The 123,489-nt window shown below is 52.4% G+C and overlaps 3 protein-coding genes across 5 annotated transcripts; all 3 read right to left on the bottom strand.

Moving 5' to 3' along the window:
- Window positions 1-27,610: 27,610 nt before the first annotated feature.
- On the bottom strand, window positions 27,611-36,612 carry LOC137310889 (uncharacterized). Its single transcript, XM_067978441.1, has 7 exons — window positions 35,886-36,612; window positions 35,357-35,783; window positions 33,538-33,920; window positions 32,231-32,722; window positions 29,845-31,146; window positions 28,423-28,671; window positions 27,611-27,780 (listed from the first exon to the last, which is right to left on the bottom strand). The coding sequence occupies exons 1-7, from the start codon at window positions 36,610-36,612 to the stop codon at window positions 27,611-27,613; spliced, it is 3,750 nt and encodes a 1,249-aa protein (XP_067834542.1).
- Window positions 36,613-36,634: 22 nt separating this feature from the next.
- Window positions 36,635-95,961, bottom strand: LOC137310890 (mucin-17-like). The gene is made up of 18 exons (XM_067978442.1): window positions 95,870-95,961; window positions 95,742-95,755; window positions 93,856-93,922; window positions 47,990-48,129; window positions 47,126-47,725; window positions 46,667-47,023; window positions 45,371-46,564; window positions 44,869-45,268; window positions 43,023-43,405; window positions 42,376-42,705; window positions 41,688-42,233; window positions 41,202-41,585; window positions 40,190-40,843; window positions 39,462-39,899; window positions 38,585-39,319; window positions 38,099-38,482; window positions 37,114-37,740; window positions 36,635-36,930 (listed from the first exon to the last, which is right to left on the bottom strand). The coding sequence occupies exons 1-18, from the start codon at window positions 95,959-95,961 to the stop codon at window positions 36,635-36,637; spliced, it is 7,641 nt and encodes a 2,546-aa protein (XP_067834543.1).
- Window positions 95,962-102,782: 6,821 nt separating this feature from the next.
- LOC137310887 (gametocyte-specific factor 1-like) lies at window positions 102,783-121,587 on the bottom strand. Of its 3 annotated transcripts, none has more exons than XM_067978437.1 (6): window positions 121,510-121,587; window positions 120,588-120,696; window positions 116,512-116,638; window positions 112,517-112,597; window positions 111,831-111,900; window positions 102,783-103,041 (listed from the first exon to the last, which is right to left on the bottom strand). In XM_067978437.1, the coding sequence occupies exons 3-6, from the start codon at window positions 116,564-116,566 to the stop codon at window positions 102,867-102,869; spliced, it is 381 nt and encodes a 126-aa protein (XP_067834538.1). In that variant the 5' UTR covers window positions 116,567-116,638; window positions 120,588-120,696; window positions 121,510-121,587; the 3' UTR covers window positions 102,783-102,866. The 3 variants fall into 3 exon arrangements, with proteins under 3 accessions (XP_067834538.1, XP_067834540.1, XP_067834539.1); XM_067978439.1 differs by lacking the exon at window positions 121,510-121,587 and adding an exon at window positions 121,471-121,488; XM_067978438.1 differs by lacking the exon at window positions 121,510-121,587 and adding an exon at window positions 120,770-120,817.
- Window positions 121,588-123,489: the final 1,902 nt, after the last annotated feature.

A 123,489-nucleotide genomic window follows, 5' to 3' on the forward strand; every position in this document is an offset into this window, starting at 1 on the left:
GTACATGGATCGGAGTTATACCAAGAGCTGGTACATGGATCGGTGTTATACCAAGAGCTGGTATATGGATCGGAGTTATACCAAGAGCTGGTATATGGATCGGTGTTATCCCAAGAGCTGGTACATGGATCGGTGTTATACCAAGAGCTGGTATATGGATCGGTGTTATACCAAGAGCTGGTACATGGATCGGAGTTATACCAAGAGCTGGTACATGGATCGGTGATATACCAAGAGCTGGTACATGGATCGGTGTTATACCAAGAGCTGGTACATGGATTGGAGTTATACCAAGAGCTGGTATATGCATCGGTGTTATAGCAAGAGCTGGTACATGGATCGGTGTTATACCAAGAGCTGGTACATGGATCGGTGTTATACCAAGAGCTGGTACATGGATCGGTGTTACACCAAGAGCTGGTACATGGATCGGTGTTTTGCCAAGAGCTGGTACATGGATCGGTGTTATACCAAGAGCTGGTACATGGATCGGAGTTATACCAAGAGCTGGTACATGGATCGGTGTTATACCGAGAGCAGGTACATGGATCGGTGTTATACCAAGAGCAGGTACATGGATCGGTGTTATACCGAGAGCTGGTACATGGATCGGAGTTATACCAAGAGCTGGTACATGGATCGATGTTGTACCAAGAGCTGGTATATGGATCGGTGTTATACCAAGAGCTGGGATATGGATCGGAGTTATACCAAGAGCTGGTATATGGATCGGAGTTATACCAAGAGCTGGTATATGGATCGGTGTTATACCAAGAGCTGGTACATGGATCGGTGTTATACCAAGAGCTGGTACATGGATCGGAGTTATACCAAGAGCTGGTACATGGATCGGAGTTATACCAAGAGCTGGTACATGGATCGGTGTTGTACCAAGAGCTGGTATATGGATCGGTGTAATACCAAGAGCTGGTGTATGGATCGGAGTTATACCGAGAGCTGGTACATGGATCGGAGTTATACCAAGAGCTGGTACATGGATCGGAGTTATACCAAGAGCTGGTACATGGATCGGTGTTGTACCAAGAGCTGGTATATGGATCGGTGTAATACCAAGAGCTGGTGTATGGATCGGAGTTATACCGAGAGCTGGTATATGGATCGGTGTTAGACCAAGAGCTGGTATATGGATCGGTGTTATACCAAGAGCTGGTACATGGATCGGTGTTATACCAAGAGCTGGTACATGGATCGGAGTTATACCGAGAGCAGGTACATGGATCGGTGTTATACCAAGAGCTGGTATATGGATCGGTGTTATACCAAGAGCTGGTGTATGGATCGGTGTTATACCAAGAGCTGGTACATGGATCGGTGTTATACCAAGAGCTGGTACATGGATCGGAGTTATACCGAGAGCTGGTACATGGATCGGAGTTATACAAAGAGCTGGTACATGGATCGGTGTTATACCAAGAGCTGGTACATGGATCGGTGTTATACCGAGAGCAGGTACATGGATCGGTGTTATACCAAGAGCAGGTACATGGATCGGTGTTATACCGAGAGCAGGTACATGGATCGGTGTTATACCAAGAGCTGGTGCATGGATCGGAGTTATACCAAGAGCTGGTACATGGATCGGTGTTATACCGAGAGCAGGTATATGGATCGGAGTTATACCGAGAGCAGGTATATGGATCGGAGTTATTCCAAGAGCTGGTACATGGATCGGAGTTATACCAAGAGCTGGTACATGGATCGGTGTTATTCCAAGAGCTGGTATATGGATCGGTGTTATACCAAGAGCTGGTGTATGGATCGGAGTTATACCAAGAGCTGGTACATGGATCGGTGTTATACCAAGAGTTGGTGTGTGGATCGGTGTTATACCAAGAGCTGGTACATGGATCGGTGTTATACCAAGAGCTGGTATATGGATCGGAGTTATACCAAGAGCTGGTATATGGATCGGTGTTATACCAAGAGCTGGTATATGGATCGGTGTTATACCAAGAGCTGGTACATGGATCGGAGTTATACCAAGAGCTGGTATATGGATCGGTGTTATACCAAGAGCTGGTACATGGATCGGAGTTATACCAAGAGCTGGTATATGGATCGGAGTTATACCAAGAGCTGGTATATGGATCGGAGTTATACCAAGAGCTGGTATATGGATCGGAGTTATACCAAGAGCACGTGCATGGATCGGAGTTATACCAAGAGCTGGTGTATGGATCAGTGTTATACCAAGAGCTGGTATATGGATCGGAGTTATACCAAGAGCTGGTACATGGATCGGTGTTATACCAAGAGCTGGTACATGGATCGGTGTTATACCAAGAGCTGGTATATGGATCGGAGTTATAACAAGAGCTGGTACATGGATCGGAGTTATACCAAGAGCTGGTACATGGATTGGTGTTATACCAAGAGCTGGTACATGGATCGGTGTTATACCAAGAGCTGGTCCATGGATCGGAGTTATACCAAGAGCTGGTGTATGGATCGGAGTTATACCGAGAGCTGGTACATGGATCGGAGTTATACCAAGAGCTGGTATATGGATCGGAGTTATACCAAGAGCTGGTACATGGATCGGAGTTATACCAAGAGCTGGTATATGGATCGGTGTTATACCAAGAGCAGGTACATGGATCGGAGTTATACCAAGAGCTGGTGTATGGATCAGTGTTATACCAAGAGCTGGTCCATGGATCGGAGTTATACCAAGAGCTGGTACATGGATCGGTGTTATACCAAGAGCTGGTACATGGATCGGTGTTATACCAAGAGCTGGTATATGGATCGGAGTTATACCAAGAGCTGGTACATGGATTGGAGTTATACCAAGAGCTGGTATATGGAACGGTGTTATACCAAGAGCTGGTACATGGATCGGAGTTATACCGAGAGCTGGTATATGGATCGGTGTGAGACCAAGAGCTGATATATGGATCGGAGTTATACCAAGAGCTGGTACATGGATCGGTGTTATACCAAGAGCTGGTACATGGATCGGAGTTATACCGAGAGCAGGTACATGGATCGGAGTTATACCAAGAGCTGGTACATGGATCGGTGTTATACCAAGAGCTGGTACATGGATCGGTGTTATACCAAGAGCTGGTACATGGATCGGTGTTATACCAAGAGCAGGTACATGGATCGGAGTTATACCAAGAGCTGGTACATGGATCGGTGTTAAACCAAGAGCTGGTACATGGATCGGAGTTATACCAAGAGCTGGTATATGGATCGGTGTTATACCAAGAGCTGGTATATGGATCGGTGTTATACCAAGAGCTGGTACATGGATCGGTGTTATACCAAGAGCTGGTACATGGATCGGTGTTATACCCAGAGCTGGTACATGGATCGGTGTTATACCGAGAGCTGGTACATGGATCGGTGTTATACCAAGAGCTGGTATATGGATCGGTGTTATACCAAGAGCTGGGATATGGATCGGAGTTATACCCAGAGCTGGTACATGGATCGGAGTTATACCAAGAGCTGGTATATGCATCGGAGTTATACCGAGAGCAGGGACATGGATCGTGTTATACCGAGAGCTGGTACATGGATCGGAGTTATACCAAGAGCTGGTACATGGATCGGTGTTATACCGAGAGCAGGGACATGGATCGGTGTTATACCAAGAGCAGGTACATGGATCGGTGTTATACCGAGAGCTGGTACATGGATCGGAGTTATACCAAGAGCTGGTACATGGATCGGTGTTGTACCAAGAGCTGGTATATGGATCGGTGTTATACCAAGAGCTGGTATATGGATCGGAGTTATACCAAGAGCTGGTATATGGATCGGAGTTATACAAAGAGCTGGTGTATGGATCGGTGTTATACCAAGAGCTGGTACATGGATCGGTGTTATACCAAGAGCTGGTGTATGGATCGGTGTTATACCAAGAGCTGGTACATGGATCGGTGTTATACCAAGAGCTGGTACATGGATCGGTGTTATACCAAGAGCTGGTGTATGGATCGGTGTTATACCAAGAGCTGGTACATGGATCGGTGTTATACCAAGAGCTGGTACATGGATCGGTGTTATACCAAGAGCTGGTACATGGATCGGTGTTATACCAAGAGCTGGTACATGGATCGGTGTTATACCAAGAGCTGGTATATGGATCGGAGTTATAACAAGAGCTGGTACATGGATCGGAGTTATACCAAGAGCTGGTATATGGATCGGTGTTATACCACGAGCTGGTATATGGATCGGTGTTATACCAAGAGCTGGTACATGGATCGGTGTTATACCAAGAGCTGGTACATGGATCGGTGTTATACCAAGAGCTGGTATATGGATCGGTGTTAAACCAAGAGCAGGTACATGGATCGGAGTTATACCAAGAGCTGGTGTATGGTCAGTGTTATACCAAGAGCTGGTACATGGATCGGAGTTATACCAAGAGCTGGTATATGGATCGGTGTTATACCAAGAGCTGGTACATGGATCGGTGTTATACCAAGATCTGGTACATGGATCGGAGTTATACCAAGAGCTGGTACATGGATCGGAGTTATACCAAGAGCTGGTACATGGATCGGTGTTGTACCAAGAGCTGGTATATGGATCGGTGTTATACCAAGAGCTGGTATATGGATCGGTGTTAGACCAAGAGCTGGTGTATGGATCGGTGTTATACCAAGAGCTGGTATATGGATCGGTGTTATACCAAGAGCTGGTACATGGATCGGAGTTATACCGAGAGCTGGTACATGGATCGGAGTTATACCAAGAGCTGGTACATGGATCGGAGTTATACCAAGAGCTGGTACATGGATCGGTGTTATACCAAGAGCTGGTACATGGATCGGAGTTATACCGAGAGCAGGTACATGGATCGGTGTTATACCAAGAGCTGGTACATGGATCGGTGTTATACCAAGAGCTGGTACATGGATCGGTGTTATACCAAGAGCTGGTACATGGATCGGAGTTATACCAAGAGCTGGTACATGGATCGGTGTTATACCAAGAGCTGGTGTATGGATCGGTGTTATACCAAGAGCTGGTACATGGATCGGTGTTATACCAAGAGCTGGTACATGGATCGGAGTTATACCGAGAGCTGGTACATGGATCGGAGTTATACCAAGAGCTGGTACATGGATCGGTGTTATACCAAGAGCTGGTACATGGATCGGTGTTATACCGAGAGCAGGTACATGGATCGGTGTTATACCAAGAGCAGGTACATGGATCGGTGTTATACCGAGAGCTGGTACATGGATCGGAGTTATACCAAGAGCTGGTACATGGATCGGTGTTATACCAAGAGCTGGTATATGGATCGGTGTTATACCAAGAGCTGGTATATGGATCGGAGTTAGACCAAGAGCTGGTGTATGGATCGGTGTTATACCAAGAGCTGGTATATGGATCGGAGTTATACCAAGAGCTGGTACATGGATCGGTGTTATACCAAGAGCTGGTATATGGATCGGAGTTATAACAAGAGCTGGTACATGGATCGGAGTTATACCAAGAGCTGGTATATGGATCGGTGTTATACCAAGAGCTGGTACATGGATCGGTGTTATACCAAGAGCAGGTACATGGATCGGAGTTATAACAAGAGCAGGTATATGGATCGGTGTTATACCAAGAGCTGGTATATGGATCGGTGTTATACCAAGAGCTGGTACATGGATCGGTGTTATACCAAGAGCAGGTATATGGATCGGTGTTATACCAAGAGCAGGTACATGGATCGGAGTTATACCAAGAGCTGGTGTATGGATCAGTGTTATACCAAGAGCTGGTACATGGATCGGAGTTATACCAAGAGCTGGTACATGGATCGGTGTTATACCAAGAGCTGGTACATGGATCGGTGTTATAGCAAGAGCTGGTATATGGATCGGAGTTATAACAAGAGCTGGTACATGGATCGGAGTTATACCAAGAGCTGGTATATGGATCGGTGTTATACCAAGAGCTGGTGTATGGATCAGTGTTATACCAAGAGCTGGTACATGGATCGGAGTTATACCAAGAGCTGGTATATGGATCGGTGTTATACCAAGAGCTGGTACATGGATCGGAGTTATACCAAGAGCTGGTACATGGATCGGTGTTATACCAAGAGCTGGTATATGGATCGGAGTTATACCGAGAGCTGGTACATGGAACGGTGTTATACCAAGAGCTGGTATATGGATCGGTGTAATACCAAGAGCTGGTGTATGGATCGGAGTTATACCGAGAGCTGGTATATGGATCGGTGTTAGACCAAGAGCTGATATATGGATCGGAGTTATACCAAGAGCTGGTGCATGGATCGGTGTTATACCAAGAGCAGGTACATGGATCAGTGTTATACCGAGAGCTGGTATATGGATCGGAGTTATACCAAGAGCTGGTACATGGATCGGAGTTGTACCAAGAGCTGGTATATGGATCGGTGTTATACCAAGAGCTGGTATATGGATCGGAGTTATACCAAGAGCTGGTACATGGATCGGAGTTGTACCAAGAGCTGGTATATGGATCGGTGTTATACCAAGAGCTGGTACATGGATCGGAGTTATACCAAGAGCTGGTATATGAATCGGAGTTATACCAAGAGCTGGTGTATGGATCGGAGTTATACCAAGAGCTGGTACATGGATCGGAGTTGTACCAAGAGCTGGTATATGGATCGGTGTTATACCAAGAGCTGGTATATGGATCGGAGTTATACCAAGAGCTGGTGCATGGATCGGAGTTATACCGAGAGCTGGTACATGGATCGGAGTTACACCAAGAGCTGGTATATGGATCGGTGTTATACCGAGAGCTGGTATATGGATCGGAGTTATACCAAGAGCAGGTACATGGATCGGTGTTATACCAAGAGCTGGTGTATGGATCGGTGTTATACCAAGAGCTGGTATATGGATCGGAGTTATACCAAGAGCAGGTACATGGATCGGTGTTATACCAAGAGCTGGTGTATGGATCGGTGTTATACCGAGAGCTGGTACATGGATCGGAGTTATACCAAGAGCTGGTACATGGATCGGTGTTATACCAAGAGCTGGTGTATGGATCGGAGTTACACCAAGAGCTGGTACATGGATCGGTGTTATACCAAGAGCTGGTATATGGATCGGAGTTATACCAAGAGCAGGTACCTGGATCGGTGTTATACCAAGAGCTGGTATATGGATCGGAGTTATACCAAGAGCTGGTACATGGATCGGTGTTATACCAAGAGCTGGTATATGGATCGGAGTTATACCAAGAGCTGGTATATGGATCGGAGTTATACCAAGAGCTGGTATATGGATCGGAGTTATACCAAGAGCTGGTGCATGGATCGGAGTTATACCGAGAGCTGGTACATGGATCGGAGTTATACTGAGAGCAGGTACATGGATCGGTGTTATACCAAGAGCTGGTGTATGGATCGGTGTTATACCGAGAGCTGGTATATGGATCGGAGTTATACCAAGAGCTGGTACATGGATCGGTGTTATACCAAGAGCTGGTATATGGATCGGAGTTACACCAAGAGCTGGTACATGGATCGGTGTTATACCAAGAGCTGGTACATGGATCGGTGTTATACCAAGAGCTGGTGTATGGATCAGTGTTATACCAAGAGCTGGTACATGGATCGGTGTTATACCGAGAGCTGGTACATGGATCGGTGTTATACCAAGAGCTGGTTTATGGATCGGAGTTATACCGAGAGCAGGTACATGGATCGGTGTTATACCAAGAGCTGGTACATGGATCGGTGTTATACCAAGAGCTGGTGTATGGATCAGTGTTATACCAAGAGCTGGTACATTTATCGGTGTTATACCAAGAGCTGGTATATGGATCGGTGTTATACCAAGAGCTGGTACATGGATCGGTGTTAAACCAAGAGCTGGTACATGGATCGGAGTTATACCAAGAGCTGGTATATGGATCGGTGTTATACCAAGAGCTGGTATATGGATCGGTGTTATACCAAGAGCTGGTACATGGATCGGTGTTATACCAAGAGCTGGTGCATGGATCGGAGTTATACCGAGAGCTGGTACATGGATCGGTGTTATACCAAGAGCTGGTACATGGATCGGTGTTATACCAAGAGCTGGTATATGGATCGGAGTTATACCCAGAGCTGGTACATGGATCGGTGTTATACCGAGAGCTGGTACATGGATCGGTGTTATACCAAGAGCTGGTATATGGATCGGTGTTATACCAAGAGCTGGTACATTTATCGGTGTGATACCAAGAGCTGGTATATGGATCGGAGTTATACCCAGAGCTGGTACATGGATCGGAGTTATACCAAGAGCTGGTATATGCATCGGAGTTAGACCGAGAGCAGGTACATGGATCGTGTTATACCAAGAGCTGGTATATGGATCGGAGTTATACCAAGAGCTGGTACATGGATCGTGTTATACCAAGAGCTGGTACATGGATCGGTGTTATACCGAGAGCAGGTACATGGATCGGTGTTATACCAAGAGCTAGTATATGGATCGGTGTTATACCAAGAGCTGGTACATGGATCGGTGTTATACCAAGAGCTGGTGTATGGATCGGAGTTATACCGAGAGCAGGTACATGGATCGGTGTTATACCAAGAGCTGGTATATGGATCGGTTTTGTACCAAGAGCTGGTACATGGATCGGAGTTATACCAAGAGCAGGTACATGGATCGGTGTTCTACCAAGAGCTGGTATATGGATCGGAGTTATACCAAGAGCTGGTACATGGATCGGTGTTATACCAAGAGCTGGTATATGGATCGGAGTTACACCAAGAGCTGGTACATGGATCGGTGTTATACCAAGAGCTGGTACATGGATCGGTGTTATACCAAGAGCTGGTATATGGATCGGAGTTATACCAAGAGCTGGTACATGGATCGGTGTTATACCAAGAGCTGGTATATGGATCGGAGTTATACCAAGAGCTGGTATATGGATCGGTGTTATCCCAAGAGCTGGTACATGGATCGGAGTTATACCAAGAGCTGGTATATGGATCGGAGTTATACCAAGAGCTGGTACATGGATCGGTGTTATACCAAGAGCTGGTGCATGGATCGGAGTTATACCAAGAGCTGGTACATGGATCGGTGTTATACCAAGAGCTGGTGTATGGATCGGAGTTATACCAAGAGCTGGTACATGGATCGGTGTTACACCAAGAGCTGGTACATGGATCGGTGTTCTACCAAGAGCTGGTACATGGATCGGAGTTATACCAAGAGCTGGTATATGGATCGGAGTTGTACCAAGAGCTGGTATATGGATCGGAGTTGTACCAAGAGCAGGTACATGGATCGGTGTTATACCAAGAGCTGGTACATGGATCGTTGTTATACCAAGAGCTGGTATATGGATCGGTGTTATACCACGAGCTGGTATATGGATCGGAGTTATACCAAGAGCTGGTACATGGATCGGTGTTATACCAAGAGCAGGTACATGGATCGGTGTTATACCAAGAGCTGGTATATGGATCGGTGTTATACCGAGAGCAGGTACATGGATCGGAGTTATACCAAGAGCTGGTATATGGATCGGTGTTATACCAAGAGCTGGTATATGGATCGGTGTTATACCAAGAGCTGGTATATGGATCGGAGTTATACCAAGAGCTGGTGCATGGATCGGAGTTATACCAAGAGCTGGGACATGGATCGGTGTTATACCACGAGCTGGTGTATGGATCGGTGTTCTACCAAGAGCTGGTACATGGATCGGAGTTATACCAAGAGCAGGTACATGGATCGGAGTTATAGCAAGAGCTGGTACATGTATCGCTGTTATACCAAGAGCTGGTACATGGATCGGTGTTATACCAAGAGCTGGTATATGGATCGGTGTTATACCAAGAGCTGGTATATGGATCGGTGTTCTACCAAGAGCTGGTACATGGATCGGAGTTATACCAAGAGCAGGTACATGGATCGGAGTTATACCAAGAGCTGGTACATGTATCGGTGTTATACCAAGAGCTGGTACATGGATCGGTGTTATACCAAGAGCTGGTATATGGATCGGTGTTACGCCAAGAGCTGGTACATGGATCGGTGTTATACCAAGAGCTGGGATATGGATCGGAGTTATACCAAGAGCTGGTACATGGATCGGTGTTATACCAAGAGCTGGTACATGGATCGGTGTTATACCAAGAGCTGGTATATGGATCGGTGTTATACCAAGAGCTGGTACATGGATCGTTGTTATACCAAGAGCTGGTACATGGATCGGTGTTATACCAAGAGCTGGTATATGGATCGGTGTTATCCCAAGAGCTGGTATATGGATCGGTGTTATACCAAGAGCTGGTATATGGATCGGTGTTATACCAAGAGCTGGTACACGGATCGGTGTTATACCAAGAGCTGGTACATGGATCGGTGATATACCAAGAGCTGGTACATGGATCGGTGTTATACCGAGAGCTGGTATATGGATCGGAGTTATACCAAGAGCTGGTACATGGATCGGAGTTATACCAAGAGCTGGTACATGGATCGGAGTTATACCAAGAGCTGGTACATGGATCGGTGTTATACCTAGAGCTGGTACATGGATCGGTGTTATACCAAGAGCTGGTATATGGATCGGTGTTATACCAAGAGCTGGTACATGGATCGGTGTTATACCAAGAGCTGGTATATGGATCGGTGTTCTACCAAGAGCTGGTACATGGATCGGAGTTATACCAAGAGCTGGTATATGGATCGGAGTTATACCAAGAGCAGGTACATGGATCGGAGTTATACCAATAGCTGGTACATGGATCGGTGTTATACCGAGAGCAGGTCCATGGATCGGTGTTATACCAAGAGCTGGTACATGGATCGGTGTTATACCGAGAGCAGGTCCATGGATCGGTGTTATACCAAGAGCTGGTATATGGATCGGTGTTATACCGAGAGCAGGTACATGGATCGGAGTTATACCGAGATCAGGTACATGGATCGTTGTTATACCAAGAGCTGGTACATGGATCAGTGTTATACCAAGAGCTGGTATATGGATCGGAGTTATACCAAGAGCTGGTACATGGATCGTTGTTATACCAAGAGCTGGTATATGGATCGGAGTTATACCAAGAGCTGGTACATGGATCGGAGTTATACCGAGAGCTGGTGTATGGATCGGAGTTATACCAAGAGCTGGTACATGGATCGGAGTTATACCAAGAGCTGGTACATGGATCGGAGTTATACCGAGAGCTGGTGTATGGATCGGAGTTATACCAAGAGCTGGTGTATGGATCGGTGTTATACCAAGAGCTGGTACATGGATCGGAGTTATACCAAGAGCAGGTACATGGATCGGAGTTATACCAAGAGCTGGTACATGGATCGGTGTTATACCAAGAGCTGGTACATGGATCGGTGTTATACCAAGAGCTGGTACATGGATCGGAGTTATACCAAGAGCTGGTGTATGGATCGGTGTTATACCAAGAGCTGGTACATGGATCGGTGTTATACCAAGAGCTGGTACATGGATCGGTGTTATACCAAGAGCTGGTACATGGATCGGAGTTATACCAAGAGCTGGTTTATGGATCGGTGTTATACCAAGAGCAGGTACATGGATCGGAGTTATACCAAGAGCTGGTATATGGATCGGTGTTACACCAAGAGCTGGTACATGGATAGGTGTTATACCAAGAGCTGGTATATGGATCGGAGTTATACCAAGAGCTGGTACATGGATCGGTGTTCTACCAAGAGCTGGTACATGGATCGGTGTTATACCAAGAGCTGGTATATGGATCGGTGTTACACCAAGAGCTGGTACATGGATAGGTGTTATACCAAGAGCTGGTATATGGATCGGAGTTATACCAAGAGCTGGTACATGGATCGGTGTTCTACCAAGAGCTGGTACATGGATCGGAGTTATACCAAGAGCTGGTACATGGATCGGTGTTATACCAAGAGCTGGTGCATGGATCGGTGTTATACCAAGAGCTGGTACATGGATCGGTGTTATACCAAGAGCTGGTACATGGATCGGTGTTATACCAAGAGCTGGCACATGGATCGGTGTTTTTCCCAGGAGCTGGTATATGGATCGGTGTTATACCACGAGCTGGTATATGGATCGGTGTTATACCAAGAGCTGGTATATGGATCGGTGTTATACCAAGAGCTGGTATATGGATCGGTGTTATACAAAGAGCTGGTACATGGATCGGTGTTATACCAAGATCAGGTATATGGACCGGTGTTTTCCCAAGAGCTGGTATATGGATCGGTGTTCTACCAGGAGCAGGTATATGGATCGGTGTTATACCAAGAGCTGGTACATGGATCGGTGTTATACCAAGAGCTGGTACATGGATCGGGGTTATACCAAGAACTGGTATATGGATCGGTGTTATACCAAGAGCTGGTATATGGATCGGTGTTCTCCCAAGAGCAGGTATATGGATCGGTGTTATACCAAGAGCTGGTGCATGGATCGGTGTTATACCAAGAGCTGGTATATGGATCGGTGTTATACCAAGAGCTGGTATATGGATCGGTGTTATACCAAGAGCTGGTATATGGATCGGTGTTATACCAAGAGCTGGTACATGGATCGGTGTTATACCAAGAGCAGGTATATGGACCGGTGTTATACCAAGAGCTGGTATATGGATCGGTGTTCTACCAGGAGCAGGTATATGGATCGGTGTTATACCAAGAGCTGGTACATGGATCGGTGTTATACCAAGAGCTGGTATATGGATCGGTGTTCTACCAAGAGCAGGTATATGGATCGGTGTTATACCAAGAGCTGGTACATGGATCGGTGTTATACCAAGAGCTGGTACATGGATCGGTGTTATACCAAGAGCTGGTATATGGATCGGTGTTATACCAAGAGCTGGTACATGGATCGGAGTTATACCAAGAGCTGGTACATGGATCGGAGTTATACCAAGAGCTGGTCTATGGATCGGAGTTATACCAAGAGCTGGTACATGGATCGGTGTTATACCAAGAGCTGGTACATGGATCGGAGTTATACCAAGAGCTGGTTTATGGATCGGTGTTCTACCAAGAGCTGGTGTCTGGATCGGTGTTATACCAAGAGCTGGAAAATGGATCGGAGTTATACCAAGAGCTGGTACATGGATCGGAGTTATACCATGAGCTGGTACATGGATCGGAGTTATACCAAGAGCTGGTACATGGATCGGAGTTATACCAAGAGCTGGTACATGCATCGGTGTTATACCAAGAGCTGGTGTATGGATCAGTGTTATACCAAGAGCTGGTATATGGATCGGAGTTATACCAAGAGCTGGTACATGGATCGGTGTTATACCACGAGCTGGTATATGGATCGGTGTTCTACCAAGAGCTGGTACATGAATCGGAGTTATACCAAGAGCTGGTACATGGATTGGAGTTATACCAAGAGCTGGTACATGGATCGGTGTTATACCAAGAGCTGGTACATGGATCGGTGTTATACCAAGAGCTGGTACATGGATCGGAGTTATACCAAGAGCTGGTGTATGGATCGGTGTTACACCAAGAGCTGGTATATGGATCGGTGTTACACCAAGAGCTGGTACATGGATAGGTGTTATACCAAGAGCTGGTATATGGATCGGACTTATACCAAGAGCTGGTACATGGATCGGTGTTCCACCAAGAGCTGGTACATGGATCGGTGTTATCCCAAGAGCTGGTATATGGATCGGTGTTATACCAAGAGCTGGTATATGGATTGGTGTTATACCAAGAGCTGGTATATGGATCGGTGTTATACCAAGAGCTGGTATATGGATCGGTGTTATACCAAGAGCTGGTACATGGATCGGTGTTATACCAAGAGCTGGTACATGGATCGGTGTTGTACCAAGAGCTGGTATATGGATCGGTGTTATACCACGAGCTGGTATATGGATCGGTGTTATACCAAGAGCTGGTATATGGATCGGTGTGATACCAAGAGCTGGTATATGGATCGGTGTTATACCAAGAGCTGGTACATGGATCGGTGTTATACCAAGAGCTGGTATATGGATCGGTGTTATACCAAGAGCTGGTATATGGATCGGTGTTCTACCAGGAGCAGGTATATGGATCGGTGTTATACCAAGAGCTGGGACATGGATCGGTGTTATACCAAGAGCTGGTACATGGATCGGTGTTGTACCAAGAGCTGGTATATGGATCGGTGTTCTACCAAGAGCAGGTATATGGATCGGTGTTATACCAAGAGCTGGTACATGGATCGGTGTTATACCAAGAGCTGGTATATGGATCGGTGTTATACCAAGAGCTGGTACATGGATCGGTGTTCTACCAAGAGCTGGTACATGGATCGGAGTTATACCAAGAGCTGGTATATGGATCGGTGTTATACCAAGAGCTGGTACATGGATCGGTGTTATACCAAGAGCTGGTACATGGATCGGTGTTATACCAAGAGCTGGTATATGGATCGGTGTTCTACCAAGAGCTGGTACATGGATCGGAGTTATACAAAGAGCTGGGATATGGATCGGTGTTATACCAAGAGCTGGTACATGGATCGGTGTTATACCAAGAGCTGGTACATGGATCGGTGTTATACCAAGAGCTGGTACATGGATCGGAGTTATACCAAGAGCTGGTGTATCGATCGGTGTTATACCAAGAGCTGGTACATGGATCGGTGTTATACCAAGAGCTGGTACATGGATCGGTGTTATACCAAGAGCTGGTACATGGATCGGAGTTATACAAAGAGCTGGTACATGGATCGGTGTTATACCAAGAGCTGGTACATGGATCGGTGTTATACCAAGAGCTGGTACATGGATCGGTGTTATACCAAGAGCTGGTACATGGATCGGAGTTATACAAAGAGCTGGTACATGGATCGGAGTTATACCAAGAGCTGGTACATGGATCGGTGTTATACCAAGAGCTGGTATATGGATCGGTGTTATACCAAGAGCTGGTACATGGATCAGTGTTATACCAAGAGCTGGTACATGGATCGGAGTTATACCAAGAGCTGGTATATGGATCGGAGTTATACCAAGAGCTGGTACATGGATCGGTGTTATACCAAGAGCAGGTACATGGATCGGTGTTATACCGAGAGCTGGTACATGGATCGGTGTTATACCAAGAGCTGGTATATGGATCGGTGTTATACCAAGAGCTGGTAAATGGATCGGAGTTATACCAAGAGCTGGTACATGGATCGGAGTTATACCAAGAGCTGGTACATGGATCGGTGTTATACCAAGAGCAGGTACATGGATCGGTGTTATACCAAGAGCTGGTACATGGATCGGTGTTATACCAAGAGCAGGTACATGGATCGGTGTTATACCGAGAGCTGGTACATGGATCGGTGTTATACCAAGAGCTGGTATATGGATCGGTGTTATACCAAGAGCTGGTTTATGGATCGGAGTTATACCAAGAGCTGGTACATGGATCGGTGTTATACCAAGAGCAGGTACATGGATCGGAGTTATACCAAGAGCTGGTACATGGATCAGTGTTATACCAAGAGCTGGTACATGGATCGGTGTTATACCAAGAGCTGGTACATGGATCGGTGTTATACCAAGAGCAGGTACATGGATCAGTGTTATACCAAGAGCTGGTGTATGGATCGGTGTTGGACCAAGAGCTGGTCTCTGGATCGGAGTTATACCGAGAGCTGGTATATGGATCGGTGTTATACCAAGAGCTGGTATATGGATCGGAGTTATACCAAGAGCTGGTGTATAGATCGGAGTTATACCAAGAGCTGGTATATGGATCGGTGTTATACCAAGAGCTGGTATATGGATCGGTGTTATACCAAGAGCTGGTACATGGATCGGTGTTATACCAAGAGCTGGTATATGGATCGGAGTTATACCAAGAGCTGGTATATGGATCGGAGTTGTACCAAGAGCTGGTATATGGATCGGAGTTATACCAAGAGCTGGTATATGGATCGGTGTTATACCAAGAGCTGGTACATGGATCGGAGTTATACCAAGAGCTGGTTTATGGATCGGTGTTATACCAAGAGCAGGTACATGGATCGGAGTTATACCAAGAGCTGGTATATGGATCGGTGTTACACCAAGAGCTGGTACATGGATAGGTGTTATACCAAGAGCTGGTATATGGATCGGAGTTATACCAAGAGCTGGTACATGGATCGGTGTTCTACCAAGAGCTGGTACATGGATCGGTGTTATACCAAGAGCTGGTATATGGATCGGTGTTATACCAAGAGCTGGTACATGGATCGGTGTTATACCAAGAGCTGGTGTATGGATCGGTGTTATACCAAGAGCTGGTACATGGATCGGTGCTATACCAAGAGCTGGTACATGGATCGGTGTTATACCAAGAGCTGGTACATGGATCGGTGTTATACCAGGAGCTGGTATATGGATCGGTGTTATACCACGAGCTGGTATATGGATCGGTGTTATACCAAGAGCTGGTATATGGATCGGTGTTATACCAAGAGCTGGTATATGGATCGGTGTTATACCAAGAGCTGGTACATGGATCGGTGTTATACCAAGAGCAGGTATATGGACCGGTGTTTTCCCAAGAGCTGGTATATGGATCGGTGTTCTACCAGGAGCAGGTATATGCATCGGTGTTATACCAAGAGCTGGTACATGGATCGGTGTTATACCAAGAGCTGGTACATGGATCGGTGTTATACCAAGAACTGGTATATGGATCGGTGTTATACCAAGAGCTGGTATATGGATCGGTGTTCTCCCAAGAGCAGGTATATGGATCGGTGTTATACCAAGAGCTGGTGCATGGATCGGTGTTATACCAAGAGCTGGTATATGGATCGGTGTTATACCAAGAGCTGGTATATGGATCGGTGTTATACCAAGAGCTGGTATATGAATCGGTGTTATACCAAGAGCTGGTACATGGATCGGTGTTATACCAAGAGCAGGTATATGGACCGGTGTTATACCAAGAGCTGGTATATGGATCGGTGTTCTACCAGGAGCAGGTATATGGATCGGTGTTATACCAAGAGCTAGTACATGGATCGGTGTTATACCAAGAGCTGGTATATGGATCGGTGTTCGACCAAGAGCAGGTACATGGATCGGTGTTATACCAAGAGCTGGTACATGGATCGGTGTTATACCAAGAGCTGGTACATGGATCGGTGTTATACCAAGAGCTGGTATATGGATCGGTGTTATACCAAGAGCTGGTACATGGATCGGTGTTATACCAAGAGCTGGTACATGGATCGGAGTTATACCAAGAGCTGGTCCATGGATCGGAGTTATACCAAGAGCTGGTACATGGATCGGTGTTATACCAAGAGCTGGTACATGGATCGGAGTTATACCAAGAGCTGGTTTATGGATCGGTGTTCTACCAAGAGCTGGTGTCTGGATCGGTGTTATACCAAGAGCAGGTATATGGATCGGAGTTATACCAAGAGCTGGTACATGGATCGGAGTTATACCATGAGCTGGTACATGGATCGGAGTTATACCAAGAGCTGGTACATGGATCGGAGTTATACCATGAGCTGGTACATGGATCGGAGTTATACCAAGAGCTGGTACATGGATCGGAGTTATACCAAGAGCTGGTACATGCATCGGTGTTATACCAAGAGCTGGTGTATGGATCGGTGTTATACCAAGAGCTGGTATATGGATCGGAGTTATACCAAGAGCTGGTACATGGATCGGTGTTATACCACGAGCTGGTATATGGATCGGTGTTCTACCAAGAGCTGGTACATGGATCGGAGTTATACCAAGAGCTGGTACATGGATTGGAGTTATACCAAGAGCTGGTACATGGATCGGTGTTATACCAAGAGCTGGTACATGGATCGGTGTTATACCAAGAGCTGGTACATGGATCGGAGTTATACCAAGAGCTGGTATATGGATCGGAGTTATACCACGAGCTGGTATATGGATCGGTGTTACACCAAGAGCTGGTATATGGATCGGTGTTACAACAAGAGCTGGTACATGGATAGGTGTTATACCAAGAGCTGGTATATGGATCGGACTTATACCAAGAGCTGGTACATGGATCGGTGTTCCACCAAGAGCTGGTACATGGATCGGTGTTATACCAAGAGCTGGTATATGGATAGGTGTTATACCAAGAGCTGGTATATGGATCGGACTTATACCAAGAGCTGGTACATGGATCGGTGTTCCACCAAGAGCTGGTACATGGATCGGTGTTATACCAAGAGCTGGTATATGGATCGGTGTTATACCAAGAGCTGGTACATGGATCGGTGTTATACCAAGAGCTGGTATATGGATAGGTGTTATACCAAGAGCTGGTATATGGATCGGACTTATACCAAGAGCTGGTACATGGATCGGTGTTCCACCAAGAGCTGGTACATGGATCGGTGTTATACCAAGAGCTGGTATATGGATAGGTGTTATACCAAGAGCTGGTACATGGATCGGTGTTATACCAAGAGCTGGTATATGGATCGGTGTTATACCAAGAGCTGGTACATGGATCGGTGTTATACCAAGAGCTGGTATATGGATCGGTGTTATACCAAGAGCTGGTATATGGATCGGAGTTATACCAAGAGCTGGTACATGGATCGGTGTGATACCAAGAGCTGGTATATGGATCGGTGTTATACCAAGAGCTGGTATATGGATCGGTGTTATACCAAGAGCTGGTACATGGATCGGTGTTATACCAAGAGCTGGTACATGGATCGGTGTTATACCAAGAGCTGGTATATGGATCGGTGTTATACCACGAGCTGGTATATGGATCGGTGTTATACCAAGAGCTGGTATATGGATCGGTGTTATACCAAGAGCTGGTATATGGATCGGTGTTATACCAAGAGCTGGTACATGGATCGGTGTTATACCAAGAGCTGGTATATGGATCGGTGTTATACCAAGAGCTGGTATATGGATCGGTGTTCTACCAGGAGCAGGTATATGGATCGGTGTTATACCAAGAGCTGGGACATGGATCGGTGTTATACCAAGAGCTGGTATATGGATCGGTGTTCTACCAAGAGCAGGTATATGGATCGGTGTTATACCAAGAGCTGGTACATGGATCGGTGTTATACCAAGAGCTGGTATATGGATCGGTGTTATACCAAGAGCTGGTACATGGATCGGTGTTATACCAAGAGCTGGTACATGGATCGGTGTTATACCAAGAGCTGGTATATGGATCGGTGTTCTACCAAGAGCTGGTACATGGATCGGAGTTATACAAAGAGCTGGTATATGGATCGGTGTTATACCAAGAGCTGGTACATGGATCGGTGTTATCCCAAGAGCTGGTACATGGATCGGTGTTATACCAAGAGCTGGTACATGGATCGGAGTTATACCAAGAGCTGGTGTATAGATCGGTGTTATACCAAGAGCTGGTACATGGATCGGTGTTATACCAAGAGCTGGTACATGGATCGGTGTTATACCAAGAGCTGGTACATGGATCGGAGTTATACAAAGAGCTGGTACATGGATCGGTGTTATACCAAGAGCTGGTACATGGATCGGTGTTATACCAAGAGCTGGTACATGGATCGGAGTTATACCAAGAGCTGGTATATGGATCGGAGTTATACCAAGAGCTGGTACATGGATCGGTGTTATACCAAGAGCTGGTACATGGATCGGAGTTATACCAAGAGCTGGTTTATGGATCGGAGTTTCTTCCAAGAGCTGGTACATGGATCGGTGTTATACCAAGAGCAGGTACATGGATCGGAGTTATACCAAGAGCTGGTACATGGATCGGTGTTATACCAAGAGCAGGTACATGGATCACTGTTATACCAAGAGCTGGTGTATGGATCGGTGTTATAACAAGAGCTGGTCTCTGGATCGGAGTTATACCAAGAGCTGGTATATGGATCGGTGTTATACCAAGAGCTGGTACATGGATCGGTGTTATACCAAGAGCAGGTACATGGATCACTGTTATACCAAGAGCTGGTATATGGATCGGTGTTATACCAAGAGCTGGTCTCTGGATCGGAGTTATACCAAGAGCTGGTATATGGATCGGTGTTATACCAAGAGCTGGTACATGGATCGGAGTTATACCAAGAGCTGGTATATGGATCGGTGTTATACCAAGAGCTGGTACATGGATCGGTGTTATCCCAAGAGCTGGTACATGGATCGGAGTTATACCAAGAGCTGGTATATGGATCGGTGTTATACCAAGAGCTGGTATATGGATCGGTGTTATACCAAGAGCTGGTATATGGATCGGAGTTATACCAAGAGCTGGTGTATAGATCGGAGTTATACCAAGAGCTGGTATATGGATCGGTGTTATACCAAGAGCTGGTATATGGATCGGAGTTATACCAAGAGCTGGTATATGGATCGGTGTTATACCGAGAGCTGGTACATGGATCGGAGTTATACCAAGAGCTGGTATATGGATCGGTGTTATACCAAGAGCTGGTATATGGATCGGAGTTATACCAAGAGCTGGTGTATGGATCGGTGTTATACCAAGAGCTGGTATATGGATCGGAGTTATAACAAGAGCTGGTATATGGATCGGAGTTATACCAAGAGCTGGTATATGGATCGGTGTTATACCAAGAGCTGGTACATGGATCGGTGTTATACCAAGAGCTGGTATATGGATCGGTGTTATACCAAGAGCTGGTATATGGATCGGAGTTATACCAAGAGCTGGTACATGGATCGGTGTTATACCAAGAGCTGGTATATGGATCGGTGTTATACCAAGAGCTGGTGTATGGATCGGTGTTATACCAAGAGCTGGTATATGGATCGGAGTTATACCAAGAGCTGGTATATGGATCGGAGTTATACCAAGAGCTGGTATATGGATCGGAGTTATACCAAGAGCTGGTATATGAATCGGAGTTATACCAAGAGCTGGTACATGGATCGGTGTTATACCAAGAGCTGGTATATGGATCGGAGTTATACCAAGAGCTGGTATATGGATCGGAGTTATACCAAGAGCTGGTATATGAATCGGAGTTATACCAAGAGCTGGTACATGGATCGGTGTTATACCAAGAGCTGGTATATGGATCGGAGTTATACCAAGAGCTGGTACATGGATCGGTGTTATACCAAGAGCAGGTACATGGATCGGAGTTATACCAAGAGCTGGTACATGGATCGGAGTTATACCAAGAGCTGGTACATGGATCGGAGTTATACCAAGAGCTGGTATATGGATCGGAGTTATACCAAGAGCTGGTACATGGATCGGTGTTATACCAAGAGCAGGTACATGGATCGGTGTTATACCAAGAGCTGGTACATGGATCGGTGTTATACCAAGAGCTGGTATATGGATCGGAGTTATACCAAGAGCTGGTACATGGATCGGTGTTATACCAAGAGCTGGTACATGGATCGGAGTTATACCAAGAGCTGGTATATGGATCGGTGTTATACCAAGAGCTGGTACATGGATCGGAGTTATACCAAGAGCTGGTATATGGATCGGAGATATACCAAGAGCTGGTACATGGATCGGAGTTATACCAAGAGCTGGTACATGGATCGGAGTTATACCAAGAGCTGGTACATGGATCGGAGTTATACCAAGAGCTGGTGTATGGATCGGTGTTATACCAAGAGCTGGTGTATGGATCGGAGTTATACCGAGAGCTGGTACATGGATCGGAGTTATACCAAGAGCTGGTACATGGATCGGAGTTATACCAAGAGCTGGTACATGGATCGGAGTTATACCAAGAGCTGGTGTATAGATCGGAGTTATACCAAGAGCTGGTATATGGATCGGTGTTATACCGAGAGCTGGTGTATGGATCGGAGTTATACCAAGAGCTGGTATATGGATCGGTGTTATACCGAGAGCTGGTACATGGATCGGTGTTATACCAAGAGCAGGTACATGGATCGGAGATATACCAAGAGCTGGTACATGGATCGGTGTTATACCAAGAGCTGGTACATGGATCGGAGTTATACCAAGAGCTGGTACATGGATCGGTGTTATACCAAGAGCTGGTACATGGATCGGTGTTACACCAAGAGCTGGTACATGGATCGGTGTTATACCAAGAGCTGGTACATGGATCGGTGTTATACCAAGAGCTGGTACATGGATCGGTGTTATACCAAGAGCAGGTACATGGATCGGAGTTATACCGAGAGCTGGTACATGGATCGGTGTTATACCAAGAGCTGGTACATGGATCGGTGATATACAAAGAGCTGGTACATGGATCGGAGTTATACCAAGAGCTGGTACATGGATCGGTGTTATACCAAGAGCTGGTACATGGATCGGAGTTATACCAAGAGCTGGTACATGGATCGGAGTTATACCGAGAGCTGGTACATGGATCGGTGTTATACCAAGAGCTGGTACATGGATCGGTGTTATACAAAGAGCTGGTACATGGATCGGAGTTATACCGAGAACTGGTACATGGATCGGTGTTATACCAAGAGCAGGTACATGGATCGGAGTTATACCAAGAGCTGGTATATGGATCGGTGTTATACCAAGAGCTGGTATAATAATCGGTGTTATACCAAGAGCTGGTACATGGATCGGAGTTATACCAAGAGCTGGTATATGGATCGGAGTTATACCAAGAGCTGGTACATGGATCGGTGTTATACCAAGAGCAGGTACATGGATCGGTGTTATACCAAGAGCTGGTATATGGATCGGTGTTATACCAAGAGCTGGTACATGGATCGGTGTTATACCAAGAGCTGGTACATGGATCGGTGTTATACCGAGAGCTGGTATATGGATCGGTGTTATACCAAGAGCTGGTACATGGATCGGTGTTATACCAAGAGCTGGTGTATGGATCGGTGTTATACCAAGAGCTGGTACATGGATCGGTGTTATACCAAGAGCTGGTACATGGATCGGTGTTATACCGAGAGCTGGTATATGGATCGGTGTTATACCAAGAGCTGGTACATGGATCGGTGTAATACCAAGAGCTGGTATATGGATCGGAGTTATACCGATAGTTGGTACATGGATCGGAGTTATCCCAAGAGCTGGTACATGGATCGGTGTTATACCAAGAGCTGGTATATGGATCGGAGTTATACCAAGAGCTGGTATATGGATCGGAGTTATACCAAGAGCTGGTATATGGATCGGAGTTATACCAAGAGCTGGTACATGGATCGGTGTTATACCAAGAGCTGGTATATGGATCGGTGTTATACCAAGAGCTGGTACATGGATCGGAGTTATACCAAGAGCTGGTACATGGATCGGTGTTATACCAAGAGCTGGTATATGGATCGGAGTTATACCAAGAGCTGGTACATGGATCGGTGTTATACCAAGAGCAGGTACATGGATCGGTGTTATACCAAGAGCTGGTATATGGATCGGTGTTATACCAAGAGCTGGTACATGGATCGGTGTTATACCAAGAGCTGGTACATGGATCGGTGTTATACCGAGAGCAGGTACATGGATCGGAGTTATACCAAGAGCTGGTACATGGATCGGTGTTATACCGAGAGCAGGTATATGGATCGGAGTTATACCGAGAGCAGGTATATGGATCGGTGTTATACCAAGAGCTGGTACATGGATCGGAGTTATACCAAGAGCTGGTACATGGATCGGTGTTATACCGAGAGCAGGTGCATGGATCGGTGTTATACCAAGAGCTGGTACATGGATCGGAGTTATACCAAGAGCTGGTATATGGATCGGAGTTATACCAAGAGCTGGTACATGGATCGGAGTTATACCAAGAGCTGGTATATGGATCGGAGTTATACCAACAGCTGGTACATGGATCGGAGTTATACCAAGAGCTGGTGTATAGATCGGAGTTATACCAAGAGCTGGTATATGGATCGGTGTTATTCCGAGAGCTGGTACATGGATCGGAGTTATACCGATAGTTGGTACATGGATCGGAGTTATACCAAGAGCTGGTACATGGATCGTTGTTATACCAAGAGCTGGTACATGGATCGGTGTCATACCGAGAGCTGGTGTATGGATCGGTGTTATACCGAGAGCTGGTATATGGATCGGTGTTATACCAAGAGCTGGTACATGGATCGGTGTTATACCAAGAGCTGGTATATGGATCGGTGTTATACCAAGAGCTGGTATATGGATCGGTGTTATACCAAGAGCTGGTACATGGATCGGTGTTATACCAAGAGCTGGTACATGGATCGGTGTTATACCGAGAGCAGGTACATGGATCGGAGTTATACCAAGAGCTGGTACATGGATCGGTGTTATACCGAGAGCAGGTATATGGATCGGAGTTATACCGAGAGCAGGTACATGGATCGGTGTTATACCGAGAGCAGGTACATGGATCGGTGTTATACCAAGAGCTGGTACATGGATCGGTGTTATACCGAGAGCAGGTACATGGATCGGAGTTATACCGAGAGCAGGTATATGGATCGGTGTTATACCAAGAGGTGGTACATGGATCGGAGTTATACCAAGAGCTGCTACATGGATCGGAGTTATACCAAGAGCTGGTATATGGATCGGAGTTATACCAAGAGCTGGTACATGGATCGGTGTTATACCAAGAGCTGGTACATGGATCGGTGTTATACCAAGAGCTGGTATATGGATCGGAGTTATAACAAGAGCTGGTACATGGATCGGAGTTATACCAAGAGCTGGTACATGGATCGGAGTTATACCAAGAGCTGGTACATGGATCGGTGTTATCCCAAGAGCTGGTACATGGATCGGTGTTATCCCAAGAGCTGGTATATGGATCGGTGTTATACCAAGAGCTGGTACATGGATCGGAGTTATACAAAGAGCTGGTATATGGATCGGAGTTATAACAAGAGCTGGTACATGGATCGGAGTTATACCAAGAGCTGGTACATGGATCGGAGTTATACCAAGAGCTGGTACATGGATCGGTGTTATCCCAAGAGCTGGTATATGGATCGGTGTTATACCAAGAGCTGGTACATGGATCGGTGTTATACCAAGAGCTGGTATATGGATCGGAGTTATAACAAGAGCTGGTACATGGATCGGAGTTATACCAAGAGCTGGTACATGGATCGGAGTTATACCAAGAGCTGGTACATGGATCGGTGTTATCCCAAGAGCTGGTACATGGATCGGTGTTATACCAAGAGCTGGTATATGGATCGGTGTTATACCAAGAGCTGGTACATGGATCGGTGTTATACCAAGAGCTGGTACATGGATCGGTGTTATCCCAAGAGCTGGTACATGGATCGGAGTTATACCAAGAGCTGGTATATGGATCGGAGTTATACCAAGAGCTGGTACATGGATCGGTGTTATACCAAGAGCTGGTATATGGATCGGTGTTATACCAAGAGCTGGTACATGGATCGGAGTTATACCAAGAGCTGGTATATGGATCGGAGTTATACCAAGAGCTGGTACATGGATCGGTGTTATACCAAGAGCTGGTATATGGATCGGTGTTATACCAAGAGCTGGTATATGGATCGGTGTTATACCAAGAGCTGGTATATGGATCGGAGTTATACCAAGAGCTGGTACATGGATCGGAGTTATACCAAGAGCTGCTACATGGATCGGAGTTATACCAAGAGCTGGTATATGGATCGGTGTTATACCGAGAGCTGGTACATGGATCGGAGTTATACCAAGAGCTGGTATATGGATCGGAGTTATACCAACAGCTGGTACATGGATCGGAGTTATACCAAGAGCTGGTGTATAGATCGGAGTTATACCGAGAGCTGGTACATGGATCGGAGTTATACCGATAGTTGGTACATGGATCGGAGTTATACCAAGAGCTGGTACATGGATCGTTGTTATACCAAGAGCTGGTACATGGATCGGTGTCATACCGAGAGCTGGTGTATGGATCGGAGTTATACCGATAGTTGGTACATGGATCGGTGTTATACCAAGAGCTGGTACATGGATCAGTGTTATACCAAGAGCTGGTACATGGATCGGTGTTATACCGAGAGCAGGTATATGGATCGGAGTTATACCGAGAGCTGGTATATGGATCGTTGTTATACCAAGAGCTGGTACATGGATCAGTGTTATACCAAGAGCTGGTACATGGATCGGTGTTATACCGAGAGCAGGTATATGGATCGGAGTTATACCGAGAGCAGGTATATGGATCGGTGTTATACCGAGAGCAGGTACATGGATCGGAGTTATACCGAGAGCAGGTATATGGATCGGTGTTATACCAAGAGCTGGTACATGGATCGGAGTTATACCAAGAGCTGGTACATGGATCGGAGTTATACCGAGAGCTGGTACATGGATCGGAGTTATACCAAGAGCAGGTACATGGATCGGAGTTATACCAAGAGCTGGTATATGGATCGGAGTTATACCAAGAGCTGGTACATGGATCGGAGTTATACCGAGAGCTGGTATATGGATCGGTGTTATACCAAGAGCAGGTACATGGATCGGTGTTATACCAAGAGCTGGTATATGGATCGGTGTTATACCAAGAGCTGGTATATGGTTCGGTGTTATACCAAGAGCTGGTACATGGATCGGAGTTATACCAAGAGCTGGTATATGGATCGGAGTTATACCAAGAGCTGGTACATGGATCGGTGTTATACCAAGAGCTGGTATATGGTTCGGTGTTATACCAAGAGCTGGTACATGGATCGGTGTTATACCAAGAGCTGGTATATGGATCGGAGTTATACCAAGAGCTGGTATATGGATCGGTGTTATCCCAAGAGCTGGTACATGGATCGGAGTTATACCAAGAGCTGGTATATGGATCGGAGTTATACCAAGAGCTGGTACATGGATCGGAGTTATACCAAGAGCTGGTACATGGATCGGAGTTATACCAAGAGCTGGTGTATAGATCGGAGTTATACCAAGAGCTGGTACATGGATCGGAGTTATACCAAGAGCTGGTACATGGATCGTTGTTATACCAAGAGCTGGTACATGGATCGGTGTCATACCGAGAGCTGGTGTATGGATCGGAGTTATACCAAGAGCTGGTGTATGGATCGGAGTTATACCGATAGTTGGTACATGGATCGGTGTAATACCAAGAGCTGGTATATGGATCGTTGTTATACCAAGAGCTGGTACATGGATCGGTGTTATACCAAGAGCTGGTACATGGATCGGTGTTATACCAAGAGCTGGTATATGGATCGTTGTTATACCAAGAGCTGGTACATGGATCATCAGCGAACATTCCCATTTCTGACCTTATGATGGAGGGAAGGTCATTGATGAAGCAGCTGAAGATGGTTGGGCCGAGGACACTGCCTTGAGGAACTCCTGCAGCGGTGTCCTGGGGTTGAGATGATTGGCCTCCAACAACCACTCCCATCTTCCTTTGTGCTAGGTATGACTCCAGCCACTGAAGAGTTTTCCCCCTGATTCCCGTTGACTTCAATTTTTCAAGGGCTCCTTGGTGCCACACTCGGTCAAATGCTGCCTTGATGTCAAGAGCAGTCACTCTCACCTCACCTCTGGAATTCAGCTCTTTTGTCCATGTTTGGACCAAGGCTGTAATGAGGTCTGGAGCCGAGTGGCCCTGGCGGAATCCAAACTGAGCATCGGTGAGCAGCTTATTGGTGAGGAAATGCCACTTAATAGCACTGTCGATGACACCTTCTATCACTTTGCTGATGATTGAGAGTGGACTGATGGGGTGGTAATTAGCCGGAATGGATTTGTCCTGGATTTGTCCTCATCTGAAGGTACCGCCAGTGGACTAGCATCTGGGAGATCACCAGTGTTCCAGCATCTGGGGAGACCACCAGTGTTCCAGCATCTTGGGAGACCACCAGTGTACTGGCATCTGGGGAGACCACCAGTGTACCAGCATCTGGAGGTACAGACAGTGTACTAGCATCTGGGGAGACCACCACTGTACTAGCATCTGGGGAGACCACCAGTGTACTAGGATCTGGGGAGACCACCAGTGTACTAACATCTGGGGAGACCACCAGAGTACTAGCATCTGGGGAGACCACCAGTGTTCCAGCATCTGGGAAGACCACCAGTGTACTAGCATCTGGGGAGACGACCAGTGTTCCAGCATCTGGGGAGACCAACAGTGTTCCAGCATCTGGGGAGACAACCAGTGTTCCAGCATCTGGGGAGACAACCCCTGTTCCAGCATCTGGGGAGACCACCAGTGTATTGGCATCTGGGGAGACCACCAGTGTACTAACATCTGAGGAGACCACCAGTGTACTAGCATCTGGGGAGAACACCACTGTACTAGCATCTGGGGAGACCACCAGTGTACTAGCATTTGAAGATACAGCCAGTGTAATAGCAACTGGGGAGACCACCACTGTAATAGCAACTGGGGAGACCACCACTGTACTAGCATCTGGGGAGACCACCACTGTACTAGCATCTGGGGAGACCACCAGTGTACTAGCATCTGGAAGTACAGCCAGTGTACTAGCATCTGGGGAGACCACCACTGTACTAGCATCTGGGGAGACCACCACTGTACTCGCATCTCGGGAGACCACCAGTGCACTAGCATCTGGAGGTACAGCCAGTGTACTAGCATCTGGGGAGACCACCAGTGTACTAGCATCTGGAGGTACAGACAGTGTACTAGCATCTGGGGAGACCACCTCTGTACTAGCATCTGGGGAGAACACCAGTGTACTAGCATCTGGAGGTACAGCCAGTGTACGAGCATCTGAGGAGACCACCAGTGTACTAGCATCTGGAGGAACAGCCAGTGTACTAGCATCTGAAGAGACAACCAATGTACTAGCATCTGGGGAGATCACCAGTGTTCCAGCAACTTTTTTTTTATTCATTCACGGGATGTGGGCGTCGCTGGCAAGGCCGGCATTTATTGCCCATCCCTAATTGCCCTCGAGAAGGTGGTGGTGAGCCGCCTTCTTGAACCGCTGCAGTCCGTGTGGTGACGGTTCTCCCACAGTGCTGTTAGGAAGGGAGTTCCAGGATTTTGACCCAGCGACAATGAAGGAACGGCGATATATTTCCAAGTCGGGATGGTGTGTGACTTGGAGGGGAACGTGCAGGTGGTGTTGTTCCCATGCGCCTGCTGCCCTTGTCCTTCTAGGTGGTAGAGGTCGCGGGTTTGGGAGGTGCTGTCGAAGAAGCCTTGGGGAGTTGCTGCAGTGCATCCTGTGGATGGTGCACACTGCAGCCACAGTGCGCCGGTGGTGAAGGGAGTGAATTTTTAGGGTGGTGGATGGGGTGCCAATCAAGCGGGCTGCTTTATCTTGGATGGTGTCGAGCTTCTTGAGTGTTGTTGGAGCTGCGCTCATCCAGGCAAGTGGAGAGTATTACATCAAACTCCTGACTTGTGCTTTGTAGATGGTGGAAAGGCTTTGGGGAGTCAAGAGGTGAGTCACTCGCCGCAGAATACCCAGCCTCTGACCTGCTCTTGTAGCCACAGTATTTATATGGCTGGTCCAGTTAAGTTTCTGGTCAATGGTGGGGGATTCGGCGATGGTAATGCCATTGAATGTCAAGGGGAGGTGGTTAGACACTCTCTTGTTGGAGATGGACATTGCCTGGCACTTATCTGGCGCGAATGTTACTTGCCACTTATCAGCCCAAGCCTGGATGTTGTCCAGGTCTTGCTGCATGCAGGCTCGGACTGCTTCATTATCTGAGGGGTTGCGAATGGAACTGAACACTGTGCAGTCATCAGCGAACATCCCCATTTCTGAGCTTATGATGGAGGGAAGGTCATTGATGAAGCAGCTGAAGATGGTTGGGCCCAGGACACTGCCCTGAGGAACACCTGCAGCAATGCCCTGGGGCTGAGATGATTGGCCTCCAACAACCACTACCATCTTCCTTTGTGCTAGGTATGACTCCAGCCACTGGAGAGTTTTCCCCCTGATTCCCATTGACTTCAATTTTACTGGGGAGACAAGCAGCGTACTAGCATCTGGGGAGACCACCAGTGCACTGGCATCTGGGGAGACCACCACTGTACTAGCATCTGGGGAGACCACCAGTGTACTAGCATCTGGGGAGACCACCAGTGTACGAGCATCTGGGGAGACCACCAGAGTATTAGCAACTGGGGAGACCACCAGTGTACTAGCATCTGGGGAGACCACCAGAGTACTAGCATCTGGGGAGACCACCAGTGTACTAGCATCTGGGGAGACCACCAGAGTATTAGCATCTGGGGAGACCACCGGTGCTCCAGCATCTGGGAAGACCACCAGTGTACTAGCATCAGGGGAGGCGACCAGTGTTCCAGAATCTGGGGAGACCAACAGTGTTCCAGCATCTGGGGAGACAACCCCTGTTCCAGCATCTGGGGAGACCACCAGTGCATTGGCATCTGGGGAGACCACCAGTGTACTAGCATCTGGGGAGACCACCAGTGTTCCAGCATCAGGGGAGACCACCAGTGTGTTAGCATTTGAAGGTACAGCCAGTGTAATAGCAACTGGGGAGACCACCACTGTACTAGCATCTGGGGAGACCACCTGTGTACTAGCGTCTGGAGGTACAGCCAGTGTACTAGCATCAGGGGAGACCACCAGTGTACTAGCATCAGGGGAGATCACCAGTGTACGAGCATCTGGGGAGACCACCACTGTACTAGCATCTGGGGAGACCACCACTGTACTAGCATCTGGGGAGACCACCAGTGTACTAGCATCTGGAGGTACAGCCAGTGTACTAGCATCTGGAGAGACCACCAGTGTACTCGCATCTGGAGGGACAGCAAGTGTACTAGCATCTGGGGAGACCACGACTGTACTAGCATCTGGGGAGACCACCACTGTACTAGCATCTGGGGAGACCACCAGTGGACAAGCATGTGGAGGTACAGCCAGTGTACTTGTACCTGGGGAGACCACCACTGTACTAGCATCTGGGGAGATCACTAGTGTTCCAGCATCTGGGGAGACAACCAGTGTACCAGCATCTGGGGAGACCACCAGTGTACTAGCATCTGGGGAGACCACCAGTGTACTAGCATCTGGAGGTACAGCCAGTCTACTAGCATCTGGGGAGACCACCAGTGTACTAGCATCTGGAGGTACCGCCAGTGTACTAGCATCTGCGGAGATCACCAGTCTTCCAGCGTCTGGGGAGACAACCAGTGCACAAGCATCTGGGGGGACCACCAGTGTTCTGGCATCTGGAGGTACAGCCAGTGTACTAGCATCTGGGGAGACCACCACTTTTTTGGCACTTCGGGAGACCACCAGTGTACGAGCATCTGGGGAGACCACCAGTGTACTAGCATCTGGGGAGACCACCAGTGTACCAGCATCTGCGGAGACCACCAGTGTACTAGCATCTGGGTAGACCACCGGTGTTCCAGCATCTGGGGAGACCACCAGTGTACTAGCATCTGTGGAGACCACCAGTGTTCCAGCATCTGGGGAGACCACCAGTGTACTAGCATCTGGGGAATCCACCACTGTACTAGCATCTGCGGAGACCACCAGTGTACTAGCATCTGGGGAGACCACCAGTGTACTAGCATCTGGGGAGACCACCAGTGTACTAGCATCTGGGGAAACCACCAGTGTACTAGTATCTGCGGAGACCACCAGTGTACTAGCATCCGGGGAGACCACCAGTGTACTAGCATCTGGGGAGACCACCAGTGTACTAGCATCCGGGGAGACCACCAGTGTACTAGCAGCTGGGGAGACCACCAGTGTACTAGCATCTGGGGAGACCACCAGTGTACTAGCATCTGGGGAGACCACCAGTGTACTGGCATCTCAAGATACAGCCTGCTTGTGTTGACTGGAGAGAATTGTAACCATGAGAGAAGTGTGACAGCAGATGTTACTTGTTGAACAAAGTACTAGCATCTGGAGGTACAGACAGTGTACTAGCATCTGGGGAGACCACCTCTGTACTAGCATCTGGGAAGACCACCAGTGTACTAGCATCTGGAGGTACAGCCAGTGTACTAGCATCTGGAGAGACCACCAATGTACTAGCATCTGGGGAGATCACCAGTGTTCAAGCAACTGGGGAGACAAGCAGTGCTCCAGCATCTGGGAAGACCACCAGTATACTAGCATCAGGGGAGGCGACCAGTGTTCCAGCATCTGGGGAGACCACCAGTGTACTAGCATCTGGGGAGACCACCAGTGTTCCAGCATCTGGGGAGACCACCAGTGTGTTAGCATTTGAAGGTACAGCCAGTGTAATAGCAACTGGGGAGACCACTGTACTAGCATCTGGGGAGACCACCAGTGTACTAGCATCTGGGGAGACCACCACTGTACTAGCATCTGGGGAGACCACCACTGTGCTAGCAACTGGGGAGACCACCACTGTACTAGCATCTGGGGAGACCACCACTGTACTAGCATCTGGGGAGACCACCAGTGTACTAGCATCTGGAGGTACAGCCAGTGTACAAGCATCTGGGGAGACCACCAGTGTACTCGCATCTGGAGGTACAGAGAGTGTACTTGCATCTGGGGAGACCACCACTGTACTGGCATCTGGGGAGACCACCAGTGTACCAGCATCTGGAGGTACAGCCAGTGTACCAGCATCTGGGGAGACCACCAGTGTACTTGCATATGGAGGAACAGCCAGTGTACTAGCATCTGAAGAGACCACCAGTGTACTAGCATCTGGGGAAACCACCAGTGTACTAGCATCTGGGAAAACCACCAGTGTACTCGCATCTGGGGAGACCACCAGTGTACTAGCATCTGGGGAGACCACCAGTGTTCCAGCATCTGGGGAAACCACCACTGTACTAGCATCTGCGGAGACCACCAGTGTACTAGCATCCGCGGAGACCACCAGTGTACTAGCATCTGGGGAGACCACCAGTGTACTAGCATCTGGGGAGACCACCAGTGTCCTAGCATCTGGGGAGACCACCAGTGTACTAGCATCTGGGGAGACCACCAGTGTACTGGCATCTCAAGATACAGCCTGCTTGTGTTCACTGGAGAGAATTGTAACCATGAGAGAAGTGTGACAGCAGATGTTACTTGTTGAACAAAGTACTAGCATCTGGAGATACAGACAGTGTACTAGCATCTGGGGAGACCACCTCTGTACTAGCTTCTGGGGAGACCACCAGTGTACTAGCATCTGGAGGTACAGCCAGTGTACTAGCATCTGGAGAGACTACCAATGTACTAGCATCTGGGGAGATCACCAGTGTTCCAGCAACTGGGGAGACAAGCAGTGCTCCAGCATCTGGGAAGACCACCAGTGTACTAGCATCAGGGGAGGCGACCAGTGTTCCAGCATCTGGGGAGACCACCAGTGTACTAGCATCTGGGGAGACCACCAGTGTTCCAGCATCTGGGGAGACCACCAGTGTGTTAGCATTTGAAGGTACAGCCAGTGTAATAGCAACTGGGGAGACCACCACTGTACTAGCATCTGGGAAACCACCAGTGTACTAGCATCTGGGGAGACCACCACTGTACTAGCATCTGGGGAGACCACCACTGTGCTAGCAACTGGGGAGACCACCACTGTACTAGCATCTGGGGAGACCACCACTGTACTAGCATCTGGGGAGACCACCCGTGTACTAGCATCTGGAGGACAGCCAGTGTACAAGCATCTGGGGAGACCACCAGTGTACTAGCATCTGGAGGTACAGACAGTGTACTAGCATCTGGGGAGACCACCACTGTACTGGCATCTGGGGAGACCACCAGTGTACCAGCATCTGGAGGTACAGCCAGTGTACTAGCATCTGGGGAGACCACCAGTGTACTTGCATATGGAGGAACAGCCAGTGTGCTAGCATCTGAAGAGACCACCAGTGTACTAGCATCTGGGGAAACCACCAGTGTACTAGCATCTGGGAAAACCACCAGTGTACTCGCATCTGGGGAGACCACCAGTGTACTAGCATCTGGGGAGACCACCAGTGTTCCAGCATCTGGGGAAACCACCACTGTACTAGCATCTGCGGAGACCACCAGTGTACTAGCATCCGCGGAGACCACCAGTGTACTAGCATCTGAAGATACAGCCTGCTTGTGTTGACTGGAGAGAATTGTAACCATGAGAGAAGTGTGACAGCAGATGTTACTTGTTGAACAAAGTACTAGCATCTGGAGATACAGACAGTGTACTAGCATCTGGGGAGACCACCTCTGTACTAGCTTCTGGGGAGACCACCAGTGTACTAGCATCTGGAGGTACAGCCAGTGTACTAGCATCTGGAGAGACTACCAATGTACTAGCATCTGGGGAGATCACCAGTGTTCCAGCAACTGGGGAGACAAGCAGTGCTCCAGCATCTGGGAAGACCACCAGTGTACTAGCATCAGGGGAGGCGACCAGTGTTCCAGCATCTGGGGAGACCAACAGTGTTCCAGCATCTGGGGAGACAACCAGTGTTCCAGCATCTGGGGAGACAACCCCTGTTCCAGCATCTGGGGAGACCACCAGTGTATTGGCATCTGGGGAGACCACCAGTGTACTAGCATCAGGGGAGACCACCAGTGTACTAGCATCTGGGGAGACCACCTGTGTACTAGCATCTGGGGAGACCACCAGTGTTCCAGCATCTGGGGAGACCACCAGTGTGTTAGCATTTGAAGGTACAGCCAGTGTCATAGCAACTGGGGAGACCACCACTGTACTAGCATCTGGGGCGACCACCAGTGTACTAGCATCTGGGGAGACCACCACTGTACTCGCATCTGGGGAGACCACCAGTGTACTAGCATCTGGGAAAACCACCAGTGTACTCGCATCTGGGGAGACCACCAGTGTACTGGCATCTGGAGGTACAGCCAGTGTACTAGCATCTGGGGAGACCACCACTTTTTTGGCACTTCGGGAGACCACCAGTGTACGAGCATCTGGGGAGACCACCAGTGTACTAGCATCTGGGGAGACCACCAGTGTACTAGCATCTGCGGAGACCACCAGTGTACTAGCATCTGGGTAGACCACCGGTGATCCAGCATCTAGGGAGACCACCAGTGTACTAGCATCTGGGGAAACCACCAGTGTACTTGCATCAGGGGAGACCACCAGTGTACTTGCATCTGGGGAGACCACCTGTGTACTAGCATCTGGGGAAACCACCAGTGTACTCGCATTAGGGGAGACCACCAGTGTACTAGCATCTGGGGAGACCACCAGTGTTCCAGCATCTGGGGAGACCACCAGTGTACTAGCATCTGGGGAATCCACCAGTGTACTAGCATCTGCGGAGACCACCAGTGTACTAGCATCTGCGGAGACCACCAGTGTACTAGCATCTGGGGAAACCTCCACTGTACTAGCATCTGGGGAAACCACTACTGTACTAGCATCTGCGGAGACCACCAGTGTACTAGCATCTGGGGAGACCACCAGTGTACTAGCATCTGGGGAGACCACCAGTGTACTGGCATCTCAAGATACAGCCTGCTTGTGTTGACTGGAGAGAATTGTAACCATGAGAGAAGTGTGACAGCAGATGTTACTTGTTGAACAAAGTACTAGCATCTGGAGGTGCAGACAGTGTACTAGCATCTGGGGAGACCACCTCTGTACTAGCATCTGGGAAGACCACCAGTGTACTAGCATCTGGAGGTACAGCCAGTGTACTAGCATCTGGAGAGACCACCAATGTACTAGCATCTGGGGAGATCACCAGTGTTCCAGCAACTGGGGAGACAAGCAGTGCTCCAGCATCTGGGAAGTCCACCAGTGTACTAGCATCAGGGGAGGCGACCAGTGTTCCAGCTTCTGGGGAGACCACCAGTTTACTAGCATCTGGGGTGACCACCAGTGTTCCAGCATCTGGGGAGACCACCAGTGTGTTAGCATTTGAAGGTACAGCCAGTGTAATAGCAACTGGGGAGACCACCAGTGTACTAGCATCTGGGGAGACCACCAGTGTACTAGCATCTGGGGAGACCACCAGTGTACTAGCATCTGGGGAGACCATCACTGTACTAGCATCTGGGGAGACCACCACTGTGCTAGCAACTGGGGAGACCACCACTGTACTAGCATCTGGGGAGACCACCACTGTACTAGCATCTGGGGACACCACCAGTGTACTAGCATCTGGAGGTACAGCCAGTGTACAAGCATCTGGGGAGACCACCAGTGTACTCGCATCTGGAGGTACAGACAGTGTACTAGCATCTGGGGAGACCACCACTGTACTGGCATCTGGGGAGATCACCAGTGTACCAGCATCTGGAGGTACAGCCAGTGTACTAGCATCTGGGGAGACCACCAGTGTACTTGCATATGGAGGAACAGCCAGTGTACTAGCATCTGAAGAGACCACCAGTGTACTAGCATCTGGAGGTACAGACAGTGTACTAGCATCTGGGGAGACCACCACTGTACTGGCATCTGGGGAGACCACCAGTGTACCAGCATCTGGAGGTACAGCCAGTGTACTAGCATCTGGGGAGACCACCAGTGTACTTGCATATGGAGGAACAGCCAGTGTGCTAGCATCTGAAGAGACCACCAGTGTACTAGCATCTGGGGAAACCACCAGTGTACTAGCATCTGGGAAAACCACCAGTGTACTCGCATCTGGGGAGACCACCAGTGTACTAGCATCTGGGGAGACCACCAGTGTTCCAGCATCTGGGGAAACCACCACTGTACTATCATCTGCGGAGACCACCAGTGTACTAGCATCCGCGGAGACCACCAGTGTACTAGCATCTGAAGATACAGCCTGCTTGTGTTGACTGGAGAGAATTGTAACCATGAGAGAAGTGTGACAGCAGATGTTACTTGTTGAACAAAGTACTAGCATCTGGAGATACAGACAGTGTACTAGCATCTGGGGAGACCACCTCTGTACTAGCTTCTGGGGAGACCACCAGTGTACTAGCATCTGGAGGTACAGCCAGTGTACTAGCATCTGGAGAGACTACCAATGTACTAGCATCTGGGGAGATCACCAGTGTTCCAGCAACTGGGGAGACAAGCAGTGCTCCAGCATCTGGGAAGACCACCAGTGTACTAGCATCAGGGGAGGCGACCAGTGTTCCAGCATCTGGGGAGACCAACAGTGTTCCAGCATCTGGGGAGACAACCAGTGTTCCAGCATCTGGGGAGACAACCCCTGTTCCAGCATCTGGGGAGACCACCAGTGTATTGGCATCTGGGGAGACCACCAGTGTACTAGCATCTGGGGAGACCACCAGTGTACTAGCATCAGGGGAGACCACCAGTGTACTAGCATCTGGGGAGACCACCTGTGTACTAGCATCTGGGGAGACCACCAGTGTTCCAGCATCTGGGGAGACCACCAGTGTGTTAGCATTTGAAGGTACAGCCAGTGTCATAGCAACTGGGGAGACCACCACTGTACTAGCATCTGGGGCGACCACCAGTGTACTAGCATCTGGGGAGACCACCACTGTACTCGCATCTGGGGAGACCACCAGTGTACTAGCATCTGGGAAAACCACCAGTGTACTCGCATCTGGGGAGACCACCAGTGTACTGGCATCTGGAGGTACAGCCAGTGCAGTAGCATCTGGGGAGACCACCACTTTTTTGGCACTTCGGGAGACCACCAGTGTACGAGCATCTGGGGAGACCACCAGTGTACTAGCATCTGGGGAGACCACCAGTGTACTAGCATCTGCGGAGACCACCAGTGTACTAGCATCTGGGTAGACCACCGGTGATCCAGCATCTAGGGAGACCACCAGTGTACTAGCATCTGGGGAAACCACCAGTGTACTTGCATCAGGGGAGACCACCAGTGTACTTGCATCTGGGGAGACCACCTGTGTACTAGCATCTGGGGAAACCACCAGTGTACTCGCATTAGGGGAGACCACCAGTGTACTAGCATCTGGGGAGACCACCAGTGTTCCAGCATCTGGGGAGACCACCAGTGTACTAGCATCTGGGGAATCCACCAGTGTACTAGCATCTGCGGAGACCACCAGTGTACTAGCATCTGCGGAGACCACCAGTGTACTAGCATCTGGGGAAACCTCCACTGTACTAGCATCTGGGGAAACCACTACTGTACTAGCATCTGCGGAGACCACCAGTGTACTAGCATCTGGGGAGACCACCAGTGTACTAGCATCTGGGGAGACCACCAGTGTACTGGCATCTCAAGATACAGCCTGCTTGTGTTGACTGGAGAGAATTGTAACCATGAGAGAAGTGTGACAGCAGATGTTACTTGTTGAACAAAGTACTAGCATCTGGAGGTGCAGACAGTGTACTAGCATCTGGGGAGACCACCTCTGTACTAGCATCTGGGAAGACCACCAGTGTACTAGCATCTGGAGGTACAGCCAGTGTACTAGCATCTGGAGAGACCACCAATGTACTAGCATCTGGGGAGATCACCAGTGTTCCAGCAACTGGGGAGACAAGCAGTGCTCCAGCATCTGGGAAGTCCACCAGTGTACTAGCATCAGGGGAGGCGACCAGTGTTCCAGCTTCTGGGGAGACCACCAGTTTACTAGCATCTGGGGTGACCACCAGTGTTCCAGCATCTGGGGAGACCACCAGTGTGTTAGCATTTGAAGGTACAGCCAGTGTAATAGCAACTGGGGAGACCACCAGTGTACTAGCATCTGGGGAGACCACCAGTGTACTAGCATCTGGGGAGACCACCAGTGTACTAGCATCTGGGGAGACCACCACTGTACTAGCATCTGGGGAGACCACCACTGTGCTAGCAACTGGGGAGACCACCACTGTACTAGCATCTGGGGAGACCACCACTGTACTAGCATCTGGGGACACCACCAGTGTACTAGCATCTGGAGGTACAGCCAGTGTACAAGCATCTGGGGAGACCACCAGTGTACTCGCATCTGGAGGTACAGACAGTGTACTAGCATCTGGGGAGACCACCACTGTACTGGCATCTGGGGAGATCACCAGTGTACCAGCATCTGGAGGTACAGCCAGTGTACTAGCATCTGGGGAGACCACCAGTGTACTTGCATATGGAGGAACAGCCAGTGTACTAGCATCTGAAGAGACCACCAGTGTACTAGCATCTGGAGGTACAGACAGTGTACTAGCATCTGGGGAGACCACCACTGTACTGGCATCTGGGGAGACCACCAGTGTACCAGCATCTGGAGGTACAGCCAGTGTACTAGCATCTGGGGAGACCACCAGTGTACTTGCATATGGAGGAACAGCCAGTGTACTAGCATCTGAAGAGACCACCAGTGTACTAGCATCTGGGGAAACCACCAGTGTACTAGCATCTGGGAAAACCACCAGTGTACTCGCATCTGGGGAGACCACCAGTGTACTAGCATCTGGGGAGACCACCAGTGTTCCAGCATCTGGGGAAACCACCACTGTACTAGCATCCGCGGAGACCACCAGTGTACTAGCATCTGGGGAGACCACCAGTGTACTAGCATCTGGGGAGACCACCAGTGTCCTAGCATCTGGGGAGACCACCAGTGTACTAGCATCTGGGGAGACCACCAGTGTACTGGCATCTCAAGATACAGCCTGCTTGTGTTGACTGGAGAGAATTGTAACCATGAGAGAAGTGTGACAGCAGATGTTACTTGTTGTACAAAGTACTAGCATCTGGCGATACAGACAGTGTACTAGCATCTGGGGAGACCACCTCTGTACTAGCTTCTGGGGAGACCACCAGTGTACTAGCATCTGGAGGTACAGCCAGTGTACTAGCATCTGGAGAGACTACCAATGTACTAGCATCTGGGGAGATCACCAGTGTTCCAGCAACTGGGGAGACAAGCAGTGCTCCAGCATCTGGGAAGACCACCAGTGTACTAGCATCAGGGGAGGCGACCAGTGTTCCAGCATCTGGGGTGACCACCAGTGTACTAGCATCTGGGGAGACAAGCAGTGCTCCAGCATCTGGGAAGACCACCAGTGTACTAGCATCAGGGGAGGCGACCAGTGTTCCAGCATCTGGGAAGACCACCAGTGTACTAGCATCAGGGGAGGTGACCAGTGTTCCAGCATCTGGGGAGACCACCACTGTACTAGCATCTGGGGAGACCACCAGTGTTCCAGCATCTGGGGAGACCACCAGTGTGTTAGCATTTGAAGGTACAGCCAGTGTAATAGCAACTGGGGAGACCAGCACTGTACTAGCATCTGGGGAGACCACCACTGTACTAGCATCTGGGGAGACCACCACTGTGCTAGCAACTGGGGAGACCACCACTGTACTAGCATCTGGGGAGACCACCACTGTACTAGCATCTGGGGAGACCACCAGTGTACTAGCATCTGGAGGACAGCCAGTGTACAAGCATCTGGGGAGACCACCAGTGTACTAGCATCTGGAGGTACAGACAGTGTACTAGCATCTGGGGAGACCACCACTGTACTGGCATCTGGGGAGACCACCAGTGTACCAGCATCTGGAGGTACAGCCAGTGTACTAGCATCTGGGGAGACCACCAGTGCACTTGCATATGGAGGAACAGCCAGTGTACTAGCATCTGAAGAGACCACCAGTGTACTAGCATCTGGGGAAACCACCAGTGTACTAGCATCTGGGAAAACCACCAGTGTACTCGCATCTGGGGAGACCACCAGTGTACTAGCATCTGGGGAGACCACCAGTGTTCCAGCATCTGGGGAAACCACCACTGTACTCGCATCTGCGGAGACCACCAGTGTACTAGCATCCGGGGAGACCACCAGTGTACTAGCATCTGGGGAGACCACCAGTGTACTAGCATCTGGGGAGACCACCAGTGTACTAGCATCTGCGGAGACCACCAGTGTACTAGCATCTGGGTAGACCACCGGTGATCCAGCATCTAGGGAGACCACCAGTGTACTAGCATCTGGGGAAACCACCAGTGTACTTGCATCAGGGGAGACCACCAGTGTACTTGCATCTGGGGAGACCACCTGTGTACTAGCATCTGGGGAAACCACCAGTGTACTCGCATTAGGGGAGACCACCAGTGTACTAGCATCTGGGGAGACCACCAGTGTTCCAGCATCTGGGGAGACCACCAGTGTACTAGCATCTGGGGAATCCACCAGTGTACTAGCATCTGCGGAGACCACCAGTGTACTAGCATCTGCGGAGACCACCAGTGTACTAGCATCTGGGGAAACCTCCACTGTACTAGCATCTGGGGAAACCACTACTGTACTAGCATCTGCGGAGACCACCAGTGTACTAGCATCTGGGGAGACCACCAGTGTACTAGCATCTGGGGAGACCACCAGTGTACTGGCATCTCAAGATACAGCCTGCTTGTGTTGACTGGAGAGAATTGTAACCATGAGAGAAGTGTGACAGCAGATGTTACTTGTTGAACAAAGTACTAGCATCTGGAGGTGCAGACAGTGTACTAGCATCTGGGGAGACCACCTCTGTACTAGCATCTGGGAAGACCACCAGTGTACTAGCATCTGGAGGTACAGCCAGTGTACTAGCATCTGGAGAGACCACCAATGTACTAGCATCTGGGGAGATCACCAGTGTTCCAGCAACTGGGGAGACAAGCAGTGCTCCAGCATCTGGGAAGTCCACCAGTGTACTAGCATCAGGGGAGGCGACCAGTGTTCCAGCTTCTGGGGAGACCACCAGTTTACTAGCATCTGGGGTGACCACCAGTGTTCCAGCATCTGGGGAGACCACCAGTGTGTTAGCATTTGAAGGTACAGCCAGTGTAATAGCAACTGGGGAGACCACCAGTGTACTAGCATCTGGGGAGACCACCAGTGTACTAGCATCTGGGGAGACCACCAGTGTACTAGCATCTGGGGAGACCACCACTGTACTAGCATCTGGGGAGACCACCACTGTGCTAGCAACTGGGGAGACCACCACTGTACTAGCATCTGGGGAGACCACCACTGTACTAGCATCTGGGGACACCACCAGTGTACTAGCATCTGGAGGTACAGCCAGTGTACAAGCATCTGGGGAGACCACCAGTGTACTCGCATCTGGAGGTACAGACAGTGTACTAGCATCTGGGGAGACCACCACTGTACTGGCATCTGGGGAGATCACCAGTGTACCAGCATCTGGAGGTACAGCCAGTGTACTAGCATCTGGGGAGACCACCAGTGTACTTGCATATGGAGGAACAGCCAGTGTACTAGCATCTGAAGAGACCACCAGTGTACTAGCATCTGGGGAAACCACCAGTGTACTAGCATCTGGGAAAACCACCAGTGTACTCGCATCTGGGGAGACCACCAGTGTACTAGCATCTGGGGAGACCACCAGTGTTCCAGCATCTGGGGAAACCACCACTGTACTAGCATCCGCGGAGACCACCAGTGTACTAGCATCTGGGGAGACCACCAGTGTACTAGCATCTGGGGAGACCACCAGTGTCCTAGCATCTGGGGAGACCACCAGTGTACTAGCATCTGGGGAGACCACCAGTGTACTGGCATCTCAAGATACAGCCTGCTTGTGTTGACTGGAGAGAATTGTAACCATGAGAGAAGTGTGACAGCAGATGTTACTTGTTGTACAAAGTACTAGCATCTGGCGATACAGACAGTGTACTAGCATCTGGGGAGACCACCTCTGTACTAGCTTCTGGGGAGACCACCAGTGTACTAGCATCTGGAGGTACAGCCAGTGTACTAGCATCTGGAGAGACTACCAATGTACTAGCATCTGGGGAGATCACCAGTGTTCCAGCAACTGGGGAGACAAGCAGTGCTCCAGCATCTGGGAAGACCACCAGTGTACTAGCATCAGGGGAGGCGACCAGTGTTCCAGCATCTGGGAAGACCACCAGTGTACTAGCATCAGGGGAGGCGACCAGTTTTCCAGCATCTGGGGAGACCACCAGTGTACTAGCATCTGGGGAGACCACCAGTGTTCCAGCATCTGGGGAGACCACCAGTGTGTTAGCATTTGAAGGTACAGCCAGTGTAATAGCAACTGGGGAGACCACCAGTGTACTAGCATCTGGGGAGACCACCAGTGTACTAGCATCTGGGGAGACCACCACTGTACTAGCATCTGGGGAGACCACCACTGTGCTAGCAACTGGGGAGACCACCACTGTACTAGCATCTGGGGAGACCACCATTGTACTAGCATCTGGGGAGACCACCCGTGTACTAGCATCTGGAGGACAGCCAGTGTACAAGCATCTGGGGAGACCACCAGTGTACTAGCATCTGGAGGTACAGACAGTGTACTAGCATCTGGGGAGACCACCACTGTACTGGCATCTGGGGAGACCACCAGTGTACCAGCATCTGGAGGTACAGCCAGTGTACTAGCATCTGGGGAGACCACCAGTGTACTTGCATATGGAGGAACAGCAAGTGTGCTAGCATCTGAAGAGACCACCAGTGTACTAGCATCTGGGGAAACCACCAGTGTACTAGCATCTGGGAAAACCACCAGTGTACTCGCATCTGGGGAGACCACCAGTGTACTAGCATCTGGGGAGACCACCAGTGTTCCAGCATCTGGGGAAACCACCACTGTACTATCATCTGCGGAGACCACCAGTGTACTAGCATCCGCGGAGACCACCAGTGTACTAGCATCTGAAGATACAGCCTGCTTGTGTTGACTGGAGAGAATTGTAACCATGAGAGAAGTGTGACAGCAGATGTTACTTGTTGAACAAAGTACTAGCATCTGGAGATACAGACAGTGTACTAGCATCTGGGGAGACCACCTCTGTACTAGCTTCTGGGGAGACCACCAGTGTACTAGCATCTGGAGGTACAGCCAGTGTACTAGCATCTGGAGAGACTACCAATGTACTAGCATCTGGGGAGATCACCAGTGTTCCAGCAACTGGGGAGACAAGCAGTGCTCCAGCATCTGGGAAGACCACCAGTGTACTAGCATCAGGGGAGGCGACCAGTGTTCCAGCATCTGGGGAGACCAACAGTGTTCCAGCATCTGGGAAGACAACCAGTGTTCCAGCATCTGGGGAGACAACCCCTGTTCCAGCATCTGGGGAGACCACCAGTGTATTGGCATCTGGGGAGACCACCAGTGTACTAGCATCTGGGGAGACCACCAGTGTACTAGCATCAGGGGAGACCACCAGTGTACTAGCATCTGGGGAGACCACCAGTGTACTAGCATCTGGGGAGACCACCAGTGTTCCAGCATCTGGGGAGACCACCAGTGTGTTAGCATTTGAAGGTACAGCCAGTGTAATAGCAACTGGGGAGACCACCACTGTACTAGCATCTGGGGAGACCACCAGTGTACTAGCATCTGGGGAGACCACCACTGTACTCGCATCTGGGGAGACCACCAGTGTACTAGCATCTGGGAAAACCACCAGTGTACTCGCATCTGGGGAGACCACCAGTGTACTGGCATCTGGAGGTACAGCCAGTGTACTAGCATCTGGGGAGACCACCACTTTTTTGGCACTTCGGGAGACCACCAGTGTACGAGCATCTGGGGAGACCACCAGTGTACTAGCATCTGGGGAGACCACCAGTGTACTAGCATCTGCGGAGACCACCAGTGTACTAGCATCTGGGTAGACCACCGGTGTTCCAGCATCTAGGGAGACCACCAGTGTACTAGCATCTGGGGAAACCACCAGTGTACTTGCATCAGGGGAGACCACCAGTGTAGTTGCATCTGGGGAGACCACCTGTGTACTAGCATCTGGGGAAACCACCAGTGTACTCGCATTAGGGGAGACCACCAGTGTACTAGCATCTGGGGAGACCACCAGTGTTCCAACATCTGGGGAGACCACCAGTGTACTAGCATCTGGGGAATCCACCAGTGTACTAGCATCTGCGGAGACCACCAGTGTACTAGCATCTGCGGAGACCACCAGTGTACTAGCATCTGGGGAAACCACCACTGTACTAGCATCTGGGGAAACCACTACTGTACTAGCATCTGCGGAGACCACCAGTGTACTAGCATCTGGGGAGACCACCAGTGTACTAGCATCTGGGGAGACCACCAGTGTACTGGCATCTCAAGATACAGCCTGCTTGTGTTGACTGGAGAGAATTGTAACCATGAGAGAAGTGTGACAGCAGATGTTACTTGTTGAACAAAGTACTAGCATCTGGAGGTGCAGACAGTGTACTAGCATCTGGGGAGACCACCTCTGTACTAGCATCTGGGAAGACCACCAGTGTACTAGCATCTGGAGGTACAGCCAGTGTACTAGCATCTGGAGAGACCACCAATGTACTAGCATCTGGGGAGATCACCAGTGTTCCAGCAACTGGGGAGACAAGCAGTGCTCCAGCATCTGGGAAGTCCACCAGTGTACTAGCATCAGGGGAGGCGACCAGTGTTCCAGCTTCTGGGGAGACCACCAGTTTACTAGCATCTGGGGTGACCACCAGTGTTCCAGCATCTGGGGAGACCACCAGTGTGTTAGCATTTGAAGGTACAGCCAGTGTAATAGCAACTGGGGAGACCACCAGTGTACTAGCATCTGGGGAGACCACCAGTGTACTAGCATCTGGGGAGACCACCACTGTACTAGCATCTGGGGAGACCACCACTGTGCTAGCAACTGGGGAGACCACCACTGTACTAGCATCTGGGGAGACCACCACTGTACTAGCATCTGGGGAGACCACCAGTGTACTAGCATCTGGAGGTACAGCCAGTGTACAAGCATCTGGGGAGACCACCAGTGTACTCGCATCTGGAGGTACAGACAGTGTACTAGCATCTGGGGAGACCACCACTGTACTGGCATCTGGGGAGATCACCAGTGTACCAGCATCTGGAGGTACAGCCAGTGTACTAGCATCTGGGGAGACCACCAGTGTACTTGCATATGGAGGAACAGCCAGTGTACAAGCATCTGAAGAGACCACCAGTGTACGAGCATCTGGGGAAACCACCAGTGTACTAGCATCTGGGAAAACCACCAGTGTACAAGCATCTGGAGAGACCACCAGTGTACTTGCATATGGAGGAACAGCCAGTGTACTAGCATCTGAAGAGACAACCAATGTACTAGCATCTGGGGAGATCACCAGTGTTCCAGCAACTGGAGAGACCACCAATGTACTAGCATCTGGAGAGACCACCACTGTACTAGCATCTGGGGAGACCACCACTGTACTAGCATCTGGGGCGACTACCACTGTACTAGCAACTGGAGAGACCACCAATGTACTAGCATCTGAAAAGACCACCACTGTACTAGCATCTGGGGAGACCACCACTGTACTAGCATCTGGGGAGACCACCAGTGTACTAGCATCTGGGGAGACCACCACTGTACTAGCATCTGGGGAGACCACCACTGTACTAGCATCTGGGGAGACCACCACTGTACTAGCATCAGGGGAGACCACCACTGTACTAGCAACTGGGGAGACCACCACTGTACTAGCATCTGGGGAGACCACCACTGCACTAGCATCTGGGGAGACCACCAGTGTACTAGCATCTGGGGCGACCACCACTGTACTAGCATCTGGAGGTACAGCCAGGGTACTAGCATCTGGGGAGATCACCAGTGTACTAGCATCTGGAGGGACAGCCAGTGTACTAGCATCTGGGGAGACCACTACTGTACTAGCATCTGGGGAGACCACCACTGTACTAGCATCTGGGGAGACCACCAGTGGACAAGCATCTGGAGGGACAGCCAGTGTACTAGCATCTGGGGAGACCACCAGTGGACAAGCATCTGGAGGTACTGCCAGTTTACTTGTACCTGGGGAGACCACCACTGTACTAGCATCTGGGGAGATCACTAGTGTTCCAGCATCTGGGGAGACAACCAGTGTACTAGCATCTGGGGAGACCACCAGTGTACTAGCATCTGGGGAGACCACCACTGTACTAGCATCTGGAGGTACAGCCAGTGTACTAGCATCTGGGGAGACCACCAGAGTTCCAGCATCTGGGGAGACCACCAGTGTACTAGCATCTGAGGAAACCACCAGTGTACTTGCATCAGGGGAGACCACCAGTGTACTCGCATCAGCGGAGACCACCAGTGTACTAGCATCTGGGGAAACCACCAGTGTACTCGCATCAGGGGAGACCACCAGTGTACTAGCATCTGTGGAGACAACCAGTGTTCCAGCATCTGAGGAGACCACCAGTGTACTAGCATCTGGGGAAACCACCAGTGTACTTGCATCTGGGGAGACCGCCAGTGTACTAGCATCTGGGGAAACCACCAGTGTACTAGCATCTGCGGAGACCACCAGTGTACTAGCATCTGGGGAGACCACCAGTGTACTAGCATCTGCGGAGACCACCAGTGTACTAGCATCTGGGGAGACCACCAGTGTACTAGCATCTGCGGAGACCACCAGTGTACTAGCATCTGGGGAGACCACCAGTGTACTAGCATCTGGGGAGACCACCACTGTACTAGCATCTGCGGAGATCACCAGTGTTCCAGCGTCTGGGGAGACAACCAGTGCACAAGCATCTGGGGAGACCACCAGTGTACTAGCATCTGGGGAGACCACCAGTGTACTGGCATCTGGAGGTACAGCCAGTGTACTAGCATCTGGGGAGACCACCACTTTTTTGGCACTTCGGGAGACCACCAGTGTACTAGCATCTGGGGAGACCACCAGTGTACTAGCATCTGCAGAGACCACCAGTGTACGAGCATCTGGGTAGACCACCAGAGTTCCAGCATCTGGGGAGACCACCAGTGTACTAGCATCTGAGGAAACCACCAGTGTACTTGCATCAGGGGAGACCACCAGTGTACTAGCATCAGGGGAGACCACCTGTGTACTAGCATCTGGGGAAACCACCAGTGTACTCGCATCAGGGGAGACCACCAGTGTACTAGCATCTGAGGAGACCGCCAGTGTACTAGCATCTGGGGAAACCACCAGTGTACTTGCATCTGGGGAGACCACCAGTGTACTAGCATCTGGGGAAACCACCAGTGTACTAGCATCTGCGGAGACCACCAGTGTACTAGCATCTGCGGAGACCACCAGTGTACTAGCATCTGGGGAGACCACCAGTGTACTAGCATCTGGGGAGACCACCAGTGTACTAGCATCTGGGGAGACCACCAGTGTACTAGCATCCGGGGAGACCACCAGTGTACTAGCATCTGGGGAGACCACCAGTGTACTAGCATCTGGGGAAACCACCAGTGTACTAGCATCTGCGGAGACCACCAGTGTACTAGCATCTGGGGAGACCACCAGTGTACTCGCATCTGGGGAGACCACCAGTGTCCTAGCATCTGGGGAGACCACCAGTCTACTAGCATCCGGGGAGACCACCAGTGTACTAGCATCTGGGGAGACCACCAGTGTACTGGCATCTGAAGATACAGCCTGCTTGTGTTGACTGGAGAGAATTGTAACCATGAGAGAAGTGTGACAGCAGATGTTACTTGTTGAACAAAGTACAACAATTGTAAATGGGAGCGGTCCGACTATTATTCTCGAGCTTTTCAGAGGCAAGCGGCTATATGAGTTCTGCTTTTTACTCACTGTACACCAGACGGACAGGACAATGGACAGCAGAGCACAGATATTGTAACACGATCCACAGTCGAAAGCAATGAGCTCAGGGGGAGGTGGGCATTGTCTGGCCTTCACAGAGGAACACTGCCTCATCAGGCTGAAGCAGAAACTCCTTCAGTGACCTGTGCAACCTGCTTCACAAAGACACGAGGAGCCATTAACAGTCGGTGCTTCCCTCTCGGTGGGAGTCAAAGTTAGCACAGCCCTCAGCGTTTATGGCCTTGGTACCTTCCAGGCAGGGAATGGATAGTTTGGGGGGGTAGGCGCAGTGTGCTGTCGATTGTTGCATGAGAGACATCACTGAAGGCCCTTTGTCACATTTCGGGATTGGTTTTGACCATTTTTCCACAGAAAGGATTTGGAAATGAGGTACATTGGGTGGGTGTGGTTTAAATTGATGAGGGTTCACACAGCTGCTTCTTCCTGCAACCACAGGGACAGAGCAGTTTATATATTAATGAGCCAGACACTGAAGGTGTGTTCTTCAGCCACTGGGGACATTAAGCCATTCATGATCTCATTTCCGACTTCTTCCAAACACCCACACCTATTAGCATTGGGGTGACCCTGTTCATTTGAGCCCAGTATGAAGCATCGAGCTAGGATCCATTTGGGGTTGGTTTTAAAGACAGGGGAAGAGATCTGAAGGATAACTGCCTCTCCCCCTCTTCCTGTGGTCCGATTTAACAGAAAGGAAAATGTGTGTGGTTCAGTTTAGTGTGAGGTCTGGTGTGACGGTGAACGATTCCACTGTTTTAAGAGAGGACCAACTAGGTTTAAAGACACAGTCCGTCTGATTCAGTACAAAGGTTGACCAGAAAGGGTAAAGTGAGTTAATTGGGGGGGTAATGTGATGCATTTCGTAATTTTATTTGCTGCGGGAAATGATCCAAAATCAAGTCACAGGCCGGCTTTCAGCTGTTCGTATGTTCTTATGTTACACCAGCTTTCATTGTTCAGGAAAGAAAGCATTTAGTCGTCCAAAAGCCATCGAACACATGGGCTGATCCGTGCAACATCCCCTGGAGGTGCCTGAGCAGATGGCTGCCTGTGTCTTCCCATTGAAAGTGAGTTTGGCCTTTAAAAGTAAGATTGGGGATGAGAACATCTGTCAGTGACAGGCTTCATCCTTTATCCACCGAGTCCTTCAACTGAATCCAATGCAAACCAACGAGGGCCGTAACTACGATGCGGTCACTCGGCGGCTGTGAGTGCAGCAGAACAGAACGCACGTGCGGCCAATGATAAAACACACAGACCCCTGTCCCAAATCCTGGGGGCAGGGTCCTAAACACGATCGGGGGTGGGGGGCACCCACTCCTGTAAGGACTCTTCTGAGGAGCCCACCCCATGTCAGAGGATGTGAGAGTGGCTCTGATAGGGAGACCCCGGAAGTCCATTCCAGGCCAAAGACACATGGTGGTCAATATATCTTCAGCTCCTAAAGGAGCCTCAGGGCAGCTCAGTAAAGGTAACCGGTTACCTCCAGGATCATCGATCTTTGTCCGGGAATCTTCTGGGACCTTTCCAAGGGCCTCAACACAATGCACAATGTTGAGACCTTATTAAGGACATAATGGACAGAATTCCTGGGGAATCAGAGCCGGGGGGGGGGCCTGGTGCTCCAGTCATTGTGGGCTCTCCACCTGTAGATGATCCTGCAGTTATTTACACAGGGCGAGGTAGAAGGAGCCAACTGACTGCTCCCTTTGATCCTGCTGCTGGACCAGCCTTGTTCAAAGAAGGGGATTCAAGTGGTCCCACTGCTAGCTCTGGATCACCTACACTGTGTGATCTCAGCCACATCACGATCCAATCTCCCAACGTTGCAAGAATGTATTGATGCTGGAATGGGAAGATGGCGGGGTCGGGGGAATGAGATCAACTGGGTCAAAGGTTTTCTTAATCCCGCTCTATCTTGTGATCTGGTTACTTGGGCCAAGGTTTTAATAATTAGGACCAAGAGGTGCTAGCAAAGACGATATCTCTCTCACAGGCAGAAATACATCCTGTCCTGTGTATTTGGGCAATCAATGAACAGTTTGAATTCTTAGACTCAAACTGCTGAACTGAGTAAATCTGATACCCCAACACTGTGCCAAAGGCCTGCTCGGCTTCCAGGGAGATTGGAACCACTGGAGTTCGAATCTGATAAACCAGATTCCTCACAAACCAACCAAGCATTTGACCAGAATTTTGAAATGATTAAAAACTGACTGGGGCCTTCCACTCCCATCTTTGGTAGCCCGATTTATAAGGGAGGCCTGCAATGGTTTAATGGCTGGCAATTCACATTGTAACTCAGATAGTCCATCTAAACCAGGCAATTCTCTCAAGGTCTTATTCTCTTCATTTCACATTAATCGTAGAACCATACAAAGGTTACAGCACGGAAGGAGGTCATTCAGCCCATCGAACACGTGCCGGCTCTATGCAAGAGCAATCCAGCTAGTCCCACTCCCCCGCCCTATCCCCGTGGTCCTGCAAATTTTTCCTTTCAAGTACTTATCCAGTTCCCTTTTGAAGGCCATGATTGAATCTGCCTCCACCACCCCCTCAGGCAGTCCATTCCTGATCCTACCCACTCGCTGTGAAAAAAAAGTTTTTCCTCATGTCACCTTTGGCTCTTTTGCCAATCACCTTAAATCTATGTCCTCTGGTTCTTGACCCTTCCGCCAATGGGAACAGTTTCTCTCTATCTACTCTGTCTAGACCCTTCATGATTTTGAATACCTCGATCAAATCTCCTCACAACCGTCTCTGTTCCAAGGAGAACCACCCCAGCTTCTCCAGTCTATCCATGTAACTAAAGTCCCTCATCCCTGGAATCATTCTAGTCAATCTCTTCTGCACCCTCTCTAAGGCCTTCACATCCTTCCTAAAGTGCGGTGCCCAGAACTGGACCCAATACTCCAGTTGTGGCCAAACCAGTGTTTTATAAAGGTTCATCATAACTTCCTTACTTTTGTACTCCATAAAGCCCAGGATCCCGTATGCTTTTTTAACCACTTTCTCAACCTGCCCTGCCACATTCAAAAACCATCAAGGGATGATTTCTGTCCCAGGAAGAGAAGTAGATGATCGAGGAGGTTTCTTGGTGGGGGGAAAGGTTGGTTATAGTTTGCTGTATGCCCTTAGGTACACATAAGGTCATATAAAAAGTGAGAATCTAGACATCATTTTTGAATGTAAGGTCACTGAACTCCTTTATCTTCGCCCCTTGTATTATTTTTGCTGATTCCCAGTGATTCTAATAACCGAGAAGCTTTGCAATGTGACCCTACCGATTCCATGCTGTGGGATGAACTAATAAGATGCCCATACTGTCTGCACTCTCGGTCCTTGCCTGCTCCATGTGTGTGAGCACAGTGCTTTGATAAAGCTCAATCCTTGCTCCTTTTCTCGAATTCCTCCCATTCCTCCACCCATTTTGTGAGACAGGCAAAACTAGGGCCTGTGCTGACACACAAAGGGTGGTAGAAGTTTGGAACTCTCTTCCTCAAACGGCAATTGATACCAGCTCAATTGCTAAATTTAAATCTGAGATAGATCGCTTTTTGGCAACCAAAGGTATTAAGGGATATGGGCCAAAGGCAGGTATATGGAGTTAGATCACAGATCAGCCATGATCTTATCAAATGGCGGAGCAGGCACGAGGGGCTGAATGGCCTCCTCCTGTTCCTATGTTCCTATGGTACGGACATTCCCACACTGGCAACGGAGGTGGGGAGGCCTCAGTGAATTTTGTGAGATACTCCCTTCTCCTTCATTTTAATAGGCGCCCTGCACACGGAAAATATCTGCAAGGAGCCTGGCTGTGAGGGAGGTTTGAAAATGTGACCAGGCAGTAGCTCTTAAAGGGCTGCTGCTGGCCTTTAAAGGGGAGACAAATTTTGGTGGCCAAAAGAAACCTTCGCTGGCACAAGAAATGGATGCAGGAGGAAATGTGGTCAATTCCCCATTTGCTGACAATGCCTCAGAGGTCCTGGTACAGGAGTGAGTGTCCCTATTTAGGGCAGAAGGCCCCCCGCCCTGTGAAAGCTGAGGGAGATGTCCCAGTGAGCGACTGTAGTCAGACTCCCAGGTCTGTTGTACCAGGAAGCACGAGGAGAAATACCTTAGTCCCCACTTTTTTATACAGACCTGCTCTTTGAAAATGGAAGATCTGGCCCCTGAGGAAATGTTTGTCTCCTGCCCCTCGGGGAGATAACACGCAGAGAACGTTTACTCATTCTCCCACACTCCTTCGTACATCAGAAGCTGCAATAATTACTGAGGGGCACAGTATTACCCTGCACATAGCAGGTCAAAGTTCAGCTCGTAATCAGCACTGCCAGTGGAAGCCCGATATGAGCTCAGTTCCAATGGACACAGAGTTGCTGTTTGAGCTGCTCAGGTAGTTGCTAACGTCGTCCTAAATGTGTTCTGCTTGTAAGCCAAGGCAACACAGAACCACCCAGAGAGCGGACCAGGCCAGACAGGACCAGCCATGGTTAATTAACGTGCATTTAGTTCACCTCACTGTGGTCTACAGTTGAGCAGTATATTGTAATAACGTTAAATTATAGAGCTGTTAAGGCAGGAGCAGTGCGTTCCCTGCATGGCTTTGAAACAATGCTGTAAAATTCCATTTTCCAGACCCTGCTTGAGGAAAAGAGGAGCTAATAGGAAATGGCATCCCAGGGCAAGCAGCTCAAGGGTTCAGGGCAGTGGGACTATTACATTGGCTCAGACTGGCACTGGGGAACAAATATTCTGATCTCTTGCTTTCAATTGGAGAAGCAGAGAAGCAGAGGGTTAGAAGATCCTCAAACTACTTCAGGTGACATTCTGTCTGCTGCTGGTCCTTAACACCGAAGGAGGCCACTGAGACAGGCCTGCTGAGAGAAACGTCTTGACTCCCTCTCCTCAATTATGTGATCAATCTGTGTAATTATTTGCTTTGCCTGAACTGAACGACATCAGGGAAAATACGACCTCTGCATTTGTCAGAGATAAACTTTCTCCCACCCGATCTCGTCACTCCCCGTACTCTTCATTATTCCCCCCAGTCTAATCCCACTCCACCCTCACTCCCTATAACCCTTAATACCCACCCAGTCTAATCCCCTCTCCTACTCACTCCCCGTACCCTTTAATATCCCCCCCAGTCTAATCCCCTCTCCTACTCACTCCCCGTGCCCTTTAATATCCCACCCAGTCTAATCCCACTCTCCCCCACTCTCCCCGTACCCTTTAATATCCCACCCAGTCTAATCCCATTCTCCCCCTCACTCCCCGTACCCTTTAATATCCCACCCAGTCTAATCCCACTCTCCCCCTCACTCCCCATACCCTTTAATATCCCACCCAGTCTAATCCCCCTCTCCTGCTCACTCCCCGTACCCTTTAATATCCCACCCAGTCTAATCCCACTCTCCCCTCACTCCCCGTACCCTTTCATATCCCACCCAGTCTAGTCCCACTCTCACCCTCACTCCCCGTACCCTTTAATATCCCACCCAGTCTAATCCCACTCTCCCCTCACTCCCCGTACCCTTTAATATCCCACCCAGTCTAATCCCACTCTCACCCTCACTCCCCCTACCCTTTAATATCCCACCCAGTCTAATCCCACTCTCCCCCTCACTCCCCGTACCCTTTAATATCCCACCCAGTCTAATCCCACTCTCACCCTCACTCCCCGTACCCTTTAATATCCCACCCAGTCTAATCCCACTCTCCCCCTCACTCCCCGTACCCTTTAATATCCCACCCAGTCTAATCCCACTCTCCCCCTCACTCCCCATACCCTTTAATATCCCACCCAGTCTAATCCCTCTCTCCCCCTCACTCCCCGTACCCTTTAATATCCCACCCAGTCTAATCCCACTCTCCCCCTCACTCCCCGTACCCTTTAATATCCCACCCAGTCCAATCTCACTCTCCCCCTCACTCCCCGTACCCTTTAATATCCCACCCAGTCTAATCTCACTCTCCCCCTCACTCCCCGTACCCTTTAATATCCCACCCAGTCTAATCCCACTCTCCCCCTCACTCCCCGTACCCTTTAATATCCCACCCAGTCTAATCCCACTCTCCCCCTCACTCCCCGTACCCTTTAATATCCCACCCAGTCTAATCTCACTCTCCCCCTCACTCCCCGTACCCTTTAATATCCCACCCAGTCTAATCCCACTCTCCCCCTCACTCCCCGTACCCTTTAATATCCCACCCAGTCTAATCCCACTCTCCCCTCACTCCCCGTACCCTTTAATATCCCACCCAGTCTAATCTCACTCTCCCCCTCACTCCCCGTACCCTTTAATATCCCACCCAGTCTAATCCCACTCTCCCCCTCACTCCCCGTACCCTTTAATATCCCACCTAGTCTAATCCCACTCTCCCCCTCACTCCCCGTACCCTTTAATATCCCACCCAGTCTAATCCCACTCTCCCCTCACTCCCCGTACCCTTTAATATCCCACCCAGTCTAATCCCACTCTCCCCCTCACTCCCCATATCCTTTAATATCCCACCCAGTCTAATCCCACTCTCCCCCACTCTCCCCGTACCCTTTAATATCCCACCCAGTCCAATCCCACTCTCCCCCTCACTCCCCATACCCTTTAATATCCCACCCAGTCTAATCTCACTCTCCCCCTCACTCCCCGTACCCTTTAATATCCCACCCAGTCTAATCCCACTCTCCCCCTCACTCCCCGTACCCTTTAATATCCCACCTAGTCTAATCCCACTCTCCCCCTCACTCCCCGTACCCTTTAATATCCCACCCAGTCTAATCCCACTCTCCCCTCACTCCCCGTACCCTTTAATATCCCACCCAGTCTAATCCCACTCTCCCCCTCACTCCCCATATCCTTTAATATCCCACCCAGTCTAATCCCACTCTCCCCCACTCTCCCCGTACCCTTTAATATCCCACCCAGTCCAATCCCACTCTCCCCCTCACTCCCCATACCCTTTAATATCCCACCCAGTCTAATCCCACTCTCCCCTCACTCCCCGTACCCTTTAATATCCCACCCAGTCTAATCCCACTCTCCTGCTCACTCCCCATACCCTTTAATATCCCACACAGTCCAATCCCACTCTCCCGCTCACTCCCCGTACCCTTTAATATCCCACCCAGTCTAATCCCACTCTCCCCTCACTCCCCGTACCCTTTAATATCCCACCCAGTCTAATCCCACACTCCCCTCACTCCCCGTACCCTTTAATATCCCACCCAGTCTAATCCCACTCTCCCCCTCACTCCCCGTACCCTTTAATATCCCACCCAGTCTAATCCCACTCTCCTCCTCACTCCCCATACCCTTTAATATCCCACCCAGTCTAATCCCACTCTCACCCTCACTCCCCATACCCTTTAATATCCCACCCAGTCTAATCCCACTCTCCCCCTCACTCCACGTACCCTTTAATATCCCACCCAGTCTAATCCCACTCTCACCCTCACTCCCCATACCCTTTAATATCCCACCCAGTCTAATCCCACTCTCCCCCTCACTCCCCGTACCCTTTAATATCCCACCCAGTCTAATCCCACTCTCCCCCTCACTCCCCGTATCCTTTAATATCCCACCCAGTCTAATCCCACTCTCCCCCCTCGCTCCCCGTACCCTTTAATATCCCACCCAGTCTAATCCCACTCTCCCCCTCACTCCCCGTCCCCTTTAATATCCCACCCAGTCTAATCCCACTCTCCCCCTCACTCCCCGTACCCTTTAATATCCCACCCAGTCCAATCCCACTCTCCCCCTCACTCCCCGTACCCTTTAATATCCCACCCAGTCCAATCCCACTCTCCCCCTCACTCCCCATACCCTTTAATATCCCACCCAGTCCAATCCCACTCTCCTCCTCACTCCCCGTACCCTTTAATATCCCACCCAGTCTAATCCCACTCTCCCCTCACTCCCCGTACCCTTTAATATCCCACCCAGTCCAATCCCACTCTCCCCCTCACTCCCCATACCCTTTAATATCCCACCCAGTCTAATCCCACTCTCCCCCTCACTCCCCGTACCCTTTAATATCCCACCCAGTCTAATCCCACTCTCCCCTCACTCCCTGTACCCTTTAATATCCCACCCAGTCTAATCCCACTCTCCCCCTCACTCCCCGTACCCTTTAATATCCCACCCAGTCTAATCCCACTCTCCCCCTCACTCCACATACCCTTTAATATCCCACCCAGTCTAATCCCACTCTCCCCCCGTACCCTTTAATATCCCACCCAGTCCAATCCCACTCTCCCCCTCACTCCCCGTACCCTTTAATATCCCACCCAGTCCAATCCCACTCTCCCCCTCACTCCCCATACCCTTTAATATCCCACCCAGTCTAATCTCACTCTCCCCCTCACTCCCCGTACCCTTTAATATCCCACCCAGTCTAATCCCACTCTCCCCCTCACTCCCCGTACCCTTTAATATCCCACCCAGTCTAATCCCACTCTCCCCCTCACTCCCCGTCCCCTTTAATATCCCACCCAGTCTAATCCCACTCTCCCCTCACTCCCCGTACCCTTTAATATCCCACCCAGTCTAATCCCACTCTCCCCCTCACTCCCCGTACCCTTTAATATCCCACCCAGTCTAATCCCACTCTCCCCCTCACTCCCCGTCCCCTTTAATATCCCACCCAGTCTAATCCCACTCTCCCCCTCACTCCCCATACCCTTTAATATCCCACCCAGTCTAATCCCACTCTCCCCCTCACTCCCCGTACCCTTTAATATCCCACCTAGTCTAATCCCACTCTCCCCCTCACTCCCCGTACCCTTTAATATCCCACCCAGTCTAATCCCACTCTCCCCCTCACTCCCCGTCCCCTTTAATATCCCACCCAGTCTAATCCCACTCTCCCCCTCACTCCCCATACCCTTTAATATCCCACCCAGTCTAATCCCACTCTCCCCCTCACTCCCCGTACCCTTTAATATCCCACCCAGTCTAATCCCACTCTCCCCTCACTCCCCGTACCCTTTAATATCCCACCCAGTCTAATCCCACTCTCCCCCTCACTCCCCGTACCCTTTAATATCCCACCCAGTCTAATCCCACTCTCCCCCTCACTCCCCGTATCCTTTAATATCCCACCCAGTCTAATCCCACTCTCCCCCTCACTCCCCGTACCCTTTAATATCCCACCCAGTCTCATCCCACTCTCCCCTCACTCCCCGTACCCTTTAATATCCCACCCAGTCTAATCCCACTCTCCCCCTCACTCCCCGTACCCTTTAATATCCCACCCAGTCTAATCCCACTCTCTCCCCTCACTCCCCATACCCTTTAATATCCCACCCAGTCTAATCCCACTCTCCCCCTCACTCCCCATACCCTTTAATATCCCACCTAGTCTAATCCCACTCTCCCCCTCACTCCCCGTACCCTTTAATATCCCACCCAGTCTAATCCCACTCTCCCCCTCACTCCCCGTACCCTTTAATATCCCATCCAGTCTAATCTCACTCTCCCCTCACTCTCCGTACCCTTTAATATCCCACCCAGTCTAATCTCACTCTCCCCTCACTCTCCGTACCCTTTAATATCCCACCCAGTCTAATCCCACTCTCCCCCTCACTCCCCGTCCCCTTTAGTATCCCACCCAGTCTAATCCCACTCTCCCCCTCACTCCCCGTACCCTTTAATATCCCACCCAGTCTAATCCCACTCTCCCCCTCACTCCCCGTACCCTTTAATATCCCACCCAGTCTAATCCCACTCTCCCCCTCACTCCCCGTACCCTTTAATATCCCACCCAGTCTAATCCCACTCTCCCCCTCACTCCCAATACCCTTTAATATCCCTCCCAGTCTAATCTCCCCCTCCCCCTCACTCCCCATACCCTTTAATATCCCACCCAGTCTAATCCCACTCTCCCCCTCACTCCCCGTCCCCTTTAATATCCCACCCAGTCTAATCTCCCCCTCCCCCTCACTCCCCATACCCTTTAATATCCCACCCAGTCTAATCCCACTCTCCTGCTCACTCCCCGTACCCTTTAATATCCCACCCAGTCTAATCTCCCCCTCCCCCTCACTCCCCATACCCTTTAATATCCCACCCAGTCTAATCCCACTCTCCCCCTCACTCCCCGTACCCTTTAATATCCCACCCAGTCTAATCCCACTCTCCCCCTCACTCCCCATACCCTTTAATATCCCACCCAGTCTAATCCCACTCTCCCCCTCACTCCCCATACCCTTTAATATCCCACCCAGTCTAATCCCACTCTCCCCCCTCACTCCCCATACCCTTTAATATCCCACCCAGTCTAATCTCACTCTCACCCTCACTCCCCCTACCCTTTAATATCCCACCGAGTCTAATCCCACTCTCCCCCTCACTCCCCGTACCCTTTAATATTCCCCCCAGTCTAATCCCACTCTCCCCCTCACTCCCCATCCCCTTTAATATCCCACCCAGTCTAATCCCACTCTCCCCCTCACTCCCCATACCCTTTAATATCCCACCCAGTCTAATCCCACTCTCCCCCTCACTCCCCGTACCCTTTAATATCCCACCCAGTCTAATCTCCCCCTCCCCCTCACTCCCCATACCCTTTAATATCCCACCCAGTCTAATCCCACTCTCCCCCTCACTCCCCGTACCCTTTAATATCCCACCCAGTCTAATCCCACTCTCCCCCTCACTCCCCATACCCTTTAATATCCCACCCAGTCTAATCCCACTCTCCCCCTCACTCCCCATACCCTTTAATATCCCACCCAGTCTAATCCCACTCTCCCCCCTCACTCCCCATACCCTTTAATATCCCACCCAGTCTAATCTCACTCTCACCCTCACTCCCCCTACCCTTTAATATCCCACCGAGTCTAATCCCACTCTCCCCCTCACTCCCCGTACCCTTTAATATTCCCCCCAGTCTAATCCCACTCTCCCCCTCACTCCCCATCCCCTTTAATATCCCACCCAGTCTAATCTCACTCTCCCACTCACTCCCCATACCCTTTAATATCCCACCCAGTCTAATCCCACTCTCACCCTCACTCCCCCTACCCTTTAATATCCCACCCAGTCTAATCCCACTCTCCCCCTCACTCCCCGTACCCTTTAATATCCCACCCAGTCTAATCCCACTCTCCCCTCACTCCCCGTACCCTTTAATATCCCACCCAGTCTAATCCCACTCTCCCCCTCACTCCCCGTACCCTTTAATATCCCACCCAGTCTAATCCCACTCTCCCCTCACTCCCCGTACCCTTTAATATCCCACCCAGTCTAATCCCACTCTCCCCTCACTCCCCGTACCCTTTAATATCCCACCCAGTCTAATCCCACTCCCCCCCTCACTCCCCGTACCCTTTAATATCCCACCCAGTCTAATCCCACTCCCCCCCTCACTCCCCGTACCCTTTAATATCCCACCCAGTCTAATCCCACTCTCCCCTCACTCCCCGTACCCTTTAATATCCCACCCAGTCTAATCCCACTCTCCCCCTCACTCCCCGTACCCTTTAATATCCCACCCAGTCTAATCTCACTCTCCCCCTCACTCCCCGTACCCTTTAATATCCCACCCAGTCTAATCCCACTCTCCCCTCACTCCCCATACCCTTTAATATCCCACCCAGTCTAATCCCACTCTCCCCTCACTCCCCATACCCTTTAATATCCCACCCAGTCTAATCCCACTCTCCCCTCACTCCCCGTACCCTTTAATATCCCACCCAGTCTAATCCCACTCTCCCCCTCACTCCCCATACCCTTTAATATCTCACCCAGTCTAATCCCACTCTCCCCCTCACTCCCCGTACCCTTTAATATCCCACCCAGTCTAATCCCACTCTCCCCCTCACTCCCCGGACCCTTTAATATCCCACCCAATCTAATCCCACTCTCCCCTCACTCCCCATACCCTTTAATATCCCACCCAGTCTAATCCCACTCTCCCCCTCACTCCCCGGACCCTTTAATATCCCACCCAGTCTAATCCCACTCTCCCCCTCACTCCCCATACCCTTTAATATCCCACCCAGTCTAATCCCACTCTCCCCTCACTCCCCATACCCTTTAATATCCCACCCAGTCTAATCCCACTCTCCCCCTCACTCCCCATACCCTTTAATATCCCACCCAGTCTCATCTCACTCTCCCCCTCACTCCCCATACCCTTTAATATCCCACCCAGTCTAATCCCACTCTCCCCTCACTCCCCGTACCCTTTAATATCCCACCCAGTCTAATCCCACTCTCCCCCTCACTCCCCATACCCTTTAATATCCCACCCAGTCTAATCCCACTCTCCCCCTCACTCCCCGTACCCTTTAATATCCCACCCAGACTAATCCCACTCTCCCCCTCACTCCCCGCACCCTTTAATATCCCACCCAGTCTAATCCCACTCTCCCCCTCACTCACCGTACCCTTCAATATCCCACCCAGTCTAATCCCACTCTCCCCCTCACTCCCCATACCCTTTAATATCCCACCCAGTCTAATCCCAATCTCCCCCTCACTCCCTGTACCCTTTAATATCCCACCCAGTCTAATCCCACTCTCCCCCTCACTCCCCATACCCTTTAATATCCCCCCACCCCCGTCTAATCCCACTCTCACCCTTACTCCCCGTACCCTTTAATATCCCACCCAGTCTAATCTCACTCTCCCCCTCACTCCCCATACCCTTTAATATCCCACCCAGTCTAATCCCACTCTCCCCCTCACTCCCCGTACCCTTTAATATCCCACCCAGTCTAATCTCCCCCTCCCCCTCACTCCCCGTACCCTTTAATATCCCACCCAGTCTAATCCCACTCTCCCCCTCACTCCCCGTACCCTTTAATATCCCACCCAGTCTAATCCCACTCTCCCCCTCACTCCCCGTACCCTTTAATATCCCACCCAGTCTAATCCCACTCTCCCCATACCCTTTAATATCCCACCGAGTCTAATCCCACTCTCCCCCTCACTCCCCGTACCCTTTAATATCCCACTCGGTCTAATCCCACTCTCCCCCTCACTCCCCGTACCCTTTAATATCCCATCCAGTCCAATCCCACTCTCCCCCTCACTCCCCATACCCTTTAATATCCCACCCAGTCTAATCCCACTCTCCTGCTCACTCCCCATACCCTTTAATATCCCACCCAGTCTAATCCCACTCTCCCCCTCACTCCCCGTACCCTTTAATATCCCACCCAGTCTAATCTCACTCTCCCCCTCACTCCCCGTACCCTTTAATATCCCACCCAGTCTAATCCCACTCTCCCCCTCACTCCTCGTACCCTTTAATATCCCACCCAGTCTAATCCCACTCTACCCCTCACTCCCCGTACCCTTTAATATCCCACCCAGTCTAATCCCACTCTCCCCCTCACTCCCCACACCCTTTAATATCCCACCCAGTCTAATCCCACTCTCCCCCTCACTCCCCATACCCTTTAATATCCCACCCAGTCTAATCCCACTCTCCCCTCACTCCCCGTACCATTTAATATCCCACCCAGTCTAATCCCACTCTCCTCCCCACTCCCCGTACCCTTTAATATCCCACCCAGTCTAATCCCACTCTCCCCCTCACTCCCCGTACCCTTTAATATCCCACCCAGTCTAATCCCACTCTCCCCCTCATTCCCCGTACCCTTTAATATCCCACCCAGTCTAATCCCACTCTCCCCCTCACTCCCCGTACCCTTTAATATCCCACCCAGTCTAATCCCACTCTCCCCCTCACTCCCCGTACCCTTTAATATCCCACCCAGTCTAATCCCACTCTCCCCCTCACTCCCCACACCCTTTAATATCCCACCCAGTCTAATCCCACTCTCCCCCTCACTCCCCGTACCCTTTAATATCCCACCCAGTCTAATCCCACTCTCCCCCTCGCTCCCCATACCCTTTAATATCCCACCCAGTCTAATCCCACTCTCCTGCTCACTCCCCATACCCTTTAATATCCCACCCAGTCGAATCCCACTCTCCCCCTCACTCCCCGTACCCTTTAATATCCCACCCAGTCTAATCCCACTCTCCCCCTCACTCCCCATACCCTTTAATATCCCACCCAGTCGAATCCCACTCTCCCCCTCACTCCCCGTACCCTTTAATATCCCACCCAGTCTAATCCCACTCTCCCCCTCACTCCCCATACCCTTTAATATCCCACCCAGTCTAATCCCACTCTCCCCTCACTCCCCGTACCCTTTAATATCCCACCCAGTCTAATCCCACTCTCCCCCTCACTCCCCGTACCCTTTAATATCCCACCCAGTCTAATCCCACTCTCCCCCTCACTCCCCGTACCCTTTAATATCCCACCCAGTCTAATCCCACTCTCCCCTCACTCCCCATACCCTTTAATATCCCACCCAGTCTAATCCCACTCTCCCCCTCACTCCCCATACCCTTTAATATCCCACCCAATCTAATCCCACTCTCCCCCTCACTCCCCATACCCTTTAATATCCCATCCACTCTAATCTCACTCTCCCCCTCACTCCCCGTACCCTTTAATATCCCTCCCAGTCGAATCCCACTCTCCCCCTCACTCCCCATACCCTTTAATATCCCATCCAGTCTAATCCCACTCTCCCCCTCACTCCCCACACCCTTTAATATCCCACCCAGTCTAATCCCACTCTCCTGCTCACTCCCCATACCCTTTAATATCCCACCCAGTCTAATCCCACTCTCCCCTCACTCCCCGTACCCTTTAATATCCCACCCAGTCTAATCCCACTCTCCCCCTCACTCCCCATACCCTTTAATATCCCACCCAGTCTAATCCCACTCTCCTACTCACTCCCCGTACCCTTTAATATCCCACCCAGTCTAATCCCACTCTCCCCCTCACTCCCCATACCCTTTAATATCCCACCCAGTCTAATCCCACTCTCCCCCTCACTCCCCGTACCCTTTAATATCCCACCCAGTCTAATCCCACTCTCCCCCTCACTCCCCGTACCCTTTAATATCCCACCCAGTCTAATCCCACTCTCCCCCTCACTCCCCATACCCTTTAATATCCCACCCAGTCTAATCCCACTCTCCCCCTCACTCCCCGTACCCTTTAATCTCCCACACAGTCTAATCCCACTCTCCCCCTCACTCCCCGTATCCTTCAATATCCCACCCAGTCTAATCCCACTCTCCCCTCACTCCCCATACCCTTTAATATCCCACCCAGTCTAATCCCACTCTCCCCCTCACTCCCCGTACCCTTTAATATCACACCCAGTCTAATCCCACTCTCCCCTCACTCCCCATACCCTTTAATATCCCACCCAGTCTAATCCCACTCTCCCCCTCACTCCCCATACCCTTTAATATCCCACCCAGTCTAATCCCACTCTCCCCCTCACTCCCCGTACCCTTTAATATCCCACCCAGTCTAATCCCACTCTCCCCCTCACTCCCCGTACCATTTAATCTCCCACCCAGTCTAATCCCACTCTCCCCCTCACTCCCCGTCCCCTTTAATATCCCACCCAGTCTAATCCCACTCTCCCCTTCACTCCCCGTACCCTTTAATATCCCACCTAGTCTAATCCCACTCTCCCCCTCACTCCCCATACCCTTCAATATCCCACCCAGTCTAATCCCACTCTCCCCCTCACTCCCCGTACCCTTTAATATCCCACCCAGTCTAATCCCACTCTCCTCCCCACTCCCCGTACCCTTTAATATCCCACCCAGTCTAATCCCCCTCTCCCCCTCACTCCCCATACCCTTTAATATCCCACCCAGTCTAATCCCACTCTCCCCCTCACTCCCCGTACCCTTTAATATCCCTCCCAGTCTAATCCCACTCTCCCCCTCACTCCCCATACCCTTCAATATCCCACCCAGTCTAATCCCACTCTCCCCCTCACTCCCCGTACCCTTCAATATCCCACCCAGTCTAATCCCACTCTCCCCCTCACTCCCCGTACCCTTTAATATCCCACCCAGTCTAATCCCACTCTCCTCCCCACTCCCCGTACCCTTTAATATCCCACCCAGTCTAATCCCACTCTCCCCCTCACTCCCCGTACCCTTTAATATCCCCCCCAGTCTAATCCCACTCTCCTCCCCACTCCCCATACCCTTTAATATCCCACCCAGTCTAATCCCACTCTCCCCCTCACTCCCCATATCCATTAATATCCCACCTAGTCTAATCCCACTCTCCCCCTCACTCCCCATTCCCTTTAATATCCCACCCAGTCTAATCCCACTCTCCTCCCCACTCCCCATACCCTTTAATATCCCACCCAGTCTAATCCCACTCTCCCCTCACGCCCCACACCCTTTAATATCCCACCCAGTCTAATCCCACTCTCCCCTCACTCCCCGTACCCTTTAATATCCCACCCAGTCTAATCCCACTCTCCCCTCACTCCCCGTACCCTTTAATATTCCACCCAGTCTAATCCCACTCTCCCCCCCACTCCCCGCACCCTTTAATATCCCACCCAGTCTAATCCCACTCTCCCCTCACTCCCCGTCCCCTTTAATATCCCACCCAGTCTAATCCCACTCTCCCCCTCACTCCCCGTCCCCTTTAATATCCCACCCAGTCTAATCCCACTCTCCCCCTCACTCCCCATACCCTTTAATATCCCACCCAGTCTAATCCCACTCTCCCCTCACTCCCCGTCCCCTTTAATATCCCACCCAGTCTAATCCCACTCTCCCCCTCACTCCCCGTCCCCTTTAATATCCCACCCAGTCTAATCCCACTCTCCCCCTCACTCCCCGTACCCTTTAATATCCCACCTAGTCTAATCCCACTCTCCCCCTCACTCCCCGTACCATTTAATCTCCCACCCAGTCTAATCCCACTCTCCCCCTCACTCCCCGTACCCTTTAATATCCCACCCAGTCTCATCCCACTCTCCCCCTCACTCCCCGTACCCTTTAATATCCCACCCAGTCTAATCCCACTCTCCCCCTCACTCCCCGTACCATTTAATCTCCCACCCAGTCTAATCTCACTCTCCCCTCACTCCCCGTACCCTTTAATATCCCACCCAGTCTCATCCCACTCTCCCCCTCACTCCCCGTACCATTTAATCTCCCACCCAGTCTAATCCCACTCTCCCCCTCACTCCCCGTATCCTTTAATATCCCACCCAGTCTAATCCCACTCTCCCCCTCACTCCCCGTACCCTTTAATATCCCACCCAGTCTAATCCCACTCTCCCCCTCACTCCCCGTACCCTTTAATATCCCACCCAGTCTAATCCCACTCTCCCCCTCACTCCCCATACCCTTTAATATCCCACCCAGTCTAATCCCACTCTCCCCCTCACTCCCCATACCCTTTAATATCCCACCCAGTCTAATCCCACTCTCCCCCTCACTCCCCATACCCTTTAATATCCCACCCAGTCTAATCCCACTCTCCCCCTCACTCCCCATACCCTTTAATATCCCACCTAGTCTAATCCCACTCCCCTGCTCACTCCCCATACCCTTTAATATCCCACCCAGTCTAATCCCACTCTCCCCCTCACTCCCCATACCCTTTAATATCCCACCCACTCTAATCCCACTCTCCCCTCACTCCCCATACCCTTTAATATCCCACCCAGTCTAATCCCACTCTCCCCCTCACTCCCCATACCCTTTAATATCCCACCCAGTCTAATCCCACTCTCCCCCTCACTCCCCGTACCCTTTAATATCCCACCCAGTCTCATCCCACTCTCCCCCTCACTCCCCATATCCTTTAATATCCCACCCAGTCTAATCCCACTCTCCCCTCACTCCCCATACCATTTAATCTCCCACCCAGTCTAATCCCACTCTCCCCCTCACTCCCCGTATCCTTTAATATCCCACCCAGTCTAATCCCACTCTCCCCCTCACTCCCCGTACCCTTTAATATCCCACCCAGTCTAATCCCACTCTCCCCCTCACTCCCCGTACCCTTTAATATCCCACCCAGTCTAATCCCACTCTCCCCCTCACTCCCCATACCCTTTAATATCCCACCCAGTCTAATCCCACTCTCCCCCTCACTCCCCATACCCTTTAATATCCCACCCAGTCTAATCCCACTCTCCCCCTCACTCCCCATACCCTTTAATATCCCACCTAGTCTAATCCCACTCCCCTGCTCACTCCCCATACCCTTTAATATCCCACCCAGTCTAATCCCACTCTCCCCCTCACTCCCCATACCCTTTAATATCCCACCCACTCTAATCCCACTCTCCCCTCACTCCCCATACCCTTTAATATCCCACCCACTCTAATCCCACTCTCACCCTCACTCCCCGTACCCTTTAATATCCCACCCAGTCTAATCCCACTCTCCCCCTCACTCCCCGTCCCCTTTAATATCCCACCCAGTCTAATCCCACTCTCCCCCTCACTCCCCGTACCCTTTAATATCCCACCCAGTCTAATCCCACTCTCCCCCTCACTCCCCGTACCCTTTAATATCCCACCCAGTCTAATCCCACTCTCCCCCTCACTCCCCGTACCCTTTAATATCCCACCCAGTCTAATCCCACTCTCCCCCTCACTCCCCATACCCTTTAATATCCCACCCAGTCTAATCCCACTCTCCCCCTCACTCCCCATACCCTTTAATATCCCACCCAGTCTAATCCCACTCTCCCCCACTCTCCCCATACCCTTTAATATCCCACCCAGTCTAATCCCACTCTCCCCCTCACTCCCCATACCCTTTAATATCCCACCCAGTCTAATCCCACTCTCCCCCCCACTCCACGTACCCTTTAATATCCCACCCAGTCTAATCCCACTCTCCCCTCACTCCCCGTACCCTTTAATATCCCACCCAGTCTAATCCCACTCTCCCCATCACTCCCCGTACCCTTTAATATCCCACCCAGTCTAATCCCACTCTCCCCCTCACTCCCCATACCCTTTAATATCCCACCCAGTCTAATCCCACTCTCCCCCTCACTCCCCGTACCCTTTAATATCCCACCCAGTCTAATCCCACTCTCCCCTCACTCCCCGTACCCTTTAATATCCCACCCAGTCTAATCCCACTCTCCCCCTCACTCCCCGTACCCTTTAATGTCCCACCCAGTCTAATCCCACTCTCCCCTCACTCCCCGTACCCTTTAATATCCCACCCAGTCTAATCCCACTCTCCCCCTCACTCCCCGTACCCTTTAATATCCCACCCAGTCTAATCCCACTCTCCCCTCACTCCCCGTACCCTTTAATATCCCACCCAGTCTAATCCCACTCTCCTCCTCACTCCCCGTACCCTTTAATATCCCACCCAGTCTAATCCCACTCTCCCCCTCACTCCCCATACCCTTTAATATCCCACCCAGTCTAATCCCACTCTCCCCTCACTCCCCGTCCCCTTTAATATCCCACCCAGTCTAATCCCACTCTCCCCCCACTCTCCCCGTACCCTTTAATATCCCACCCAGTCTAATCCCACTCTCCCCCTCACTCCCCGTACCCTTTAATATCCCACCCAGTCTAATCCCACTCTCCCCCTCACTCACCATACCCTTTAATATCCCACCCAGTCTAATCCCACTCTCCCCCTCACTCCCCGTACCCTTTAATATCCCACCCAGTCTAATCCCACTCTCCCCTCACTCCCCATACCCTTTAATATCCCACCCAGTCTAATCCCACTCTCCCCTCACTCCCCGTACCCTTTAATATCCCACCCAGTCTAATCCCACTCTCCCCTCACTCCCCGTACCCTTTAATATCCCACCCAGTCTAATCCCACTCTCCCCCTCACTCACCGTACCCTTTAATATCCCACCCAGTCTAATCCCACTCTCCCCTTCACTCACCGTACCCTTTAATATCCCACCCAGTCTAATCCCACTCTCCCCTCACTCCCCGTACCCTTTAATATCCCACCCAGTCTAATCCCACTCTCCCCTTCACTCACCGTACCCTTTAATATCCCACCCAGTCTAATCCCACTCTCCCCTCACTCCCCGTACCCTTTAATATCCCACCCAGTCTAATCCCACTCTCCTCTCACTCCCCGTACCCTTTAATATCCCACACAGTCTAATCCCACTCTCCCCCTCACTCCCCGTACCCTTTAATATCCCACCCAGTCTAATCCCACTCTCCCCCTCACTCCCCGTACCCTTTAATATCCCACCCAGTCTAATCCCACTCTCCCCTCACTCCCCGTACCCTTTAATATCCCACCCAGTCTAATCCCACTCTCCCCCTCACTCCCCATACCCTTTAATATCCCACCCAGTCTAATCCCACTCTCCCCTCACTCCCCGTACCCTTTAATATCCCACCCAGTCTAATCCCACTCTCCCCCTCACTCCCCGTACCCTTTAATATCCCACCCAGTCTAATCCCACTCTCCCCCTCACTCCCCATACCCTTCAATATCCCACCCAGTCTAATCCCACTCTCACCCTCACTCCCCGTACCCTTTAATATCCCACCCAGTCTAATCCCACTCTCCCCCTCACTCCCCGTACCCTTTAATATCCCACCCAGTCTAATCCCACTCTCCCCCTCACTCCCCGTACCCTTTAATATCCCACCCAGTCTAATCCCACTCTCCCCCTCACTCCTCGTACCCTTTAATATCCCACCCAGTCTAATCCCACTCTCCCCTCACTCCCCGTACCCTTTAATATCCCACCCAGTCTAATCCCACTCTCTCCTCACTCCCCATACCCTTTAATATCCCACCGAGTCTAATGCCACTCTCCCCCTCACTCCCCATACCCTTTAATATCCCACCCAGTCTAATCCCACTCTCCCCCTCACTCCCCGTACCCTTTAATATCCCACCCAGTCTAATCCCACTCTCCCCTCACTCCCCGTACCCTTTAATATCCCACCCAGTCTAATCCCACTCTCCCCTCACTCCCCGTATCCTTTAATATCCCACCCAGTCTAATCCCACTCTCCCCCTCACTCCCCATATCCTTTAATATCCCACCCAGTCTAATCCCACTCTCCTGCTCACTCCCCATACCCTTTAATATCCCACCCAGTCTAATCCCACTCTCCCCCTCACTCCCCGTACCCTTTAATATCCCACCCAGTCTAATCCCACTCTCCCCCTCACTCCCCGCACCCTTTAATATCCCACCCAGTCTAATCCCACTCTCCTCCCCACTCCCCGTACCCTTTAATATCCCACCCAGTCTAATCCCACTCTCCCCCTCACTCCCCATACCCTTTAATATCCCACCCAGTCTAATCCCACTCTCCCCCTCACTCCCCATACCCTTTAATATCCCACCCAGTCTAATCCCACTCTCCCCCTCACACCCCGTACCCTTTAATATCCCACCCAGTCTAATCCCACTCTCCCCTCACTCCCCGTACCCTTTAATATCCCACCCAGTCTAATCCCACTCTCCCCTCACTCCCCGTACCCTTTAATATCCCTCCCAGACTAATCCCACTCTCCCCCTCACTCCCCATACCCTTTAATATCCCACCCAGTCTAATCCCACTCTCCCCTCACTCCCCGTACCCTTTAATATCCCTCCCAGTCTAATCCCACTCTCCCCTCACTCCCCTTACCCTTTAATATCCCACCCAGTCGAATCCCACTCTCCCCTCACTCCCCGTACCCTTTAATATCCCTCCCAGTCTAATCCCACTCTCCCCCTCACTCCCCATACCCTTTAATATCCCACCCAGTCCAATCCCACTCTCCCCCTCACTCCCCGTACCCTTTAATATCCCACCCAGTCTAATCCCACTCTCCCCCTCACTCCCCGTACCCTTTAATATCCCACCCAGTCTAATCCCACTCTCCCCCTCACTCCCCGTACCCTTTAATATCCCACCCAGTCTAATCCCACTCTCACCCTCACTCCCCGTACCCTTTAATATCCCACCCAGTCTAATCCCACTCTCCCCCTCACTCCCCATACCCTTTAATATCCCACCCAGTCTAATCCCACTCTCCCCTACTCACTCCCCATACCCTTTAATATCCCACCCAGTCTAATCCCACTCTCCCCCTCACTACCCGTACCCTTTAATATCCCACCCAGTCTAATCCCACTCTCCTCTCACTCCCCATACCCTTTAATATCCCACCCAGTCTAATCCCACTCTCCCCTCACTCCCCGTACCCTTTAATATCCCACCCAGTCTAATCCCACTCTCCCCTCACTCCCCATACCCTGTAATATCCCACCCAGTCTAATCCCACTCTCCCCCTCACTCCCCGTACCCTTTAATATCCCACCCAGTCTAATCCCACTCTCCCCCTCACTCCCCATACCCTTTAATATCCCACCCAGTCTAATCCCACTCTCCCCTCACTCCCCATACCCTTTAATATCCCACTCAGTCTAATCCCACTCTCCCCCTCACTCCCCGTACCCTTTAATATCCCACCCAGTCTAATCCCACTCTCTCCCCTCACTCCCCGTACCCTTTAATATCCCACCCAGTCTAATCCCACTCTCCCCCTCACTCCCCGTACCCTTTAATATCCCACCCAGTCTAATCCCACTCTCCCCCTCACTCCCCGTACCCTTTAATATCTCACCCAGTCTAATCCCACTCTCCCCTCACTCCCCGTACCCTTTAATATCCCACCCAGTCTAATCCCACTCTCCCCCTCACTCCCCATACCCTTTAATATCCCACCCAGTCTAATCCCACTCTCCCCCTCACTCCCCATACCCTTTAATATCCCACCCAGTCTAATCCCACTCTCCCCCTCACTCCCCGTACCCTTTAATATCCCACCCAGTCTAATCCCACTCTCCCCTCACTCCCCGTACCCTTTAATATCCCACCCAGTCTAATCCCACTCTCCCCTCACTCCCCATACCCTTTAATATCCCACCCAGTCTAATCCCACTCTCCCCCTCACTCCCCGTACCCTTTAATATCCCACCCAGTCTAATCTCCCCCTCCCCCTCACTCCCCGTTCCCTTTAATATCTCACCCAGTCTAATCCGACTCTCCCCCTCACTCCCCGTACCCTTTAATATCTCACCCAGTCTAATCCCACTCTCCCCTCACTCCCCGTACCCTTTAATATCCCACCCAGTCTAATCCCACTCTCCCCCTCACTCCCCGTACCCTTTAATATCCCACCCAGTCTAATCCCACTCTCCCCCTCACTCCCCGTACCCTTTAATATCCCACCCAGTCTAATCCCACTCTCCCCCTCACTCCCCATACCCTTTAATATCCCACCCAGTCTAATCCCACTCTCCCCTCACTCCCCATACCCTTTAATATCCCACCCAGTCTAATCCCACTCTCCCCCTCACTCCCCGTACCCTTTAATATCCCACCCAGTCTAATCCCACTCTCCCCCTCACTCCCCGTACCCTTTAATATCCCACCCAGTCTAATCCCACTCTCCCCCTCACTCCCCGTACCCTTTAATATCCCACCCAGTCTAATCCCACTCTCCCCCTCACTCCCCATACCCTTTAATATCCCACCCAGTCTAATCCCACTCTCCCCCTCACTCCCCATACCCTGTAATATCCCACCCAGTCTAATCCCACTCTCCCCCTCACTCCCCATACCCTTTAGTATCCCACCCAGTCTAATCCCACTCTCCCCTCACTCCCCGTACCCTTTAATATCCCACCCAGTCTAATCCCACTCTCCCACTCACTCCCCGCACCCTTTAATATCCCACCCAGTCTAATCCCACTCTCCCCTCACTCCCCGTACCCTTTAATATCCCACCCAGTCTAATTCCACTCTCCCCCCTCACTCCCCATACCCTTTAATATCCCACCCAGTCTAATCCCACTCTCCCCTCACTCCCCGTACCCTTTAATATCCCACCCAGTCTAATCCCACTCTCCCCCTCACTCCCCGTACCCTTTAATATCCCACCCAGTCTAATCCCACTCTCCTGCTCACTCCCCATACCCTTTAATATCCCACCCAGTCTAATTCCACTCTCCCCCCTCACTCCCCATACCCTTTAATATCCCACCCAGTCTAATCCCACTCTCCCCCTCACTCCCCGTACCCTTTAATATCCCACCCAGTCTAATCCCACTCTCCTGCTCACTCCCCGTACCCTTTAATATCCCACCCAGTCTAATCCCACTCTCCCCCTCACTCCCCATACCCTTTAATATCCCACCCAGTCTAATCCCACTCTCCCCTCACTCCCCGTACCCTTTAATATCCCACCCAGTCTAATCCCACTCTCCCCCTCACTCCCCGTACCCTTTAATATCCCACCCAGTCTAATCCCACTCTCCCCTCACTCCCCATACCCTTTAATATCCCACCCAGTCTAATCCCACTCTCCCCTCACTCCCCGTACCCTTTAATATCACACCCAGTCTAATCCCACTCTCCCCCTCACTCCCCATACCCTTTAATATCCCACCCAGTCTAATCCCACTCTCCCCCTCACTCCCCATACCCTTTAATATCCCACCCAGTCTAATCCCACTCTCCCCCTCACTCCCCATACCCTTTAATATCCCACCCAGTCTAATCCCACTCTCCCCCTCACTCCCCATCCCCTTTAATATCCCACCCAGTCTAATCCCACTCTCCTGCTCACTCCCCGTGCCCTTTAATATCCCACCCAGTCTAGTCCCACTCTCCCCCTCACTCCCCATACCCTTTAATATCCCACCCAGTCTAATCCCACTCTCCCCTCACTCCCCATACCCTTTAATATCCCACCCAGTCTAATCCCACTCTCCCCCTCACTCCCCATACCCTTTAATATCCCACCCAGTCTAATCCCACTCTCCCCCTCACTCCCCGTACCCTTTAATATCCCACCCAGTCTAATCCCACTCTCCCCCTCACTCACCGTACCCTTTAATATCCCACCCAGTCTAATCCCACTCTCCTGCTCACTCCCCGTGCCCTTTAATATCCCACCCAGTCTAGTGCCACTCTCCCCCTCACTCCCCATACCCTTTAATATCCCACCCAGTCTAATCCCACTCTCCCCCTCACTCACCGTACCCTTTAATATCCCACCCAGTCTAATCCCACTCTCCCCCTCACTCCCCGTACCCTTTAATATCCCACCCAGTCTAATCCCACTCTCCTCCCCACTCCCCGTACCCTTTAATATCCCACCCAGTCTAATCCCACTCTCCTGCTCATTCCCCATACCCTTTAATATCCCACCCAGTCTAATTCCACTCTCCCCCCTCACTCCCCGTACCCTTTAATATCCCACCCAGTCTAATTCCACTCTCCCCCCTCATTCCCCATACCCTTTAATATCCCACCCAGTCTAATCCCACTCTCCCCTCACTCCCCGTACCCTTTAATATCCCATCCAGTCTAATCCCACTCTCCCCTCACTCCCCATACCCTTTAATATCCCACCCAGTCTAATCCCACTCTCCCCCTCACTCCCCGTACCCTTTAATATCCCATCCAGTCTAATCCCACTCTCCCCTCACTCCCCATACCCTTTAATATCCCATCCAGTCTAATCCCACTCTCCCCTCACTCCCCATACCCTTTAATATCCCATCCAGTCTAATCCCACTCTCCCCTCACTCCCCATACCCTTTAATATCTCACCCAGTCTAATCCCACTCTCCCCCTCACTCCCCGTACCCTTTAATATCCCACCCAGTCTAATCCCACTCTCCCCCTCACTCCCCGTACCCTTTAATATCCCACCCAGTCTAATCCCACTCTCCCCTCACTCCCCATACCCTTTAATATCCCACCCAGTCTAATCCCACTCTCCCCCTCACTCCCCATACCCTTTAATATCCCACCCAGTCTAATCCCACTCTCCCCTCACTCCCCGTACCCTTTAATATCCCACCCAGTCTAATCCCACTCTCCCCCTCACTCCCCGTACCCTTTAATATCCCACCCAGTCTAATCCCACTCTCCCCCTCACTCCCCGTACCCTTTAATATCATCCCCCCAGTCTAATCTCACTCTCCCCCTCACTCCCCATACCCTTTAATATCCCACCCAGTCTAATCCCACTCTCCCCCTCACTCCCCATACCCTTTAATATCCCACCCAGTCTAATCCCACTCTCCCCCTCACTCCCCGTACCCTTTAATATCCCACCCAGTCTAATCCCACTCTCCCCCTCGCTCCCCGTCCCCTTTAATATCCCACCCAGTCTAATCCCACTCTCCCCTCACTCCCCATACCCTTTAATATCCCACCCAGTCTAATCCCACTCTCCCCCTCACTCCCCGTACCCTTTAATATCCCACCTAGTCTAATCCCACTCTCCCCCTCACTCCCCGTACCCTTTAATATCCCACCCAGTCTAATCCCACTCTCCCCCTCACTCCCCGTACCCTTTAATATCCCACCCAGTCTAATCCCACTCTCCCCCTCACTCCCCATACCCTTTAATATCCCACCCAGTCTAATCCCACTCTCCCCCTCACTCCCCGTACCCTTTAATATCCCACCCAGTCTAATCTCCCCCTCCCCCTCACTCCCCATACCCTTTAATATCCCACTCAGTCTAATACCACTCTCCCCTCACTCCCCGTACCCTTTAATATCCCACCCAATCTAATCCCACTCTCCCCCCCACTCCCCGTACCCTTTAATATCCCACCCAGTCTAATCCCACTCTCCCCCTCACTCCCCATACCCTTTAATATCCCACCCAGTCTAATCCCACTCTCCCCTCACTCCCCGTACCCTTTAATATCCCACCCAGTCTAATCCCACTCTCCTGCTCACTCCCCGTACCCTTTAATATCCCACCCAGTCTAATCCCACTCTCCTACTCACTCCCCATACCCTTTAATATTCCACCCAGTCTAATCCCACTCTCCCCCTCACTCCCCATACCCTTTAATATTCCACCCAGTCTAATCCCACTCTCCCCCTCACTCCCCATACCCTTTAATATCACACCCAGTCTAATCCCACTCTCCTCCCCACTCCCCGTACCCTTTAATATCCCACCCAGTCTAATCCCACTCTCCCCCTCACTCCCCGTACCCTTTAATATCCCACCCAGTCTAATCCCACTCTCCCCCTCACTCCCCGCACCCTTTAATATCCCACCCAGTCTAATCCCACTCTCCCCCTCACTCCCCGTACCCTTTAATATCCCACCCAGTCTAATCCCACTCTCCCCCTCACTCCCCGTACCCTTTAATATCCCACCCAGTCTAATCCCACTCTCCCCCTCACTCCCCGTACCCTTTAATATCCCACCCAATCTAATCCCACTCTCCCCCCCACTCCCCGTACCCTTTAATATCCCACCCAGTCTAATCCCACTCTCCTCCCCACTCCCCGTACCCTTTAATATCCCACCCAGTCTAATCCCACTCTCCCCCTCACTCCCCCTACCCTTTAATATCCCACCCAGTCTAATCCCACTCTCCCCCTCACTCCCCGTACCCTTTAATATCCCACCCAGTCTAATCCCACTCTCCCCCTCACTCACCGTACCCTATAATATCCCACCCAGTCTAATCCCACTCTCCCCTCACTCCCCATACCCTTTAATATTCCACCCAGTCTAATCTCCCCCTCCCCCTCACTCCCCATACCCTTTAATATCCCACCCAGTCTAATCCCACTCTCCCCCTCACTCCCCGTACCCTTTAATATCCCACCCAGTCTAATCCCACTCTCCCCCTCACTCCCCGTACCCTTTAATATCCCACCCAGTCTAATCTCCCCCTCCCCCTCACTCCCCATACCCTTTAATATCCCACCCAGTCTAATCTCACTCTCCCCCTCACTCCCCGTACCCTTTAATATCCCACCCAGTCTAATCCCACTCTCCCCCTCACTCCCCATACCCTTTAATATCCCACCCAGTCTAATCCCACTCTCCCCCTCACTCCCCGTACCCTTTAATATCCCACCCAGTCTAATCTCCCCCTCCCCCTCACTCCCCATACCCTTTAATATCCCACCCAGTCTAATCTCACTCTCCCCCTCACTCCCCGTACCCTTTAATATCCCACCCAGTCTAATCTCACTCTCCCCCTCACTCCCCGTACCCTTTAATATCCCACCCAGTCTAATCCCACTCTCCTGCTCATTCCCCATACCCTTTAATATCCCACCCAGTCTAATACCACTCTCCCCCTCACTCCCCATTCCCTTTAATATCCCACCCAGTCTAATCCCACTCTCCCCCTCACTCCCATACCCTTCAATATCCCACCCAGTCTAATCTCACTCTCCCCCTCACTCCCATACCCTTTAATATCCCACCCAGTCTAATCCCACTCTCCCCTCACTCCCCGTATCCTTTAATATCCCACCCAGTCTAATCCCACTCTCCCCCTCACTCCCCGTACCCTTTAATATCCCACCCAGTCTAATCCCACTCTCCCCCTCACTCCCCGTACCCTTTAATATCCCACCCAGTCTAATCCCACTCTCCCCTCACTCCCCATACCCTTCAATATCCCACCCAGTCTAATCTCACTCTCCCCCTCACTCCCATACCCTTTAATATCCCACCCAGTCTAATCCCACTCTCCCCTCACTCCCCGTATCCTTTAATATCCCACCCAGTCTAATCCCACTCTCCCCCTCACTCCCCGTACCCTTTAATATCCCACCCAGTCTAATCCCACTCTCCCCCTCACTCCCCATACCCTTTAATATCCCACCCAGTCTAATCCCACTCTCCCCCTCACTCCCCGTACCCTTCAATATCCCACCCAGTCTAATCCCACTCTCCCCCTCACTCCCCATACCCTTTAATATCCCACCCAGTCTAATACCACTCTCCCCCTCACTCCCCATTCCCTTCAATATCCCACCCAGTCTAATCCCACTCTCCCCCTCACTCCCCATTCCCTTTAATATCCCACCCAGTCTAATCCCACTCTCCCCTCACTCCCCGTATCCTTTAATATCCCACCCAGTCTAATCCCACTCTCCCCCTCACTCCCCATTCCCTTTAATATCCCACCCAGTCTAATCCCACTCTCCCCTCACTCCCCATACCCTTTAATATCCCACCCAGTCTCATCCCACTCTCCTGCTCATTCCCCGTACCCTTTAATATCCCACCCAGTCTCATCCCACTCTCCTGCTCATTCCCCATACCCTTTAATATCCCACCCAGTCTAATCCCACTCTCCTGCTCATTCCCCATACCCTTTAATATCCCCCCAGTCTAATCCCACTATGCTGCTTAATTTACCCGAATTTCTCAACTCTCCCTTCTTAACTGTAACCCCTCACCCTGGGTAATCAGTTGCAATCAATGCCGTAAATTTTCCTTCGCTTTTAAATCCTTCCCACAGTGGAGTTCCCAGACTCTACGGCTTCCAGTGTCGCAATATGTGCAGGATTTGCTCTGCAGCTTTCACGTGCTTAATATGCAAGGAGCAATATACTCGGGGCTCCACTCTTGGCTATTGGTGTGTTCAGATCCTGCTTTCTCGGACCTCAGTTCACTCTGCATGTTCGTGCAACCAACATTGCTCTCCAGCCGCTCTGTATTGCTGCTTTCCTTACACCAGGCCTGGCTTGCGGTCTGTACGATGTCCAGATTCCTCAGGCATTCAGTTAGTGATCCTGATCCAGCCAACAGGATGTTCTTCAAATCACTCTGCAATTGGCTTTGAAGCACATTCGGCAAAAGAAGGGAAGTGAGGGCTCGTCGGACACCGACAGGGCACAGGGTAAAGGGCTGGACCGTGCGTCCTGTACACCGACAGGGCACTGGGTACAGGACTGGACCGTGCGTCCTGCACACCGACAGGGCACTGGGCACAGGGCTGGACCGTGCGTCCTGCACACCGACAGGGCACTGGGCACAGGGCTGGACCATGCGTCCTGCACACCGACAGGGCACTGGGTACAGGACTGGACCGTGCGTCCTGCACACCGACAGGGCACTGGGCACAGGGCTGGACCGTGCGTCCTGCACACCGACAGGGCACTGGGCACAGGGCTGGACCGTGCGTCCTGCACACCGACAGGGCACTGGGCACAGGGCTGGACCGTGCGTCCTGCACACCGACAGGGCACTGGGCACAGGGCTGGACCGTGCGTCCGAGACACAGACAGGGCACTGGGCACAGGGCTGGACCGTGCGTCCGAGACACAGACAGGGCACTGAGTACAGGGCTGGACCGTGCGTCCTGCACACCGACAGGGCACTGGGCACAGGGCTGGACCGTGCGTCCTGCACACCGACAGGGCACTGGGCACAGGGCTGGACCGTGCGTCCGAGACACAGACAGGGCACTGGGCACAGGGCTGGACCGTGCGTCCTGCACACCGACAGGGCACTGGGCACAGGGCTGGACCGTGCGTCCTGCACACCGACAGGGCACTGGGCACAGGGCTGGACCGTGCGTCCTGCACACCGACAGGGCACTGGGCACAGGGCTGGACCGTGCGTCCTGCACACCGACAGGGCACTGGGTACAGGGCTGGACCGTGCGTCCTGCACACCGACAGGGCACTGGGCACAGGGCTGGACCGTGCGTCCTGCACACCGACAGGGCACTGGGCACAGGGCTGGACCGTGCGTCCTGCACACCGACAGGGCACTGGGTACAGGGCTGGACCGTGTGTCCTGCACACCGACAGGGCACTGGGCACAGGGCTGGACCGTGCGTCCTGCACACCGACAGGGCACTGGGCACAGGGCTGGACCGTGCGTCCTGCACACCGACAGGGCACTGGGCACAGGGCTGGACCGTGCGTCCTGCACACCGACAGGGCACTGGGTACAGGGCTGGACCGTGCGTCCTGCACACCGACAGGGCACTGGGCACAGGAATGGACCGTGCGTCCTGCACACAGACAGGGCACTGGGTACAGGGCTGGACCGTGCGTCCTGCACACCGACAGGGCACTGGGTACAGGGCTGGACCGTGCGTCCTGCACACCGACAGGGCACTGGGTACAGGGCTGGACCGTGCGTCCTGCACACCGAAAGGGCAATGGGTACAGGGCTGGACCGTGCGTCCTGCACACCGACAGGGCACTGGGCACAGGGCTGGACCGTGCGTCCTGCACACTGACAGGGCACTGGGTACAGGGCTGGACCGTGCGTCCGAGACACAGACAGGGCACTGGGCACAGGGCTGGACCGTGCGTCCTGCACACCGACAGGGCACTGGGCACAGGACTGGACCGTGCGTCCTGCACACCGACAGGGCACTGGGTACAGGGCTGGACCATGCGACCTGGACACAGACAGGGCACTGGGTACAGGGCTGGACCGTGCGTCCTGCACACCAACAGGGCACTGGGCACAGGGCTGGACCGTGCGTCCTGCACACCGACAGGGCACTGGGTACAGGGCTGGACCGTGCGTCCTGCACACCGACAGGGCACTGGGCACAGGGCTGGACCGTGCGTCCTGCACACCGACAGGGCACTGGGCACAGGGCTGGACCGTGCGTCCTGCACACCGACAGGGCACTGGGCACAGGGCTGGACCGTGCGTCCTGCACACCGACAGGGCACTGGGCACAGGGCTGGACCGTGCGTCCTGCACACCGACAGGGCACTGGGCACAGGGCTGGACCGTGCGTCCTGCACACCGACAGGGCACTGGGCACAGGGCTGGACCGTGCGTCCTGCACACCGACAGGGCACTGGGTACAGGGCTGGACCGTGCGTCCTGCACACCGACAGGGCACTGGGCACAGGAATGGACCGTGCGTCCTGCACACAGACAGGGCACTGGGTACAGGGCTGGACCGTGCGTCCTGCACACCGACAGGGCACTGGGTACAGGGCTGGACCGTGCGTCCTGCACACCGACAGGGCACTGGGTACAGGGCTGGACCGTGCGTCCTGCACACCGAAAGGGCAATGGGTACAGGGCTGGACCGTGCGTCCTGCACACCGACAGGGCACTGGGCACAGGGCTGGACCGTGCGTCCTGCACACTGACAGGGCACTGGGTACAGGGCTGGACCGTGCGTCCGAGACACAGACAGGGCACTGGGCACAGGGCTGGACCGTGCGTCCTGCACACCGACAGGGCACTGGGCACAGGACTGGACCGTGCGTCCTGCACACCGACAGGGCACTGGGTACAGGGCTGGACCGTGCGACCTGGACACAGACAGGGCACTGGGTACAGGGCTGGACCGTGCGTCCTGCACACCAACAGGGCACTGGGCACAGGGCTGGACCGTGCGTCCTGCACACCGACAGGGCACTGGGCACAGGGCTGGACCGTGCGTCCTGCACACCGACAGGGCACTGGGTACAGGGCTGGACCGTGCGACCTGCACACCGACAGGGCACTGGGCACAGGACTGGACCGTGCGACCTGCACACCGACAGGGCACTGGGCACAGGGCTGGACCGTGCGACCTGGACACAGACAGGGCACTGGGCACAGGACTGGACCGTGCGTCCTGCACACCGACAGGGCACTGGGTACAGGGCTGGACCGTGCGACCTGCACACCGACAGGGCACTGGGCACAGGGCTGGACCGTGCGTCCTGCACACCGACAGGGCACTGGGTACAGGAATGGACCGTGCGTCCTGCACACCGACAGGGCACTGGGTACAGGGCTGGACCGTGCGTCCTGCACACCGACAGGGCACTGGGTACAGGGCTGGACCGTGCGACCTGCACACCGACAGGGCACTGAGTACAGGGCTGGACCGTGCGACCTGCACACCGACAGGGCACTGGGTACAGGGCTGGACCGTGCGTCCTGCACACCGACAGGGCACTGGGCACAGGACTGGACCGTGCGTCCTGCACACCGACAGGGCACTGGGTACAGGACTGGACCGTGCGTCCTGCACACCGACAGGGCACTGGGCACAGGGCTGGACCGTGCATCCTGCACACCGACAGGGCACTGGGCACAGGGCTGGACCGTGCGTCCTGCACACCGACAGGGCACTGGGCACAGGGCTGGACCGTGCGTCCTGCACACCGACAGGGCACTGGGTACAGGGCTGGACCGTGCGTCCTGCACACCGACAGGGCACTGGGCACAGGGCTGGACCGTGCGTCCTGCACACCGACAGGGCACTGGGTACAGGGCTGGACCGTGCGTCCTGCACACCGACAGGGCACTGGGCACAGGGCTGGACCGTGCGTCCTGCACACCGACAGGGCACTGGGCACAGGACTGGACCGTGCGTCCTGCACACCGACAGGGCACTGGGCACAGGGCTGGACCGTGCGTCCTGCACACCGACAGGGCTCTGGGTACAGGGCTGGACCGTGCGACCTGCACACCGACAGGGCACTGGGCACAGGGCTGGACCGTGCGTCCTGCACACCGACAGGGCACTGGGCACAGGGCAGGACCGTGCGACCTGCACACCGACAGGGCACTGGGCACAGGGCTGGACCGTGCGACCTGCACACCGACAGGGCACTGGGTACAGGAATGGACCGTGCGACCTGGACACCGACAGGGCACTGGGTACAGGGCTGGACCGTGCGACCTGGACACAGACAGGGCACTGGGCACAGGGCTGGACCGTGCGACCTGCACACCGACAGGGCACTGGGCACAGGGCTGGACCGTGCGTCCTGCACACCGACAGGGCACTGGGCACAGGGCTGGACCGTGCGTCCTGCACACCGACAGGGCACTGGGCACAGGGCTGGACCGTGCGTCCTGCACACAGACAGGGCACTGGGCACAGGGCTGGACCGTGCGTCCTGCACACCGACAGGGCACTGGGCACAGGGCTGGACCGTGCGTCCTGCACACCGACAGGGCACTGGGCACAGGGCTGGACCGTGCGACCTGCACACAGACAGGGCACTGGGTACAGGGCTGGACCGTGCGTCCTGCACACCGACAGGGCACTGGGCACAGGGCTGGACCGTGCGTCCTGCACACCGACAGGGCACTGGGTACAGGGCTGGACCGTGCGTCCTGCACACCGACAGGGCACTGGGTACAGGGCTGGACCGTGCGTCCTGCACACCGACAGGGCACTGGGCACAGGGCTGGACCGTGCGTCCTGCACACTGACAGGGCACTGGGTACAGGGCTGGACCGTGCGTCCGAGACACAGACAGGGCACTGGGCACAGGGCTGGACCGTGCGTCCTGCACACCGACAGGGCACTGGGCACAGGACTGGACCGTGCGTCCTGCACACCGACAGGGCACTGGGTACAGGGCTGGACCGTGCGACCTGGACACAGACAGGGCACTGGGTACAGGGCTGGACCGTGCGCCCTGCACACCGACAGGGCACTGGGCACAGGGCTGGACCGTGCGTCCTGCACACCGACAGGGCACTGGGCACAGGGCTGGACCGTGCATCCTGCACACCGACAGGGCACTGGGCACAGGGCTGGACCGTGCGTCCTGCACACAGACAGGGCACTGGGCACAGGGCTGGACCGTGCGTCCTGCACACCGACAGGGCACTGGGCACAGGGCTGGACCGTGCGTCCTGCACACCGACAGGGCACTGGGCACAGGGCTGGACCGTGCGACCTGCACACAGACAGGGCACTGGGTACAGGGCTGGACCGTGCGTCCTGCACACCGACAGGGCACTGGGCACAGGGCTGGACCGTGCGTCCTGCACACCGACAGGGCACTGGGTACAGGGCTGGACCGTGCGTCCTGCACACCGACAGGGCACTGGGTACAGGGCTGGACCGTGCGTCCTGCACACCGACAGGGCACTGGGCACAGGGCTGGACCGTGCGTCCTGCACACTGACAGGGCACTGGGTACAGGGCTGGACCGTGCGTCCTGCACACCGACAGGGCACTGGGCACAGGGCTGGACCGTGCATCCTGCACACCGACAGGGCACTGGGTACAGGGCTGGACCGTGCGACCTGCACACCGAAAGGGCACTGGGCACAGGACTGGACCGTGCGACCTGCACACCGACAGGGCACTGGGCACAGGGCTGGACCGTGCGTCCTGCACACAGACAGGGCACTGGGCACAGGGCTGGACCGTGCGTCCTGCACACCGACAGGGCACTGGGTACAGGAATGGACCGTGCGACCTGCACACCGACAGTGCACTGGGTACAGGGCTAGACCGTGCGTCCTGCACACCGACAGGGCACTGGGCACAGGACTGGACCGTGCGTCCTGCACACCGACAGGGCACTGGGTACAGGAATGGACCGTGCGTCCTGCACACCGACAGGGCACTGGGTACAGGGCTGGACCGTGCGTCCTGCACACCGACAGGGCACTGGGCACAGGGCTGGACCGTGCGTCCTGCACACCGACAGGGCACTGGGCACAGGGCTGGACCGTGCGTCCTGCACACCGACAGGGCACTGGGCACAGGACTGGACCGTGCGTCCTGCACACCGACAGGGCACTGGGCACAGGACTGGACCGTGCGTCCTGCACACCGACAGGGCACTGGGCACAGGGCTGGACCGTGCGTCCTGCACACCGACAGGGCACTGGGCACAGGGCTGGACCGTGCGTCCTGCACACCGACAGGGCACTGGGTACAGGGCTGGACCGTGCGTCCTGCACACCGACAGGGCACTGGGCACAGGGCTGGACCGTGCGTCCTGCACACCGACAGGGCACTGGGCACAGGGCTGGACCGTGCGTCCTGCACACCGACAGGGCACTGGGCACAGGGCTGGACCGTGCGTCCTGCACACCGACAGGGCACTGGGCACAGGGCTGGACCGTGCGTCCTGCACACCGACAGGGCACTGGGTACAGGGCTGGACCGTGCGTCCTGCACACCGACAGGGCACTGGGCACAGGGCTGGACCGTGCGTCCTGCACACCGACAGGGCACTGGGTACAGGACTGGACCGTGCTTCCTGCACACCGACAGGGCACTGGGCACAGGGCTGGACCGTGCGTCCTGCACACCGACAGGGCACTGGGCACAGGGCTGGACCGTGCGACCTGGACACAGACAGGGCACTGGGTACAGGGCTGGACCGTGCGTCCTGCACACCGACAGGGCACTGGGCACAGGGCTGGACCGTGCGACCTGGACACAGACAGGGCACTGGGTACAGGGCTGGACCGTGCGTCCTGCACACCGACAGGGCACTGGGTACAGGACTGGACCGTGCGTCCTGCACACCGACAGGGCACTGGGCACAGGGCTGGACCGTGCGTCCTGCACACCGACAGGGCACTGGGCACAGGGCTGGACCGTGCGACCTGCACACCGACAGGGCACTGGGCACAGGGCTGGACCGTGCGACCTGCACACCGACAGGGCACTGGGTACAGGAATGGACCGTGCGACCTTGACACCGACAGGGCACTGGGTACAGGAATGGACCGTGCGACCTGGACACAGACAGGGCACTGGGCACAGGGCTGGACCGTGCGACCTGCACACCGACAGGGCACTGGGCACAGGACTGGACCGTGCGTCCTGCACACCGACAGGGCACTGGGCACAGGGCTGGACCGTGCGTCCTGCACACCGACAGGGCACTGGGTACAGGGCTGGACCGTGCGTCCTGCACACCGACAGGGCACTGGGCACAGGGCTGGACCGTGCGTCCTGCACACCGACAGGGCACTGGGCACAGGGCTGGACCGTGCGTCCTGCACACCGACAGGGCACTGGGTACAGGGCTGGACCGTGCGTCCTGCACACAGACAGGGCACTGGGCACAGGGCTGGACCGTGCGTCCTGCACACCGACAGGGCACTGGGCACAGGGCTGGACCGTGCGTCCTGCACACCGACAGGGCACTGGGTACAGGGCTGGACCGTGCGTCCTGCACACCGACAGGGCACTGGGTACAGGGCTGGGCCGTGCGTCCTGCACACCGACAGGGCACTGGGCACAGGGCTGGGCCGTGCGTCCTGCACACCGACAGGGCACTGGGTACAGGGCTGGACCGTGCGTCCTGCACACCAACAGGGCACTGGGTACAGGGCTGGACCGTGCGTCCTGCACACCGACAGGGCACTGGGCACAGGGCTGGACCGTGCGTCCGAGACACAGACAGGGCACTGGGCACAGGGCTGGACCATGCGACCTGGACACAGACAGGGCACTGAGTACAGGGCTGGACCGTGCAACCTGGACACCGACAGGGCACTGGGTACAGGGCTGGACCGTGCGTCCTGCACACCGACAGGGCACTGAGTACAGGGCTGGACCGTGCAACCTGGACACCGACAGGGCACTGGGTACAGGGCTGGACCGTGCGTCCTGCACACCGACAGGGCACTGGGTACAGGGCTGGACCGTGCGACCTGCACACCGACAGGGCACTGGGTACAGGGCTGGACCGTGCGTCCTGCACACCGACAGGGCACTGGGTACAGGGCTGGACCGTGCGTCCTGCACACCGACAGGGCACGGAGTACAGGGCTGGACCGTGTGTCCGAGACACAGACAGGGCACTGGGTACAGGGCTGGACCGTGCGTCCTGCACACCGACAGGGCACTGGGCACAGGGCTGGACCGTGCGTCCTGCACACCAACAGGGCACTGGGTACAGGGCTGGACCGTGCGTCCTGCACACCGACAGGGCACTGGGTACAGGGCTGGACCGTGCGTCCTGCACACCGACAGGGCACTGGGCACAGGGCTGGACCGTGCGTCCTGCACACCGACAGGGCACTGGGCACAGGGCTGGACCGTGCGACCTGGACACCGACAGGGCACTGGGTACAGGGCTGGACCATGCGTCCTGCACACCGACAGGGCACTGGGCACAGGGCTGGACCGTGCGTCCTGCACACCGACAGGGCACTGGGTACAGGACTGGACCGTGCGTCCTGCACACCGACAGGGCACTGGGCACAGGGCTGGACCGTGCGTCCTGCACACCGACAGGGCACTGGGCACAGGGCTGGACCGTGCGTCCTGCACACCGACAGGGCACTGGGTACAGGGCTGGACCGTGCTTCCTGCACACAGACAGGGCACTGGGCACAGGGCTGGACCGTGCGTCCTGCACACCGACAGGGCACTGGGTACAGGGCTGGACCGTGCTTCCTGCACACAGACAGGGCACTGGGCACAGGGCTGGACCGTGCGTCCTGCACACCGACAGGGCACTGGGTACAGGGCTGGACCGTGCGTCCTGCACACCGACAGGGCACTGGGTACAGGGCTGGACCGTGCGTCCTGCACACAGACAGGGCACTGGGCACAGGGCTGGACCGTGCGTCCTGCACACCGACAGGGCACTGGGTACAGGACTGGACCGTGCAACCTGGACACAGACAGGGCACTGGGTACAGGGCTGGACCGTGCGTCCTGCACACCGACAGGGCACTGGGTACAGGGCTGGACCGTGCGTCCTGCACACCGACAGGGCACTGGGTACAGGGCTGGACCGTGCATCCTGCACACCGACAGGGCACTGGGCACAGGCCTGGACCATGAGTCCTGCACACCGACAGGGCACTGGGTACAGGGCTGGACCGTGCGTCCTGCACACCGACAGGGCACTGGGCACAGGCCTGGACCATGCGTCCTGCACACCGACAGGGCACTGGGTACAGGGCTGGACCGTGCGTCCTGCACACCGACAGGGCACTGGGCACAGGCCTGGACCATGCGTCCTGCACACCGACAGGGCACTGGGTACAGGGCTGGACCATGCGTCCTGCACACCGACAGGGCACTGGGTACAGGGCTGGACCGTGCGTCCTGCACACCGACAGGGCACTGGGCACAGGCCTGGACCATGCGTCCTGCACACCGACAGGGCACTGGGCACAGGGCTGGACCGTGCGTCCTGCACACCGACAGGGCACTGGGTACAGGGCTGGACCGTGCGTCCTGCACACCGACAGGGCACTGGGTACAGGGCTGGACCGTGCGACCTGCACACCGACAGGGCACTGGGCACAGGGCTGGACCGTGCGTCCGAGACACAGACAGGGCACTGGGTACAGGGCTGGACCGTGCGACCTGCACACCGACAGGGCACTGGGTACAGGAATGGACCGTGCGTCCTGCACACCGACAGGGCACTGGGTACAGGGCTGGACCGTGCGTCCTGCACACCGACAGGGCACTGGGTACAGGGCTGGACCGTGCGTCCTGCACACCGACAGGGCACTGGGCACAGGGCTGGACCGTGCGTCCTGCACACAGACAGGGCACTGGGTACAGGGCTGGACCGTGCGTCCTGCACACCGACAGGGCACTGGGCACAGGGCTGGACCGTGCGTCCTGCACACCGACAGGGCACTGGGCACAGGGCTGGACCGTGCGACCTGCACACCGACAGGGCACTGGGTACAGGGCTCGACCGTGCGTCCTGCACACCGACAGGGCACTGGGCACAGGGCTGGACCGTGCGTCCTGCACACCGACAGGGCACTGGGCACAGGGCTGGACCGTGCGTCCTGCACACCGACAGGGCACTGGGCACAGGGCTGGACCGTGCGTCCGAGACACAGACAGGGCACTGAGTCCAGGACTGGACCGTGCGTCCTGCACACCGACAGGGCACTGGGTACAGGGCTGGACCGTGCGTCCGAGACACAGACAGGGCACTGAGTCCAGGACTGGACCGTGCGTCCGAGACACAGACAGGGCACTGAGTACAGGACTGGACCGTGCGTCCGAGACACAGACAGGGCACTGAGTACAGGGCTGGACCGTGCGTCCGAGACACAGACAGGGCACTGGGCACAGGGCTGGACCGTGCGACCTGGACACCGACAGGGCACTGGGCACAGGGCTGGACCGTGCGTCCTGCACACCGACAGGGCACTGGGTACAGGACTGGACCGTGCGTCCTGGACACCGACAGGGCACTGGGCACAGGGCTGGACCGTGCTTCCTGCACACCGACAGGGCACTGAGTACAGGGCTGGACCGTGCGTCCTGCACACCGACAGGGCACGGAGTACAGGGCTGGACCGTGCGTCCGAGACACAGACAGGGCACTGGGTACAGGGCTGGACCGTGCGTCCGAGACACAGACAGGGCACTGGGTACAGGGCTGGACCGTGCGTCTCAGGATAATATTCTGTTGAAGAATAGTGGTGTTTGTGGAATGTGTTTCAGTCAATTGTCCTTTCACAGACAGCCTGCATGTTGTTCTCTGAGTGGACCTGGGTATTAAACAGTACTTGTTTGTGGGATTTCTTCCCATTGATTGGTGCTCTTGTCCTTGTGACAGGTTTGATAATGCCTTTAATCTGTGGTTCTGTTGTTTAAAATCATTGTGTTAATGTGAGCCTATGTTGTACTCATGGAGTCTGATGATTGGAACAGATTCCTCGCTGAGCCTTCCCTGAAACAAGGCCAGGGCTCTAATCCCCCACAACAGGGAAATCACACTCCACTGATCACCGATCACCTCATCGCCCGACTACATCAATCGAGGATAAATTCAATTCGGTTAACAGATCTGCCAGATTACAGTCAGGCACTAAGTGTACTGCAGTGGGCCCACAGGGCATGCAGGTTAATCCATTAGTGACTAACTCACTGCTAGTTTCTAAAATGGATTTATGAAGGTTTCGAAATTCATTTTAATTATGAAAATGTCCTTTTCAGGACTAGTGTCTTCTTGGTTTCGAGATCTCTGCGCTCCTCCAATTCTGGCCTCTTGTCCATCCCCCCGATTTTAATCGCTCCACCATTGGCGGCCGTGCCTTCAGCTGCCTCGGCCCTAAGCTCTGGAATTCCCTCCCTAAATCTCTCTCCTCCTTTGAGACACTCCTTAAAACCTACCTCTTTGACCAAGCTTTTGGTCACCTGTCCTAATATCTCCTCATGTGGCTCGGTGTTAAACTTTAGATACTTGTGCTCCTCCAGTAGCTGAGTGTTAAACAGATTGCTTCACAGCATTGTATTCCATGCTTTCACTCATGATTAATTGGCTTATTTGAAAGAGGGAGAGGAGAGGGATTGGAGGGGAGGAGAGGAGAAGGAGGAGAGGAGAGGGATAGGTACTGATACCAGCAACCTCTTTCCCAGGTTGGTGAAGGAGCATCTCCAGCTCTCTCTGTGGTAACGGCCCCCTTCAGTCACCTACAACACACAGAGCCTTGCCATTGATACCAGTCAACCCTCTTGAGCATTAAACTGTGTGAAGACTGTAGTATTTATTATTGAAGTGTTTTTTTCCTTCCAAGGCTGTTGTGCTGATTGAACCTGAAGGTTTCTGATAAACGTTGTTTTATTATTGACCCAAAGAAAAATTAAAATCCCCAAATCAGGCGGCCGAATTACGGGATGGCTGAGCTGCGGTCCAGAGGTCACCACTGTTTCTGATTGCTACTTAGTGACCTCTGCTGTAAAGTGGCCATCCTGGGGACAAGACTGGACTTGGCTGCAACGCCCCTTGAAGTTGAATAGCCTGCTGACACTCACATGTGAATAGGCACTTGAGCAAAGTCCACATCTTCAGGAGACAAGGGGAGAAAGAAAATAAAAAAAACCTGGGCCCAAGCTGAACAAATCAGTGTGTCACATCACACATTTAACAATGAGCCATGGGGGTGGGTGGGGGGGGAGAAATTCAAACTTTAAAGACGACAACTTTTGTGCTTTTCTGGTGTGAATTTTGTTTGAAATGTTGGGATTTACTGCCATCAATACTGGTTAAATTTCCCACTAGAATTGTCCCAAGTTTATGGGAGGTCAGGAGTCAAACGTTTAGCCTGTGACTGGGTTGACTCGGAGGTCTGGCTTGCCTCATATTCTCCAACATCAGGCTGAGGGCAGGAAGTGTCAGCTGGTGTTGGATGATTCGTTCATGTTCCACTGCCCCCGGAAAGATCAGTCTTTCCATCTCCTCGAGGAATCCAAAACTCACCTGTGGAACCGATACCCAACCACTCACTCTTTCAGAGTCAGCACAGTCACGATGGGCCGATTGGCCTCTTTCTGGGCTGCAAGATTGTAGAATGCGCATTGCCAGGCAGCTCTCTGACTTCTAGTGTTTCCCTGGCAGAGTCCGACTGTTGCCAAACTGCATCGGATCGATCCCTGGTCTCTGCTGAACAGCTGGTTCTGGCCTAGGTGACATGTGCAGGGGGAGGGGGAGGTCTATAGTTGGCCTCAGCACCCCTCAAAGAGGGGGCGATATGATGAGTTCCCACTCGTGCTCCAGTGACCCTACTGGAAAGTGCAGGTGTAGATGTTATATGATGACCGACCGACACCCACTGTCTGGAGTCAAACATGAAGAGCAGGAACTGGAGAAGGGATTGGAGAGAAACTGCTGCCCAGTGAGAGCAGGACTGGGGAAAAGTGTCAGTACATTCCTGCACCTGATGCCTGAGGGAGAGTGCAGTCAACACTGGGTATTTGGCTGTTTTACTGTCATTTACTTTCATTATTGCCCCTCCATAAAGCGTTTTAGTGACAAAACATTTGGACATTTTCTAGGGTGCAGCCGGTTAACGTAAGACAAGCAAGAGAGCGTGACAATGGGGCAGAGGGGCCCAGCGCGAGGCAGACAGAGAGCGAGAGACAGACAGACAGAGAGTGAGCGAGCGAGCGAGGTGGGGGAGGGGTTGTGGCATATCAGAAACGAAGCAAAATTGGGATTTCCTCCGATCATAAACCTGTTCCCTGAGAATAAGATTTAATATCTGCTGGCCTCCCCCCTGCGTGGTGCGTATGGAGCTACACAAGAGACAAAAAGAGAGCAAATTTAAAGTCCTCCAAGGCTGCTGACTTCAGTGTTTCTGTTTTGTGGAGTAATAAAAGGAAAGACTTGCATTTCTGTAGCGCCATTCTGCTACCTGTCCACTGACTCCACATGCTCTGACCTTAGTCAGGAGTCTACAATGCGGTACTTTATCAAAGGCCTTTTGAAAATCCAAATATATTACATCTACTACATTACCCTTATCGACTCTTTCTGTTACTTCTTCATAGAATCTAATAAGGTTGGTCAAGGATGACTTTCCCTTTTGAAATCTGTGCTGACTATTCCTTATTATATTTTCGGTTTCTTGATGTTTTTCTATTACATCTTTGAGTAAAGATTCCATGATCTTTCCTACCACCGATGTTAAGCTAATTGGTCCATCGTTCCCTGGACTGGTTCTATCTCGCTTTTTAAATATAGGAATCACATTATCTGTCCACCAGCCCTCTGGCACTATTCCCTGTTCTAGTGAATTTTTATATATATGTAATAGTCCCTCTGCTATCTCCTCCCTAACTTCTTTTAATATGCACTGAGGTAATCCATCCAGACCAGGGGTTTTATCCTCTAAGTTTGATTAGCTTATTAATTATCGCCCCCCTTTCTATCTTAAATGTCTTTATATCTTTTTAAATCTCTTCCTCTAATGTCAATCCCACCTTGTTAATCTCCCGGGTAAATACTGAGGCAAAGTAATTATTCATTATTTCTGCCCTTTCACTGTCATTACCTGTGAGTTTATCGTGTGTATCCCTCAGTGGCCCTATCCCTATCCTGATTTTCCTTTTATTATTTATGTATCTGTAGAATTCTTTACTATTGCTTTTTATATTCCTCGATAATTTAATTTCTCTTTGCCTTCCTAATTTTTTTTTGATTCTTTCCTAACCTCTTCATATTCCCTTTTATCATCCTCTCCTCTATTGTCTGTGTACTTAGTGTATGCCTTTTTCATTAGTTTCAATTTTACCCTTATTTCTTTATTCATTACTGGCCAGTTTGTTCTTGCTTTTTAGTGGGATATATTTCTCCTGGACTTTATTGATCACTGTTTTAAATGTTTCCCACTGCTGTTCTATTTCTTTGTTTATCAGTACATTTTTCCAGTTTATTTTCCCAAGTTCCATTCTCATTCCCTAAAAAAATCAGCTTTTCTCTAATTTATTACTTTGGTCTTTGTCTTACTTATGTCTTTCTCAATCTTTATCTTAAACCTTATAATGTTGTGATCGCTATTGCCTAGATGTTCCCCTAAGCTTACTTCTCTTATCTGCTCTGGTTCATTTCCCATTACTGGATCCAGCAGTGATCTCTCTCTTGTTGGGACTTCTCACATACAGAAAGGAGTCCTGCACACACTCTGAAAACTCCATTCCATCTACCCCTTTACCTACCTCTTCTTGCCAGTTTATTTGGGGATAGAATAACAATCATGGGAGATTTTAACTATGTCCTTTACTCATTTCACATATTTGCTCACATATTTCCTCCTCCACCTCCTTTCCACTATTAGGTGGTCTGTAATATACATCTATCAGTGTGATTGATCCCTTCTTACCTTTTATTTCAATCCATATGGATTCTGTTTCTATCCTTCTGTTAGTTATGTACCTTTTTTTCTCCTGCCATTGTTATCTCTAATTAGTACAGCTACTCTGCCACCACCCCCTGCTTCTTCCTTCCCTATGCTTTCTGATTAAGTTATAACCTGCAATATTTAGTTGCCACTCCTGTCCTTTATGTAGCCATGTTTCAGTTATTCCTACTACATCTGGTTCCTCACTACGGATTATTGCCTCCAGTTCCCCTGTTTTATTTTGGACACTGTGCACATTACTGTACAGGCAGTTTAATTCATCTTTAATAGTTGTTCCTTTTACTTTATTTTTTTAACAGTCTGTTTTATAATTGTATTTGTCTCTTGATTGATTATGTTATCCTTATTGCTTACTTTGGCCTGACCTTTACACTCATCTCCTGTTTCTTTTATCTTTAACTTTTGTTATTTCCACCAGATTCCTCCCCCCGTCTTATTAGTTTGACATTTTATCCATAGCTCTATTTATCCTTTCCATTATGAATTTGGTCCTATTCCGGTTCAGATGGATCCCATCCCAGTGGTACAGCTCCTTCCTGTCCCAGTACTGGAGCCAGTGTCCCATGAAATGGAACCCCTCCTTCCCACACCACTCCTTCAGCCACGTATTCACCGTCCTGATCTGTCTATTCCTACGCCAATTAGCACGATTAGCCAATTATGTTGTGATCGCTATTGCCTAGATGTTCCCCTAAGCTTACTTCTATTATCTGCTCTGGTTCATTTCCCATTACTAGATCCAGCAGTGATCTCTCTCTTGTGGGACTTCTCACATACAGAAAGGAGTCCTGCACACACTCTGAAAACTCCATTCCATGTACCCCTGTAATTAGGTCGGGCTTTTTAATTAAATTTCTAGCTTCTGATACTCCCTTAGCAGGGCCTCCTCTCTGTTCTTCCCTATGTCATTGGTCCTGACATGAACCACAACAACTGGATCTTCCCCCTCCCTTTCCAAGTTCCTCTCCAGTTGCTCCGAGATATCCTTTATGCTTACACCAGGTAGGAAACACAGCCTCCTGGACTCTCGGTCGTGACTGCATCTATCCCCATAATTATAGAATCCCATATGACTACAATCTTTCTATTCTGATCCTCCCACCCACCCCCCCACTTCCTGCCCAAACTGCCTCGTTCTCAGCATTCTGGGCATCCTCCCCGCAGTGTACGTCCTTACCTCACAGGTAGCAGATACATTGTACCCGTTGGATAGGACCAGTGTCTGCAGGACCTCCTTCTCTACCTCCCCCTCCCTTATGTGTCAGAGTGTCTCTAACTCGCTCTCCAGCTCAAAGACTCTGAGCCCGAGTGTCTCAAGGCACAGACATTTACTGCAGATGTGGCAATTCGGGACAGTCTCACTGTCCACAAACTCCCACATATCACAGCTTTAAATGCGTTTACAGCACAAAATGAAACACTCCCGTCTTCCTTCTGCACGCTACGTGGAGGTGGCAAGAATCAGGTGGGCGTTTGAAAGAGGGGAGAGGATGATAACCAGACTTCTGCCTTTATCTTTCCAGATTTCACTAACTGGTCAGCCCAGACACTCACAGACTGCAGTGGGAGACCGGACAGCTCTTTCACTTTAGACACCATATCTGAAACAGAAGCACAGAGGTTAGTGATATGAACATTCATTCCTGCAACGATTGCGTGATGTACAAGGAGTCTCAGTCACATATCTAGTAAATCGGCAATATTTTAAAAAATTAATTCTGGGGACGTGGACGTCACTGGCAAGGCCGGCATTTACTGCCCATCCTTAGTTGCCCTGAGAAGATGGCGGTGAGCTGCCTTGTTAAACTGCTGTAGTGGTTTGATACAACAGAGTGTCTTGTGAGGCCACTTCAGGGGGAGGTCAAGAGTCAACCACGTTGGTGTGGGACTGGAGTCACATATAGGCCCAGACCGGGTAAGGACGGCAGGTTTCCTTCCCTAAAGGACATTAGTGAACCAGTTGGGTTTTTATAACAATCTGACAGCTTCATGCTCACTTTTACTGAGACCAGATTTTAATTTCCAGATTATTAAACTGAATTCAAAAATTCTCAAATTGCCTTGGTGGGATTTGAACTCACATTCTCTGGATTATTAATCTAGGCATCTGGATAACTAGTCCAGTGACAAAACTGTACCCGCACATCTATTTTAATATCTTTGCGATTTCAATATTAGTTAGTGCTAGCTGCTTCCTCAAGCAGTGACAGATTACTCACGACTAATCGTGTAAGGCTTTTAAATGTGTTTACAGCACAAAAAAAGTCAGGCTTTTCTGACTGGCTCCAAGACTCACTTTGTTATTAACCACATTGATTCAGGGAGATGTAAACGGGTAGATACAGTAACCCACACACAGCCATTACCCAAACCAGTGTGTAGATTCCTTTCAGACAGCCCAAAGCCTGCCCGCTGGGTATCTGACGTCCTTTACAAGTAATTCCATCAGTTGCTTTTTTACTCCCAGCCGAGCTCATTCCTCATTTTATTCCGAGTTCTTCCCCACCCGACCTGCCCACCCCCTGTCCAGAATTAGCCAGCTCCACTTCTACCCAGTGCCCATGATCAATGCCACAGGGGATCAACGAATATACTGCACATTCTCTTAAAAGTGCAAGGAGTCTTACAACACCAGGTTATAGTCCAACAGTTTTATTTGAAATCACAAGCTTTCGGAGGCTTCCTCCTTCGTCAGGTGAGTGTGGGATTCCGTAAAGGTACAGCATATATAGTCAGAGAACAATGCCTGGTGATTACAGTCAAGGACATTCAGCCTCCGATCTTCGGGTAAGCGTTCTCCAAGGCGGCCTTCGAGACACACGACAACGCAAAATCGTCGAGCAGAAATTGATAGCCAAGTTCCGCACCCATGAGGACGGCCTCAACCGGGATCTTGGGTTCATGTCACACTACATGTAACCCCACCAGCAGGAAAAAAAAGTGATCTGTTTTTAATACAACTGGTCATTCTCTTTCTCTGCCTTTTGGGTGTGTGTCTCTCTCTCTCTCTCTGTCTTTGTGTTGTGACCGTTTGTGTATTCAGTAGTCTTGTATGTAATGTTTCTCTGTCTGAACACTATTCAACTCCTTTGATAACGGGCAGTTGGAAAGATTATCTGTAATCACCAGGCATTGTTCTCTGACTATATATGCTGTACCTTTACGGAATCCTACATTCACCTGACGAAGGAGGAAGCCTCCGAAAGCTTGTGATTTTCAAATAAAGCTGTTGGACTATAACCTGGTGTTGTAAGACTCCTTACATTTGTCCACCCCAGTCCATCACTGGCATCTCCACATCTTAAAAGTGCACTTACCTTCTGATTAGAACTGTGATGTTATCACAATCATTTGCACACACACACACTTAAAAATAACTGTAAATACAATTGATTATAAAATAATAGGACCTCACGGTACCAAAGTAATCCAGGCTGGAAACAAAAAACAGAAAATGCTCAGCAGGTCAGTCCGTGGAGAGACCAGATGAACCAACATTACAGGTCATCAGAACGGAACTTGTCTCTCCTCTCCAGATACTGACTGACCTGCTGTGTCCAGCATTTTCTGGTTTTAATTCAGACTGGAACCTGTCCAGTACGGTGTGGTGTTGGAAGCTCTCAGGCTGCATGGAAGCCATGGCTGACTAGAGGTTTGGTGTATCGGGACCAAGGCGTCACTCCAGTTCTGACAGGTAGGTGGACCCTGCTCCTGCAACTCGATTTTCACTCACATGAACTGCTCACGGCACAGACTTGCTAACGGTTTGATCTCACTCAGTGCCTGGATGGGAGTGGGCAGACACAGCACCAGGAAAGCGCAGGCAATTTGAACTCACTCATCCTTCCGTGCTGTTAACTCCCTGAGGAATCCTTCCCGATGCTGCTTGTGCTGCTCTTGAACTTGTGAAATTCGAATGCTACGACTGCAAACGAAACTCTGCAATTTGGGCTACATGTGCCTACATAACAACAGTCACCACACTCCAAAAGACATTCATTGTATGAAACGCTCCAAGGTGTTTGAGCAACTATTATACTGTAAACAGCCAATGAGGGTGAAGATAGAACCACCGTACAGGTGTTCATTTATCCTATTTTTGGGGTGGGGGAAAGGAAGAGTTTTCATTATATCCAGAGTGTCGGCAGGCCATAGCCCCCACTGTAGACTGGGGGACACTCCAGGTGGATGGCAGTGTTTTCACTGACTTCTATTACACTCTAGTCTAGAGTTTTCTGCTTTAATCCCCAGACGATTTGGCAGTGGGCGGGGGGGGGGGGGGGGGGAAGAGGAGGAATCATCTTCCACTTCTTGAGAAATCCTCCTCTCAGATTTGACCAGATGAAAAACAAAACCTTGGGCAGTTTGGATTCGGACAAACTTCATGCCTGATTCCCCGAGTCAGGTCCAGCAAATGTAACACTTCCACAATAAAACTAACACGTTCCCAAACTCCCCACATACTTGATTCACGACAAATCCAGAACCTGCTCCAACTGCCTCCAACAATTTAAAAGTATAATAAATATATACACATCATTTGTGCTCCCAAAACCCTAACCATTCAGGAAGCAATTATAAGTGTGCGTCACATTTCATTAATCCCCATGATTCCAGTCCCATTCCCCAAAGCATTTTACACCCGCCGTCTCTCCCTGAAAGGGTTAAATTACGAGGACAGGTTGCACAGACTCGGCTTGTACTGCCTGATTATAGAAGATTAAGGCGTGATCTAATCGAGGTGTTTAAGATGATTAAAGGATTTGATAGGGTCGAGAGAGAGAAACTATTTCCTCTGGTGGGGGGAGTCCAGAACAAGGGGGCAGAACATTAAAATTAGAGCCAGGCCGTTCAGGGGTGATGTCGGGAAGCACTTCCTCACACAAAGGGGAGTGGGAATCTGGAACTCTCCCCCAAAAAGCTGTTGAGGCTGGGGGGTCAATTGAAAATGTCAAAACTGAGATTGATCGATTTTTGTTGGGTGAGGGTATCAGGGGAAATGGAGCAAAGGCAGGTAGATGGAGTTAGGATACAGATCAGCCATGATCTAATTGAATGGTGGAACAGGCTCGAGGGGCTGAATGGCCTCCTCCTGTTCTAATGTTCCCTCCGCTCGGCTGCACAACTCTCCGCTTCTTCTCTATCTCCCCTATCTTCACCACCGTTCCATCACCTTTTCGTCTGTTTATGGACAGTCAGTCACCACACTGTCACTCGTCTCTCTCTCTCCCCCTCCCTCCACCATTTTTTTTAACCCCTTTGCAGCCGAACGCATCCTGCCATTTCTGCTGCACCTCAGGCCAGTCTCTGCCCTGCCACCCGCGCTACCTAAGGTCACAGGCCAGTCTCTGCCCTGCCACCCGCGCTACCTCAGGTCACAGGTCAGTCTCTGCCCTGCCACCCGCGCTACCTCAGGTCACAGGTCAGTCTCTGCCCTGCCACCCGCGCTACCTCAGGTCACAGGCCAGTCTCTGCCCTGCCACCCGCGCTACCTCAGGTCACAGGCCAGTCTCTGCCCTGCCACCCGCGCTACCTCAGGTCACAGGCCAGTCTCTGCCCTGCCACCCGCGCTACCTCAGGTCACAGGCCAGTCTCTGCCCTGCCACCCGCGCTACCTCAGGTCACAGGTCAGTCTCTGCCCTGCCACCCGTGCTACCTCAGGTCACAGGTCAGTCTCTGCCCTGCCACCCGCGCTACCTCAGGTCACAGGCCAGTCTCTGCCCTGCCACCCGCGCTACCTCAGGTCACAGGTCAGTCTCTGCCCTGCCACCCGCGCTACCTCAGGTCACAGGCCAGTCTCTGCCCTGCCACCCGCGCTACCTAAGGTCACAGGCCAGTCTCTGCCCTGCCACCCGCGCTACCTCAGGTCACAGGCCAGTCTCTGCCCTGCCACCCGCGCTACCTCAGGTCACAGGCCAGTCTCTGCCCTGCCACCCGCGCTACCTCAGGTCACAGGTCAGTCTCTGCCCTGCCACCCGCGCTACCTCAGGTCACAGGCCAGTCTCTGCCCTGCCACCCGCGCTACCTCAGGTCACAGGTCAGTCTCTGCCCTGCCACCCGCGCTACCTCAGGTCACAGGCCAGTCTCTGCCCAGCCACCCGCGCTACCTCAGGTCACAGGTCAGTCTCTGCCCTGCCACCCGCGCTACCTCAGGTCACAGGCCAGTCTCTGCCCTGCCACCCGCGCTACCTCAGGTCACAGGCCAGTCTCTGCCCTGCCACCCGCGCTACCTCAGGTCACAGGCCAGTCTCTGCCCTGCCACCCGCGCTACCTCAGGTCACAGGCCAGTCTCTGCCCTGCCACCCGCGCTACCTCAGGTCACAGGTCAGTCTCTGCCCTGCCACCCGCGCTACCTCAGGTCACAGGCCAGTCTCTGCCCTGCCACCCGCGCTACCTCAGGTCACAGGCCAGTCTCTGCCCTGCCACCCGCGCTACCTCAGGTCACAGGCCAGTCTCTGCCCTGCCACCCGCGCTACCTCAGGTCACAGGCCAGTCTCTGCCCTGCCACCCGCGCTACCTCAGGTCACAGGTCAGTCTCTGCCCTGCCACCCGCGCTACCTCAGGTCACAGGTCAGTCTCTGCCCTGCCACCCGCGCTACCTCAGGTCACAGGCCAGTCTCTGCCCTGCCACCCGCGCTACCTCAGGTCACAGGCCAGTCTCTGCCCTGCCACCCGCGCTACCTCAGGTCACAGGCCAGTCTCTGCCCTGCCACCCGCGCTACCTCAGGTCACAGGCCAGTCTCTGCCCTGCCACCCGCGCTACCTCAGGTCACAGGCCAGTCTCTGCCCTGCCACCCGCGCTACCTCAGGTCACAGGCCAGTCTCTGCCCTGCCACCCGCGCTACCTCAGGTCACAGGTCAGTCTCTGCCCTGCCACCCGCGCTACCTCAGGTCACAGGCCAGTCTCTGCCCTGCCACCCGCGCTACCTCAGGTCACAGGCCAGTCTCTGCCCTGCCACCCGCGCTACCTCAGGTCACAGGCCAGTCTCTGCCCTGCCACCCGCGCTACCTAAGGTCACAGGCCAGTCTCTGCCCTGCCACCCGCGCTACCTCAGGTCACAGGCCAGTCTCTGCCCTGCCACCCGCGCTACCTCAGGTCACAGGCCAGTCTCTGCCCTGCCACCCGCGCTACCTCAGGTCACAGGCCAGTCTCTGCCCTGCCACCCGCGCTACCTCAGGTCACAGGCCAGTCTCTGCCCTGCCACCCGCGCTACCTCAGGTCACAGGCCAGTCTCTGCCCTGCCACCCGCGCTACCTCAGGTCACAGGCCAGTCTCTGCCCTGCCACCCGCGCTACCTCAGGTCACAGGCCAGTCTCTGCCCAGCCCCCACCCGTGCTACCTCAGGTCACAGGCCAGTCTCTGCCCTGCCACCCGCGCTACCTCAGGTCACAGGCCAGTCTCTGCCCTGCCACCCGCGCTACCTCAGGTCACAGGCCAGTCTCTGCCCTGCCACCCGCGCTACCTCAGGTCACAGGCCAGTCTCTGCCCTGCCACCCGCGCTACCTAAGGTCACAGGTCAGTCTCTGCCCTGCCACCCGCGCTACCTCAGGTCACAGGCCAGTCTCTGCCCTGCCACCCGCGCTACCTCAGGTCACAGGCCAGTCTCTGCCCTGCCACCCGCGCTACCTAAGGTCACAGGTCAGTCTCTGCCCTGCCACCCGCGCTACCTCAGGTCACAGGCCAGTCTCTGCCCTGCCACCCGCGCTACCTCAGGTCACAGGTCAGTCTCTGCCCTGCCACCCGCGCTACCTCAGGTCACAGGCCAGTCTCTGCCCTGCCACCCGCGCTACCTAAGGTCACAGGCCAGTCTCTGCCCTGCCACCCGCGCTACCTAAGGTCACAGGTCAGTCTCTGCCCTGCCACCCGCGCTACCTCAGGTCACAGGCCAGTCTCTGCCCTGCCACCCGCGCTACCTCAGGTCACAGGCCAGTCTCTGCCCTGCCACCCGCGCTACCTCAGGTCACAGGCCAGTCTCTGCCCTGCCACCCGCGCTACCTCAGGTCACAGGTCAGTCTCTGCCCTGCCACCCGCGCTACCTCAGGTCACAGGCCAGTCTCTGCCCTGCCACCCGCGCTACCTCAGGTCACAGGCCAGTCTCTGCCCTGCCACCTGCGCTACCTCAGGTCACAGGTCAGTCTCTGCCCTGCCACCCGCGCTACCTCAGGTCACAGGCCAGTCTCTGCCCTGCCACCCGCGCTACCTCAGGTCACAGGCCAGTCTCTGCCCTGCCACCCGCGCTACCTCAGGTCACAGGCCAGTCTCTGCCCAGCCCCCACCCGTGCTACCTCAGGTCACAGGCCAGTCTCTGCCCTGCCACCCGCGCTACCTCAGGTCACAGGCCAGTCTCTGCCCAGCCCCCACCCGTGCTACCTCAGGTCACAGGCCAGTCTCTGCCCTGCCACCCGCGCTACCTCAGGTCACAGGCCAGTCTCTGCCCTGCCACCCGCGCTACCTCAGGTCACAGGTCAGTCTCTGCCCTGCCACCCGCGCTACCTCAGGTCACAGGCCAGTCTCTGCCCAGCCCCCACCCGTGCTACCTCAGGTCACAGGCCAGTCTCTGCCCTGCCACCCGCGCTACCTAAGGTCACAGGTCAGTCTCTGCCCTGCCACCCGCGCTACCTCAGGTCACAGGCCAGTCTCTGCCCAGCCCCCACCCGTGCTACCTCAGGTCACAGGCCAGTCTCTGCCCTGCCACCCGCGCTACCTCAGGTCACAGGCCAGTCTCTGCCCAGCCCCCACCCGTGCTACCTCAGGTCACAGGCCAGTCTCTGCCCTGCCACCCGCGCTACCTCAGGTCACAGGCCAGTCTCTGCCCAGCCCCCACCCGTGCTACCTCAGGTCACAGGCCAGTCTCTGCCCTGCCACCCGCGCTACCTCAGGTCACAGGCCAGTCTCTGCCCTGCCACCCGCGCTACCTCAGGTCACAGGCCAGTCTCTGCCCTGCCACCCGCGCTACCTCAGGTCACAGGCCAGTCTCTGCCCAGCCCCCACCCGTGCTACCTCAGGTCACAGGCCAGTCTCTGCCCTGCCACCCGCGCTACCTCAGGTCACAGGCCAGTCTCTGCCCTGCCACCCGCGCTACCTCAGGTCACAGGCCAGTCTCTGCCCTGCCACCCGCGCTACCTCAGGTCACAGGCCAGTCTCTGCCCTGCCACCCGCGCTACCTCAGGTCACAGGCCAGTCTCTGCCCTGCCACCCGCGCTACCTCAGGTCACAGGCCAGTCTCTGCCCTGCCACCCGCGCTACCTAAGGTCACAGGTCAGTCTCTGCCCTGCCACCCGCGCTACCTCAGGTCACAGGCCAGTCTCTGCCCTGCCACCCGCGCTACCTCAGGTCACAGGCCAGTCTCTGCCCTGCCACCCGCGCTACCTCAGGTCACAGGCCAGTCTCTGCCCTGCCACCCGCGCTACCTCAGGTCACAGGCCAGTCTCTGCCCTGCCACCCGCGCTACCTCAGGTCACAGGCCAGTCTCTGCCCTGCCACCCGCGCTACCTCAGGTCACAGGCCAGTCTCTGCCCAGCCCCCACCCGCGCTATCTCAGGTCACAGGCCAGTCTCTGCCCTGCCACCCGCGCTACCTCAGGTCACAGGCCAGTCTCTGCCCTGCCACCCGCGCTACCTCAGGTCACAGGCCAGTCTCTGCCCTGCCACCCGCGCTACCTCAGGTCACAGGCCAGTCTCTGCCCAGCCCCCACCCTCACTCTTCCTTCATCCTTTCATGTCGTAGCCTCCACCTTCCCTGTGATGACACTCTCGCAATTCCAGATTCTTTTTGGGCTGTCCGCCCCTTCACCAATAAAGAGATCGGAGCCAGTTTGGGGGGAGGAGGGGGGGGGAGGGTGAGAGAGATGTCACACACCAAGGAGAAACAGGGGTAGAGATTGAGTGGCAGGCATTGGAGAGACAGAGGTGTCCCTGGGGATATATCACACAGACATACACCATCAGACAGAAGTCGGATCAGGACAAAGAAACACAGAGAGAAAGACCAATCAGATATGGAAGCGAGCACAGTGAGACAGCACCACAATGGATTTACAGATCAGAGGCAGGAAAGATAGAGTGCGTGAGAGAAAGAGACGAAGGACTTACCGAGAACAATGCAACAGGTTCTATTTGAAGTAGTAATAATAGCATTTATATCAAGTGTCTTATCAAACAAATGAAACATCTCACAGTGATTGACAAAGAATGAATTGCACTCGGTGTACAGTGATGAAATCTTTCTCTCCGACTGCTTTTAGGGATGGAGATCAGGAAAATGTGATTTACGACACGCACAGAGACTCTTCCGTGAAATGTTTTAACCCTTTAAAGTAATCTGTCTGACTGCTGCCCCTCCCGATCAAAGCCCAGCTTTAGATCCAGTGGGGGACACTGCATGTTTCCTGAGTGGTTTACACATGTAAGTTCCCTGGCTTGTGAACAGACTGATCAATAACAAACCAATTCACACACAGGCGGTGGAAAAGAAAGCAGCTTTATTCTCTTGACACTACATTGTCCCTGCTGCTAACATGCAAGTCTTTTTTAAACACATCATTTCTAGCGGCTGTCCTCTGTCGTCCCGACTGTCCTCTCCCCCTTACCAATTCTCCAAGGCCGAACAAATGGAATTGATCCCACACGCACACTCGAGGAGGACAGCTGCTCCGGAAAAGACTTGGGAGCTCTTATACCAGCTGTGATATTGTTGTTGTTTTCATATGCTGAAATAGAACTAGACAAGGAGGAACAATCAAATTCCTGACACTTCTGTAACAAAGGCACAGCCCGGCCCTTATTTTGACTTCAGACAAACAATGTCTGAATTCAAACTCTCTCAACTTCGAAAAAAAACCTTTGCTGAATTTTGCACATCCCAAGAGGGGGGAGTTAGTGTTGGCAATGAGAACAAGCTCCCATTTCAGGCATCCGTCATTACCATCAAACACTCCCAGGGCAGGAACAGGCTTAGATACAGAGTAAAGCTCCCTCTGCACTGTCCCATCAAACACTCCCAGGGTCAGGTACAGGGTTAGATACAGAGTAAAGCTCCCTCTGCACTGTCCCATCAAACACTCCCAGGGCAGGTACAGGGTTAGATACAGAGTAAAGCTCCCTCTACACTGTCCCATCAAACACTCCCAGGGCAGGTACATCACGGGTTAGATACAGAGTAAAGCTCCCTCTGCACTGTCCCATCAAACACTCCCAGGGCAGGTCCAGTGTCAGATACAGAGTAAAGCTCCCTCTACACTGTCCCATCAAACACTCCCAGGGCAGGGACAGGGTTAGATACAGAGTAAAGCTCCCTCTACACTGTCCCATCAAACACTCCCAGGGCAGGTACAGGGTTAGATACAGAGTAAAGCTCCCTCCACACTGTCCCATCAAACACTCCCAGGACAGGGACAGGGTTAGATAAAGAGTAAAGCTCCCTCCACACTGTCCCATCAAACACTCCCAGGGCAGGTACAGGGTTAGATACAGAGTAAAGCTCCCTCTACACTGTCCCATCAAACACTCCCAGGGCAGGTACAGCACGGATTAGATACAGAGTAAAGCTCCCTCTACACTGTCCCATCAAACACTCCCAGGGCAGGTACAGGGTTAGATACAGAGTAAAGCTCCCTCCACACTGTCCCATCAAACACTCCCAGGGCAGGTACAGGGTTAGATACAGAGTAAAGCTCCCTCCACACTGTCCCATCAAACACTCCCAGGACAGGTACAGGGTTAGATACAGAGTAAAGCTCCCTCCACACTGTCCCATCAAACACTCCCAGGGCAGGTACAGGGTTAGATACAGAGTAAAGCTCCCTCTACACTGTCCCATCAAACACTCCCAGGGCAGGTACAGGGTTAGATACAGAGTAAAGCTCCCTCTACACTGTCCCATCAAACACTCCCAGGGCAGGTGCAGCACGGGTTAGATACAGAGTAAAGCTCCCTCGACACTGTCCCATCAAACACTCCCAGGGCAGGTACAGGGTTAGATACAGAGTAAAGCTCCCTCGACACTGTCCCCGTGAACACTACCAGGGCAGGTCCAGTACGGGTTAGATACAGAGTAAAGCTCCCTCGACACTGTCCCATCAAACACTCCCAGGGCAGGTACAGGGTTAGATACGGAGTAAAGCTCCCTCTACACTGTCCCATCAAACACTCCCAGGGCAGGTCCAGTGTTAGATACAGAGTAAAGCTCCCTCTACACTGTCCCATCAAACACTCCCAGGGCAGGTACAGGGTTAGATACAGAGTAAAGCTCCCTCTGCACTGTCCCATCAAACACTCCCAGGGCAGGTACAGGGTTAGATACAGAGTAAAGCTCCCTCCACACTGTCCCATCAAACACTCCCAGGGCAGGTACAGGGTTAGATACAGAGTAAAGCTCCCTCCACACTGTCCCATCAAACACTCCCAGGACAGGTACAGGGTTAGATACAGAGTAAAGCTCCCTCGACACTGTCCCCGTGAACACTACCAGGGCAGGTCCAGTACGGGTTAGATACAGAGTAAAGCTCCCTCGACACTGTCCCATCAAACACTCCCAGGGCAGGTACAGGGTTAGATACAGAGTAAAGTTCCCTCTACACTGTCCCATCAAACACTCCCAGGGCAGGTCCAGTGTTAGATACAGAGTAAAGCTCCCTCTACACTGTCCCATCAAACACTCCCAGGGCAGGTACAGGGTTAGATACAGAGTAAAGCTCCCTCTGCACTGTCCCATCAAACACTCCCAGGACAGGTACAGGGTTAGATACAGAGTAAAGCTCCCTCCACACTGTCCCATCAAACACTCCCAGGGCAGGTACAGCACGGGTTAGATACAGAGTAAAGCTCCCTCTACACTGTCCCATCAAACACTCCCAGGGCAGGTACAGGGTTAGATACAGAGTAAAGCTCCCTCTGCACTGTCACATCAAACACTCCCAGGGCAGGTACAGGGTTAGATGCAGAGTAAAGCTCCCTCTACACTGTCCCATCAAACACTCCCAGGGCAGGTACAGCGTTAGATACAGAGTAAAGCTCCCTCTACACTGTCCCATCAAACACTCCCAGGACAGGTACAGGGTTAGATACAGAGTAAAGCTCCCTCTACACTGTCCCATCAAACACTCCCAGGGCAGGTGCAGCACGGGTTAGATACAGAGTAAAGCTCCCTCCACACTGTCCCATCAAACACTCCCAGGACAGGTACAGGGTTAGATACAGAGTAAAGCTCCCTCTACACTGTCCCATCAAACACTCCCAGGGCAGGTACAGGGTTAGATACAGAGTAAAGCTCCCTCCACACTGTCCCATCAAACACTCCCAGGGCAGGTACAGGGTGAGATACAGAGTAAAGCTCCCTCTACACTGTCCCATCAAACACTCCCAGGGCAGGTACAGGGTTAGATACAGAGTAAAGCTCCCTCTACACTGTCCCATCAAACACTCCCAGGGCAGGTACAGGGTTAGATACAGAGTAAAGCTCCCTCTACACTGTCCCATCAAACACTCCCAGGGTCAGGTACAGGATTAGATACAGGGTAAAGCTCCCTCCACGCTGTCCCATCAAACACTCCCAGAACAGGTACAGGGTTAGATACAGAGTAAAGCTCCCTCGACACTGTCCCATCAAACACTCCCAGGGCAGGTACAGGGTTAGATACAGAGTAAAGCTCCCTCTACACTGTCCCCGTGAACACTACCAGGGCAGGTCCAGTACGGGTTAGATACAGAGTAAAGCTCCCTCGACACTGTCCCATCAAACACTCCCAGGGCAGGTACAGTGTTAGATACAGAGTAAAGGTCCCTCTACACTGTCCCATCAAACACTCCCAGGGCAGGTACAGGGTTAGATACAGAGTAAAGCTCCCTCTGCACTGTCCCATCAAACACTCCCAGGGCAGGTACAGGGTTAGATACAGAGTAAAGCTCCCTCCACACTGTCCCATCAAACACTCCCAGGGCAGGTACAGGGTTAGATACAGAGTAAAGCTCCCTCCACACAGTCCCATCAAACACTCCCAGGACAGGTACAGGGTTAGATACAGAGTAAAGCTCCCTCGACACTGTCCCCGTGAACACTACCAGGGCAGGTCCAGTACGGGTTAGATACAGAGTAAAGCTCCCTCGACACTGTCCCATCAAACACTCCCAGGGCAGGTACAGGGTTAGATACAGAGTAAAGCTCCCTCTACACTGTCCCATCAAACACTCCCAGGGCAGGTCCAGTGTTAGATACAGAGTAAAGCTCCCTCTACACTGTCCCATCAAACACTCCCAGGACAGGTACAGGGTTAGATACAGAGTAAAGCTCCCTCTACACTGTCCCATCAAACACTCCCAGGGCAGGTGCAGGGTTAGATTCAGAGTAAAGCTCCCTCTACACTGTCCCATCAAACACTCCCAGGGCAGGTACAGGGTTAGATACAGAGTAAAGCTCCCTCCACACTGTCCCATCAAACACTCCCAGGGCAGGTACAGGGTTAGATACAGAGTAAAGCTCCCTCTACACTGTCCCATCAAACACTCCCAGGGCAGGTACAGGGTTCGATACAGAGTAAAGCTCCCTCTACACTGTCCCATCAAACACTCCCAGGGCAGGTACAGGGTTAGATACAGAGTAAAGCTCCCTCTACACTGTCCCATCAAACACTCCCAGGGTCAGGTACAGGATTAGATGCAGGGTAAAGCTCCCTCCACGCTGTCCCATCAAACACTCCCAGGACAGGGACAGGGTTAGATGCAGAGTAAAGCTCCCTCTACACTGTCCCATCAAACACTCCCAGGGCAGGTACAGGGTTAGATACAGAGTAAAGCTCCCTCTGCACTGTCCCATCAAACACTCCCAGGGCAGGTACAGGGTTAGATACAGATTAAAGCTCCCTCGACACTGTCCCATCAAACACTCCCAGGGCAGGTACAGGGTTAGATACAGAGTAAAGCTCACTCTACACTGTCCCATCAAACACTCCCAGGACAGGGACAGGGTTAGATACAGAGTAAAGCTCCCTCGACACTGTCCCATCAAACACTCCCAGGGCAGGTACAGGATTAGATGCAGAGTAAAGCTCCCTCTACACTGTCCCATCAAACACTCCCAGGGCAGGTACAGCACGGGTTAGATACAGAGTAAAGCTCCCTCTGCACTGTCCCATCAAACACTCCCAGGGCAGGTACAGGGTTAGATACAGAGTAAAGCTCCCTCTGCACTGTCCCATCAAACACTCCCAGGGCAGGTACAGCGTTAGATACAGAGTAAAGCTCCCTCTACACTGTCCCATCAAACACTCCCAGGACAGGTACAGGGTTAGATACAGAGTAAAGCTCCCTCTACACTGTCCCATCAAACACTCCCAGGGCAGGTACAGCACGGGTTAGACACAGAGTAAAGCTCCCTCTGCACTGTCCCATCAAACACTCCCAGGGCAGGTACAGGGTTAGATACAGAGTAAAGCACCCTCGACACTGTCCCATCAAACACTCCCAGGGCAGGTACAGCACGGGTTAGACACAGAGTAAAGCTCCCTCTGCACTGTCCCACCAAACACTCCCAGGGCAGGTACAGGGTTAGATACAGAGTAAAGCTCCCGCTACACTGTCCCATCAAACACTCCCAAGGCAGGTACAGGATTAGATGCAGAGTAAAGCTCCCTCTACACTGTCCCATCAAACACTCCCAGGGCAGGTACAGCACGGGTTCGATACAGAGTAAAGCTCCCTCTACACTGTCCCATCAAACATTCCCAGGGCAGGTACAGGGTGAGATACAGAGCAAAGCTCCCTCTACACTGTCACATCAAACACTCCCAGGGCAGGTACAGGGTTAGATACAGAGGAAAGCTCCCTCTGCACTGTCGCATCAAACTCTCCCAGGGCAGGTACAGGGTTAGATACAGAGTAAAGCTCCCTCCACACTGTCCCATCAAACACTCCCAGGGCAGGTACAGGGTTAGATACAGAGTAAAGCTCCCTCTGCACTGTCCCATCAAACACTCCCAGGGCAGGTACAGGGTGAGATACAGAGTAAAGCTCCCTCTGCACTGTCCCATCAAACACTCCCAGGGTCAGGTACAGGGTTAGATACAGAGTAAAGCTCCCTCTACACTGTCCCATCAAACACTCCCAGGGCAGGTACAGGGTTAGATACAGAGTAAAGCTCCCTCGACACTGTCACATCAAACACTCCCAGGGCAGGTACAGGGTTCGATACAGAGTAAAGCTCCCTCTACACTGTCCCATCAAACACTCCCAGGGCAGGTACAGGGTTAGATACAGAGTAAAGCTCCCTCCACACTGTCCCATCAAACACTCCCAGGACAGGTACAGGGTTAGATACAGAGTAAAGCTCCCTCTACACTGTCCCATCAAACACTCCCAGGACAGGGACAGGGTTAGATACAGAGTAAAGCTCCCTCTACACTATCCCATCAAACACTCCCAGGGCAGGTACAGGATTAGATGCAGAGTAAAGCTCCCTCTACACTGTCCCATCAAACACTCCCAGGGCAGGTACAGCACGGGTTAGATACCGAGTAAAGCTCCCTCTGCACTGTCCCATCAAACACTCCCAGGGCAGGTACAGGGTTAGATACAGAGTAAAGCTCCCTCTACACTGTCCCATCAAACACTCCCAGGGCAGGTACAGGGTTAGATACAGAGTAAAGCTCCCTCTGCACTGTCCCATCAAACACTCCCAGGGCAGGTACAGGATTAGATGCAGAGTAAAGCTCCCTCTACACTGTCCCATCAAACACTCCCAGGGCAGGTACAGGGTTAGATACAGAGTAAAGCTCCATCTACACTGTCCCATCAAACACTCCCAGGGCAGGTACAGGGTTAGATACAGAGTAAAGCTCCCTCTACACTGCCCCATCAAACACTCCCAGGGCAGGTACAGCACGGGTTAGATACAGAGTAAAGCTCCCTCTGCACTGTCCCATCAAACACTCCCAGGGCAGGTACAGTGTTTGATACAGAGTAAAGCTCCCTCTACACTGTCCCATCAAACACTCCCAGGACAGGTACAGGGTTAGATACAGAGTAAAGCTCCCTCTACACTGTCCCATCAAACACTCCCAGGACAGGTACAGGGTTAGATACAGAGTAAAGCTCCCTCTACACTGTCCCATCAAACACTCCCAGGGCAGGTACAGGATTAGATGCAGAGTAAAGCTCCCTCTACACTGTCCCATCAAACACTCCCAGAGCAGGTACAGCACGGGTTAGATACAGAGAAAAGCTCCCTCTACACTGTCCCATCAAACACTCCCAGGGCAGGTACAGGGTTAGATACAGAGTAAAGCTCCCTCTACACTGTCACATCAAACACTCCCAGGGCAGGTACAGGGTTAGATACAGAGTAAAGCTCCCTCTACACTGTCGCATCAAACTCTCCCAGGGCAGGTACAGGGTTAGATACAGAGTAAAGCTCCCTCTACACTGTCCCATCAAACACTCCCAGGGCAGGTGCAGGGTTAGATTCAGAGTAAAGCTCCCTCTACACTGTCCCATCAAACACTCCCAGGGCAGGTACAGGGTTAGATACAGAGTAAAGCTCCCTCTACACTGTCCCATCAAACACTCCCAGGGCAGGTACAGGGTTGGATACAGAGTAAAGCTCCCTCTACACTGTCCCATCAAACACTCCCAGGGTCAGGTACAGGATTAGATACAGGGTAAAGCTCCCTCTACACTGTCCCATCAAACACTCCCAGGGCAGGTACAGGGTTAGATACAGAGTAAAGCTCCCTCTACACTGTCCCATCAAACACTCCCAGGGCAGGTACAGCACGGGTTAGATACAGAGTAAAGCTCCCTCTACACTGTCCCATCAAACACTCCCAGGGCAGGTACAGGGTTAGATACAGAGTAAAGCTCCCTCCACACTGTCCCATCAAACACTCCCAGGACAGGTGTAGGGTTAGATACAGAGTAAAGCTCCCTCTGCACTGTCCCATCAAACACTCCCAGGGCAGGTACAGGGTTAGATACAGAGTAAAGCTCCCTCTACACTGTCCCATCAAACACTCCCAGGACAGGTACAGGGTTAGATACAGAGTAAAGCTCCCTCTACACTGTCCCATCAAACACTCCCAGGGCAGGTACAGGATTAGATGCAGAGTAAAGCTCCCTCTACACTGTCCCATCAAACACTCCCAGGGCAGGTACAGGGTTAGATACAGAGTAAAGCTCCCTCTGCACTGTCACATCAAACACTCCCAGGGCAGGTACAGGGTTAGATACAGAGTAAAGCTCCCTCTACACTGTCACATCAAACACTCCCAGGGCAGGTACAGGGTTAGATACAGAGTAAAGCTCCCTCTACACTGTCCCATCAAACATTCCCAGGGCAGGTGCAGGGTTAGATTCAGAGTAAAGCTCCCTCTACACTGTCCCATCAAACACTCCCAGGGCAGGTACAGGGTTAGATACAGAGTAAAGCTCCCTCTCCACTGTCCCATCAAACACTCCCAGGGCAGGTACAGGGTTAGATACAGAGTAAAGCTCCCTCTACACTGTCCCATCAAACACTCCCAGGGTCAGGTACAGGGTTAGATACAGAGTGCAGCTCCCACTGCACTGTCCCATCAAACACTCCCAGGGCAGGTGCAGGGTTAGATACAGAGTAAAGCTCCCTCTACACTGTCCCATCAAACACTCCCAGGGTCAGGTACAGGGTTAGATAGAGTAAAGCTCCCTCTGCACTGTCCCATCAAACACTCCCAGGGTCAGGTACAGGGTTAGATACAGAGTAAAGCTCCCTCTTCACTGTCCCATCAAACACTCCCAGGGTCAGGTACAGGGTTAGATACAGAGTGCAGCTCCCACTGCACTGTCCCATCAAACACTCCCAGGGCAGGTCCAGGGTTAGATACAGAGTAAAGCTCCCTCTACACTGTCCCATCAAACACTCCCAGGGTCAGGTACAGGGTTAGATACAGAGTAAAGCTCCCTCTGCACTGTCCCATCAAACACTCCCAGGGTCAGGTACAGGGTTAGATACAGAGTAAAGCTCCCTCCACACTGTCCCATCAAACACTCCCAGGGCAGGTGCAGGGTTAGATACAGAGTACAGCTCCCACTGCACTGTCCCATCAACCAATCCTGGTCCGACACACAGTGAGAACAGTTACAGGCGGAGTTACTGCTGTTGGATCCTCCTGGCCCAAGATTAAATCAAAGGCCCACATTTAATCCACTGCATCACCAATTATCTGAAACCCGAACACGATTTGCTTCCAACGATAGCTGAGACCTGGTCATTTGAGAGAATTCCTCAGACTCCCAGTGACATACAGAATGCTGGAAACTCAGCCTTTTCTGTTCTGCCAACGTGAATTGTTTTAAAAAGATGAAGAGTCAGTCTGTCTCCCAGACGCATTGTCAAGTTTCTCTGTAGAGTGTGTAAAAATACAGCTTGCACAAAGAGCGGAGTGTCATGACAGGACAAACACAGGAGCAGGTCAGACACACACTTCCAGCAGCAGTAAATCCTGAGCAAAATCATTCCTTTGTACATTTTAAATGGAGAGCTACCTGGCTTTGATGCAATTTCTGTTTAGATTGGTGTAGCCATAGATGAAAGTCCCAGAAGAGTCATCCTCATCTGCAGAATATCAGTAATAAGGGTAAAAGAAAGAGTGAAAAGGTTAGCAGGAGAATCCAAACTGTGGCAATAGTTCGAAGATCAATATTTTGTGCTCGTGTAACTATGCAGTGCAATAGATTCATAATCACGTGTACAAGAGTGAACGATGCGAGGACAGAGTCAGCGAGGGGAGCTCAGAATCTTGGGAGGTTTAAACTCTTGTGGTTTTTCAGTGAGAAGTTCCTGTCCTGTGATGTGTGGGGTCTCCTCCTCCTCCCACCGCCCCCCACTCAATCCAGCTGCACCCAGTGAAATTCGGACACCTCAATTGTGTAATTGTCAGATGTGTCCCCCTCCTTCTCCTCCTCCTCCTCCTCCTCTCCCCCACCCGTTGGAAGCCAATCACCCAGGGAGAGAGGAAGCTGGAGACAGGCTTTCCCTCAGTCGCCTTCTCAAGGGAAACAGCACAGAATAGACAGAAAGCAGCGGTCAATGGCAGAATTCAACTGACACAAAGCAATATTACAGGTGGGCCTGTTAAGGGCTCGGAGCCAGTTCGGGTCGGGGGTAGATGGGAGGATTAGTAAGAAATTGACACAAAAGCCAAAACATCGAACTAAAACTGGCCACTGACCTTTCTCCCAATCTTCCTCGGGTGGAGGACACTGCCAAGTGCTTTGAGGGATATCACAGGGTTTTCTCTGAGCACTGCTGACTGAAATAAGACAGACCGTTACTGGGACATACAAAGTGAAAGGTGTGACCATTACCCCACCACAATCTTTAAGAGATGTTCTATCGTCACGTCACACGTAAATGGCAGGCAGTCGTATCACAGGGACTCTTCAGGAGTCCCAGTCTGTTCTGAGTTAACTGGTCTCAGCCAGAACACTGACAAATAGCTTCGGTGTGAGTGTGGGAGAGAGAGAGAGAGAGAGAGATCAGCCCGGGTTCCTGCTCCCGATCACTAACCAGCGACCCTTGCTGAAAATGGTGGACATTGGCTGAGCACGGGATTTCACTGGCTGTAATGCCCTTCACGGTCAAATAGCCTCCTGTAACTTGAGTGAAGTATCAGAGGATTGGGTTTGCTCATTGAACTGTTCCCCAGGAAGAGCCACCTCCGCAAAAATCATCGTTTGGGCCACTGCCCTGGCCCACAGATCTGTCGCCGACTGCTTCATCTACACTCAACTTTACTTCATTCAAGTTATCTCATGCACCAAGTTTAAAAAGAAGAATGCCAAATGACCTGTGCGATTTATGCTGCTTAATTCAAATACAAGATCATTCCAATTTCTTTAGCACACAAAACCACTTTGAACAATCAGCAGATTGCATTGGCCTGCACCTAATCTCGAGCAGGAGTCAAAAGGTTGGTGGGATAAGGCCCGCTCCAGACTCGAGCACATAATCTACACTGACACTCCAGTGTAGTACTGCGGGAGCTGCATTATCTAATGGAGGGCACAGACAGCGCGGCCTCCCAGTCCTTCTTGTCGTCTATCACGGAGGTTCTAGACGACAGCAAGCGGGAGAGTCTGGATCACCCGCTAACTCTGGACGAACTGACAAAGGCCGTCCGATCCTTCGAGAAGAGTAAGACTCCCGGAAGCGACGGCTTACCGGTGGAGTTGTACTCGGCTCTGTGGGACTGGATAGGCCCAGACCTGCTGGAAGTGTACGGGGGTATGCTCCTGGCAGGCAGCATGTCAGACTCCATGAGGAGTGGGCGTGCACCAAAAACTGGGAGGAGCGTATCTCCAAGGTTAAGCAGAAACTGGGACTGTGGGATCGATGATCCCTCTCGATCGTGGGCAAGAACCTGGTCATCAGGTGCGAGGTGCTCTCGGTGTTGCTGTACGTGGCGCAGGTCTGGCCCATACCTCGCTCCTGCGCCGCGACAGTCACCTGAGCCATCTTCCACTTTGTCTGGAGATCAAAAATGGACCATGTCCGCAGGGTCACGATGTACAAATCTCCAGAGAAAGGGGGGAAAGGCGTGCCCAACGTGGCCCTCATCCTGATGGCCACCTTTGTGTGCGGCTGCATCAAGCTGTGCATAGACCCTCAGTACGCAAACACAAAGTGTCACTACGTGCTGAGGTTCTACCTGTCCCCGGTGTTGAGAAGGATGGGCCTGGCCACGCTGCCACGGAACACTCCGTCCAGTTGGACCGTTCCGCCCCACCTGTCCTTCGTGGAAAGGTTTGTGCAGAAAAACACCTTTGACCACAAGGCGATCAGCAAGTGGTCCGCACGTAACGTCCTCGAGACCCTGCGGGAAAAGGAGATGGTGGATCCTGTCGGTTGGTTCCCCGAGCAGACTATCAATGTCATTTGGCAGAACGCCTCATCGCCAGAGCTTTCAAACAAGCACCAAGACCTAGCTTGGCTGGTGGTGAGAAAGGCCCTTCCCGTCAGATCCTTCATGCACTCCCGGACTCTCAGTGCCACCGCGCGCTGTCCCAGAGGAGGCTGCGGTGGAGACGAGACCGTCACCCATCTCCTTCTGGAATGTGCCTTTGCAAAGAAGGTCTGGAGAGAGATGCAGTGGTATCTGTCCAGGTTCGTCCCGAGCAGTTCCGTAACACAGGATTCTGTCCTCTACGGGCTGTTCCCGGGGACGCACACTGAGACGGACATCAGCTGCTGCTGGAAGACCATCAACTCGGTGAAAGACGCCCTTTGGTCTGCCCGAAACTTGCTGGTCTTCCAGTGCAAGGAGCTGTCCTCGACCGAGTGTTGCAGACTGGCACATTCCAAGGTCCAGGACCACGTGCTCAGGGACACACTGAAGCTGGGTGCGGCCGCCGCAAAGGCTCTGTGGGGAAAGGCAACCGTTTAGAGCCTTCCCGCCATTGTAAACCGAGGGGCTGCAATCAGGGAAAAACCCCCTCGGGCAGAATGTAAAATTCAAGTTGCTGTAATGTACCTGTAATGAATCTGAAATGGACCAGAAATGAATCTGTGAGCAATAATCCGTGTTGAGTATGATGCAATGAGACACCCTAGAGTGTCATGAACTGCAATGATGTCCAATGTTTTCATTGTACTGCACTTAACGTAACCTGCAAATTGTATAATCTGTATTGTGTACATTTGGAAAGTGATATGACAAATGTATTGTATGTACTGCTGCAAATTTTATGAATAAAGTATATTTTTTGAAAAAAAAATCTAATGGAGGGGACATTAAACCCAGACCTCATCTGCCTCCGTTGATGTTTCAGGTGGACGCAGAAGATCCCACAGTAAGTACTATTTGAAGAGCAGGGGGTTCTCCAGGTATCGTGACCAACATTTTTCCCTCAACCAACACCAAAATAAGATTAAATGCTCATTTATCTTGCTTGCTGTGTATAAAATGGCTGCCATGTCTGCCTACATAACAACAACTACATTGATCATGGAAAGGTTACATCACGGAAGGTGGCCATTCAGCCCATCGAGTCCGTGCCGGCTCTATGCAAGAGCAATCCAACTAGTCCCACTCCCCCGCCCTATCCCCGTAGCCCTGCAAAATTTTTTCCTTTCAAGTACTTATCCAGTTCCCTTTTGAAGGCCATGATTGAATCTGCCTCCACCACCCCCTCGGGCAGTGCATTCCAGATCCTAACCACTCGCTGTGTAAGAAAGTTTTTCCTCATGTCACCTTTGGTTCTTGTGCCAATCACCTTAAATCTATGTCCTCTGGTTCTTGACCCTTCCACCAATGGGAACAGTTTCTCTCTATCTACTCTGTCTAAACCCTTCATGATTTTGAATACTATCAAATCTCCTCGCAACCATCTCTGTTCCAAGGAGAACAACCCCAGCTTCTCCAGTCTATCCACGTAACTAAAGTCCCTCATCCCTGGAATAATTCCAGTAAATCTCTTCTGCACCCTCTCTAAGGCCTTCACATCTTTCCTAAAGTGCGGTGCCCAGAACTGGACACAATATTCCAGTTGTGGCCGAACCAGTGTTTTATAAAGGTTCATCATAACTTCCTTGGCTCAGGAGACGTTGATATACGAGTGCCTAAGAGCAGAGCACCCTCATCCACCACTTACATCCTCTGAATCAGAGGACTCCAAAAGTGTTACCCAGGTCAGCAAGATAAGAGTGCATCAGGTGAAGCAGAGACTGACCCCCCCCCGTGTGGTGCAGTGGGGGTGACCAGTGCTGACAACGGAAGCTACTTTCAGGCAGCTGGCCCTTCTGGAAAAAAAGGCCATAATCAAAGTTTCTATGCGTTGAAGCAAAGTGAAAACATGGGATATCAAATCATCGCCCCTGTGCTGGTGCTGTCCCTTCCCCGTCCCCTTTCAATCCTTAAAAGCTGCCGACAGTCAGACAAAGCTTCCACAAATGAGAATTTGAGGGGGCGATGAGGGGGAGTGTTGAGCTATGGCTGAAAGTTGAGCTTCGTCCAAGAAATGTGGAAACCATTTTGCAACATTACAGTTGTAGTGTAAACGCAGCCTAACATAGCAATTAATCTGTAGATACACAGATTCTAGTGTCGCGATCGTGCCAGATTTATTAATATCCTAGCCCTATAAAATGTACCGCAGTTTCACATACAAGATCCCATACTTAAACGTCCCGACAGCACAGTATGTAGAATAGCATCTCTTTTCTTACCAAAATCTTCCTCAATAACCTTCTTGTCTACACAATTAGTGATATGGTGATTCATCTCCGCTTTCGGGATCCGGTGTCTTGCATTGAAAGGACAGGACTCCAAATTCCGAGCTTTATCAGGAAAATTCTGAAGGTAAAAAGCCATAGCAGAAATAACAGGTCAAAATGTTCATTTCGGACCATTTATCTATCGATATACATAATTCAAAATCTTGCATTTACACACACTTCCCGATCACAAACCTTACTTGGTGAGTCGCTATTTTGTCAACTTTTAAGATTGAAGACAGGTACAAAATATTTGTTTAACATCTCTGCCGTTTCCTTATTCCCCATTATAATTTCTCCTGTCTCAGCCTCTAAGGGACCAATGTTTACTTTTTACATACTTGTAGAAGCTCTTACAATCTGTTTTTATATTTCTTGCTAGTTTACTCTCATATTTTATTTTCTCCCTTTTCATCAATTTTTTGGTCCTCCTTTGCTGGTTTCTAAAACTCTCCCAATCCCCAGGCTTATTACTCTTCTTGGCAACATTATAAACCTCTTCTTTTAATCTAATACAATCCTTAACTTCTATAGTTAGCCACGGGTGGATCACTTTTCCCGTAAAGTTTTTATTTCTCAATGGAATGTATATTCGTTGAGAATATTGACATATTTCGTTTGTGTGTGTGTGAATAAAATGAAGGATTGTATTGATAACACACCTGTTGTGGCTTTTGTTGTTATTTTGAGTTCTAAAAGCTCTATAAACTTCAGAAAGTGTGCTAAGCAGAGACAGCGAGAGAGGCTTTTCTCATTCTAGTTTCAGTCTTTCAAAAAAAAATGAATTGATTTTTGAAATCAAACAGAAAGTCTCAGATTATCAACTGTTGAAAATGTGAACATTCTAATTACCGATGAGAGAGACAGAGGGATATAGAACCAATCACAAAACCCCAACATTAATGTTTCCAGAGAGCTCTTCGAAAGTGACAAACGCTCCCCCACCCAGTGCTGTTAGACCCCCACCCTCCGCTCCCCACTCTTCTCCATCCCTCCCCTTCCCACTAAAACACATCAGGAACCCACCAGTCAACCGCCATGTTCCATTCCCCCTTTCTGCTAAACCCAGGCTCCCCTTTCAGTGACATCAGACACAAGTATTCCCCCCGGACGGGCAGTGCCGAGGGAGCGCCGTGCCCCCGGACGGGCAGTGCCGAGGGAGCGCCGTGCCCCCGGACGGGCAGTGCCGAGGGAGCGCCGTGCCCCCGGACGGGCAGTGCCGAGGGAGCGCCGTGCCCCCGGACGGGCAGTGCCGAGGGAGCGCCGTGCCCCCGGACGGGCAGTGCCGAGGGAGCGCCGTGCCCCCGGACGGGCAGTGCCGAGGGAGCGCCGTGCCCCCGGACGGGCAGTGCCGAGGGAGCGCCGTGCCCCCGGACGGGCAGTGCCGAGGGAGCGCCGTGCCCCCGGACGGGCAGTGCCGAGGGAGCGCCGTGCCCCCGGACGGGCAGTGCCGAGGGAGCGCCGTGCCCCCGGACGGGCAGTGCCGAGGGAGCGCCGTGCCCCCGGACGGGCAGTGCCGAGGGAGCGCCGTACCCCCGGACGGGCAGTGCCGAGGGAGCGCCGTGTCCCCGGACGGGCAGTGCCGAGGGAGCGCCGTGCCCCCGGACGGGCAGTGCCGAGGGAGCGCTGCACTGTTGGAGGTGCTGTCTTTCAGGTAAGACATTAAACCGAGTCCCATCTGCTCTCTCAGGTGGAAATAAAAGGTCCCAAAGCACTATTTGAAGATGAGCAGGGGAGTTTCTCCCCTGTGTCCTGGCCAATCCCTCAACCAACATCACTAAAAATAGGTGATCTGATCATTGTCTCAATGCTGTTTGTGGGATCTTGCTGAGCGCAAATTGGCTGCCGTGTTTCTTACAACAGTGACTGCACTTCAAAGGTACTTCATTGGCTGTTACTTTGGGACATCCTGAGGTCATGAAAGGCGCTATATAAATGCAAGTCTTTCCTTCTTATGGAATTACTGGAGTTCAGGAGGTTGTGAGGCTGATTCCTGAGGGCTGAGCTGTGAAGAAAGGTTGTCCAGCCCAGGACTCTAGTTCCTTGAGAAGAGGAAGATGAGGGGGAATTTGGAGAGGTTGTTAAGATTTTCACAGGCATGGAGAAATCAGTTCAAGGAAAGTTCTGGGCAGGCACAGGATTCGACAACTAGGGCACACAGTTTAAAATTAAAGGAGTCAATGGAAAGTAGAAAATCAAGACAAGTTTTATTTTAGTAAGTAGATGAAAACATAAAATTACAAAGCGATATTGATAGATTAGGTGAATGGGCAAAACTGTGGCAAATGGAATTCAATGTAGACAAATGTGAGGTCATCCACTTTGGATCAAAAAAGGATAGAACAGGGCACTTTCTAAATGGTAAAAAGTTAAAAACTGTGGATGTCCAAAGGGACTTAGGGGTTCAGGTACATAGATCATTGAAGTGTCATGAACAGGTGCAGAAAATAATCAAGAAGGCTAATGGATTGCTGGCCTTTATATCTAGAGGACTGGAGTACAAGGGGGCAGAAGTTATGCTGCAGCTATACAAAACCCTGGTTAGACCGCACCTGGAGTACTGTGAGCAGTTCTGGGCACCGCACCTTCGGAAGAACATATTGGCCTTGGAGGGAGTGCAGCGTAGGTTTACTAGAATGATACCCGGACTTCAAGGGTTAAGTTACGAGGAGAGATTACACAAATTGGGGCTGTATTCTCTGGAGTTTCGAAGGTTAAGGGGTGATCTGATCGAAGTTTATAAGATATTAAGGGGAACAGATAGGGTGGATGGAGAGAAACTATTTCCGCTGGTTGGGGATTCTAGGAGTAGGGGGCACAGTCTAAAAATTAGAGCCAGACCTTTCAGGAGCGAGATTAGAAAACATTTCTACACACAAAGGGTGGTAGAAGTTTGGAACTCTCTTCCGCAAACGGCAATTGATACTAGCTCAATTGCTAAATTTAAATGTGAGATAGATAGCTTTTTGGCAATCAAAGGTATTAAGGGATATGGGCCAAAGGCAGGTATATGGAGTTAGATCACAGATCAGCCATGATCTTATCAAATGGTGGAGCAGGCACGAGGGGCTGAATGGCCTCCTCCTGTTCCTATGATTCTGATCTCATCTTGGCCTCAGAAACCATGACTCCCAGATACCCTCGTGTCCAACAGTGCTCAAACAATCTCTCTCATAGTGCCAGCTAACTCCAGCAGTGTGCAGGAGGGTTCTCTGAAAAAACAATGTAAGTAATGTCTCTTTTCTCTGTTTTGTGTTCTTTATCCTATGCTTACCGACTATCCCTTCAAAAATCACCAGTAATATAACGGGTTGTTTCAAAACACAAAGAGCGCACAGAAGGCTAAGATTCATGGGAGAAACAAGATTAATGGAAGTTCAGACCCAGAAAATTGATAGAAATCTTAAAAGATTATCTAAAATCAGACATTTTTAATACACTGAGACAAAGGTCATTTGAAACCAGTCCTAATAGCAGCTGAGGGGCATATTTCTGTGAATCAGGTTAATGGGCACTATGTCTCGCACCAAGTCCCATTCACCCATCACCCCTGTGCTCGCTGACCTACATTGTCTCCCGTTCCGGGAACGCCTCGATTTTAAATTCTCATCCTTGTTTTCGAATCCCTCCATGACCCTCGCCATCTCCGTAACCCTCCTCCAGCCCCACAACCCTCCGAGATCTCTGCGCTCCTCCAATTCTGGCCTCTTGCGCACCCCCTGATTTTAATCGTTCCACCACTGGCGGCCGTGCCTTCAGCTGCCTGGGCCCTAAGCTCTGGAATTCCCTCCCGAAACCTCTCTGCTTCTCTGCTTCTCTCTTCCTTTAAGACGCTCCCTAAAACTTACCTCTTTGATCAAGCCTGCCCTGATGTCCGCTTCTTTGGCTGGTTGTCAAATTTTTGTCTGATCACATGCCTGTGAAGTGCCTTAGGACATATGACCACATGAAAAGCACTATATAAATGCAAGTTGATGTTGTATGTTGTAGACTATTCCAGAATGAAAGTTGTAAACCTGCGATCTTACCTTCCTGCATTTCACCAGGTGGTAGGGAAATCTGCAAGCTCGAATGTGATGATTCTTGTCATAGGGACACTGCAGGAGATCTTCGGATCAAGGTAACTCATTCTGAAAACTACAAAACACAATTACCTGGTGGAAACAAGGAAAAGGATTCTATGGGCTCACCCTGAGTCAAGGGCACTCACTGTACAATCACTGCATCCAATTGTCAGCCCAGTCAGAATTTCTTGAGGGAAACGAACCTACTTTTGATGGACGAGCATTCCCCTGCTGGGTATTCAAAGAATTGGTATTTTGAAATTATGACTTGATTTAAAACCAAGTGCAGCCGTTCCAATGGTTGAATGTTTTTGAAAAGGTCCCTGGTTTGATCCTCAGCTTGTGTGGAATTCGTTGATCTCGAGTCTGGGCAGCACGGGGGAACGTTATGGGGTGGTCTCAGTGTCTGCAAGATGGGGTGGAGGACAATAAGTCAGTGTTCCTGTTTCTGATCAGTCTCCTGCTGCAGATTGGTAAATTCAATGAGCAGGAAACAACCTGTGGGTCAGAGAGTGTGGGGAAATACTGGACTGGGAGCTGAGGAGAAAACAGTCCACACTCCTCCTCAGGCGATGGAGAGAGGGAGGGTGAGGTCTCCCACAGTGAACAGCCAACTGTCCCTCAGCAATGGAGGGGTGATGCTTTCCACAGTGGAACAACCCAATGTCTCTCTGAGAGAGGTTGACGGAAAAGGCGGGAGGTCTGTTTGAACTGAAGGGGGCCCAGGTCTCAACTTGTAAAACACACGAGAGTCGGAGGACGGGGCTGTTTTAACACCGCAAAATGGGATTGAACCTCCTCCCCTCCCTCTCCCCTCTCCTCCACTTCCCTAATCCTCTCCTCTCACTGTTTCTATCTCACTCCCTCCTTTTTCCGCTCCGCTCACGTTTTACTCCGACTTCCCCCAACGACCACCGCTCCTCCCGCCTCAGGCCCACTCCGCACATGCGCAGCTCCAACCGCCCCTCCCCCCAAACACCTCCCCCTCCCCCCTCCCCCTCCCCCCTCCCCCCAAACACCTCCCCCTCCCCCTCCCCCCCAAACACCTCCCCCTCCCCCTCCCCCCCAAACACCTCCCCCCCCCCTCCCCCCCCCCCCAACACCTCCCCCTCCCCTCCCCCCCAAACACCTCCCCCTCCCCCCCCCACCCCCCAAACACCTCCCCCACCCCACCCCACCCCCCAACACCTCCCCCACCCCCATCCCCACCCCAACACCACCCCCTCCCCCTCCCCCCAAACACCTCCCCCTCCCCCCTCCCCCCCAAACACCCACCCCCCCCCCTCCCCCACCCCCCCCAAACACCTCCCCCCTCCCACCTCCCCCCCCCCAAACACCTCCCCCCCCCCCCACCCCACCCCACCCACCCCCCCCCCACCCCCTCCCCCCAACACCTCCCCCCCCCCCCCCCAAACACCTCCCCCCACCCCTCCCCCTCCCCCCCAAACACCTCCCCCTCCCCCCCCTCCCCCCAAACACCCCCCTCCCCCCTCCCCCAAACACCTTCCCCCCACCCCCCCCCCACCCCCCAAACACCTTCCCCCCTCCCCCCTCCCCCCTCCCCCCCAAACACCTTCCCCCCTCCCCCTCCCCCCCAAACACCTTCCCCCTCCCCCTCCCCCTCCCCCCCAAACACCTTCCCCCTCCCCCTCCCCCACCCCCCAAACACCTTCCCCCCTCCCCCTCCCCCCCCCCCAAACACCTTCCCCCTCCCCACCCCTCCCCCCAAACACCTCCCCCTCCCCCCCCTCCCCCTCCCCCCCAAACACCTTCCCCCTCCCCCTCCCCCTCCCCCCAAACACCTCCCCCTCCCCCTCCCCCAAACACCTTCCCCTCCCCCTCCCCCTCCCCCCAAACACCTCCCCCTCCCCCTCCCCCCAAACACCTCCCCCTCCCCCTCCCCCCAAACACCTCCCCCTCCCCCTCCCCCCAAACACCTTCCCCCTCCCCCTCCCCCTCCCCCCAAACACCTTCCCCCTCCCCCTCCCCTCCCCCAAACACCTCCCCCTCCCCCTCCCCCCAAACACCTTCCCCCTCCCCCTCCCCCCTCCCCCCAAACACCTTCCCCCTCCCCCTCCCCCCCCAAACACCTTCCCCCTCCCCCTCCCCCTCCCCCCAAACACCTTCCCCCTCCCCCTCCCCTCCCCCCAAACACCTTCCCCCCTCCCCCTCCCCCCAAACACCTTCCCCCTCCCCCTCCCCCTCCCCCCAAACACCTTCCCCCTCCCCCTCCCCCTCCCCCCAAACACCTTCCCCCTCCCCCTCCCCCCAAACACCTTCCCCCTCCCCCTCCCCCTCCCCCCAAACACCTTCCCCCTCCCCCTCCCCTCCCCCCAAACACCTTCCCCCTCCCCCTCCCCCCCAAACACCTTCCCCCTCCCCCCTCCCCCCTCCCCCCAAACACCTTCCCCCTCCCCCCTCCCCCTCCCCCCAAACACCTTCCCCCCTCCCCCTCCCCCCAAACACCTTCCCCCTCCCCCTCCCCCCAAACACCTTCCCCCTCCCCCTCCCCCCAAACACCTTCCCCCTCCCCCTCCCCTCCCCCCAAACACCTTCCCCCCCTCCCCCTCCCCCCAAACACCTTCCCCCTCCCCCTCCCCCTCCCCCCAAACACCTTCCCCCTCCCCCTCCCCCCAAACACCTTCCCCCTCTCCCCCCAAACACCTTCCCCCTCGCCCCTCTCCCCCAAACACCTTCCCCCTCCCCCCTCCCCCCAAACACCTTCCCCCTCCCCCTCCCCCCAAACACCTTCCCCCTCCCCCTCCCCCCAAACACCGTCCCCCTCCCCCTCCCCCCAAACACCTCCCCCTCTCCCCTCCACCCCAAACACCTTCCCCCTCCCCCTCCCCCCAAACACCTTCCCCCA

Source organism: Heptranchias perlo, unplaced genomic scaffold (assembly GCF_035084215.1).
Source record: "Heptranchias perlo isolate sHepPer1 unplaced genomic scaffold, sHepPer1.hap1 HAP1_SCAFFOLD_288, whole genome shotgun sequence".
NCBI lineage: Eukaryota > Metazoa > Chordata > Chondrichthyes > Hexanchiformes > Hexanchidae > Heptranchias > Heptranchias perlo.

Coding starts and splice junctions, on each gene's coding strand:
- LOC137310889 (XM_067978441.1), bottom strand. CDS start 36,612: ATGGTTACAATTCTCTCCAGTCAACACAAGCAGGCTGTATCTTCAGAT. Junction 35,784..35,885: donor GGTGGTCTCCCCAGATGCTA/GTACAGTGGTGG, acceptor TGGTCTCCCCAG/ATGCTAGTACACTGGTGGTC. Junction 31,147..32,230: donor GGTGGTCTCCCCAGATGCTA/GTACAGTGGTGG, acceptor TGGTCTCCCCAG/ATGCTCGTACACTGGTGGTC.
- LOC137310890 (XM_067978442.1), bottom strand. CDS start 95,961: ATGGCTTCCATGCAGCCTGAGAGCTTCCAACACCACACCGTACTGGAC. Junction 46,565..46,666: donor GGTGGTCTCCCCAGATGCTA/GTACACTGGCTG, acceptor TTGTCTCCCCAG/ATGCTGGAACACTAGTGATC. Junction 42,234..42,375: donor GGTGGTCTCCCCAGATGCTA/GTACACTGTCTG, acceptor TGGTCTCCCCAG/ATGCTAGTACACTGGTGGTC.
- LOC137310887 (XM_067978437.1), bottom strand. CDS start 116,566: ATGAATCACCATATCACTAATTGTGTAGACAAGAAGGTTATTGAGGAA. Junction 111,901..112,516: donor CGAGGAAGATTGGGAGAAAG/GTCAGTGGCCAG, acceptor GATATTCTGCAG/ATGAGGATGACTCTTCTGGG. Junction 103,042..111,830: donor AGAAATTGCATCAAAGCCAG/GTAGCTCTCCAT, acceptor CTCCTTGTCTAG/TTCTATTTCAGCATATGAAA.